The following is a 144,179-nucleotide window of genomic DNA, read 5'->3' on the forward strand; positions in this document are numbered from 1 at the left end:
TACCTTCGTTTTGATTTTCGCTTTCCAAGTCAATCGCACCATCATCCCTGTGTCCTCTTAATGGAATATTTTGTCGGCCGCACAAAATAATTGTTTTTACTATTGGGAAAAGTTTCATCCTGTTTTCGCGCACTGTTTGTAACACTTCATTATTCAAATGAACCAGAACGTTCTCTACCTTACCTTCAAACACTCGTTTAAAGTTGTCACATTTTAAGAGAGCAGTTTTGTGATAACTGTTCTCTGAATGTCTCCTGAATATTTCAGAGGCCTTTTTGAATTTTCTTAGAGGTTTCGTAACTAAATTCTGTAACGTGACTTTGCTTCGCCGTCCCTCTTTAGGTCCGAATAAAACGCACACGTGACAGAACGCACCTTCATCCTTCTTACTGTAAGACAGCCATGGAAATCTTTTAAGCCACGCACGCTGAAATTGTCTAGACTGTCCCGATTCTAGTGTCTTCGGAAATGGATAATTTTCGTCTGGAACCCACGGATTTGTTAGAGCTTTGTATTTTATCTCATCACTGCATATTTCTTTTTCCACTAAGCAACCAATATCTAATACATTATGAGTCGTCGAACTAGCGTCATCACTTTCACCGCACATAACCGATTCCACTGTTACGGTATTAACATCAGCTGTATCATTGTCATCCGTACTGCACTTTTCTTTCACTTCACCACACGGCTTCTTGATGAATTGTAAGATATTTGTTTGAAACTTACGTTTCGACATTTTATAATTTCTTATAACTGTTACACTAAATAATTCACCTGTACGGACTGATCACTTCTCGTCTCAATTCAGAAGTCGAATGTAGTGGCTATTGTAAAGTACGATAACAAAGGTGTTGGTAGCGGCCTAGCTACAGTGTGGTAGGGGTGGTTACCGTTAGATTTCCGTTCCGAAGTCCGAGCTATTGTTAAACCCCATGGTAACGACCCCTAAAGAATGCGACCACTTACCCGATCTATTCACTGCGAACTGTAAAGAGAGTTTGTATGCGAAAGTAAAATAGCAAAATAATATGAAGTTTAGAGAGTGAAGAAATCATATAAGTTACATGAATGAAAAAATAATGCTTTGTACATTTTAAATAAAAAAGTCTTTGAATTGATAGGGGGGTCTATAGCCCCCCAGGCCCCCCCTTGTATCCGCGCCTGCTTAGGTATGTCTGTGTACAAGTTTTCCTTAGCTTAACGCTGCCATAAATGTCTCATGAAAATACGGGACACTTTTACTATGGACTTTTTTTTTGTAAGGAAATTCAAGCTAGAAATTATTGAAAAATATGTTAAGCAAGATAGAAACAAGAGAGTTAACACAAGACAGGACACTTGCCTTTAAAACAATATTTATTCGACATGTTAAATTATTTACGTCGCTTTACAGTATTTTGCACTTACATTTTTGTCTAACAGTACCTTCATACATAGTTCATTCATGTTTGCTGATTTCAAATTCAAACATTTGCAAGGATTTATACAACTCGAAGCAGTAATTTCAACATTAATTTATTAAGTAACTATAATTAAGTTTGAGAAATTATTTATTCTTACATTATGAAATAAATGTTTGATTAAAATACAACGGGACAAATATTATAGGGACAGCGGACACCTGGGCCAAAAAGAGACTGTCCATTTTTACGGGAAGTATGGTAAGCTTGCTTAAGCTATTGGACTGACGCCTGGACTTTCGCGCTCGGCCTATCTGTCCGCGACAAATCAAGCCGATAGTGCCACAATGGATTGTGATGTCCGCTGCTTGAAGATCACGTCACGTCACGTCACGTCAGTCTGTGTTATAATTTGTGTTTGTGTTTTGTTTTTTATGCGGCGTTATTCAAAGTGTGTGTGAAGTTAATAGGGATAAATTCAGATATTTTCTTCCACAAGGGTATAATAATGTATATAGAAATACATTAAAGGAGAACAATGCACTTGACATATAATAATAATAATAATAATAATAATAATAATAATAATAATAATAATAATAATAATAAATTTAGCACATTAATTGGTGTTTATTTAAAAAGTAACAAATCAAAATAGTGATTTACTCGAAGTCGACTACAAAATTTTCTGCATGATTTATTTTTGTTATGCGAGACAAAATATTGAATGATATATAATATATATTAAATATATATATTATCCTCTATAATCAAAGAAGTTAATTACAGTAGGTGAAATACCGATCCTTATGGAAATCAATGCGCTGATTCCGTAAATGTCATTAAATCGGGTCTAGTTCAAAATATATTAAAGAAAGATGAAATTCTAAAATTTTTAACTATTAATATTGAAATTTTTGTACCTTCAAGGACAATGAAAAGAACTTTTCCCTTATTATTATTATTATTATTATTATTATTATTATTATTATTATTATTAGGATTTTTTCTACAATACAGTAGTTATCCTTCACCCAAAGAAATTTTCCTCCTCCACAAATCTCTGTCCTCAGCATCTTCTTCATTAATATCTCTTCTAATCACACTCCTTTTGACGCCATCCTTCCATCCATCCATCCATTCATTGTTCTCTTGGTTTTCCTCTTCTTTTCCTTCTCTTCGCTTTCCACTCCAGCATCATCTTCGGTATTCTTCCATTTTTCATCCTCTCCACTTGTCCAAACCATTTCAATCTTCTGTCTTCAGTTACTTCAGTAACCTTCTTTTCTGCCTCCATAATTTCTCTAATTCTTTTATTTCTAATTTTTTCCTTTCTTGATTTTCTAACTGTTCTCCGCCAGAAGTCCATTTCAGTATCCAATAATTTGTTTTCAAATATTCTGTCTAATGTCCAAGTTTCTGCTTCGTATAGCATAACATTTTGTACCAACGACTTATAAATTATGGTTTTTGTTTTATTTAAAATGTTCCTATTCCAAAGAACTGGGTTCAAAATGCCAATTATTCTTCTTCCTTCACTTATTCTTTTTTCGACTTCAACTACACTTTTCCCATCAGCTTTTATACTTGATCTCAAATATTTAAATTTATTAACCAATTTAATTTCTTCATTTTCAATCTCTAGCTTTTCATCTTCTATCGTCAATATCAGATATTCGGTTTTCTTATAATTTATATCCAAACCCCATTTATACTTCTACTAGTTTCCTAATCATATACAATACTTTTTTTCCTAAAAGTAGTAATAAAATGGTAAGAAAACGAATTTATATAAACCATTTACAATTTTGACTATACAGGGTGGAAGTGAAATAAACATGCTGATTTCCAGAGCGAATAGCTCATGTTATATAGAACAAAAAAGTATATTACCATACTGATGGAAAGTTCATAGTTTTCTGAGAAAAAATGTTTCCCCCCCCCCCATATGTTTAACATCCTCTTATTCGGTAACTATTTGCGAGTAGGATCATAATTTTTGTCCATATCGATAGAAAATCTCATAAAGAACCATTTACCCCTCTGGTGTATTTCAGTAACGTGGACGGTTTTCGTGTAAATTTAATTTAAAAACCACTAATTTCAAGCCACTGAACGATGCGAGCAGATTATAACGTCGTAGCGAGAAAAGGAGACTCGCGTACAGAGAGAGGCCTGCGTTCGTTAACTTCTTACGTCTGTAATACGAGAAACAAAGACGACTGTCTTAGCGGCGGTGTTGCCAGACTGCTGAAACTTGCAACTTAATTTTCTAATTAACCGTGCATTTAATCACGAAACGTAGTATAGGTTTTCTATTCCTTTAAGTGCACCTTATCGTCCCTGTCAATCTGCAGGGTTATTTCACTTTCACATAACACATACCTTCATAGGTTTTTAAAAATGCTTTCTTCTTTGCGGCTTTCTCTTTTAGTCAGAATCGCTATCTGTCTTCAGAAACCAGCAATAATCCCCCTTCATTGCAGGATCTCAGCGACGTTGATAACGTTTTCCATTATGACTGTTCTGATGATGAAAACACTCTTTCTTTTCATCATCATAGTAATGTGTCCACTAGAGATTCATATTGTTTATTCTTCCTATTACCAACAATTCCTTCTACCACTTCCTTTAAAACACACTAGTCGCCAGTTTCACATTGAATTTGAATTTATCTTACTTTCAAAACCTTCATCTCTTAAAAGCTTTCTTATTTGTGTGCCAACGAAAATAACCTCCACTAACTTGACATGCTTTAAACTGGAAAATAATTCTTGCAGGTAGTAAAATCCACTGCCTTCTCTATTCAAGTCTGTGACAAACTATTTCGTTAATCTTTGCGGGATTCACAAATATTATTGACCAGAGATGATTTGTTGTCTAGCTTCCTAGTGTTTAATGTTGCAATATTTTCCTCTATCACAACTATCTCACAAACACATGAAGCATCTGTACTTGGTGAAACCGTCCTGCATTTCTACAAGAAGTCCAAGCACTTTAAGGTCACCGCATATGTTCCATGAATATAGTTCGTAACTACTTCATCTTAGAATTGATTGCGGACATCATTTCATGTGTTTCTTTCAAGTATACTGCATGAAGGAAAGGGACTGAGACAAATATATTTTCATTATGCATCAAAACTCTTTTTAAACTTAAAATTGAGGAATGTGTAAATAATCGCTACTCATTTGGATTATGCTGAATTTCTAGTTCAGTCATTAGATCATTAACATTACAAAAACATGTATAATTTTTAAGTTCGAAAAATTTTGCAAACGCTTTATGTCGTTTTCCATAGACTATAATTCACTGTTTCAACCTCGAACTGAAGATCTCATCTTGATTTTCTCCAAATTCAAGTCTCATACTAAATCATCTGGTTTGTTGTTCGACGAGGTGCGCCTTTTCTAGTGTTAGGGGGTTCGTACGTTGAATCTCTTGAGAGTTTATCTGAATAATAAATGTCGTTACTATCAGTTTATATACTATATTAAATTACTAGGAGGGAAGTGGTATTGCTGGGGTTTCACTATGAAGGAACGGTGTAATATTGCTGACGACACATTTAGATAAGTGACAGCGAGTTTTATTATCTTAGCCAAAACTTATATTTTAGTCATACAGAAGTATCGTTCATTCACGAAGGTTTTATCCAGAACAATTAAAAAAACAACATGTTTCGTAGGGCATTTTTTATATTTTAAGAAAACACTTCTTTTTATTACAAAATCATTTTCAGGGTCCTTAATATATATACAGCCTATGGCTCCCGTATGGCAGCCGGTAAAATGCTGCCTAGAATGGCGGAAGCAGGTATGTATTATGAAACCTACCTTACAGTAGATGTTGAAAGTGCCATCCTTTCTCTCGCATACAAGCTTGATATCGCGAGAATATGTTGTCACTCATTCGTCTAAGATCATGGAGTCAAATTCATCTCATTTCATGCTCAATATTAGCTGGAGTTTCTCTAATGTGTGCGGATTCAAACTGCCCTATAAATAAAGAAATGGAGAAAGAAAGAAAAACGAAAAAAAACAGAAGAAATAAATAAATCAAGAAATATAGGAAGAAAGGAAAAATGAAAAGAGAAAAGAAGAAACATAGCAATCAAGAAATGGAGGAGGAAAGGAAACACCAAATTATAAAAGAATAAATAGAGAAATCAAGAAATGAAGGAAGAAGGGAAACACCAAAATAGAAAGGATAAATAAAGAGATCAGGAAGTGAAGGAAGAAGCAAAGAATAAGTAGAGAAAACAGGAAATGTAGAAAGAAAGCAAAAATTGAAAAAAAGAAAAGAAAAGTAGAGCAATCAAGAATTGGAGCAAGGAAGGAGAAATGAAAGAAAAAAAGAAGAAATTGAGAAGTCAAGAAATGGAAAAGGAAAAGAAAATGAAAGGAGAAAAGGAGAAATCAAGAAATGGAAAAAAAGGAGAAAAGAAAGAAGAAAGGAAGAAACCAAGAAATGGAGAAAGGAGGACATGAAAGGAAAAAAAGTATATATATGAAAGAATGTACATTCAACGTAAATCTAAAGCCTTGGTTTTTCTGAACCGACGCATGCGACTACATGAGAGATAGTGAGTGGTTTCTATGGCTACGAGATGCGCGGTCTGCGCAGTGTCGCAGAGAGGTCTCGCTGCGTCACCTCGGACAGATTCGTCCGGCCGAATTTGTGCGAGGCGCGCACTGCGAGGCTTCAGAAAATGGCTTTGCATCTAGAGGGAAGAAACAATGGTGGGTTGTATAGGAGAGATGTAGATTGGATTATTTTTACATTGTTTAATTGTAAATGAATTCACAACGTTTCCTAGAATGGTTTTATCTTCGTCATAGGCGAACAAATGGGAGTGAGAAGTTGAAGATCAATATGAGAGTTCACAGAAACAGATAAATAAAGAAAATAATGAAGTATATGGGAAAATAAAATTATTATAATTTAGATATGTTGAGTAGGGAAAACCTACATTCACGTCCACGTCGTGGTCCCCGGGGCAGTGTAATCTGTGGTTACACTGAACAAATTTTCATATTTTATCTTGCTCCGAAACAAAAATTGGTGAATATTACTAATAATTATGTGTACCCTAAATCTGAATTTAAAATCCAAATTGCCCTATCACGTACCATTTTCCGCGGAAAATGAATTTAATTTTTAATGAAAAACTTGTTTTTAATTTTTCACTGCTTCTGGTAAAATGACAACACACTTGAGATTCAAAACGCCTCATAATATTTGAAAAATGTTTACTGGATACAAACATGATGTTATATAGTTTAAAACAGAACAACAATAACAATATTTCATGCATATAATGAGAAAAATTTTGAAATTTTAACTTACATTAAACGAATTTTCTGGATCACTTCTGTTTGTAACTAGACCCGATACTTTCTTTTACAACGAACCAACAATAGTTTCCAAGCATCCTGGATGATGATCTTCCTTTATATCGTCTTTCCATTTCAGATATTTCTTGATGAATTCTTTTCCCATTCTCCTCGCTTACCGCTCCAAGGTTGGGAGAAAAGAAATTCAGATGAGAATGTAAAAAGGGTATTTTGAGAGACATATTACACCCCATTTTCTCATATGCACGTGACATGGCTTCCACAACAAGTTCTATGTAGTTGTCTGCCATAGAATTTCCAAGGAAATTTCAGCATTACATCTTTGAAAGCACATCATGCCATCTGTAATGGAAAGTTTTTCCTCAAACAAAGAGTCAACCATAGCTTTGTGAATTTGTGAACCGATGAAAATGCCTTCTTTTAATTTACCTTCACTCAAACTGGTAAACTTTTCTTTTAAATACTGAAAACCACACCCTTGTTTATTCATTGCGTATACCTCACGTTGAACTGTTCTGAAATTTACTGAATAGAAGGGACCAATATCTGTTAATTTATTACGAGTACAAAATAAAATGCCAACAACCATAAGAAACCGGAAATAAGTTATAAACTCATAAAATACATTAGCTTTACTTTTGGTTTACAACCTCCAACCCGCGCCAGACGTTTCCTGGGGGAGCGCTTATCGAAAAATGAAATCATAGTATCTCTTAAAACTCTTATGTGATACGAAGGAAAGAGATGCATTTTCAGATTCAGCGCACACAAAACCATAAGGAACACATTGTTTTAAGTCGGAGCAAAATTCTTATTGTTCAGTGTTATAGAAAACGGGAGAGAATGAGAGCGTGGGTCTGTTCCTTACAAACCGGAACCCTCTGGCTATGGGGTCATAACTAGATAGAAAAGCAGACAGGTTTAGAGGTTTTAAGGTAACAGTCCCACCACGAAACTCACTCATTGAGGGACTAATGCCCTAGTCTGAGGATATTTTCAAATACTCGAAATTTTCAGGCAAAAAGTCGGAAGCGGTGGAGAGACCAGCTTTTAATCAGCGTTCAGTCTGAAGCGGAACAGACGAGAAGGCCTAATCCAAGATAATTAATGATGAGGATAGTGATGATAATGACGATGATGATGGAGTAGGGAGATAGTGTCTACTGGATGCAAATAACCGTGAATCTAGTAGTAGAATAGCATAGGGAAGCGTAAATCTGTAGAAAATGTGTAAAAAAAAACCGGCACTGATACCTCAGGAAGGTTTAAACTAGGTCGAAGTTTTCAGATATCCCCATCAAGCAACCGAGTTTAAACCTCCCTGACGTGTGCTGAGCTATCATACAGCAATATTAAAGCTAAATAGAAAATATTACAACGCCCTTTCACGTGATTCGTTTCGCAGCCGGAAGGTGTAGGTTAGTTTATTTTACGGCTCTTTATCAATATATTATGGTTATTTAGCGTCTGAATGAAGGTGATAATGCCGGTGAAATGAGTCCGGAGTCCAACACCGACAACAGTTACCCACCATTTGCTCATATTGGTTGAGGGAAAACCCCGGGAAAACCTTAACCAGGTAACTTGCCCCGACCGGGAATAAAATCTGGGCCACCTGGTTTCGCTGCCAGACGCGCTAACCTTTACTCCACAGGTGTGGACCACAGATCGTAGAGAACTCTAGTAAGTACATGGGTTTATTGGAGCATGATAACTGGTTAGCAGGCAAATATGCCACTTCAATCCGTGGGAAAGAGTGGTCAGAAAGTTGGTTATGGATATAGTAAATGGTTGGATTATCTACACAGAAATACATGGACGAGACTTCCTGGACCTACTTAGAATCCGATGATACTTGGCTGTTCAATATCTCAAGATGTTTTCGAATTGCAAGAGAATGGGGCGCCCTATTTCATCACCTCGAGGAGTGAAATTTGATATGAGGTTTGATAACAGAGGTCATTTTATGGCAAATCGACCCTCTCAGAAACACTGCCGGATGGAATGGTGTAAATGGAGACTAGTAACATTTCGCAAGAAGTATGATGTAACTCTGTGTCAAAGATGCTTTGAGCCTTACCACACTTGGTACTAAAATAAGTGTGTTTCATTATTGCTGCAGCATTGTATTATTGCATTAATTACTAAAACCGTCATAAATAAATTTATTTATATTGGTGTAAATATTTCTGGTTATAATACATTAAATATACAAAAATATATTTACTTTATTGCAAATGAATACGCAGATATCATAAATGCCCAGCGGTCTATTTATAGACAAGGTGATATTCAACTAATTGGTGCACGGCAGAAGAAACAAAATATATTCTTGACATCTTATGGATTAAATTTTTTAAATAGATACATTGTTCTAGTTTTTTAAATAAAAATAATTTGGGCTTTAATGGGTTAATTAAATACAAAATTCTATAGAAGAGATCCCTTGAGACTCCAAAATAACTTTTAAATTTTGTTTCACTATCAATCAGATGGCGATTTACAAGAATATTGTAAGCATCCTCGCTTTTCCTATTCCTGAAGATATCAGTCTTCACCAAAAAGAATGCAGGGTAATTTCCTCTTCATCATTATCTTCCTCTTCCAGCATTAGCAAACAGGTGACGAGATCCACCATGCGCTCAGCGACTGATCCACGCGATCTCGCAGCCTGAGAAACCACAAGCCTCGCAGCGTCATTGCGAAGATGGTTCGCAGCGGCGGCCTCGCATCTCGCACGTCGCATGCGTCGGTTCAGAGAAACCAAGGCTTTAGCTGTAAAAATAGCAAAATTCACGGTATTTAGCTTTTTTTTAAATACAATCAATATAGACCTACCATTGTAAAGTGTTGTCGACAAAAAATTCAAGAAACCTAATATTATCCACAGATGTAATATAACAATTATTAAAATTGATAGATGGATAGACGAACAGGCAGACAGAAAGACATATTTATTCGTTCCATAATATCTTACAGTTGCTTTAGAGCAGCGGTTCCCAAAGTGTGCTCCGCGAAGCACTTAGGGCTCCGCGAATGATTCTCAGGGGCTCCGTTCGCCGAAGTTATGAAGATGACAAAAATTGCTGCTTCCATCTAGTCCCTAGCGGGAAGAGAGAAACTACTTCCATCAAGCGAAAAATACTTTCTGAAAAAGTAGTTTGCGTTCTTCTTGCTACATGGAAGCATTAATATTAGATCTACTCGTCACTGGAACTATCTCGATCTTTCTTGCTTGTCAAGTACTCAATGATTCTCGAAATGTATTTTATTTTTTATATACTTGGCAAGCAGCGTTTGTTATTCGTGGTACGTGGAATCTACAATCTATTGACTTACATTACCTAAAAAAATATATATACTGCGTGTTAATTTGATAGCAGATGTGTTAAACTTTCGTTGAACCGGAACTGTGGCTGAAGACGGGCTCCCTAAGATCTAAGAGTCATTAGCCATCAACCAGTCTCAGTCAAAGGGAGATATAATAACAACAGCTATAACCTTACTTTCAAAGAAGATAGTGCGAATTCCTGGGAATTGAGTTCGGATTATGTTGAACATAATGCTGTCTCAGAGTCTACGATGCCTAGTGTAGAGGTATTGAAAGTAACAAACGAAAATATTGTGATTTATATTTGGACATGGGATTCACTGAGTCCACAGTGTGATATGTAAGGAGCGGATTCCTATGTAATTAAATATTTTTCTTGTGTGTGATAAAACACAATTAATAAAGTTAAAAATTCCGAATGTCAAGTTTCAAGTTTAAAACCCGAATTTTATTTCACATAAAAACACATATTTTCAAAAAAAAATTATGTAAATACATATTTTCAGGAAATCTATTATAAACACATAAATCTTGAAGTTTTTTACTTAAATATTTTTTACAAGAACTTTTAAATATTTTAAAACTAAATCAATTTTATCACTCAGAAATACGTTATCTTTTTAAGAATTCTTGGTTGCTTCGTGTTTCTATGGGCTATGTGGTGTATCCGTGATCCATTTTTGTAATAGTATCGCCTCAAGTTCTGAGAACTGCTAGGTAGCATATCAGTGTTATTATATGAGAATAAATTAACATGGACAAGAAGGAGAGATTTAACAACACATAATTAGGAATGTTTATTGTTGCTGAAGATGGTTTCATTCCGCGCTTTGTTTATGAAACACAACGGATAAGAGCTCGGGTATAAACATTATTTAATTTAAACAAATCTCTCGCCTCTCGTTCATGCCTAAGAAGTGAAGAAATACATCTTGTGATTCCCCGTTATCGGACCATTTAAGCTGCGTAGTGTAGACGTGGTGGCGTCGCTATTGGAAGCTTTTCTCCGACATTGTCAGTCAGTAGCTATATTAGAAACAATTTTTTACTTTAAGACGTGTGTATATTAGCCTCTTAAGATGCCTAAAATCAAATCGAGTTTAAGATCGCGTGTACAGCAATATGTAGACGAATTTAAAAACATTTTTACTACCGACGGAAAAGTGTTATTTTGCCAACCATGTGGTAAATCAGTAAGTGCAGATCAGAGCTCTCAGGTAACCCAACATTTCTCTGGAAACAAGCACATTGCCGCTGCGTCACGTGTGCATTCACGGCAAAACAGGGGATATAAAAAATGTGTAAAGTTGCTCAAGTATTGGAGGGTGTGCCTGTAGATGAAATTGACGGTGTAGGTGTTTGTGACATTCCTCTCTTTAAATATGCACTTCTGACGTCCTGTGATGTGGAAAGATCGTTTTCACAGTATAAGTCGTTGTTCAGAGATAATGGGCATGCATTTGTGATGGAGAATTTGGGAATGAACTTTGTTGTTCACTGCAATTCTCGGACAACTACTAGCAACTGATACTTAAGTCTGATTGGTGAGTACCTAGTAACATTTTTTTTTCGGGCTAAGTAAGGTATTTTTGTCATATTAAAAAAAAAATTTTTTATTTATTTTTAGTAAATATTTATTTACATTTTTAGCTCATAAAAATCCGCTCCCTAGTAATATGTAACAAAGTTTTTCCCAATAGTTCTATGTTCCCTGCCAAGCTTAGACGGCATTTCTCAATTCAAAAATTCACAAATAAAACTGCAGACTGCTTCGACAGAAAAAGTGACGAACTCCATGAAGTTCAGACAAAATTTTACCTCTTGTAAAAACAAACAACGAGAAAGCACTGAAAACGTCATACTTGGTTAGTCATGACCAGGCTCTTGGTGGTAAACCTCACCCTTGCTGAAACTCTTATGAAACCACTATTAGTGAAGGTAGTGAAGTGCATGGTGGACGAGAAAACTTCAAACTTGATTTCCAGTGTGCTCTTATCAAATAACACTACGCATAATCGAATCCAGAATATATGAACAGACGTAAAAAATATCATGATTTCCCGTATCAGTTAAACGAAATTTTCGTTACAGCGGTCTTTGCCGGATTAGCTATGTTAATGATGTTTGTGCGGTATGAATTTTCAGGTTTTATCATGAAATATTTTCTTCTGCACCCATTGCCATCCTTTACAAGCGGTACTGACATTTTTTTCTTCTTCATTGAAAACTCGATACCGTGGGACAATTGCATTGACGTGTGTACAGATGGCGCAAAGGCCATAGTAGGTCCTGTTGCTGGCGCTATTGCAAGGATCAAGAAAGTTTTAAAAACTGCACAAGTGTCACTGTGTACTACACCAACACGCCCTCGCACCGAAAAAATGCCAGCGTTATTAAAGCAGGTACTAGACAACACTGTCAAAATTATCAACTTTGTTAAGGCAAGACCTTCGCAGTGTAGGCTACTTAAAATCCTGTGTGAAGATATGGGTAGTATACACAAGTCATTGTTAGTAATATTACACACAGAAGTGCGATGGTTGTCGCGCGGTAAAGCGTTGTCCCGATTACATGAACTTCGAACGGAAGTTTCTTCACTTTTGAATTACCAGAACAGTTTCCTAGCAGATTATTTGAATGATCAGGAATGGTTGTACAAATTATGTTACCTGGCAGATATTTTTTCAAAAATGAATTCAGCACATACATACAAGGTAAACGGAAGATTGTATTCGATGCTGATGGCGAAATTGTCGCACTGAAGAAAAAGATAGCCTTCTACATAGAAAGCGTCGACAATAAGGATCTTACGTTTCTCATGGACTTCAAACTTTATAGAAGAAAATAACATAACAATCAATGTCTCATTCATAGCAATAATGAAATAGCACCTTGACAATTTGCTTCAAAATATCAATTCATACTTTCCAAGGGACACTCAGGAATCGATTCTAAAGAAATATGAGTGGTGTAGATCCATTTACAGTGATGTCAAAACCAGCAGCCTTCACTGCTTCAGATACGAAGTCCTTATAGACATGGTTTCGAACAGCCACTGTCAGGGATAATTTAAAAGCAAACCATTTCCTGAATTTTGGGCTAAGTTAGGGGAGGATCTTTTGAAATTAAGTTCAAAAGTTAAATTTCTCTCACTGCCTTTTGGTAGCCTACTGTGTACCTCAGCGAAACGACCTTTTCGAGGTACACGGCTACAAAAACAAAATATCGAACTTTTTTGGACACAGAAGACGATATACGTCTTCAACTGACTTCTATGACACCGAACATTGACAAACTCTGTCGCAAGAAACAGGCACATTCTTCACATTAACTGCGGATGTACATGTAATATTGTAACATTTTTTAAATATCTTAACTACATGTTAATATCATTTTGTAGATTTAAATAAATTATATCCAGTACTTTTTTTACTATTGTTTCCTTTATTAATACTTCCGTTTATGTATCGTGTGAAATATGCTTCATAGAACGTAGACAGATAAAACTAAAAAGTAAACATTTCTTGGGGCTCCACGAGAAACTTTTGCTTCAAAAAGGGCTCCGTGGCTGAAAAAGTTTGGGAACCGCTGCTTTAGAGTATAGAATAAAGAACATGTCAAATTCTTTCGTTTAAAATATAAAAATGCAAATATGAAATATATACAGAATTAATACCTTAATGACAATAACATATTATACAATAGAATAATTTACCATTTCATAGTATTAAAATATTTACACTACCAATATGTGAAATGTCAAGAATTCATCTACAGAATAGAAAGTGTGAGATATTAAGTACGGTAATTTTTAGTTCTACTTTAAATAATGCAGGATTTTGATTATGACTCAATGTCTTGAAGACTACTGAACATTTTTATTATCATGCAAGGTACTCCCTTTGATAGCATGATAAGTTTGATGATGGCGTTTGAAAATAATTTTTTCTGCAAGTATTTATATATGTATGGCTAAATTAGTTGGAAAATTTCTTTATTATATTAGAGGAAATTTATTGAAGAGTATAATGTACTGATTTGTTAAAGTCAGAATCTCTAATTTAAAAAAAAAATTGATCTACACGATTCTATAGCCTTTGCTGCAACTATTATTCTAATTTCTCTTTTTGTAATAATATATTTTTACTATCCCCAAAATATTATTTCGTAGAACATAATTAAATAAATATAGGCAAATGTATTGTCTTTAAGATACTCCTATTTACGAATTGTTGTAACGACCTAATTGCGAAGCATGCTGAGCTACGTTTGGGGGTTATTTCATTAATATGATGGTTGCAGTTTAATGTAGACCTATTATTAATATGCAAACCAATAAATTTGGTTGTTGATGTTTCTAGTAGAGGTATATTGTTGATAGTTGTGTCTCATGTTTCAGAGATTAAATTTGAAGAGGTTTTAAATTAAATTATGTTAGTTTTATTAATGTTTAAAGCTAGTTTATCGGTTGTAAACCAGTCATAAATTTTAAGGAAAAGTGTTTCTGTTTTCTATTTGAATGTGGCAAAGTTCCTGTCTGTAATTATGATACTTTTGTCACCTGTAAATAGTATAGGATAATCTGTTCCTTTTATTAAGGGGCCAAGATCATTTATAAAAATTAGAAAGAGAAGAGGTCCTAATAGAGATCTTTGCGTGACCCCTGTATGAACATTTCCCCATGTTGAAGTAAGTTTAAAGGTGTCACTGAATGCGTTGATTTCAACTTTTGTTTTCTGAAATGGAGATATGATTCAAACCACTGTTATGCTATGCCTTTAATAACATAGTATTCTAATTTTTAAAGTAGAATTTTATGATTAATACAATCGAAAGCTTTGGAGAGATCACAAAATATCCCTTCTACTTGTAATTTCCTATTAATTGCTTCCAGAATTTTATCAGTTAAATTAAACGAAACTTGCTCACTTGATGTATTCTTTCTGAATCCACATTATTGTTCTGAAATGAGAATGTTGCAGCAATTAAGATGTTGATATACTCTTTTATAAACAGAGTGAACAATAAGAATGGAATATTGCTAATAACTTCTTAAATTTTACAAAAAAAAGTTTTATACAAAAAGCTGTTGGTGATAAACCATACAATATGATACCAGACATAAAGGGTGTGACAGTAATATTAATTTTTTTTAAATGATACTCTATATTAAAATTTACATATTCCGATTCTCCATTAAATGTTATGTTTGAATGCATACAAATTTTACCCACCGAGTTAGTTCTGTGGTAGCAAGTTCTATATCTAGACAAGCCGGTCCGGGTTCGATTCCCGGCGGGGTCAGAAATTTTCATGTAAATAGTGATAGTGATTCGTCCGTCGGGTGGGGACATTAAGCCTGGCTGCCCTCTTGGTGCTACGTGCCGGCACCGGGTTTCCCCTTCTTCCTTCCTCACCATCATCATTCTCACCCATTCCCTACACTACACTTACACATACACTCACTCTAGTAGCCTACACGACATAATTCTTCATAGATACACATCATGCATAACGTGGCCCGCCGAAGTAATGTGCAATTTGAAAGTGGGCCACAGTCCTGCCATCTATGTGCAGTATGCGGAACCCGAATCACGCAAATGAAGTGAGTAAGCATTAGATACACAGATAATATTAAAATGGATTTGAGGGAGGTGGGATATGATGGTAGAGACTGGATTAATCTTGCTCAGGATAGGGACCAATGGTGGGCTTATGTGAGAGCGGCAATGAACCTCAGGGTTCCTTAAAAGCCAGTAAGGAAGTAAATAATGTTCCTAGTTGTTTTGATTTTATTAGTCAAGTTTAGAATAAATTGATAAAGTAAAGTTATTTGGCTTTTAAGATTACTTTGTGTTTCATTTAACTGATAAAATTCTGGAAGCAATTAATACAAAATTACAAGTAGGAGGGGTATTCTGTGATCTCTCCAAAGCCTTCGTTTGTATTAATCATAAAATTGTACTACAGAAATTAGACCTATTAATTTGCGGTCATTACTATTTCTACTTTAAATATATTGAGTTCTCTTTGTTTTGCATGAGATTCTTATGTCTTGTGTAATCCAATTATTTTTAAATGTTTGAGAAATTTTGTGCTTTACAAGAAAACTTAGTTCAAAGATATTTAAGAATGTAATATGAAACGCATTGAATTTACTATTCATATCTTCATTGACATATACTGATTTCCAGGTTTCATTTTTTAATTTAGCTTCAAAGTCCTTTAAAGATTCTTCATTTATGATTCTTAACCTAATTTTAGTCTTGTGTGTTGATTCAGCAATGTTATTGCATATTATTGTACGGTTGCCAGAAATCGCATCGTCACTGCCACTCTTTCTTGAACTGAATGTGGTATCCTTCTTTGCAACATTAGGCGCCAGCAAATATTTAAAGTCTGTAGGTGACATTCTGGTAAAATTTTTATAACGTCAACCAACTGTTTTGAACTTCAAGTCAGCCAGAAAATTTGAATCACCACATTTATTTCTACTTCTATATCGTCGTGTGAATGCAAGAACTAGGTAACTCGAAATTTGCGTTTTTTAGTTACCTCTTTTATAGCATAGCAAAAATCGCACAAAATGTAATGCAAGAACTTGGTAACTGATCGAACGATACCAGCGATATCTATTTTCCAATATAACAAATAGGTAAATGAAAAGAGACATATTCCTTAGTGCAATAAATAAGTAAATAGGCAATGTCACAAAATATGAAAAATGAAGTTACCTAGTTCTTGCATTCACACGACGATATGATATGTAACTATGTTTGCCACCATTGCCTCTGTTTGTTTCTTTTTGCACGCAAAATGCAAATAAATATAGGCTGCTGCAACTACGTCCATGATTGAAAGTAGGAGTTCCTGAACTGGCGGACGCTGGTAGGTTAGGGCCCAGTTTTACCAAACTTCGTTACAATAACGCTAACAGCATGTTAACTAACGTGTTGTTAAAAATTAATTATCCTTTTAGTGTAATAGTGTTTAATCAACCATTTGAGAATGTTTGGTTAGGTAACATGATGTTAAGAGTAATGTAACAGGAATCAAAGAAGCAGTGATTGTAAGAAAGTTTACTGAATGTGCCTTTAGTTGGTGTAGTCATTTGTTTTAGCGGGGGAATTGTATTTTTTACATTATGGAAGTATTGGAGACTAACATAATTACAACGGAAATCGAGAAAAAGAAAATGTAAGGAGCAGTAATTTTACCTCATATGAGAAATATAATTATTTTAGTATATCTAGCAATTATATGAATGTAATTGAACTTAAACGTATTGATGGAACTTTCATTAGGAAAGGTCTCTTTAACCCAATATTTTCAATCGCCATTTGGATGTGAAAACGCAAACTATGAAACAAATCAATGTTATGAAAATATTAAAAGAAATGCTAAGACGGGTCATGCACAAGATACAGTGGAACATTTGAAAACTGACGGTGGTACTTTCACTCTCAAAGTTGATATTTGTACGAAGATTCTTTCAATTATCCAGGATCAAATAGAACCAATAGAAAATGAAAATAATTCTGATGCTGAATACGCGTTAACATTATTTTCATATCTTATATAGGCTATCTAACATATCTTCACACGTTATTAGTCATAATTACATGTGAACTCTTAAATCAGTGAAATAAAGAAATATCGTTTTCAAAATCTGCAATTATATCTGAGTATTAATACGAAATAATAATCACAGAAATGCTTACGTTAATAAACACATATCTTCTCTTTACTGTGGATGCAGTGCTAATATTAATACGAATAATTTTAGTATTTATGAACATATCTATTCTGAATAATTAAAAATGCTGAAGTAGTGATTGCAGCTAATTGTTTTCACTGCAAATATATCTCGATATAATAATGCGGCGTGTAACATATGTTCTCTGGCAGCCATGATTCACGCTGTAACAGGACGTCAAGGATTTAACTGAGGGAGTATGCTATGTTAATTTAACAGTGGGTTTAACATGATGATAGCAGTAACAACAGTTGATGAAACATCACTTCCGTTAAGTTTGCTGTTAAACTGCCTTAACGTAATGTTAAATATTTAAAAAGGATTGGTGCAACCGGGCCGTAGTGTTGCGGACTTCGGCGCGGGTTTAAAAAGTTCATCCCGCAACGTAATAGCGCAACCACCGTGCGTAGCATTGCCCTGGCGCGGGTCGTGGTTGCGCTACGGCAGCCGTGGCGAAAAGGCCATGGTGCGCCGAGCCACTGTGTAAGCTGCAACGTGCATAGCACCTATGGAGGGAGGCGGAAAACCGAAGGGGAAGTTAATGCTTAGGACGTGTAACGAAGAAAGAAATGAACAAGAAAACATAGGACACATTATCACAACCTAAAATTAACTGTCTTCAGAATGTCTCTGCGACAAAGTTTCAAAATTAGGAATTATTCACTGCCAATCGTAGTTGATCAGTTGATCACGAAGGTATTTGTCTGTCAGTCGTGATCTAAATTTGATTTTTACTATTTTCATTGTTGAAAATAATTTTTCACAAACGTAAGTTACAGCGAACATGGCTTCAACAGAGCAAGCGAAAGAACGAAGCTTCAAATATTTATTTTTTTCCAAAGATTTGAGAAGTTCAATATCTGTCAAGTCCTTACATCTAGCTTTCATTTAACGTCACATTGTAAATCTGTGAGTTTAAATTGAAAATCTAACCGCAATATTAGTACATCTGTTGTAAAAGAATCGACGTACAGGGATGATAATGATAATAATATTAATAATAACAATAATAATAATAATAATAATAATAATAATAATAATAATAATAATAATAATAACACTTAACCTTTTAATGTTTCATCAGTAACATGTAGTAACTTATAATGCCGTTTTATGTTACACAACCGTTTTCCTAGTAATATTTGTGAACAAATCATACATTTAATATTTTCATCATATTGTAAGCAAAAGAATGCATCCTCCCATCCTATTGAAACTTTCGTTTTTTATAGAGGTACATGGTTTCGAGAGAGATATTGCGACGATACGCCACTCGCAGGTCAGAGACAAATACAAATAGAACGGAGTTTGACTCCAGTGAGTGAGAGGGTGGGGGTTGTAGGTAGGAAGCGAGAGAAAAGCACTGCGAGCCACAATGTGCTCGTGAGTCGCATTTTCGCACCGGCTTAGCTACGGGTTTCGGCGCGCGTATCTGTACGAGGCTTTACAAAACTCGACATGCGACTAAGGAAGCAGAGCTTCAACATCTACTAGGGTACGTCACTTAAACGTTCGACTTACGATCTATGTTTATTTTCACCAATAACATTTGTCATTCTTCTTAGCCTATCATTATTATTATTATTATTATTATTATTATTATTATTATTATTGTGTTATTAATCATATTACTATTGTTAACCCGCCAGTGAACGGGTCATGAAAAGTTACGTAACTGCACGGGTGAATCTTTCAGACCCATTTTCTGAATATGAAAAAAAGTATATTTATTTAAGTCATATAATAATAGTTTTATTCTTTCATACAATTAATATAATAAATTTGTGAATTTCACAAATTTTAGAACAATATAACCTATAACAATATTGAGTCATATAATGTATTTTTTTTACCAATACAGCAATTCCTAATCTGTGCTTTGTGGTTTTTCTTGCACTGTACTTAAAATGATGTCCAATATAGGGGATATGTGGTTGTAACATACATAAATGGTGCGTCGTATTATATCACGTCCGAAAACATCAAGTTTCTTGAATTTCGTAACTGTTTGTAATGCAGTCTGAGTTTTCTTTTTAGGAGTGTTATACTCGGTTATATTGATAGAAATTATTTTCTTCACTAATGATATTAAACAATTTTAGCAATTGGTGAATCACATTTGTCTTCTTCTTCACTGAAAAATAGGTATACATTTTTTTTTATAATATGTGCAGTTTGTCTCTCTAATGAATGATCTCTTCCAAAAGGAGAAGTACGAACATTACAATTGTTGTAGTCATCACTATGTTGTGCACTCTCTTCAACAGACTTCCATGGTCGCCAATATTTCACTAATTTTAATGTACACTAAGACAACTAAAGAGATAATGCAAACTACGTACATCCAAGTCGTTACAGAACTGGCAACTATGCGGTGTTTACCTCAGCGCGGAACGAAGGAAACAGCTGTAACTTGTGGGGCCTTCTGCATCAGCCCCCACTTCCTGGTTTTTCTCCAAGCGAAGTACAATATTTTATTGACTGGAATTCTTGCGCTCCGGGGCGCCTATCGCAGGTAAGAGGATGTCCAGTAACTACTGTATCTATCTCGTACATGACACACACAGTAGGTTTGGCGATTAGAAGAACCATCAGTATAAACGTTTATAAATGTAACTATTAGGCTGTAAACAGCGAATAATGATTTATTTAGTACATTATATATTCTAAGTAACAAAATCTCAGTATTTGCTACATATGACATTAACTTGCCACAGTGGAGAATTGGAATGGAATATAATAAAAACTGGAATGGAATATAGATCAGATCTGAGACCAGAGAGGCAATTTTAAGCAACATATTCGGTTTCTACACATACAAGAAAAAAAAAACTGTTGGTTTCCTGCAGGAAAAATTTATGTTCATTTATGTTATTTATGTCCCGCGCCGTGGCGTCGCGGTCTAAGGCATCCCGCCTAGGACTCGCGTTACGGAATGCGCGCTGGTTCGAGTCCTCATGGGGGAAGAAATTTTCTCATGAAATTTCGGCCAGTGTTTGGGACCGGTGCCCACCCAGCATCGTGATGCACTTGGGAAGCTACGGTAGGTAGCGAAATCCGGTTGCGAATACCAGCTATAACGGCTGGGGGGATCATCGTGCTAACCACACGATACCTCCATTCTGGTTGGATGATCGTCCACCTCTGCTTCGGCATGTGGGCGTGAGGCCAGCAGTCGGCTGGTCGGTCTAGGCCCTTAACGGGCTGTAGCGCCACGGATTATTAATATGTTATTTATAGAAATGTGCATATCCGAAAAAAATTATTAAGACTTATTTCTTTTTACAATCACAAATGTGTAACATTAGCATTTAGTAGACCTCCGTATGGCGGCCGGCAATCGCTTTGAGCGTTTTCCCTCTGGACAAACAATACAACGCTTAAAAGCGGCCAGCTCGGTCGTGGTATTGGTCCAGGGGAAAAACGCGCCAAAGAAACCGCCATAATAATTCGTATCAAACGTGAACTTTATGTAAAAATGTATACATACGGTGATAGGATTGCTACGTAAATATGAGTAGTTGCGGAATAGAGTAAAAATGCTTTACTCTTCTGTGGAAGCTATATGTTTTGTATCAGAATTCACGAATGTACGATACCTTTATGATTAATATTTGTTCGTTACAAATTCAAAGAATAGGGATCAACGTAATAGGGAGATTACTAAAACGATTTTGAAAGCCTTTATGCAGACATTTTTATATGCGCGGACGAATTTTCCCCTAGGATGTTTTGGAAAAAAAAAAAAAAAACATTCCCTTCCATATTAGATTCCGGGCACAAAAACTGTAACAATGTAGACGGATAGAGTGGGGATATGGAAAGTAAGGCGATACATATATTTTGGCTTGAGCATTAATGAATTTGATTAATCAAGATAGGATTGCTACGTAAATATGAGTAGTTGCGGAATAGAGTAAAAATGCTTTACTCTTCTGTGGAAGCTATATGTTTTGTATCAGAATTCACGAATGTACGATACCTTTATGATTAATATTTGTTCGTTACAAATTCAAAGAATAGGGATCAACGTAATAGGGAGATTACTAAAACGATTTTGAAAGCCTTTATGCAGACATTTTTATATGCGCGGACGAATTTTCCCCTAGGATGTTTTGGAAAAAAAAAACATTCCCTTCCATATTAGATTCCGGGCACAAAAACTGTAACAATGTAGACGGTTAGAGTGGGGATATGGAAAGTAAGGCGATACATATATTTTGGCTTGAGCATTAATGAATTTGATTAATCAAGATAGGATTGCTACGTAAATATGAGTAGTTGCGGAATAGAGTAAAAATGCTTTACTCTTCTGTGGAAGCTATATGTTTTGTATCAGAATTCACGAATGTACGATACCTTTATGATTAATATTTGTTCGTTACAAATTCAAAGAATAGGGATCAACGTAATAGGGAGATTACTAAAACGATTTTGAAAGCCTTTATGCAGACATTTTTATATGCGCGGACGAATTTTCCCCTAGGATGTTTTGGAAAAAAAAAAACATTCCCTTCCATATTAGATTCCGGGCACAAAAACTGTAACAATGTAGACGGTTAGAGTGGGGATATGGAAAGTAAGGCGATACATATATTTTGGCTTGAGCATTAATGAATTTGATTAATCAAGATAGGATTGCTACGTAAATATGAGTAGTTGCGGAATAGAGTAAAAATGCTTTACTCTTCTGTGGAAGCTATATGTTTTGTATCAGAATTCACGAATGTACGATACCTTTATGATTAATATTTGTTCGTTACAAATTCAAAGAATAGGGATCAACGTAATAGGGAGATTACTAAAACGATTTTGAAAGCCTTTATGCAGACATTTTTATATGCGCGGACGAATTTTCCCCTAGGATGTTTTGGAAAAAAAAAAAAACATTCCCTTCCATATTAGATTCCGGGCACAAAAACTGTAACAATGTAGACGGTTAGAGTGGGGATATGGAAAGTAAGGCGATACATATATTTTGGCTTGAGCATTAATGAATTTGATTAATCAAGCTAGGATTGCTACGTAAATATGAGTAGTTGCGGAATAGAGTAAAAATGCTTTACTCTTCTGTGGAAGCTATATGTTTTGTATCAGAATTCACGAATGTACGATACGTTTATGATTAATATTTGTTCATTACAAATTCAAAGAATAAGGATCAACTTAATAGGGAGATTACTAAAACAATTTTGAAAGCCTTTATGCAGACATTTTTATATGCGCGGACGAATTTTCCCCTAGGATGTTTTGGAAAAAAAAAAAAACATTCCCTTCCATATTAGATTCCGGGCACAAAAACTGTAACAATGTAGACGGTTAGAGTGGGGATATGGAAAGTAAGGCGATACATATATTTTGGCTTGAGCATTAATGAATTTGATTAATCAAGATAGGATTGCTACGTAAATATGAGTAGTTGCGGAATAGAGTAAAAATGCTTTACTCTTCTGTGGAAGCTATATGTTTTGTATCAGAATTCACGAATGTACGATACCTTTATGATTAATATTTGTTCGTTACAAATTCAAAGAATAAGGATCAACTTAATAGGGAGATTACTAAAACGATTTTGAAAGCCTTTATGCAGACATTTTTATATGCGCGGACGAATTTTCCCCTAGGATGTTTTGGAAAAAAAAAAAACATTCCCTTCCATATTAGATTCCGGGCACAAAAACTGTAACAATGTAGACGGTTAGAGTGGGGATATGGAAAGTAAGGCGATACATATATTTTGGCTTGAGCATTAATGAATTTGATTAATCAAGATAGGATTGCTACGTAAATATGAGTAGTTGCGGAATAGAGTAAAAATGCTTTACTCTTCTGTGGAAGCTATATGTTTTGTATCAGAATTCACGAATGTACGATACGTTTATGATTAATATTTGTTCATTACAAATTCAAAGAATAAGGATCAACTTAATAGGGAGATTACTAAAACAATTTTGAAAGCCTTTATGCAGACATTTTTATATGCGCGGACGAATTTTCCCCTAGGATGTTTTGGAAAAAAAAAAACATTCCCTTCCATATTAGATTCCGGGCACAAAAACTGTAACAATGTAGACGGTTAGAGTGGGGATATGGAAAGTAAGGCGATACATATATTTTGGCTTGAGCATTAATGAATTTGATTAATCAAGATAGGATTGCTACGTAAATATGAGTAGTTGCGGAATAGAGTAAAAATGCTTTACTCTTCTGTGGAAGCTATATGTTTTGTATCAGAATTCACGAATGTACGATACGTTTATGATTAATATTTGTTCATTACAAATTCAAAGAATAAGGATCAACTTAATAGGGAGATTACTAAAACAATTTTGAAAGCCTTTATGCAGACATTTTTATATGCGCGGACGAATTTTCCCCTAGGATGTTTTGGAAAAAAAAAACATTCCCTTCCATATTAGATTCCGGGCACAAAAACTGTAACAATGTAGACGGTTAGAGTGGGGATATGGAAAGTAAGGCGATACATATATTTTGGCTTGAGCATTAATGAATTTGATTAATCAAGATAGGATTGCTACGTAAATATGAGTAGTTGCGGAATAGAGTAAAAATGTTTTACTCTTCTGTGGAAGCTATATGTTTTGTATCAGAATTCACGAATGTACGATACCTTTATGATTAATATTTGTTCGTTACAAATTCAAAGAATAGGGATCAACTTAATAGGGAGATTACTAAAACGATTTTGAAAGCCTTTATGCAGACATTTTTATATGCGCGGACGAATTTTCCCCTAGGATGTTTTGGAAAAAAAAAAAACATTCCCTTCCATATTAGATTCCGGGCACAAAAACTGTAACAATGTAGACGGTTAGAGTGGGGATATGGAAAGTAAGGCGATACATATATTTTGGCTTGAGCATTAATGAATTTGATTAATCAAGATAGGATTGCTACGTAAATATGAGTAGTTGCGGAATAGAGTAAAAATGCTTTACTCTTCTGTGGAAGCTATATGTTTTGTATCAGAATTCACGAATGTACGATACGTTTATGATTAATATTTGTTCGTTACAAATTCAAAGAATAAGGATCAACTTAATAGGGAGATTACTAAAACAATTTTGAAAGCCTTTATGCAGACATTTTTATATGCGCGGACGAATTTTCCCCTAGGATGTTTTGGAAAAAAAAAAAAAAAACATTCCCTTCCATATTAGATTCCGGGCACAAAAACTGTAACAATGTAGACGGTTAGAGTGGGGATATGGAAAGTAAGGCGATACATATATTTTGGCTTGAGCATTAATGAATTTGATTAATCAAGATAGGATTGCTACGTAAATATGAGTAGTTGCGGAATAGAGTAAAAATGCTTTACTCTTCTGTGGAAGCTATATGTTTTGTATCAGAATTCACGAATGTACGATACCTTTATGATTAATATTTGTTCGTTACAAATTCAAAGAATAGGGATCAACGTAATAGGGAGATTACTAAAACGATTTTGAAAGCCTTTATGCAGACATTTTTATATGCGCGGACGAATTTTCTCCTAGGATGTTTTGGAAAAAAAAAAAACATTCCCTTCCATATTAGATTCCGGGCACAAAAACTGTAACAATGTAGACGGTTAGAGTGGGGATATGGAAAGTAAGGCGATACATATATTTTGGCTTGAGCATTAATGAATTTGATTAATCAAGATAGGATTGCTACGTAAATATGAGTAGTTGCGGAATAGAGTAAAAATGCTTTACTCTTCTGTGGAAGCTATATGTTTTGTATCAGAATTCACGAATGTACGATACCTTTATGATTAATATTTGTTCGTTACAAATTCAAAGAATAGGGATCAACGTAATAGGGAGATTACTAAAACGATTTTGAAAGCCTTTATGCAGACATTTTTATATGCGCGGACGAATTTTCCCCTAGGATGTTTTGGAAAAAAAAAAAAACATTCCCTTCCATATTAGATTCCGAGCACAAAAACTGTAACAATGTAGACGGTTAGAGTGGGGATATGGAAAGTAAGGCGATACATATATTTTGGCTTGAGCATTAATGAATTTGATTAATCAAGATAGGATTGCTACGTAAATATGAGTAGTTGCGGAATAGAGTAAAAATGCTTTACTCTTCTGTGGAAGCTATATGTTTTGTATCAGAATTCACGAATGTACGATACGTTTATGATTAATATTTGTTCGTTACAAATTCAAAGAATAGGGATCAACGTAATAGGGAGATTACTAAAACGATTTTGAAAGCCTTTATGCAGACATTTTTATATGCGCGGACGAATTTTCCCCTAGGATGTTTTGGAAAAAAAGAAACATTCCCTTCCATATTAGATTCCGGGCACAAAAACTGTAACAATGTAGACGGTTAGAGTGGGGATATGGAAAGTAAGGCGATACATATATTTTGGCTTGAGCATTAATGAATTTGATTAATCAAGATAGGATTGCTACGTAAATATGAGTAGTTGCGGAATAGAGTAAAAATGCTTTACTCTTCTGTGGAAGCTATATGTTTTGTATCAGAATTCACAAATGTACGATACCTTTATGATTAATATTTGTTCGTTACAAATTCAAAGAATAGGGATCAACGTAATAGGGAGAGTACTAAAACGATTTTGAAAGCCTTTATGCAGACATTTTTATATGCGCGGACGAATTTTCCCCTAGGATGTTTTGGAAAAAAAAAAAACATTCCCTTCCATATTAGATTCCGGGCACAAAAACTGTAACAATGTAGACGGTTAGAGTGGGGATATGGAAAGTAAGGCGATACATATATTTTGGCTTGAGCATTAATGAATTTGATTAATCAAGATAGGATTGCTACGTAAATATGAGTAGTTGCGGAATAGAGTAAAAATGCTTTACTCTTCTGTGGAAGCTATATGTTTTGTATCAGAATTCACGAATGTACGATACCTTTATGATTAATATTTGTTCATTACAAATTCAAAGAATAACGATCAAATTAATAGGGAGATTACTAAAACAATTTTGAAAGACTTTATGCAGACATTTTTATTTGCGCGGACGAATTTTCTCCTAGGATGTTTTGGAAAAAAAAAAAATATTCCTTTCCATATTAGATTCCGGGCACAAAAACTGTAACAATGTAGACGGTTAGAGTGGGGATATGGAAAGTAAGGCGATACATACATTTTGGCTTGAGCATTAATGAATTTGATTAATCAGGAATTTCGAAGACATCGTCCCCATTAGCCAGTTGAATTAAATTATTATGACATTTTACTCGTTGATATTAATGAGAAAATATTGTGACAGCGACGTGAGATTCGAACTCACGACCAGCGTCCCGCAAGAGAGAAGATCGCGCGGAGCACTTGGGATGGCGCGCGGCGGAGAGGGGAAAAGGGCCAACGCGGCGAGAGAGTGTAGCGGGAGTGCGCGCGCATCTGGTGCTGGTAGAGAGGAGAGGGCTCGGGATTTTTCTGGAGTGCCATCTCTAGAGACGCGTGGAGCCTTCGAGGCTACGTCGCTGTTGCTATAAATTACGGACGCGAAGGAACGACAGCAGTTTTCCAGTTTCAGAGTTTTCAGTTATTCAGTCAGTGAGAAAGCCAGAGCAAGCAAGCCAGCCGGAGTTCGACTCGAGTGTGCGTCCGCATCTGCGTCAGCATCCGAAGGCCTGAGTTCGAGTGCAGTGGACCGCAGTTGGAGGGACCTGAGTTCGAGTGCAGTGGACCGCAGTTGGAGGGACCCGAGTTCGAGTACAGTGAACTGTCTCTGAAGGTCTGTGGTTCGAGATACCGTGAACTCGAGTGACTGAGATAGAAGAACTGTGAACTGAGAACTGGTAGTTCTGATTTGTAAATAGTGCTTTGTAAATATTAGTTAAGATTAACAGTTCATTGTTGTGCGTAATAGTCCAAGTCAATTGTCATTGTCGTCGGTGGAGTGCTATAACGAATACTGTGTGAGTGAAGATCCAATTGTTGACGAGAGCGTTTAAGGTGAATTGTAGAAAGGAATTATTGTTGTGACGAATAAATTACATTGTTGTAACTAATAAAATTCACATTGGTGTCAGAAGTGGGATGTTATCGACAATGGAGAACCTACAGCAGATCCTGCAAGCCATCGCAGAAATGAAAGCAGAAATGAACAAGCACATCAATGAGGTCAAGAACGATATAAGTGAAGTGAAAGGCGACATAAGTGAAGTGAAAGATGACGTCACTACGCAAATTGAAAGCGTTTCAGCCCACGTAGATGGAATTGTCGCCATCGTGAAAGACGAACTCAAAGCCGACCTTGACAACCTAAACAAGAATTTTACAACTATAAACGAGACAGTAACCGAATTGAGACAGGAGGTAGACCATTTCGACGGCAAAATCCGCGATCTCGAGCGTCGTCAAGAGCAGACGAGCGAGTTGCTGGACAAGACGAGTGAGGTGATGGAAAAACACGCCGAGGAAAACAAGCACATACTCACGTTGATGGACCGACATGCTGAAGAAAACAAGCACATCCTCGCGTTGGTGGATCGCCAGGCTAGAGAACAGAAACAGATAGTTGCCGAGGAGGTTCGACGTGCCATGCAAGAAACGGCCACAGAGTTGAGGACTCCATATAGTGGCCCTGCGGAATCATCGCCTTCAGCCAGACATCACAACGTCAAGACGCCAAAGTTCGACGGTATGACGTCTTGGGCGATATTCCGTCGCCAGTTCGAGGCCACCGCAGCACATAATGGGTGGACACCAGCGGAGAAGACTACTCAGCTGCTGACCGCGCTTCAAGGACAGGCGTCGGAGATTCTTCACAGCGTTCCAGAAGATGGGACAGCCGCTGAGATAATGGCGGCCCTGGAGGGACGTTATGGTGACCATCAACTTGCTGCAGCATTTAGGACCCAACTAAAAACGAGGGTCCAACAGTCAGGCGAGTCCCTACAAGAATTCGCGATGGCGGTGGAACAACTGGCCCATAAGGCCCTCAGGGGCCTACCTAATGATTTCATCGCTGGAGAGGCGGCCTACACCTTCGGCAGCGGAGTTCGAGACCCGGAAATAAGACAACAGCTACTCTTAGCAGAGCATCGCACCATCAACGCAGCTCTGGCGGCGGCCCTCAGGATGGAGGCAGCCAAGTTGACTGCGAACGTCTCGGCATCGCACCGGATTAGGAGCGTCGCGGCGGCCGACGTCGAGGAGCGTCAACCGAAATCACCCGAGCGACGAAGACGAGGAGTGCCTACCTGCTGGTCCTGCGGCGAGCCTGGACACCTGAGGAGGGACTGTGACCGATCTGGTCACAAACAGGAAAACTAAAAGGGGCCGATGCGATGAGGGGCACGTCGGCGCCGTCATCACCATCCCCTCGGCTGATCTTGAAGACGGTTAACAGAAGATGCGACGATGGGCTGATTGCTGACGGATGGATAAGAGGCCGCCCATGCAGAGTACTGGTAGACACCGGGGCGTCGCTCACTATCGCCAGACCAGAAGTCGTGCGTGGACTACCTGGGAGGACGCCGCTGCGCCGGTATGAGCTACGTACTGCCTCAGGCGAGAACCTGCCCATCCAAAAGGAGGTTTTCCTGGATCTGACATTGGGAAAGAGGAGACTGGAGATGTGGGTGTTCGTCGCCAACATCACTGAAGACGTCATCCTGGGACTCGACGCCATGCGGATTTTCGATGCAACGGTGGACGTCCGGCGCCGTATCCTGCGTTTTGGTCAGGATGAAGTGTTCCTGAGAGACGTCGAAGACCAACCCATGGCCAGCAGACTCACCTTGGAGAATCAAGTGACAATCCCAGCAGGCTGCGAGATGGTGGTGACGGCAAGACTGGACGGAAAACCTAAGAGAAACCTGCTCCTCGATTCGTAAACAACTCCGATAGATGGGGTTTATGTGGCCAGATCCTTACTCCCGAATCAGAAGGTGGTACCGGTGAGGGTCCTGAATGTCACCAATCGGGACAAGGAGGTGCCTAGTGGAACTGTACTAGGTAACGTCGAGCCGGTGGTGTCTGTGACGTCTCTGGCAGAAAACGAGGAGTGTCACCGACCACGTCCAGATCTAGACCCATCACTGAAAGAGCTGGCTCGAGAATTGCCGGCGAATTTAAGCAAAAGAGAAAGAAGACAAGTCCACGATCTACTGACAGAATTTCAGGACGTGTTCAGTCTGTCTGAAAATGACTACGGGAGAACAGAGAAAGTTCAGCACCGCATCGACACCGGAAATGCTCGCCCAATCAGACAACCTCCTCGACGCGTTCCTCTAGCTAAACAGAGGGAGATTGACAACCAACTGGAGGACATGAAAGCAAGAGGGGTCATCGAGGAATCCGACAGCCCTTGGTCATCACCTGTGGTGCTGGTGAAGAAGAAGAATGGGGACCTGCGCTTCTGCGTGGACTACAGAAGACTGAATGACGTCACCAAGAAGGACTGCTTTCCCCTTCCACGAATTGACGACACCTTGGACACCCTGGCCGGAGCAGAGTGGTTCTCGACGTTGGATCTCAAGTCAGGATACTGGCAGGTGGCGCTACATCCGGAGGATAAGGAGAAAACGGCATTCTCTACAGGCCAGGGACTATGGCAGTTCACCGTTATGCCGTTCGGCCTCTGCAACGCCCCGGCTACATTCCAGAGACTAATGGAGTCCGTAATGAGAGGCCTGACATACGACACCTGTTTGCTGTACCTTGATGACGTCATCGTGGTGGGCAAGACTTTCGGCGAACAGCTGATGAACCTGAGGAAAGTGTTCGAGAGACTGCGACAAGCCAGACTGAAGTTGAACCCGAAGAAATGTCATCTATTCCAGAAGAAGGTCAACTACTTGGGACACGTAGTAGGGACCAACGGAGTGGCCACGGACCCGGAGAAGCTACAAGCCGTCAGAGGATGGCCGAGACCGAGGGACAAGCAGGAGCTGCGCCGCTTTCTCGGCCTCTGCACTTATTACAGAAGGTTCGTAGCTGGGTACGCCAACATCGCTAAGCCTCTAACCCAGCTGACCGAGGAGAAACGACAATTCCAGTGGACAGACGAGGCGGAGTCATCCTTCCAGTCGCTGAAAGAGGCGCTCTGCACTGCTCCTGTACTGGGATATCCCATCCCTGGAAGGAAGTTCACGCTCGACACGGACGCTAGCAACGTAGGCATCGGCGGAGTACTCTCTCAGGAACAGGACGGGCAAGAGAGGGTGATTGCCTACTTCAGCCGAACACTATCCAAGGCTGAGAGAAACTACTGTGTGACGCGTAGAGAACTTCTTGTCATTGTGGAAGCCCTGAAGCACTTCCACAAATATTTGTATGGCCAGGAATTCCATCTGAGGACAGACCATTCTGCACTCACCTGGCTATTGGGCTTCAAGAATCTGGAGGGGCAGACCGCCCGTTGGGTTCAACGTCTGCAGGAGTACAACTTCACCTCTGAACACCGACAAGGGAAGAAACATTCCAACGCTGATGCCCTGTCACGACGTCCGTGCCCGGATGGCTGCAAACACTGCCTGAAAGTAGAAGAGCGGGATGGCGCCCACGCAGTAAGAGCAATTGCCGCCCAGCCGAGCCCAGGATGGGATAACGCCGCCATAAGGAGGGAGCAGCTGGAGGACCCAAACATTGGACAGCTACTGCGTGATGTGGAGTCCGGCCAGAGACCAGTATGGGCCGATATCGCCAACCGTAGCACCACTTACAAGAGCTACTGGGCCCAGTGGGAATCCTTCACTGTCAAGGACGGTATCCTGAAGAGGATTTGGGAGTCGGCCGATGGAAGGACCCGCATAGAACAACTTCTCCTGCCCAGGAGCAAGGTGAAGGAAGTGCTGGAGGAGACTCATGCTGGAGTGACTGGAGGCCACCTGGGAGCCAACAGGACGCTGGACAAGTTAAGGCAGAGGTTCTATTGGTTGCATCAGAGAACCGACACGGAACAATGGTGCCGAAGATGCGACACCTGTGCAGCCAGTCGCGGACCAAGGACCCGCAGCAGGGGAGCCATGCAGCAGTACAACGTGGGAGCTCCTTTTGAGAGGATCGCCATTGATGTTGCTGGACCGTTCCCGGTCACGGATCGCGGGAACCGCTACCTGCTAGTCGCCATGGATTACTTCACAAAATGGCCAGAGGTGTACGCGATTCCCAACCAAGAGGCTTCGACGGTGGCCGACGCGCTGCTTGACAACTTTATCTGCCGATTCGGGGTGCCCCGGGAATTGCATAGCGATCAGGGACGCAACTTCGAATCCAACCTGATGGGAGAATTGTTCGAGCGTCTGGGGGTGCATAAAACCAGGACCACTCCCCTCCACCCACAGTCCGATGGTATGGTGGAACGCTACATCAAAACCTTGGAAGAGCATCTGCGGAAGGTGGTGTCCAACCATCAACGAGACTGGGATGCCAGAGTCCCACTGTTCCTCTTGGCCTACAGAGCTTCGGTCCACGATACAACAGGGATGACACCGGCAAACATGGTCTTCGGGAGAGAGCTGCGCCTGCCCTGTGATCTGCTGTTTGGCACGCCACCCAGCGCCGACCAGCCAGCAACTGACTATGTGGCAGAACTCACCGAGAAGTTGAATGGAGTTCACCAACTGGCCAGAGAGCACCTCAAGATGGCCAGCGACAGGATGAAGGTGCGCTACGACAGATTAGCCAACTCTGCAGGATTCCAGGAGGGCGACCTAGTGTGGCTGTATCGACCTACCAGGACCAAAGGGAAATCACCAAAGCTGCAGCGTGCCTGGGATGGACCATACCGCGTGGTGACCCGGATCAACGACGTGGTGTACCGCATCCAGCGACAACCTCGAGGGAAGATGATGGTGGTACATCTGGACCGATTAGCAGCCTACCAAGGGACTGCCCGGGACGAGCAGTCCTAAGGAGGGAGCAATGTGACAGCGACGTGAGATTCGAACTCACGACCAGCGTCCCGCAAGAGAGAAGATCGCGCGGAGCACTTGGGATGGCGCGCGGCGGAGAGGGGAAAGGGGCCAACGCGGCGAGAGAGTGGAGCGGGAGTGCGCGCGCATCTGGTGCTGGTAGAGAGGAGAGGGCTCGGGATTTTTCTGGAGTGCCATCTCTAGAGACGCGTGGAGCCTTCGAGGCTACGTCGCTGTTGCTATAAATTACGGACGCGAAGGAACGACAGCAGTTTTCCAGTTTCAGAGTTTTCAGTTATTCAGTCAGTGAGAAAGCCAGAGCAAGCAAGCCAGCCGGAGTTCGACTCGAGTGTGCGTCCGCATCTGCGTCAGCATCCGAAGGCCTGAGTTCGAGTGCAGTGGACCGCAGTTGGAGGGACCTGAGTTCGAGTGCAGTGGACCGCAGTTGGAGGGACCCGAGTTCGAGTACAGTGAACTGTCTCTGAAGGTCTGTGGTTCGAGATACCGTGAACTCGAGTGACTGAGATAGAAGAACTGTGAACTGAGAACTGGTAGTTCTGATTTGTAAATAGTGCTTTGTAAATATTAGTTAAGATTAACAGTTCATTGTTGTGCGTAATAGTCCAAGTCAATTGTCATTGTCGTCGGTGGCGTGCTATAACGAATACTGTGTGAGTGAAGATCCAATTGTTGACGAGAGCGTTTAAGGTGAATTGTAGAAAGGAATTATTGTTGTGACGAATAAATTACATTGTTGTAACTAATAAAATTCACAATATAAATGATGTGGATATGATTGTCATGTAATTGAAAAATATGGTGTGGTGTGAATGAAATCTTTGTAGAAATAGAGAGGTCTTGAACATCTTAAATTGAGCGTTCACCATCTAATAGAAGATACCCAACCTTCTGAATGCTGCATTTATTTTACAGCCGAGTTGGTTTAACATGAACACGTCTGAATGTCACCTTCAAAAATCTTTTTGTTCATAGCGAATAAATTAATATTTTAATTATGATAAGTGTTTAATAACATTTCTTCATTCTTTCTTAAATCCCTACGGGCAATTTTAGAAGACATACTGTATTTCGATTAACAATCATTCTTCAACTTGTAAATATAATATTATCACATTTCTTTGGCTTACTTCTAAAACCTAGTAATTGAGTTTGAGGAAGCAATAGAGTAGAGCAAAATAACTCCTTTTCCTTTTTATAACCCAGCAAAAAACTATTATGCATTTGTTATTTATAAAATACAGAAACATTTTAAGATTTGCGCGTTGTCATCAGGAGACGCACTTTGAAAATATACACAGATTTCAATATTCGACAAAAATTCGACTTGCCAGTTTTTAGATGTAAGCCGACAGTAACAGGTAGTAGACTAAGGAAATTTAATAAACTCAGTATATATTATTTATATAAATATTTTATTGTTTTAAAATTAAATTTGACTATTTACACAAATATATTTCCTCTCTGAACGAAAATTATACACACGTCTCTCACAAACTATGTACATACACCTTTATATTCATCTGGAATGATAAAATATTTATATATCAGAAAGAGAAATTAAAAAAAGTAGTGAAAACAAGAAAATAGAAGTTCCTCTGCAATAGTTTTTTTTTAGAGAGTTTCATTTCATGGAGTGCTTCTGTACTCAAAATACTGCGAATAAAGTATCGTACTATGTACAAAATACATATAAATATGTCAATTTATGTGATCTATTTCAAACGGAGACAAAATGTAACAATACTTTCTGTTGATGACATCAATGTCAGGTATACCTCAAAAGATACCATTATTAATAAGATACAGTAAGCGATTTTGATAAAATATTTCATTAAAAGATTATACCATGTACACTAATCGCCTCGAATCTGAGAGCATAGCGGCCGTTAGCTTCGTCTGTGGAACAGAGAGTGCGCATGCGCGAGCATATACTATAGTACTGCTTCTACCCAACGCGTGGCGTCACTCATGCTTGCAGATCCCAGGCGGGAAGTGTAAATTATTTCAAGTCATTTTATTATACCAATATTTAAAGACATAAATTCTTTGAAACAAGTTCCTTTAAAATACTACTATGTTGTTAATCATGTTTTTCAGTGATTTTCATTATTTTTAATACCCACAAAGATTAAATATTTTAAAATCAAAGTCAGATAGCAAATACTCGTATTATACGCCTAACCTATGAATTTTGAAAATACTAGGGCATTCGAAAAGTAATGGCAACATAGGCCTAGTTACAGTTTCACACTAAATTTATTTATGTCACTTTTGACATTACGTAGATACTTCAAATATAGTCTCCTGGCATGTCAACAATACGTTGCCAAATTCTTGGAAGACGGACTCCATCTACAGCAGCATTTCTGGATATCTTTCTCACTGATCAATCTAAAGCTCTTCGGATGTCAACTCTTGATTAAAAGCGAATGCCTCGCTTCCACCCAATTTGCAATAGTTCAGTATGGTAGAAATTCTCTCCCACAGGCTTCTTGCAATGCACTAAAGCACTGAATTGCATGTTTTTCTCTTGCAACTTGGATTTTTATGAAGCACCTTTGTTCGAACCTTTAGGGCTGCACTGTTTACTACAAATCAGAAACAGCCACTGTATTTACAAAATATGGCTACTTCGAGACTTTCAATATTGCAAATTTATGAAACAATCGCTGCTCTATTACGTAGTACAAGATTTCAATGGTCACCGCTAATAAGAACACTGATTTACAGCATTGTTGCCATTACTTATCGAGAATGCCCTAGTATTTGAATAAAATTAAGCTGTTGAAATATAAGCATATATTTTTTCCCAACATTGTAATGAAGGCTTTTATCAAATAAAATATTATATTTTATAAGTGACTGGGTACAATCAAGAGTTTTAGAAACTCATACCAACAAATAGTAAAGAAAAAGTTAGATTGCGCTACAAAGCAATTGTGAACCTACAACGATAGACTGGAAACATGAAGTTTTTATGAGGTAGTAATAAAGAAAGTTGACATTTAGACCTTGCCATGAGCTATAGATTGAATTTTTAACTTCGGTCTTGAGAGCTCTGTCAATACGATTACTTTAAAGCTGAGAGAGCGCATAATGGCAAGATCTTAATGCTATTTCAAGAATGCTAAAACTCCTATGGAGTAAGGAATACTGATATATTATATAGAGATCACATTTTATTCACAGAGGTTAATATTTGTAATGGACTAACAAACGGGACATGACGACTGAACTTAAAACTAAAATATTTTTCAGTAATTCGCATTCACTCGTAAATAATAACTATTCAACAATTAAACTTGTGTGTTTCAGAATTTTTCACTTTAAATATACTGTATCGATTTAATCTTACAAGGAAGGCTCACCAAGTGATAATGGAGTTTCACAACGATTTTTCCCCATGCGTTTCATTTCGAATAAGAAATCGCCCTATAAATTTCTACATCCGCAAAGGACCTAGTTTTCGAGATATGATTTTTCAAAATCTTCAATCCAAAGCTATAACAGCTAATGCAAACAGTGCTATGTGCTAGACATATCAGACAATAAATCTCACCTAGCTGCATACCGTACTGTCAAAATCTCCTTATATAAGTTATGAAAATTACATATCGGATACATAACATTCATGACATTGACTATAGAATAGTCTATGAAGACTTGTTAAGGAAATGTAAGCACACCCGAAATTACTCACTGTACTGATCACAGTAGTGGAAATCGTTATAAAAATGCTCAAAACATGGTGGAACTTTGCACCACGAACATTCCAGAAAAAGAAGTTTCTCACAGTCAGCCTTAGAGTAGTTCCGTACGTCAACGTGAAAACAGAATTCTACGGAGTGAAGAATTTATCAGGTTTGTTGTCAAGGTATCCGGCTTTATACCCTCCATATTTAAACATATTTACATATATATATGAGATGTAACTGAATCTGTGTTACGGACTGCAATTATATCACATTATCTCTTTGATGCAATATAATATTTTGTGCCACGTAACAAAACACTATCAGAGAACTTCCTAATGAAATGTTTCCAAGGCCTAAAGCCATAAACGTCAAGAGGCTGCACAATTGGAACTGTGTGCTTTGGAATGTCAGCACTTCCATCATTTTACCTTCTGGGGATATTCTTTCTATAGCCCGTCTATCTCGGTAAATGCTCCATGAGTCTACCAAAAGAATGATATGCTCACTCACAGATGAAAAGTATACTTCTTGAAAACTATTAAAGAAGTGAGTTTTCATAAGCTTCCCTGATTTTGAGGGCAATGCATAAATATTTTGGGCCTTGAATATTTTATTCTCCACGATGGCAATGGAGATATGAGTTTAGGGGTGTCAAGTAATTATTTTGAAAAATCATATCTCGAAGGCTAGACCTTCTTCGGAAGTAGAAATTTATAGGAAGATTTCTTATCTCAAATGGAACGAATGGGGGATCAATCATCGTGAAAATCCATTATGACTTGGTGAGCCTTCCTTGTTAGTTACTGATTTAGTATTACTTAATAAATGTACGACATTTCTTTGGCAATTAAGCACAGTGACTGGTAACTTATTCGTGTAAGCGACAATGTGGCGCAGAGTGAGTTGTTGGGCGATGAATTTTAACAAGACAGTTTCATATCTGGACTTAGTATGTCATAGCGTCGCCACGAACAACGAATACTTCAGAATTACACCTTTCATTTTTTTTAGATTACTGTTCATGCAGACATTTTCAAAACGTTTTAAAATCACCTTTATCATAAAGTATTCGATTTTCGATAGTTATGTCACTACAATAAAGTAACTGATGAAAGTAATACGTAGGATGAGTTTGTCTGGAATTTTCAGTTATGTGGATTCAACTTGTTGCGTTTGAGGAAGAGTTGCGAGTGAGATCGAGTGTTACAGAAGTATTAGCATATTCTGTTGAACAACATAATTATTTTACGGCAGTGTTTAGAAGCCTTCACTCACGTCAGGACTTCAGAAACCAACCACATCCGCAGGATATTTCAACCTGTTGAGTTGACACCTAGAAAATATGACTTATAGAGCATGTATTCGTAGATATTCTTTTTATTTTGTTTCGCCATTAAACTACTAGTACTTTTCCGAGTCTTCCTCATCATATGTTTTCACAATTGTACCCTTTCACTTGTTCAGTTCTCTAGCTTGTAAACAAAATGAGATTTCACAAGTGGCGGAACTATTCTACCTTGTGATAGCCATGGAACAAGAGTATCAAAAGACAAATGACACGCACTCAGTTTCTGTAAGAAATAAATATAGGTACATATTTCTATAGAGTGTACGAAAAATGCCGTCCAATAACAGCAAAGTAGGGTAGAGTACATTATAATGATTAATTTAAGTATAGGAAGCAACATTCCACGATTCATACTTTCGGCGATATCGCAAAGAATCTATCGGTCAAATGGGCTACATTGTCAAAAATGTTAAAATCAATGTAAGAGGTTTAATAGTGACTTTTATTTTTACGATACATATGGTAATACAGAATGGACAACTGGGCTCTGCATTAAAAAAATGCTAAAAATAACCACTATCCATCTAAAGGAATCTCCTGCCAAGACGCACAACACCCTGGGTTACCCTGCGCATCTCATCTCCTCTGATGGTAGTAACGGCCGCATGCAGGCGGACCGATGGGATCTTACTCGCCCTCCGGGACCACCCTGTACATCAGCTCCTTCAGGTGACCCCAAAGAAAATAGTCCAATGAATTCAGGTCTGGCGACCTCGGGGACCAAGATACAGGCCCTCTGCAACTTATCCATCGTCTTGGTTATTGCCTATTCAACTCCTGGCGGGACTCATTAGTGTACTAGGGAGGTTCACCATCATGCTGAAACCACATGTTATATCGTATCGCGTAAGGGATGTCTTCCAGGAGGACGGGCAGATTTTCTCTCAGAAACAGGGCATAGCTTTTCCCATTCAGACACATTACGTTCATTACCCCATTCGACTTGAGGTAAAAATTGCGAGTTAGACGGTTGGTTCCTACCCTTATTTTAATTCTCTTGATCCCCTTTGTAACGGCCTGTGATTATTGGTCGGCATTTTTCGTACACCCTGTATAATAAATTAAAGTCGGGTTCATAATATTCTCAGTTAGAAATACTGTAATTTTAACTGTAGCTTTGGATATTGTCTTTGGCACAACTTGCAGTGGGTATTTACATTTCTTGGCAGAAGTTCCTATGTTTTGATTTGAAAAATATGATATCAATGAGATCTGGTGAATTATGATTCCTTGTAAAGAGATGTTAAATAATATATGAAATTAGTTACCAATAATTGTCATAAGATATTGTGCAAAAAAATTGTTTTAAAAAGTGATTCTGCTTAGCACTATGTTCATTAAATGGATATCTGTACAAAAAAGAGGGCTAAAAATTAATAAGACGAGATCTTTCTAATCGTAATAATCAGGTACATAATTTCCGTCTACTTACACCTCACTGTTATTATTTTAAACTTTTATAGTAATCATTTTTAAAGCGTAGCCATTTTTGTGTTCCAGGAATAGACAAAGTACTGTAATGCTTACAAAAATAAAGTTGCAACATAATACAATCATGCGGCTCATAGCCCACGTTTACATTTCTTTGATAGATATTATGCAGAGCGTATTAGAGAATTTCATAATAAGACTATATTGTACAATTCATCTACCTAAATATGAGTTATATGTGATTGTGACCAGAAATAAAATTTTATTACATCGGAATTGTATTCTTCGATTTGATGAAATGTTGAACACATTTTACATTGTAGTAGGAAGAGAATAGTAAATAAATTGTAATTGGGAATCATAAATAATAATCGAGTGTCTGTAAATCTATTACGTACCATATGAACAAGCCAAATTAATTTATCTTTCATTAAAACAAAGTTATTCAAGGTGTATCAAATTCCATCTTTCATTACTTACTGTAATTTATGAAAGAGAGTTTAATTCAAATAGAAAGAAAACTACAGTAATGATATATACGGGTAATAGACACACATTAATCCATCGCTTATTCAACTTGAGAACCCCGATATCTGGATAAAAATGTAATTTGATAGATACGTCCTGAAAAATGCAGGCATTGATTTCATGGCAAACAGGCTACATTTTGTGCCACTTGTTTTAAATTATGAAATTATTTTTTAAGTGTAAGTAAATAGAGTCACTGGCAAAGTCTCATTCAAAAGTGGACTTTCTCTACATAGAAAAGGAGTATTTTCAGTGGAACGTAAACACTTGGAACAATATTTTCTCAAGCACAGCGTTGGCAGAAGTTTTTTTTTTATCGAATGTGTCTGTTCAAACTTGTTGCACTCCACTAGGAGTTTCTAGAATTGAACCTATGCTGCATGTGCTGCTCTTCTTCTGCGATTTTGGAGGAAATCCTTGCGGATATCCGTTCACGCGGCCGCTACTTGGAGTCCTCGATGCACCGTTACTCTTGCTGACACCCCCACACTCCTGCAAGACGTCATGGTTAGATTTACTAAGTCCAGTTCTACCAGCGACGTCCGCACTGCCCCTACTTCCAAACCAGAGGCGGGTGAAGCACTTGCGGAAGTTCTCGGAGAGTATACCGTACAGTAGAGGGTTGACGACAGTGTTGAGCAGTGCCACCACGAGGGACCAGATGAAGTGGTGAGATCTCAGGAAGAAATCTGTGTCTTCGGTGGGACGACGGCCGTCCACGTAGATGAGGAACATGACAATGGTGATGGGCAGCCACATGAGGAGGACGACGACCACGTTGAGCAGAAGGACCCTCACCACTCGCAGATGCTTGGTGAGCCGTAGTTCTTCGTGTTGAGACATGGAACCGTTGCGGGCCACGAACTGTTGACTAGCCGTGCTCACCTTTCGGGTCCAGGGCATCACGATGCTGCCCACGAAGCTGAGCTCGCTGTCACGCCTGTCGGGGCCCACTGCTGCGCCGTCCTGGCTCACCACAACGCACGGCGATGCCCAGCGGCTGCGCGTGCTCAGCAACTTCTGGAAGATGCGCTGGTAGTGGTACACTAGCAGTCCCATCGGCAGCAAGCAGGCGAGGAGGATCACGGGCGCTGTGAAGCATACGGAGACGTTGACAGTGTCGGACACCGGGAAGACCAAGGTGCACACTGTGCCGGTTTCAGTGGGCTGCTCGTGGAACCAGAATGCGACAGGAAGGAACAGAACAGCTGCGATGAGCCACGTGACGGCGGTGAGCACAGTGGCTAGTCGTGGGGTGAGACGTGACCGGTACGGCGGCACCACGATGCAACGGTGTCGGTCCATGCTGATGAGGGTCAGCGTCCATAGCAGCACGAAGCCACAGACAAACTGTGAACAAAGAACAGGATTCGTTATCAGCATTAAGCACTCTGCACTGACTTCTTAATAAAAGACGCATGACTGATGAGCCTGAGATGAAATTTGTTTGAAGCTGAATGCCAACATACTATTACTTCCTTTATCGTAACATATTCAACTCTGTCGTCGATGAGAAAAACAATGGGTAATTCTCAATACTGAGTAATGTGGCATTTTTTGGCTGAAATGTTTTACTGGAAAAGTTAATTGATATGAATCGTTTCAGCTGTTGCGAATGTCTAAAACGTTAAATAAGGGAACTCGAGCTAGGTCATCATCTCAACGGCATTATCATCAAATAAAATTCTCTCTCGTTGTGATTATGTCGTTGTCATTGATACAGAATATGTGGACTCAATCGACCAAAGGTAGTAATCAATAGCAGAACTTATTTCAAAATAAAAATAGAGGATAAGATAATCGCAAATAATATATTTATATGTAAAACCGTGTTACAGAGACGAAACAAATCAGACTGAAATATGGGAATTTGTCAAGAAACTGGCCATTTAATAGTCGAAACGCAGAATATTATTATTATTATTATTATTATTATTATTATTATTATTATTATCTTTGCTAGAACTAGTCTGTTATTATTATAAATGTACAGTGCTTCTCATTGTTACAACCATACTATTTTCGCTAGATTTGCACGAAGCAGTTGTCGAAGTGAATGCAAGATTCTTCAAATGTTATTCCGTCTCAAAACTCGGTAGGTGAAGAATGCCATTGCCTTCTATATGTCGATGTATGTATTAATGACAACCAATTCAAGCTTTTGCAAACCTCCAGAGGATATATTTCCGTTATGTATAAGGAATGGGTATGATGACAATCTCTTTCAATTCTGATGTTATCTTTGTTTTTGATCTAAAAGAGAAAGAAAGTAGTGATGGAGTGCTTAGAAGAGATACAGAGTGGATGGTAAACTCTGCACCAAAATGAAATTGTTACTAGATCACGAGGAGAGATTTGAAAAATCTAAATAAGTTTTTTTTTCTCTAACATTCACCATTTTAGAAGAAATCATTAAATTTTCTATAAAGCATTTGACATCACAGCTACTGCAATAACTCTACCAAGCACGGCCTGCACTCCTTACCTTCCCTTCCCCCTTTGCTGTACTCAGTCGGTGACGCGAGACAGTGCACTGCGTTGCAAGATTTATTTTAACGATTTTCGCAATTATTCAATTTAAATTCATAGTAAACGGTTTCATGGGTGTTTGAGAATAAGGTTCTTAGGAAAATATATGGGGCTAAGAGGGATGAAGTTACAGGAGAATGGAGAAAGTTACACAACATAGAGCTGCACGCATTGCAGTCTTGAGCTGACATAATTAGGAACATTAAATCCAGACGTTTGAGATGGGCAGAACATGTAGCACGTATGGGCGAATTCATAAATGCATATAGTGTGTTAGTTGGAAGCCCGGAGGGAAAAAGACCTTTGGGAGGCCGAGACGTAGATGAGAGGATAATATTAAAATGGATGTGAGAGAGGTGGGATATAATGCTAGAGATTGGATTAATCTTGCTCAGGATAGGGACCGATTGCGGCGGCAATGAACCTTCGAGTTCCTTAAAAGCCGTAAGTAAGTAAGTAAACGGTTTGATATACAAAAAAAGACTCAAGACATTAACTGTTTACCTATCTGCTTGTATAGCAATCAGCCATTTCTCTCGAGCCATTACAGCAATAGAGCGCTGCAAACATTTTATTTCCTGCTTAACAGTGCTTCATGGAAGGAAAAGTGTAATAAAAGTTTTGTTACATTTAACATATAGAATCACTTTTTAAATTTTAGTGCATCGGTCTCCTTCTACCCTGTACAGAGTGGAATTTTTCAACTTTTCTAGGATAGCTCTATTTTCGTCTTCAGGTGTCAAAATTAGGTGATAAAAATATCCTGTTCGTTGGAGTGGTTAAGCATATTTGTTTTACGTGTTTGTAACGACCGCAAAGAGCAGGATATCATTCTCACCTAATTTTTTCATCTGAAATCGAAGATAGAGGCAATTTTTGAAAAGGTGTGAATTTATTTTTCATTAACAGCAACAGGAAAACTTTTTAATCTAGGTCTTCAATCATTGTTTTCTCAACTAAATTCAAATATTCTCTTTCTGCTACAGTTTTGAGTATGTTCCTGGCGTGGCTACTGCGATATTAACTAATTTTGCGGCGGTTAAGTTTTTTTATTTACCACTACCGCAAAGACCTGCTGTCCGGCACTGTACAGTATTGCCAATTTTACGACTTTTAACTCTTTTTCTACGACAATTTAGTTTTAATTTTCTATTGCTTAAATACGGATTTAGCGACTTTATCAGCATACATTTTTCTCTATTAATAATAAGAAATCTAGCCACTTTTAAACTACCCTTTGGAGACTTCCCGTACATTTCTGATTATGTGGTCCGTGAGAATTTCACAGTACCTCTTGTTTGTTCATTTTGTAGAACGGTTTTGGGTACATATTGATAAATGAAGTGTCATTTTCCGAGAACTTCTGTTTAGTGGTACGTTTATAATGGACAATACTCGTTATTGTGTCGATTAGAAAATTTATAATGAGTTACTGAGGTAAAATCAGTTTTGGCTCGGTATACTATAGCCTATTGTTTCTCCATTTGTTGGAGTTTCTTGCAGAGATCCGAGGAGATGAAGCTGGATTCATCAACTTATTATTACCATTATTCCGTTACAATTGCTAAACTATTACAGTTTTAGCTATAACGTCTTATAAAACTAGCTGAATTTTCTGAGCACCACAAATTTATCTCGGATTCACGAATTCTTCACTCCAATAATTTACAATTAGAGCCCGGGTGTTTGGCAAAATACCTTTTTTTACTGGGTGGAAGTAAATCATTATTTTCATACATATAAATGTGATTTGGGGTAAATCAATGTGATAGGGCCAATTTTATTTTGCCTTTTTAAGGTGTTTCTTACTAATTCAATAATAAATGCCTTTCTTCGTCATTTTAAAGCAATATTTCTTGTTTATTTGCAATTTTCTAATTAATTGTAATGTATATGAAATTTAAATATATGAAACCATGACTCACTTTACTATAGTCCCGTCGCTCTTATTTCCGGCAGCCAATCACGTTGCAGGTCGGCTACATTTAAACGTATGCGTCTTTTCATTCGCTGCCGATGATAATGCACTTCCTAAGGCTCGATAAATAATATAATCGCCCGCCATTTTGGCTCTTTCGTTCGCGTTCGCAGAAAACACACGGAGACGTTATTTGCCGCTCAATTATTTGTTCAATTACAGTGTGTTTGTTTTATTATCATAGGAGCTACGACATGATAATATTTAACGGTGCGGCAAATAGATTCCTCGTCTGGTAGCGCGGCAACGAAAGAACAAAAATGGCGAACGTAGACTTTATAGAACTTTCACTTCCTAATACGTAAGCAAAGAGGAGGATGCCGGAAATAACAGCGACACAGCTATAACAATAGCACTAAATAAAAGTAATTTATTTCGGTGCTTAATCTGCTAATATTCGTGCTTTAATACTATTCGTGTAATATGAATAATGACCGACACTTCACAGTTACAAAATGTCATGTCTTCACGATACCAACAATCAGATTTATAATTTTAAGTAGGCTATTAAGCCCGTTTTCATACAATTTCAAATTGTTTGCGTTTATATTTTCAAACCTCACTGTTCCAATTTTGTGCTACATGTGTATATTATTGTAGCATTTTAGGAGAAAGAAATCTGGTGGGGAATGGTCAGTTGTTGTCGGGTCGGGTGATAGAAATATAAGATCGTAATGCCTAAATTCAGTAAACCATTGAAAAGTAAACTTCATGCTTACGATAGTGAATCTGGTGCCCATGTGTTTTCAACCGATGGAACAGTTTTGTTATGTAAGGTTTGTGAAAAGACAGTTAATCACAAAAAAAAAGTATTTTATAAATCAACATGGTATCAATTACCTACGAAGTAAATATGTGAGTTATGTTGATATAATTTAAATTTCTTGCTAAATACGTTTTACTGCCTTTTTTACCTGCCTACCTCTCGTCACTGGAACTCTCTGCCGCCTGAAGTCAAGGGCTGCCGAACATTGAAATCTTTCAAATCCAAGTTAGAAAATTATCTTATGACGAGTTGCCAAACTAACTTACTATTATGACAAGTGTTGTATTGCATGTTTCCACGTATTCACATTTTTTTTTATGTTCTAGTGATATTTAACTTATTTTATATTTTTGTTTTCATATTTTCCGATAATGGTATATCTCTAATGTGATAAGTTGAGCTATATATAAACATAATTTTCCTTACTGTGTATACTTAAAAATATTGTATTCATTGTATGCTTTGTACTGCACTATTGTATTACTACTATTAGTATTATTATTACTATTAGGCCTGTTATTATTATTTTATTTATTATTATTATTATTATTATTAATATTATTATCATCATTATTATCATTACTATTCTTATTTATTATTATTATTATTATTATTATTATCATTATTATTATTATTATTATTATTATTATTATTATCATCAATAATTTTCTTATTTTTTTATACTTTGTAGGCCTCATTTATTTTTGACCTGCTGTTCACATTTTATTATGCTTTTTTCTTTCTTTCTGTATGTTATATATTATGTCTGATTTCTTCTTACTTGTTGTTTACATTTTATTATTATTATCTTAGTCAGTTTTGTGTGTACTTTGTAAATTTGTAGTGTTCCTATAACGCAGTTTTTACTCCTGGTTGAGTGTTAGAGAAGGCCGTATGGCCTTAACTCTGCCAGGTTAAATAAATCATTATTATTATTATTATTATTATTATTATTATTATTATTATTATTATTATTATTATTATTATTTTAATTGTTATAAATGCCTAAACATCCGGGCTCTATTTGTAACCCATTTTCACCACTAAAAAGAATTTCAAACTCAAAAATTCCTCGGAAGTTTGGACTGAATTCTTACGATGTACATCTCAGGAAAATGTGATCAGCCTTACAACATTGCTGTATACGTTTTTCAGCTTTATGTCAGGGCCGATGCAGGAAACGGGAACGAGGCTTCACAGACGGATATGTACTATATCCGGTTACACTTCATTACCTCAGTACTGAAGGGTGTGGCCGTGTGTATATAACTTTTGTGTATTTATTCTTGAATGCATGAAGAAAGTTTGTGGGATACATTACTATATATGCTGGTATTCTATTGTAACGATCTTTGGCACATTCAACAAGGAATCTAATAGATGCAGTTACCTGTAACAGGGAGCTACACGAACAGTTCACGCGGATCTGTTACTCTGACGTTCGTCTTCACTCAAACATATTTTAGACGATTTACATTCGATTTCCTTTGTATTTATATTGCCAGCATTGGAAACATTTAATTTCCATTCCTTACGCAATGTCTAACCTCTGCTTTCAGAGCTTAGATTATCTCAATCAGGGGCGTACGCAAGGGGAGGTTACTCCCTTGAACTAAAAAAAATGACATATTTAAATTTGAGTATTTTTTACACATAATCGTGTTCCCTTCTCTAATTTTTCACTGTCAGAGTAACAAAATCTACATCGACATAAGGCACTAGCCCTCCTTCAATGTACTGTACTCCAACCAGGAGAAAGTCTCAGGGGAATGAGACGCAGCGGGGTGATGCTATGAATGAATTTTGATGTCATAAGGTCACACACGTGGGTACACGCATCTCCATTGGCTAACTCTCAAAACAAAAACGATAACACTGACATACATATATTTATAATACCCTAGTTAGAAACTTACACCACGGTTAATTTCCTGGTCTTTTAATCCCTCCATACAGGAAATAACACATGCAGGAGAGCGCATGTTTTTTAAACAGACGTTATAGCGGTAATATTATCTATCTACTTCGCTCCAATAGATGACTCAATAGTAAGCACATTCCTTTTACGGTTAATCTCCTGGTTGGAGAACAGTATTTATCATGCTAGTTTAGTTCTTCATCCTTGGTGAGTTCCATGTTCCATTATCGTGTTTAATAATTAAATTGATGATAGGCTATGTTGGCAACAAGCCACTCTTAAGCTTATCTTTGAAGTCGCAATTGTATAATACACATTTTCACAAGCACAATAATGTTAATTTTTTATATTTTATATTGTTATGTATTACCTGATGATGCCTCAGGAGGGCGAAAACGTTTGTACCTATAAATAAATTTAAAATAATGAATTTTCCAAGTTTTTCAGTAAGCACTGAGCATGCGCAGTATGTTATAACTAGAACTTGGAAAATCCAGGTGGCCCAAATTTTGTTTTCGGGTCTGTACAGTTTGTATGTATGTATTTATTTATATACCATACGTACAACTGCAATAATATATGTATAATTTTTTAGATCTTGTTATAGCCATTAATTTCTCCTTTTGTAAGGTCAAGAGTGTAATATTCGTCTAAACATTGTTTTACATCACTTTGTAAAGGAAGTAGACCTGTGTACTCTTTGACTCACACGGTCACGTCAGACCATCGCATTACAGCGTTTCCAGTGCATTGGCATTGTGTTGTTTTTTGCAAGAGCCATTAGCAGCCGAAGGTTATGCAAACTGCAGCGCCACTCGCTTCGATTGTCTTGGTTTATTTGCGCTGTCCCACGTTGCTGTGGTGTGTCAACGCAGCTTTCACTTGGCTTCAAAATATGTTCACACGTATTACCATAGCCATGGTTATACAATTCTCATTAATATCGCCGTTATCATTGTTGAAACTCGCTTTTCGTTTCATCTCAGTTCATTTGCATGTACTGTATGTGTGTCTAGGCCTAGGGTTAGGCCCTCCAACGTCCCAAGTTCCCCAGTAATTGCTTTGATTTATAAACAATCAGGCATGATTATAAGAGTCGTTATTAGATCGCGGAACTTTATGCAGTTGCATGTTTTTATTGATTCGTTAGAATAAAGCCAACTTTATTTAGCATAAGTGCATATTTTCGGGGTTTTCTCTTTTAACTTTATTTATTTATTTTGAATATTTAAATGAATATATTAACATCTTTTCTTGTGTTGCCCGATTTATTACCTAATTTCAAATTTATCTGTGACTATTACACTCTTACTACGTCATACTACTTTTGACCAATAAAACGGTACGAAAGGACGTATTTCAACCAATCATGGCTGCTTATCGCACAATTTTATCGCGTCCCTAGCATTTGTTTAATTTTATCGCGTCCCTAGCATTTGTTTAATTTTATCGCGTCCCTAGCATTTGTTTAATTTTATCGCGTCCCTAGCATTTGTTTCTTTGTTTGCCAACATTTGAAACTAGGCTGGTCTGGACGTCAAAAAAAAAATATATATATATATATATATAGGCCTATATATATAATTACAAACCACTCCAGTCGATGCACAGCAGTTTCAAATATGACTCGCATTGGCATTCAAGAACAAGAATTAATCAAAATCACTGATCATACCTATGCATCTTCTGAAATCCGATTTACAAATAAATGAAGAGCACCATTCGGAAATCCTGAATAAGTTGAATACACCATGTAGGCCTAAATCAACGAGTTCCACTTCTATTACGCACACGTCCAATATAACATCAATTGAACCACCAACCACATTCAAATTTGAAAATTGTACATTCAATAATTATTCCTTTTAAAATTATTCATGTTTATTTTTTATGTCATCGTCGTTAAATAAAACTTTTCTAACACTTGTGTATATTAGCTAGGTTATGTTATAGCTTCTGCTATATGATATTATGGATAGTCACGTATCAGAGATTGTTTAATATTAAGATTTATTGAAAATCATCTATCAAGTGACGTTGATTACTGGGATTCGGATAATTGAAGTGGAATGCAACTGTCTTAATAAAAATGAAACTGAATCAACAAAGCCTTCTTGACTAATAACAGTCCACAGAGTTCAATGATGATTCCATAGTTGGCACAACTGATACCGGTAACAAGAAATATCATCATAAAACACTACTGCCATCTAGCGTAATGTTGAGATGGTACAATAATACATTTGAAGACAGTTGTATTTTCGTAAGCCAATTAATATTTTATTGTACACTTTGTTACTTCTAATCTTTATATAGCCTACTTTCTTCTAATCGTGTAATAGTCAATTAAATCCCACTCGAGTTTTCATTTTCTCTAGATAAATCAAAACCTCTAGTGAGATTACTGTTGATAAAAATACGAATAATTTCCAAGAAATATAAAAATTATGCGAGAAATAAAACCAAAAATTTAATTACTTACTGTTGAGGACATTAAATTGCTACTACGACAATGAATACTTGTCCCTAGTGTATAAGTTGGCTTGTTTTCCACTTTAACATGAAACAAACTTTTTGTACATAGGCGTAGTAGCCGTGTAAATGTAATGTTTCAGGAGTCAGTGCGAAAATACGTGTAGTCTAGATGTTATTCACACTTTTACTCTGATTTCGAAGAACCAAAAATGTTTTTACACACGTGACAATAAAGTCACATATTATTGAGGTCATGAAACTGCTGCGACAACAGTGCTGCTAGTGCTCTTTGATTTCACACAGACAAAACTGAATACAAAAGTTATTCAAAAGTAAGTTCTCATTTTGAAACAGCTGTATCTTCTGTAATGAGCAGTTTGGTTTCATATAGGTACCATTATTGTTTAGAAGGTTGGGGTTTTTATTACCGATGCGTGTTTCGTTGCCATGGTAACTGTGTCACACTTGTATAAACAACAATTGTTGTTCAGAATACAGACGGCAGTAGGAGAGTAATTTTAATAATTTTTACAATGATTTTACCTTTACATGATATTAAGATTACTGTCTCGTGTGGTTTTACGTCACATTTCATAATAGAACCGTATGTTTATGAAGTAATTGAAAATGGACAAACAAAAAGTGACGGTAACCGGGCAGCAATATTTTCAAATGTTGAAAAACTTTGCAATACCAGCGTTACAGAATCATGAAATTCAAACATTATTTTCATGCAAGACGCCGCTCCACCTCACATACACAATAATGTAAAAACACTATTGTGAAACACATTTGGTGTTCCCAACGAGTTGGCCTTCTAGGTCACCAGACATAAATCCAGCTACAAGTTCATTCACGGCGATTCAACACACACACACGCATACGCGGATCCTATTCTATACAGATTACCCATTACAGTTTCTGTATCACATAGAAGGTAGAACTGACCGTTGAAATCGGTAGGCCTAATAATAATTATACAACAGAATATTCGTATTTTGTTTACAATCTAAAGCAGATCAGAACTAAATACATTTATTAGTCTTAAATTTTCTTTAATTGTCCAATGACAGGGCATTTGTTACTCACATCGACTCTATCGATTCTACGAGAGGGCTCACAGATGCCGCTAGTGCCGAGAAGCGTAGACCACTTATACTTCGTTCCATAATGTTTGACAGGCGACGTAAACATTTCCGGCAAACAAAAAGAGATGAATAATTTGCTACTCAATCAATGGCAGAGGTCATATTCCACGCTTACCTTGAAGTTGCATCGCCCAACTTCAAGATAAGCGTAGAATGTGATTTCTGCCATTGGTTTAGAAGTAATTATTCCTTTCCCTTCGTCTGCCGGCAATGTTTAAGTCGCCTGTCAGACATAATGAAAGTTTGATAGAGTCTATCCAGAGTGTACCAAAGGCGGTGGATCCACATTGCGCTTTTAATGAATGATGATTATGGAGAATCGTTGGGATGTCATAGGGAAACCGGAGTACGTACCCGGAGAAAACTCATGTCGCCTAGACGACCTTGCCCAACACGAGTTATAAATTCAGGGTACTCCGAATTTTGAACCCAGGCCCCTAGGCATAAGCTCAGCGCTCTGGCCCTGAACCATTGTGACGGTTTCATCCTAGATGTTCAACCCTAAGAAAGAGCGGTCTGAGCTTTCGACGTTGCGTAATCATAAACTCATTGCTTAATCATCATTAGAAACGACCTTCGGACACAGCACAAAACAGTAAACTTTGCAAATAGCAGCTGACATAAAAAGTATGACGATAGTATTCTGTCACTTCCCACAGATTTGTGATGCCAATACGCTGAATAATGTAGCTGACTCAACGTCTTAAGCAATCACAACAATGAGTAACGGGTCCAGTATTTAGTGTTATGGATAACTTTCCTACAATCATTTTGAAAAAGGAAACGCGTTAAAGTTATTATATTTCCAGTTACTCATCTTTAAAGCATATCGTAACTGCATGCATAAATTTTCCTTATAATTCGGCTTCCGACTAGTTTATGCTTGGCATAGAATGCTGTAACTCTAAATGCCAAACGCAACATCCTATTTATTCTGTCTCTTTAAGCCTGTAATGGTATCCTTGAGTAAGTCTCGAAACGTTTATATAAGATTAAATGGATTTCAACAGCTATTGAAGAATGAAAAGTATTAACCCTTAACTACTATTGTCCTTTTTTGGAACACAAGTACTATCATCGGGTCAAATCTGACCCGAAAATATTTTTCTATATATTTCTAGACTGAGGAAAGTTGTGAACTTTCTATTAACGCACACAGTATTTTGAAGGTTTTAAAGACCATATTCATAACATTTATTGAAATTATCCAATTTACCTTCTCTAATACATCATTTTTTAAATGTTAGTCAAATTTTCATCATACATTTTCAATGATTTGTAAATACATACAAAACACGTATTATTAATAATTTAATCACTATACATATGCATTATTACCGTTATTGAAGCATTAAACAATAAATCTGTCAAAGAAATTGGTGAAAATTTGATTTCTTTAAACAAAATAGCAAGCAATTAATATACTCGTATAATGAAAACTGTGAATGTAAAAGAAAGATAATCAAAATTATTATCTTCATTATTTGGCCATTAAACATCAAATAAAAAATGTTCCTACGATAAAAAAATCACCGAATACATGAAAGGATACCTAAAAGACATATGAATAATCCATGACCAGTGTCACCAGATACCAACAATATTCATCTTCATTGACGCTTTTACTCATCACTGTCAGTGCTATGTGTCTCTTCACTGCAAGGATTACAGATGATCTTAACAGTGCAATACTTCTTGCAAACAGTTCTATTGCATTCACTGCAGACTGTGGAATGCTTGTTGTCAACAGAAGATGGGCAAACATAACGCGTCTTCTTTTCGTAGGTGGCTCCTCTCTTCTCTCCAACAATTTTCTTCATGGTTGCTCGTAATATTCTAGGAAGTCTAGATTCAAGAATCCTTCGTTGAATATGTGGGCTAACTAAAGCTTCCCTGAATTTACACCCAAATCCCTACGTCTTATGTTTGCATGTGACCAACAGTTAAAAATTCAGATGGTGTATAGTTGGCTTTGCAGTTGGCAATAAAACTTTCAAAGATTTCTGAAATAGCGGCTGTTCTATCACCATTTTCTTTCCTTAGTTCTCTCTCTGCAGGATCATCAAACCTTACTGTAATCAATAGAAACCGAAACCGATCTAAACTCATTGTGGCTCTGAAAATATCTCTGCCCGTAACGTCAGCATTCCACAAACCTTTTGCGTCCTCGTTGCCAGACATGAAAACTCCATTCAAGTACAGTAGCCCCAGAAAAGCATTCAGTTCCACAGTATCGATGTGATTAGTGAATGAAGCTGATTTACCATAGTTTGCAAAAAGTTGTGTTATTTTTGCATTTGTATTAGTAACAATCAAATTCAGAATTTTATCATCAAAAAGTAACTTCCAAAAATCAAATTGGTTCATTAGAATGAATTGTTCTTGCTGTACCTCTGGGTTGAGGCAATTTTACCCTAACTATATTATGTTGTCTGGTCCTCGAACTGTGGAAAGGTGCAGTAAACTATTTGTATCTATTTTTTCCATAAACACTTCCTCCATTTCCTGTATATGTTTGAAATATCTCTGGTTCTCGACCTCCCACTGCACATACCTCTAGTTCACGTTCTGCCAATATAGATGCCTCTGGTTCTTTAGTTGGTCCTGTAGGTACAGCTGGTTCCTGTTGTAGAAATGCAGATGAACCCTCTTCACGAGCCGCCACTAATCCTGCTTCACAAGCCGCCACTAATTCTGCTTCACGAGACGCCACTGTTAATGTGTATGATTTTTACCATCCGGCACAGCAAATATCTCTGGTTGATGATCTAGTTCACTTGAATTATCTGTTGAGGATTGTAATATTTCCCTGAGATCTTCATCTGGAATTTCTTCCTCACTCTGTGTATCATGATCACTTACTATAGTTTCTGGATCACTTAAATCATTGTTAGAGACTTAGTCTAACAAACAGTAATTTTCTTCTCACTCATGGCGCAATTATTCACAAAAGAAAATACAATATAAAAACACTTATCGCAAAGAAAGTTGCATTAACTACTATTGTCGGGTCACTGCTGACCCGACTTCGACTTCCTCCTTGTGAGCAAGATAATTTTTTTTCTGACGAAAATCAAGCTTTAACTGATGGAGAACACCGCCGTGGAAGAATACAGAAAGCCACAACAATGAATGATTAAGACTCGCACAGATATCTAAGAAATTAAAGTAACTGGGTCATTATTGACCCGACGATAGTAGTTAAGGGTTAAGAATCATATTTATCTTTCGTTTCTATTATCGTGGCCTATAGGTTACCGAGCTATCTTTCGGCCCAAACTTCGCAGATTCAAACCTGATCGAGTATTATCAGTCAATTAGTCCACTGCGAAATATCCACTACAAAAATGCGCATCATCATTAATGTCCAGTATCAGAAATGTCCCCAGTCATTAACTGTCCAATATAATGTATGCTTACAGTCTTTAAAATGGTCATCATCTTAAATGTTCCCAGTCATTAAAAATCCAATATAAAATATGTTCACAGTCATTAAATGGTCATCATCTTAAATGTCCATAGACATTAAATGTCCAGTATCAGAAATGTTCGCAGTCATTAAATATCCAATATAAAATATGTTCACAGTCATTAAATGGTCATCATCTTAAATGTCCATACACATTAAATGTCCAGTATCAGAAATGTCCCCAGTCATTAAATGTCCAATATAAAGTATGCTCACATTCATTAAAATGGTGATCATCTTAAATGTCCAGTATCAAAAATGTCCCCAGTCATTAAATGTCCAATATAAAGTATGCTCACATTCATTAAAATGGTGACCATCTTAAACGTCCATAGACATTAAATGTCCAGTATCAGAAATGTCCCCAGTCGTTAAATGTCCAATATAAAGTATGCTCACATTCATTAAAATGGCGATCATCTTAAATGTCCATAGACATTAAATGTCCAGTATCAGAAATGTCCCCAATCATTAAATGTCCAATATAAAGTATGCTCACATTCATTAAAATAGTGATCATCTTAAATGTCCATAGACATTAAATGTCCCGTATCAAAAATGTCCCCAGTCATTAAATGTCCAATATAAAGTATGTTCACATTCATTAAAATGGTGATAATCTTAAATGTCCATAGATATTAAATGTCCAGTATCAAAAATGTCCCCAGTCATTAAATGTCCAATATAAAGTATGCTCACATTCATTAAAATAGTGATCATCTTAAATGTCCACAGACATTAAATGTCCAGTATCAAATGTTCCCAGTCATTAAATGTCCAATATAAAATATGTTCACAGTCATTAAAATGGTGATCATCTTTAATGTCCACAGATATTAAATGTCCAGTATCAAATGTTCCCAGTCATTAAATGTCCAATATAAAATATGTTCACAGTCATTAAAATGGTGATCATCTTTAATGTCCACAGATATTAAATGTCCAGTATCAAATGTTCCCAGTCATTAAATGTCCAATATAAAATATGTTCACAGTCATTAAATGGTCATTATCTTAAACGTCCGTAGACATTAAATGTCCAGTATCAAAAATGACAATGAAAATATGTAAGCTAAGTTACAATATTGTGTTACTATTTTATTTTCTAATTTTCTTCCTCACTGGGGTCAGTATGCAGCTGCATTTGATATAAAAGTGCTCTCAGATATTGTTTCACATTATTGTTGTCCTTATATTTATTGTACTGTTGTACAATCACTTCAATTCGCCGTTGTGTAATAATTTACTTCTTGCTTGCAAGGTGTTTTACGTTCAAGTGACCATTGTGAACTTGGATGAAATGGAATTCTCTGTCTCATTCTGTTCTTGTTTTGTGTTTCCTATAAATCTCCAAACATTGACATTATGTCCACAAACCATTTTTTGAAATTTAGATTAGAAACCTTCCATTATATATTGGTTTTATAACCGCCTTGCAATGCTATTTCATAGTAATTCCACATAAGAAGTGTGAATCTTGGCGGGGTAGCTCTCCGAAAAGAATGTTGAATAATCGGCTCTGTGCATACTACATATTGGATATTTTGACTTGTGGACATTTCTGTATAATACACATTTTAATTTGTGGACATTTCTATATATTGGACTTTGAGAGAGGAACAGAGAATAAGGTGCTTAGGAAAATATTTGGGGCTAAGAGGGATGAAGTTACAGGAGAATGGAGAAAGTTACACAACGCAGAACTGCATTCTAAATCTAACATAATTAAGAACATTAAATCCAGACATTTGAGATGGGTGAATCCAGAAATGCATATAGTGTGTTAGATGGAAGACCTAAGGGAAAGAGACCTTTGGGGAAGCCGAGACGTAGATGGAAGGATAATGTTAAAATGGATTTTAGGGAGGTGAGTCCAGAAGACCGTAACCGAGGCATTTCAGTGTCTCAAAAGATTAGTTTCACAGCTGCTAGCAGCAGTGGCAGCAATGTTAGAATAAGTGTGTGCAGTCTCAAGGGAACTATGTTGAAGGTGATCACATTCTAGTTGGTTAAAAATGTAAGTAAAAGTGTTTTTTTTAAACCAGTCTTATTACTTTATTGTCCGACCTCGTACATAAATAGATTACATATTATTTCATATTTTTATTCGTTTCAAGATTTTAATAATTTTTTAGCATAAACAGACGTTTATGCTCGTAGCCACAAGAGATCCAACGTAACTCGGTCTATCAAATTTATTATGAAAGAGTTGGTGGTTCAATTCCGGAGAGGTCCTGTGCTTAGCCAAAAGCACTATTCGTTCTATTAGAAGCAGTGAGCTGAATGAGGAACTGGTGAACCATGATTCTTTGATAACACTGTGGAACAATTTTAAACTTTTTGTCTGTCCTTTGGATGAAACTGTGCGATTTTAACTAAGTAAGATGCGTAGAATTCATTTCTAAAATTCAAAATGTTCTATCACATACTATTTTCGTTGTACAAATACTTTTTATGTACATACGTTTGTTTCACTGACAAACAAAAAATGTAAAAAAAAAATTGCAAAACATAAACATTAAAATGACTTTCTTGATGATTTGCGCTTGTAGGTAGGTTCTGGAATATCTCTAATGATTGATCAGCAAAATTCACCGAATATAGGCCTTCTTGGATTTCATCTTCCAGTAAAGCATTTTTGACAATAAATATTTCTTCGTGAAACCTTTCGCCATGTTCATCGCTGATAGCACCAAATTTTCTTGGAAAGAATTCCAGGTGACTGTCCAGAAAATGTAGCTTGAAGCACATATTGCATCCCATAACATGGCAGTAGTGTAACATTTCACTTACAATAACTTCATAATCTGCAGGTTTTATATTTCTAAGGAAATTTGTGCATAATGATTTAAATGTACGCCAGAACATTTCTTCCACTTCTAATAGTTCGTTTTCGAGTCTTCATCTTGCATGGCTTAATAAACAACCTTTCCTTAATCTTCGCATCATTTAGTTTTGGGAATTTATCCCTGAGGTGCATGAAGCCTTGTGGGCCTACTTCTCTGTATAAGGCCTTCACAAATATTTCCATCAGTCCAAGCTTGATGTGTCGTATAGGAACTGGTCGAATGGCTGAAGGCAAATTAGGGTACTGGATCAGTCGTTAGACTTTTATATCTATCAAACAGAAGCAACAAACAGTACGTGATTCCAAGGTTCTCGCGAAACCATAGGTACAACGAATTTCATTGTATTACGTTTGCATTGTAGATAATTTCTCAAGTTTCTGGGGCATGAATTGCCGCATATATAAGGTGCCCATGACCTATCTCGGTCCCCAACATGATATCCAAAATACAGTTCATATTCCCTTTTAACCAGAGGTGTAAGGCTACACTTTTGTATCTTGAAGATAAGCTCTCCACATTCATAACACAATTAAGATTAATTTTACACAAACGTGTGGCATTATAGTAAAAGAATAAAAGACACTTCTTAAAACACGTTATAGCATAAATACAAGGAATTTGCTTACTCCTCTTCTAGACTCACAGCAGGATACCATTAACAGCCAGAAAATCCTCAAAATAAGGAAAATATCGTTAGTTAATAATGTTAATACAGGTGGAAACACAGAATGGGCTGCCAATACGAGAAAAAAATACGAATGGAATTAATTAAATGTATGGGAAACGGAAGATTAAAATATTCATATTTTGTATGTTCAAATTCCTTATAGCCTACGTTAAAATTATCTTATAGCCTACGTTAAAATTATGTACGTGATGGAGAAAAACTAATTGCATATTCTTTCTGACTATAAAACAATATACTTAATACACACATTCTCATAAAAAGGACAAATTTCATGCTGCACGGTGTGCTAGAGACGCTAGACTAACAAATTAAATAATTAGTGGATACTGCGCACGTACCTGTTGCCCGTATGCAGGTTTGGTTTTTATGATCACATAAAATTAAACTCCTCTTTGAAAGACACAAGTTCTTGTAATTGCTTTGACATTTTGCTCAGTGGTATGAAAACTGTGCCTGCACTTTGACAAAGACTCTGCAATTTACTTCTGTGTTAATGCGTTCTGGCTTGTGTCCAGCACAGCAGAGAACCAACCGGAAGCTTGCAGATTTCTCCGATATGTTTGTTTTATAAAATTATTGTTCATGTGAGAAAGGTTGTTAAGGGTTTATTTTTGACACTGTATTATCGTCAAATATATTTCGCTTCCTTGTTATTATTCTGAAATTTCTATATTATAAATCAGAAAGTTCTTTTTTATTGCTGATGTTGTAGCATATGCGGCTTTAAATTTAGTAAACATGGATTATATTGTTTGTCTCACGTAAGCAAGGCTCCGGTATGTTTCCTTTGTCTTTCGCTTATACTTTGTTGTCTCCAGCAGTATCGTTACATCATACTGACGACCTGATTATGGAGCAATAATAATTGAGTAGTTTGTGCTTAGTGCTGTGCATAGTATGAGGCGCTCAGCGCACAAATGATCCGACCCAGAAAATTATATTTCCACTTTACCTCTTTGTAACAATGTGCAAAATGCGATACACAAACGAAACTTGTGCTGAAATCTCATGGAAAAACTGGGACTGATGATTAGGCCGATTTACGCTTTGAAGAGAACAATATGAAGAGCTATTTAAGGCATAGCCTGAATATGCAAATTTTCTGGGTTGGGCTATTTGTGCGCTGAGCGCCTCATATCTAAGAGGGCGGAACTGACCAAGAAGATATAACTTTCTTTTAAGAATGATATGATTAGGGACCGTACTATGTCCCAGGAAGCTACAAGATTAAAAGCATTATTAGAGTTTTTAAAAGGACTGCACTAGTGCTCTAGCAAGCGAAGTGCTTGACTGACGGCTCACGCGACTATTGTTTCGTAAAGTGGGGCAGAACAAAACATGGATCAATTACACTAATATTTACAATTTACATTATTTACACTATGTTTAATAGAATTCGCTACTTTTACTATTCACACTATAATAAAGAATGTAGGCCTACATTGATCAAACATTATTTACACTATTAAGCTTATGTACAGCATTGTGTATTGTAATGCAAGATATTTTATTTCATAATAAAATGGCCTGCTTTTTTGTAAATCGTATACAATAGTGTAAATATTAAAAAAAAACCGATTGTCAGAAAGACTGCTTTTCGTCTCTAGAATACGATCTTTATTCAAATATTACTGTTGTAGAATATTTATTTTTAATATATCAATTTTCCTTCATTATGTTAATCATTACTTTGATCCAAATTTAACACTGAATTGTAATTGTTTAACTCTTTGAAATATTACATGTAACTAAACACATCTACATTTTTCTCTGATTATTGTTTTATCATTGTTATTATTATTCCATTATTTTCTGTATTGATGTTATTTTTATATACTTGCTATGAATTTTTATACTGGTTGAATGGAAGAAAATGTCTCATGGCCTTAACTTTGCCAGTACCAGTAAAAATAAATGAAATAAATAAATGAACAAATAACTTAAATTGAAGGAAAGGTCATCGTAGTATCAGTCTTTATCAGTAAAATACATTTTCAACAGTCTTCGAGGTCTGATTTTGAATCATAAACAGAACGTCAATTGGAGCACAAACAAGACATAAGTGTTCCCTGACAGTACAGTACCTCTGTCACGCGTAAATTCTAAATTATTCGTATTATTTTCCCAATTATAATTACCAGGCTCTCGCTAGTAAACTTACTTGTATTGTTACTGTAATTCAAGCTACTTTGTACATTTACTATCGCTATTCTTGTGTACTTTTTCAATGCACGTTTCTAAATAATTACATTTTGGTGGGATACATTAACATTTCTAGTCTTTAATCTGTTATATTTTTGTCTCTATGATATTATTAAATTTTTTATATTTCATAATTTGTTTGTTATTGGAAGTAACGACCACTGCATCCGTCGTGTGCGTAGACTTACAACATCTTAATAGTTCTGTCATTTTCAGTATGTAAAGGGTTGACCTTGAACTGGTACTAATAATTTAAGTTTATTGATCCGTCGCTGTGCAGTAACGGTTAGCATGCCTGACCATGAAACTAGTGGGCCCGGGTTCAAATCCTGGTTGGAACAAGTTACCTGGTTGAGGTTTATTCCGGGATTTTCCCTGAAGGTTCAGGAGCAAATGCTGGGTAACTTTCGGAGCTGGACCTTAGACTCATTTCGTCGGCATTATCACCTTCATTTCATTCAGACGCGAGCTAACTATAGCAGTTGATGAAGAGTCGTAAAATAACCAAATAAAAATAATGATTATCAACGGGATTATGAGGTGAACTGGACACAATTTCTATGGGGGAAGATGATTGAGGTTCTGGTTGATATGTCGCCTACATCTATTATCAGGCAAGGTAACTGAATTTGAAGAGAAGGAATGGTGAACGGGAGAAGAGTTCGGGACAGAAGAAGATATCAGATGATAAAAGACATCTCACTTGATATATGTCAGAAGAAGAACAATTAGTGTTTATATGCATCTGAAGTCTGATTAGTGTAACATGTAGCTAATCGGCAATGTAGGGCAATAAAGGGCGAATGGAACTGGCCACCTTACCTCATTATCTCCTAGCTTAGTTGCCTCATTAAGTGGTGTCTCGTTGGTATTACTTCTGAAGTTCAGACTGTCTTCGGATAGTTGACTAAACAACAAATTATTATTATTATTATTATTATTATTATTATTATTATTATTGTTATTAGTATTATTATCATCATCATCATCATCATCATCATCATCATCATTGAATATGTTGTAATTTTTAAACATACCGAATACATGAGTCAAAATAAACTTATATCACAAGAATAATCTGTTTAAGATCGATTTTTGCTACAAAATTGTGACTTCATTATCATGTTTAATTTTTCAATTTAAAATTGAATTTAGTAATTATGTGATGTTAATTAATTCATTCACTCGTAATGTTCTGTCCAAGGACAGGTCTTTCACTGCAAACCCAGCATTCTGCAGTCTTTTCTATTTTCTGCCTTCCTCTTTGTCTCCGCATATGATCCATACATCGTAGTGTCTTCTATTAGCTCATATCTTCTTCAGTCCCGAACTCTTCTCCCGTTCACCATTCCTTCCAGTGTATCCTTCAGAAGGCAGTTTCTTCTTAACCAGTGACCCAGCCAATTCTTTTTCCTCTTCCTGATCAGTTTCGGCATCATTCTTTCTTCCCCCACTCTTTCCGACACATCTTCGTTTCTTATTCTACCTGTCCACTTCACACGTTCCATCCTTCTCCATATCCATATTTCAAATGCTTCTAGTCGCTTCTCTACACTTCGTCGTAATATCCAGGTTTCTGCTCCATACAATGCTACACTCCACACAAAGCACTTCACTAATCTCTTTCTCAGAGGTCCGCAAAAGATGCACTTTTTTCTATTAAAGGCTTACTTTACTATTGCTGTGATGTTAATTACATGTTGAGCATATTTATTGAAATAAATCTACAGAAGTCGCTCTCTGTTTCAATGTTAATTATTTATTTTCTGTAATTTAGTTATTATCACTTGGTCGTGAATGGATGAAGATTTTCTTTCAGAAAGAAGTCCACCATTTTCTAACTGGAATTATTATTATTATTATTATTATTATTATTATTATTATTACAGTATTACTGTTGTTATTGTGGTGGTGGTACAATAATAGTGATGGTGGAAACAATAGACATGGGAATGACACAATTAGGCACCCTACGTCCACTCCAATGCTTTATTAAGCTGACGACCAGCAGAGGAAATGAAGTGGGGCGGTGAGATGCGAATTAACTGCGGATATTGAGATCCGAGGGGCCTTGCCCCCATCTTCCCGTCACGGCTTGGACGTATTTCACACTTAAGAGCAATTCACAGGGATCGGACGGGCGGGATCTTCTGAATGACGTCACTCTCTTGCTAACAGAAAGCAATAACCGTGTCACTTGCTGTATAATAACTGTGCGTCAAGTTTGCCAATTGCGCCGCTTGTCTTTGACGCCATACTCTGCTTTCCAAACAAGTTGTGGGAGAAAGTGGCTGTAATCGTCAGTCAATCGACATGACCCGGTCCTCACAACTTGTTCTCACCGGGAACTTAGACTTATGGTCTGGATGCATACAGGTGCAATTTTCATCTTGCGTGGGAACCACGATCCTGGGCTCGAATGTCACTTATGGCGTGATTGCTTAGCCATTACGATGTAATGTCTTATAATGTCATAAATGGAAAATGAGAGTCGTACTGACTCTAAAGCATAAGACTCTTACCAAGTGTATTTTATGTAGGATTTACATTTATAGGAGACAAAAGAAAATGGGAGAGGAGAGAATTGAAGGGTCTGGTACCGAAGATGGACATACACCATCTTTATCGAAATTTAGTTAAGGATTGGTTCTTACAGTATTTTTGGCGATCTTTCCAAATCCGTAGTCCGTTTATTTCAGAAACGGACAATACCACGTCATCGGACATCTCTGTACTCAAGTTCTTTCTCAATAGCCATGGCCCGCTCATGGAATTCGCTGCCGCTGGAAATCAGGGGTAGTCTTAGTCCTCAGTCGTTTAAAATTAGGTTGTTTAGAAATATTTTAAATGCACAGAATTAGTTTTTTAGGTATAATTTTTATTTATTATTATTATTATTATTATTATTACTATTAGACCTATTATTATTATTATTATTATTATTATTATTATTATTATTATTATTATTATTATTATTATTATTATTATTTTACACAGTCATTGCTTTACTTTTCCATTAACACTAATATCTAGGTAGTTGACCTTGTCTCACGTGAGACACGTGCTGTGTTGATCATACTAATTGTACTATTCCTTTAGTTGTGAGATTATATTCATATGTATTATTTTTTTTAAGTTAATGATTGTATACTAGAATGTATTTTCCTGTCTGTATTATGTATTTAGTCTCTTTTTTATTATATATATATATATTTATTATTATTATTATTATTATTATTATTATTATCATTACTATTATTTTAAAGTTAATACTGGTTGTGTATATGTATTCAATCTCTCTTTTTTACTTTATTATGTTTATTATTATTATTATTTTTAAGCTAATATTTGTATACCGGTATGTATTTTTCTGTATGTGATTTAATCCTGGTTGAGTGGAAGAGAAGGCCTGATGGCCTTAACTTTGCCAGGGAAAATAAAAGTATTATTATTATTATTATTATTATTATTATTATTATTATTATTATTTATATCGTCGGTTTACAAGCAAAACTCATTAAGTCAAAAATATTGCTTCTGAGAAAAAGGCATATACAGGGTGTAACAGGACATCACCGACAAAATTTGAGGAATGATAGATCACACAGAGAGGGTCATTGTTTTGTAAAAGAACCTATGCTCGAGTCGACCTTGCGTGGCGCAGGCGGTATAGCGCTGGCCTTCTGTGCTCGAGGTTGCGGGTTCAATCCCGGGCCAGGTCGATGGCATTTAAGTATGCTTAAATGCGACAGGCTCATGTCACTAGATTTAGTGGCATGTAAAATAACCAACTCGGGACAAAATTTCGGCACATCGGCGACGCTGATATAACCTCGGTAGTTGCGAGCATCGTTAAATAAAACATAACTTTAACACACGCTCGATGACACGTTCTTCATGAGTTATGCATCCTTTTTAGAGGCGCATTCCACATCACGTATGTTGCATAAGTGTGCGCCTTAGTCCTTATCATCTCTTATGTGAATATAGGTTATCATCTCTGTTATACTGCTCTAGTTTGTTATTGGTCTCTCTGTGCATCTTCAATCCGTCTTATCATCCAGCAATCAAACACAACACTGCCATGCCTAACAGAGTTGTATGATGAATTCTGCTAAGGTGTCAAAAATGTAATGAGGTAGTGTAACAGGGTATGTAATTTTAACAGCTGTTGTAAATTGTCAGAATATGCATGGAAAATTAAATATCATTTCTGTAAACAAAATACTGGACATCTAACTTTTGGATGCTTAGTTTCTAAAGGACGTGTCATCGAGCATACGTTCCTTAACAAAAAATGATCCTCTCCGTGCGACCTATCATTCCTCAAAGTTTGTCAGTGAGGTCCCGTTACACACTATATAATGTAGGCCTATATAATGAATGTGTATGACCTTAGAATTTTAAAATCAAATACACAAAAAGAGCAACAACCTTATAACAATAAAATTTTGAGGATTCAGCTTTGTCTAAAACTTTCAAACGCCTTTTTCTCAGAAGTAATATTTTTTATTTAATGTGTTTTGTTTGTAAACCGACAATAATATGCTTTTGTGAACGTTGAAGTACAGAGAGAGTCAGCCAGGGCTAGACCGACGTCAGCGGATAGTCGTATGCATAGTAACTGCTACGCCATTGCAGTGATCAGACCTCTTGCTCGCGTACGTATCGTGTTTAGTTAAGTAAACACGTTCATACAGTGAGGGTGCAGCTGTATACCGTGCATTTAGAGTAGGCTACAGCAGTGTGTCCATTATGAAAATTAACCTTGAACAACGAGTGTTTATTTACGACAACTTTATGAAATATGAGTCTTGGAGAACAGTTGTAACAAATTGCCGTCAGTCATTCCCTGATTCAACAGAACCTTCTAAAGCAATGACTTACAATTTAGTGAAGAAATTTCCTACGACTGGGCCAGTAATGGATAAGAAACGAACATGTGTGAAGCGTGTTCTCACTGAAGAGATGTTCAATGAAATTGGCCACCGACTAGAGAGAAGTCCTACGACATCATCTCGCCGTGTAGCTCAGCAGGTAGGGGGGTGTCACAGTCTTCAGTGATAAGAATTACGGAATAATTAAAATTAAAACCTTTCAAAATCCGTGTAGTTCAGAGGTTAACAGAACCCGATTATCAGAGTAGACTTAGGTTTTGCATGTGGTTCCAACAGTCAGTGTATGATGGACTACTTGACCCACCTTAATTTTTATAGTGACGAAGCATAGTTCCACCTCAGTGGTTAAAAGTAAAGTTTACGTGAATAACCCACGTTCACTTCAGGAATTCAAACAAAATATTCGGCACGAAATTCGAGCCATTTTGGAGAACGAACTGCGGCGAGTTGCTGGACATGTCAGTCATCACAAGGACGTCATTTCGAGCATGAATTGTAAATTCGGTAAGTACGTCATTACGCAAAAGCGCGGAACGAATCCTCCGGGTATGACAGCGTCGTTACGTATGAATCAGCCGCCGTGAGTGCGGTTAGGAGTCTAGCCCTGTCTGCTTCATCCTGTATATTGCTATTTTCATAATCGGACAGCTCCCTACATACTTTGTTTTAAATGCGGGTATGGCCATTTCAGCCAATCAAATTGCTGGAGATAGCTTAAAATTGTCATGCGACCAGTTAATGTCTACATTCTGACGAGTCTGCATATTTTAATGATTAAGTTCCTTTTATTTCGAAATTTCATTGATATATAAGGATTTTGGGGCGTTTTGAGTTCATTATGCAGCGCAATACGTTGGAGAGTACGCCTGAACTGAGTATAAAACGTAAATGTAATCCTGAACAATGAAAAAGTGCTAAATAAAAATGATTGGAAATGAATCCTTCACCAATCAAAATAGGAGTCAAGATAAACCCAGAAAAACATGTATATGTTCAGAAGTTACTAAGTAAACACTAAAGTTACTAAATTAGTGGAAGAAAAAGCCCTGTCTTCAGTGGTATCCAGAGTTATGATAAAACTGTGGACACTCAAAATGAATGTGATTGTTATTAAGACCCTTGAAATGAACCACAAGTTATCTTTGCAGAATTACAGTAAAATAAGAAATAAAAAGACGTGAAAGTGATATTATTATGAGAATTGAATAGAAATAGCATTATTCATTTAATTTTTTCTAAGTTTTGTTGTTAATTGTTAGTTTTGGAATAAAATAATAACTTCCATAACATTTTCTCATTATAAGCTTTAAATAAATTACATTGAATTTTTTTGAGATGACAACTATTGTCAGAAAGTAATGTTTAGTTGGTTCCTCTAACTTTTTCGATGAAGATCGCGCATTTTAAGATTATGCGTCATTGTATCTCTAGCCGCATTTCTACGAGAGCTTCCTGAAATTCTATTCGCCAGGCTAACAGGCTAATGCTGTCGGCGCCTCACATGTCTGTAAGTCTGAAATATTCCAGAAACAAGGTTAATAGTGATACTCGCTGCTTGAGTGCAGGCAATAAAACTCTTCAAACACCCAGTGCAGTGTATTTCATTTCCACGCAGCAAAGCTTTAAGTAGTACAGTCTACAAAGCAATAAATCGCTAGTATTGATGTGATGTGTGCTGGATAATGTTGTTCTGAATCTAATTCCCTATTACCACACTCTTTTTTAAACAACTTTTACTACACAGTATTCTTTATAGCTCCTTTATTTTTCTTTCCTTCTTTTTTCCATTTACTCTTTCTACACTTACTTATCCTCTTGTTTTATTATTTTTTCCCCTTCCTTTCTGCTCCTCTTCCTGATCTTCTAGTATCTTCTACTCTATTCCTCCTCAAACTCATCTCCGTTCTTTTCTTTAATTATACTTCTATTTCTCTTTCTCACCGATTTTCCTTTCAGTCTCTCTTCCCACTCTTTCAGTTTTCTCTTCACACTCTATCTCGTCAGCTTTCTATACCCTAAATCTCAGCCACTTCTCCTCAGATCTCGTTTCCTTCCGACTTTCAGCCTTATACTTTTCTTGTCAGCTCTCTTCTCCCATTAATCCGAGCCTTCTATTCTTCCTCGTCGACTATCTTTTCCTTCTGAACCTCAGCCTTCTACTCTTCTTCAACTCTCTTTGCCTTCTGAACCTCAGCCTTCTACTCTTCTTCAACTCTCTTTGCCTTCTGAACTTCAACCTTTTACTCTTCCTCGTCAACTCTCTTTTCCTTCTGAACCTCAGCCTTCTACTCTTCCTCGCCAACCCCCCACCCCCTCTCTCTCTCCTGAACCTCAACCTTCTACTTATTCTCAACAACTCTCTTTTCCTTCTGAACCGCAACCTTCTACTTATTCTCATCAACTCTCTTTTCCTTCTGAACCTCAGCCTTCTACTCTTCGTCGCCAACTCTCTCTCTCTCTCTCTCTCTCTCTCTCTCTCTCTCTCCTTCTGCTTATTCTCATCAACTCTCTTTCCCTTCTGAACATCAGCCTTCTACTCTTCCTCGCCAACTCTCTCTCTCCTGAACCTCAACCTTCTGCTTATTCTCATCAACTCTCTTTTCCTTCTGAACCGCAAACTTCTACTTATTCTCATCAACTCTCTTTTCCTTCTGAACCGCAACCTTCTACTTATTCTCATCAACTCTCTTTTCCTTCTGAACCGCAAACTTCTACTTATTCTCATCTCTTTTCCTTCTGAACCGCACCCTTCTACTTATTCTCATCAACTCTTTTCCTTCTGAACCTCAACCTTCTACTTATTCTCATCAACTCTCTTTCCCTTCTGAACCTTAGCCTTCTACTCTTCCTCGCCAACTCTCTCTCTCCTGAACCTCAACCTTCTGCTTATTCTCATCAACTCTCTTTTCCTTCTGAACCTCAGCCTTCTACTCTTCGTCGCCAACTCTCTCTCTCTTGAACCTCAACCTTCTGCTTATTCTCATCAACTCTCTTTCCCTTCTGAACCTTAGCCTTCTACTCTTCCTCGCCAACTCTCTCTCTCTGCTGAACCTCAACCTTGTGCTTATTCTCATCAACTCTCTTTTCCTTCTGAACCTCAGCCTTCTACTCTTCGTCGCCAACTCTCTCTCTCTCTCTCCTTTTACTTATTCTCATCAACTCTTTTCCTTCTGAACCTCAACCTTCTGCTTATTCTCATCAACTCTTTTCCTTCTGAACCTTAACCTTCTGCTTATTCTCATCAACTCTCTTTCCCTTCTGAACCTTAGCCTTCTACTCTTCCTCGCCAACTCTCTCTCTCTCTGCTGAACCTCAACCTTGTGCTTATTCTCATCAACTCTCTTTTCCTTCTGAACCTCAGCCGTCTACTCTTCGTCGCCAACTCTCTCTCTCTCCTTCTACTTATTCTCATCAACTCTTTTCCTTCTGAACCTCAACCTTCTGCTTATTCTCATCAACTCTCTTTTCCTTCTAAACCTCAACCTTCTACTTATTCTCATCAACTCTCTTTCCCTTTTGAACCTCAGCCTTCTACTCTTCCTCGCCAACTCTCTCTCTCTCTCCTGAACCTCAACCTTCTGCTTATTCTCATCAACTCTCTTTTCTGAACTCCAGCCTTCTTCGCATTCTCATCTACTCCCTTTTCCTTCTAAACGTCAGTGTTATACTCTTTCTCGCCAACTCTCTCACCCTTCTAAACTTTAGCCTTCTACTCTTCATAGTCTCCTACTCTTCTTCCTTGTCGTCCCTCATCCTCCTCCTCCTCCTTTTTCTACTTTTCCTTCCTACTATCCTTCCCCTCCTTAATTTCTCAACACATTTCTCCATTCCTTTACTCGTTTCTCATCGTCCTTGTCCTCATCCACGTCCTATCTCTACTCAACTTATTCCTCCCACTTCTGTTTCCCTTCTTCTCTTTTTTCTCTTCCTCGCCATTGTCTCAGTGACCTTATCCTTCTTTTCTTCTTCTTCTGCACACTCTATTTTGTTTTTATTTCTCTTTTTACCCTCTCTTCCAAGTCTTTCTTTGACTTTTCTCCTCGATTCAAGGTGTTCTCAGGAATAGAAATTTATTGAGTTGTCTCTTCCAACCTCTGCTGGTGATGTTCAGGGATTGTAACGCTATATATATATTATATGCGCCTAGTATATATAAGTGATTGTCAGGAATGAAAAAATAAAATTGAAATTACGCTTTTGTGTTTACAATGCAATTCGGAGAAATCTATTACGAATACATATATTTTTTAGTTTATTAATTTCCCATTAAGTATTTGTTAAACTGTTGTTGCTGCGACGTATGAAATCTAAAGCCCAAGGTATAGACAATATAAATATCACTCTCCTGTATAAAATAATAGATGTGATCCTGCCGACCGTCACACATATATTCAATGCATCTATTATGACTGGGTCCTACCCCTCACTCTGGAAAATGGCATTAGTGAAACCTTTACCTAAATCTAAAACACCTTCTACAGTAAACCAATACAGACCGATATCAATTCTTCCCACTCTTTCAAAAGCATTAGAACATATTGTACATGGACAACTTATGACCTATCTCGACGAACACAAACTCCTTGATGACTATCAATCGGGTTTTAGACATGGACACAGCACTTCTACAGCCCTACTTAAAGTGACTGAGGACATCCGTGAAGCTATGGATAGGGGTGAAGTAACGGCACTAACTCTTCTCGATTTCAGCAATGCCTTTGGTTCTGTTGATATCGACTTGCTTCTTGCAAAGATGAAGGCTTTGCACCTGTCAGACAATACCTTGAGCTGGATGGACTCCTACCTACGTGACCGCCAACAGTGTGTTTCACTTGATAATCAATTCTCCCAATGGAGATGCACAAAGGCGGGAGTGCCGCAGGGCTCCGTATTAGGACCACTACTTTTCTCTATCTACATTAATGACGTATCAAAGAACTTACAGTATTGCCGATATCACCTCTATGCCGACGACCTACAACTTTACATACATTCCAGACCCAATACGATCAATGAATCGATTGACAAGTTAAATTGTGACCTAGCCACTGTCTCCACTTGGGCGGCCAATTTCGGACTCGCACTTAATCCAAGTAAGACTCAAGCCATAATTATTGGACATAAGCGTTTAGTTAACTCCCTTAATAACAGTAATCTTTCAGTTGTTACCCTTAACAACACGCTAATCCCTTATTCATCTGTCGTAAAAAATCTTGGCTTCTTTTTTGATAATAATCTAAGTTGGAATTTTCAAGTTAAAGAAACGATAAAAAAAATCTGTTCCTCCATTCACTGTTTGAGTCGCTTGAGAAACTTCTTGCCCCAGCAACTAAAACTTACCCTAGTGCAAACCCTAGTAACGCCGCACTTCGATTATTGTGACGTTTTGTTAAGTGACCTAAGTTCTGAATTGTCAGTCAAGTTACAGCGAGCTCAGAATATGTGCGTCAGATACGTGTGCAACATCCGACGGTATGATCACATATCACCGTCCTTCGCAAGTCTCTCGTGGCTCCGACTTAAAGAACGTAGAACTTTACACTCTTTGTCTTTACTCTTTCGAATTCTGCACACTTCAACACCAAATTACCTTTCGTCTCGTTTCTCTTATCTACACTCTGACCACGACGTAAATACCAGATCGCTTATCTGTGGCACGCTAAGTATACCTCTTCATAGAACATCTTGTTATTCATCATCTTTTACAATATCCACCTCGCGTCAATGGAATTCCTTGTCACAAAGTATTAGGGGCTGCAAGACAATAAACACCTTTAAGAACAGCTTAAAAGATAACCTTATTAGCATTTCACTCCAATCATACTGATTTAAACTATCACTGACTACATTGTTACTTTTTTCTTTAGACATCATCCTGATTGTGCTGTATTTTAATTGTCTCGTAATAATCTCTTTCTATTATCTAATATTATTTGAAATATATTAACATTCTATGTATTTTAGTTTAATTCTGCTACACAGTTTATTTCAGTGTTTAATTAATAGTTCATAGTATTTTGTTGTTTAATTTGTAAATAACTTTTGTATACATGTAACTCTCATCTAAATCAAATTATTGGATTCTTTGTAAGTTCATGCATATGTATATACACTTTTTGCTGGTTGAGTGGAAGAGAAGGCCTTACGGCCTTAACTCTGCCAGCTAAAATAAATCATTATTATTATTATTATTATTATTATTATTATTATTATTATTATAAACTAACTTGTTTAGAGATAGGCCTAAATAGAAATGTTAGTAGACAGATAACTAGATGAGTGGATGGATATAGTCGCCGATATATGCAATGGAGGGGAAAGGAACTGGTCACCCTATCCCATTATATCCTGGCCTAGTTGCCTCATAAGTACCTTCTTGGTATCATTTGTGAGGTTCAGACTTGTCTCCAGACCACAACATATAGATGGGTGGATAGGTAGATGACTATGTAGAACTGAGTTATCATATTCCTAACTTCACAGATTACTGGATGTGACGTCACGTCCTGTTAGTAGTTTTAAATTGCATGTACTGTGTCAGAAGCAGCTGTATCTGCCTATAACGCACCTGGACCCGTTCCGGACACGTGGCACGTAAAACCGGAAAGCAACTCGAGAACTGTTTCATGAATGATGCTATTATAAAAACCACAGGGAGCGTTGCCCCTTCGGTAGTGCATTCCTTTGTCATTTACAACAGTCACAACAAAGCCTTTCTCATTCTATTGTAATATCTATGAAATGAATTGATCTTTGTGGAAAACAGCAAAATCAAATGAAGGTAGAATACTATTCTAGACCGTGGGCAGATATTGATAAATCTTTATGTGAAAAACAAGCAAAATCACAAGAAGGTATAGTAGGCCTAATTCTGTTAGCCCTTGGATAGATATTGATAGATTTTTATGTGAAAAGCAAAACTATTTATTTATGTGAAAATCAAAACCATATGAATGTAGAGGAATTTTATTCTGTTAGCTCTTGAACAGATATTGCTAGATTTTTATCTTAAAAACAAGCAAAATCATATAAATTTAGAGTAATTATGTTGGCTCTTGGGCAGATATAGATGATCTTTCTGTCCAAAGCAAAATCATGTTTGCGATTTTGAGCCCCCAAATACGAGCGTTACTCATACGGGGATAAATGAATTTAATTTAATTTATTTAATATTTTCAGTATTGTTTAATGTATGTAATAGTTTTTAATGTATTAATATGTATTTTTATAATAAATGCATATAGATGGATAAGTAGTGATATCTCGTATCTACAAAAATGGTCATTCCATTTCACTACATTATTATTTAGAATAACTACGTCTGATTCACCTGCAAGTTCACAATTACGTGGTGTCACTTCTTAGCCATCGATATGTAATATTAAAATGAAAAAAAAAATAAATAAATAAAAATAAAAAACAAAAATATATATGTGCCTTCGGACGGATAATTATATCTCTTTTTGTCAAGTAAACTGCTATAAATAGGAACCTTGATTTTCAGTCTAGCATTTTCAGTTAAAAACTGCTACGTTCATGGTGTATCATTACCTCACCATCTTCGAATAAAATTTTTGTAGTTTAATTAGAAATATTAAATATACCGGTATATATATTAGCTTCAGTCCATTAGTTACGTTATGGGTTCCACCAAACGGACCTAGGTTCTATTTCAGACACTAGGAAAGTAATTGAAAATAAAAATATTCTAACGAGGTATAATAGAGGCGTTGACAAAAAAGGTCGTAAGTCACAAAAATGAAATTGTACAGGTGAGGCGAAAAAATAGTTTTACAACACCAGAAAGTATATTTTATTACACAAAAAATGTATTATTGTTTAGGAAATAACACAAAACTTATCTGATTACAAAAAAAAAACTGCAGTTTTGTTGAGAGAATACCAGTAATCAGAGTTTATCTAACAAAACTTTATTCTGATTGTACGAAAGTAATTAAAAATGAAGGAAAAATCAGTTCATGAGTCTAACTAAATTAACTTATGCCACTTCTTATTTTTCAAGCACAAATTTTCCGATAAAACTCAAAGTACTTCCAGTATAGTTAATAGGTCCTTCTTTTTGGGCTCACTTAAGACCGGTCTCTTTGTAAGAGCTTGGAACATAATATATTCAGTCGTACTAAAAATGTTTTTTTTTTTTTTTTCATGGTTTACCATTTGAAGTCCTCATTTATCTTATTACAATGTATTTTTCAGAAAAATCGACAATAACATTTTGTATAATAAAACAGAGTACTTTAATGTTGTGACTTCATCTTATATTTTCTGTGTGGACAAATATCTTGTGATATTGCTTTAATAAAGGCCTACATTGAACACACAAAGTCGATATGGAGTAACACTCGTTTGAGAATTGAAATAACGGAAGGGATATAATTTAAAACAGAAATATACATTTTTTTTTAAATGAACTTAGAATTTTCTTACGGCGTAATAAAAATAGAAGGCAAATTTTATAACATACGTATATTTAGATTTTTTGATGCGTACATTTATTTTTCAACATTCTGGATGCTGTGCAGAAGAAATGCCATCATGAATTGCGACCATCTTAGGAAATGTACTGCATTTCACAAATTCTGGAACGGGACGAATGGACAAATATATTGGGAGGCTAGAAGACTGATGGCTGAGTTCCAATAGTCTGGAGCATTAGATTAATAATTATTTATTTATAAAGACATTACAATACGCACATTGAGGTTACACATATTTTATTTTTCAGTGTGTATGTATGTTAACGTGGCACAATAAACCATATATAACTATATAACACGTACAGACGATAAAAACGATTTATTTTAATTTCATACCGAAAAAGGTCAAGCAACTGTCCGTTTAGAAGTGATTCAACGCGTCACCATTTGTCAATAAAAACTGACGACTTATATTTCAGATGTAATTTATTGGCTTATTTTGTAATATAGTACGCCTAAGTAGGCCTATTGAAACTGTCAACCATTCTCTCTAATTCACATTTCATATCTTTTGAAAATACTTCTAGTCACACGAAGAATTTCGTCTCCGTCGATTGAATTGAACTCTATGCACACGGCCCGTTTCATTCAATTCATGGAAGATATTGTTGTCTTATAAAGCTTTAGTTTTAAGAAATTCGTCGCTCTCCAAGCTGATGCCCTGGATACACCTCTCCGTTGAGCTAATTTTCTCAACGATTCTGTTGAAGACTGTTCTAGCCTACAGCCTATGTTATGGAACTTTTAAAATTAGAACGCGATTTATGGGTCTTCTTTTCTATTTGAAAATGAATCGGTTTCTTTAAATGTTTCACTGAATTCTGGATTGTTGTAGCAGATATTGTTGAACGCAATGATATTTCAATAACAACATAGCACGGCACTTCTTATCTCTTCAACCTATCCTTCACAATAAGAAAACATTCCACGCTCGATCCAGGGGAAATGTACACGCTATTCTTTCGGCAGTCGCGTTCGATCTATGGGCCAAACGGTAAAAGGCCGACGGTATTTATCTGAGCGAAACCTGTTTCTGGCGAACGCTCTGCATCTTCGCTTCTCTGATAGTTTTAAGGTGCTATAAGTAGCAACGCCAAGAAGAAGTTTTATTTTACTGGCTTTTATTTTATGTTCCTCTGAGCGAATTAGTGTTCAATCTATACATCCAGATGTTATAAGTACAGCTAGCAATTTTTAACATAACTGGGTTTCCCGCTGAGTTTTATATTTAAGATTTGAATGTATGAAGTAAAGTAGGCCCTACATATATTTTTTTCCAATCTTGATATAACTTTGTGCAATCTAGATAATTAAATGGCGAGATCTGTTCTATAATGAAATTATCTAAGAGGCTAATTATTATACTATCTGGAAGAGTTTGTTAAAATATAGGCAGGTATTATCTTTCCCTATTTATTTTTTATTGCGTCAAGAAAAATTTTAATGTTCCATTTAAAAATGTCTTTCCACTTTAAATATATTTTATCGGTTTTCTGGAGATTCGTAGTGTATAAGTTTGAATTTTATTTCAAGTATAAAGTAACTATCACAAAATACTGCCAAGTGCAAAATACACAAAATATTGAAATATTAATTTCAATCAAACATTTATTTTTGCACCAGGGTAAAATCTGAGTTAAAATTTTGGGGAGAACAGTACCGGTACTGAATTTTGTGGCTGAAGTCTTTTACTATGACTGTACATTGGATGTAACAAGTAGTATAAGTGTTAATGCAACTTGTTTCCCGTTTCAATTCTTGTCGTGGTTTGAGACTCGCCACAGAAAATCGGTTTCGTGAAGCTTTCTCCCTCCACTCCAGAACCTCTGATTCGTACTGGTCCATAGGGAGGCTTTATTTCTTTTCCACTTAAGGGAAATTTCCGCTTGCTTCTAGTAAGTGGACGTGATGTTATTTTCGCTTGGAAGGAAACCTAACTTCTGTGGTTTCCGTTGCAATCAATCACTACGAAGCTGTCACGGCGATTCCGGTAACGGAAGTGATCAAGCATCATGCGTTACTTGTTATTCTTTTGGTTCTTGTGTTCTGAGTCATTGCGTCGTTTAGAATATGCCGCATAAGTTCATATACGATTATATTACGTAGCAGTAGTTCTTCATCGTCATCATCGTCGTCGTCATCATCTTCATCAAAATAGGTCAGAAGTTGGTCAGTTTCGACTTCAACGTGTAGTAACCTGAGAGTTTCTCGGGAAGTCTGTCAATCATCTTGTATCTTTTGGTTGGTAATTTAGCATTTAGAATTGTTGTAAAGCACTGAAAAGTTTGGAAACTATGAGAATAACATTTTAAATCCCTTCCCTGTTAATGCTAAATTTTAAAAAAGTTCTCTTAAATTGGTTAACAGAAAAGAATTTTTCCATCCCAACCACGTGTTCTGATCATATCTTCTGAACGTTGATAGTTGTGTGTCTTCAATGGATTACATGTTTTTTCTATCGGTTACCTAGCATCGATAAACTTATGATTGCGAAATTATATTATGGTGAGACGAGGCCGAGGATTCGCAATGGAACTAGATGACATTCGCTTTATAGTTGGGAGAGGCCTTGTAAATAAAATTAACCGGGTTATGAATCCTATTCCATTTAATTGTACGATGGAAGAGTAATGGAACGGAGAAAAATTCTGTTCGGCGTCGGGGTTGTGTCCGGTGTGGCTTAGTGGATAAAGCATCAGCACGTAGAGCTGAAAACCCGGGTTCAAATCCCGGCGCCGGAGAGAATTTTTCTCCGTTCCATTACTCTTCCATCGTATGATGACGCAGAATATCTGCATGGAAATATCATATGTACTTCGGTACATTGAAATAATATACCATTTAATTGTTCTTTCCATATGTTGTTACTTTTTATGTAGGCTAGAGATAGGTCTATCTGCGTACCAGGAATGGGTGGGTAACTTGTGAATTGACATGCAATCCCCTCTCGCTGCCGAGAACTGGAAAACAAGCAGACGAAAGCGAAAACAAGCAGAGCAAGAAGAACGTAAGGAGAAGAAGGGAAACACAAGGGAAACAAGGAAAAGGAAAGGAGAACAATTGGAATACAAGGAAAGCAAGGGGGATATGAATAAAATAAGAGGAATACAATGATAACAAGAATACATGGAGAACAAGGGGAATACAAGGAGAATAAAGGAAATACAGGGAGAACAAGGGGAATACAAAGAGAACTAGGATAATACAAAGAGCACAGGGGGAATACAAAGAAAACAAGGGAAATAAAAGAACCGGAAGATAAGGAGAAAAAGTAGAAAAATAGGAATACAAAGAAAACAAAAGGAACACAAAGAGAACAAAAGGAACACAAACAGAACAAAAGGAACACACAGAGAACAAAAGGAACACAAGAAGAAACAAGAAGAACACAAAGAAACAAAAAGAGCACAAAGAGAACAAAAGGAACACAAGGAGAAACAAGAGGAAGACAAAAGGAACACAAAGAGAACAAAAGGAACACAAGGAAGAACACAAGGAGAGACAAGAGCAACAAAAAGAGAACAAAAGGAACACAAGGAGAAACAAGGAGAACACAAGGAGAGACAAGAGGAACACAAAGAGAACAAAAGGAACACAAAGAGAAACAAGGGGAATATAAGGATAACAAGGGTAATGCAAGTATAACAAATGAAGTATAAGGAGAATGAGTGGAAGATAAGGAAAACAAGGGGAATAGAGGACGTACAAGGAGAATACAAGGCAAACAAGAATACGAGAACAATGGGAATACGTGGATAATAAGGATATTTCAAGGATAATAAGGGGAATGCGTGGAGATAAAGGGGCATACAAGGAGAAGAAATGGAATAGAGAGAAAAGACGAATAACACGAAAATAAGAGGAATACAAGGAGAAAGGGAAGTCGAGTTGAACAAGGGGAATAGGAGCACAAGGGAAATACAAGGCTAACAATGGGAATACAAGGAGAATATAAGGAGAAAAAGGAAAATACAAGGATAATATGGACAATTCAAGGAGAATAAGGGAATACATTGAGAATACAAGAAGGAAAAGGGGAATACAGAGAGAAAGAGACGAATACAAAGAGAATAAGGAAAATACAAGAAGAAAGGGAAATCAAAGAGAACAAGGGGAATAAAAGAAGAAAAAGGGAATACAAGGAGAACAAGAGGAATACGAAGAATTCAAGGTAAAAAGAATGAAACAAGGCCATTCTTCGAAAACAAAAACCTTTTCGCAGAACTTAATTCATGTCTGTCTCATTTTGAGGCGAACCACATCTTATTTTCATATTAAGAGAGCTAGAAGTGCAAATAATATATTTTAAATTTAACCATGGACTAAATTTTGCTTCGTTACTTTACATATTGTAGGCCTACGTCTTAAAATTTCCAAGATATACAGGGTGTATCAAAAATACGTGTACAAACTTCAGGCATGGGTTCCTTACACTAAAAGAAGGAAAAATGTTCATATGAACATATGTCCCATAATCCTTTGTTTCCCCGTTATTCATTTATTACTAAAGGTTTGCGTTCAACGGCCTTCGAGGTCCAACCTCAAAACTTCATTTTTTTATGCACTCATTCATAGAAGGCTGTGACTCGTTGTAGCAGAAATGGACTGCAGATGGCGAAGTGTTGCCATGGAGACTTGTTTACATGTGTCATTTGTCATTAGTCTGTCTTCAACGTTGCAATTGTGAACGTGGAGTGAGTTAACGTGTTTCGTTCAACCATGGCAGGACGATATTCATTTCGTGAGCAGGCTGACGTCATTTTTATGTATGGTCGCGCGAATGGTAATGGACGCGAGGCTGTACGGCTGTATCAGATGGCGTTTCCAGACCGAAGACAACCGAATCATCAAACCTTTGTTGCTGTGTATCGTCGCGTTGCTGAGACAGGAACCGTTGCACCACAGACTGGTGATCGAGGAAGACCAAGAGTTGTTCGTACGCCGAACCTCGAAGAAGACATTTTTACACTGTGCCGAAGACGATCCAGGTATCAGTACAAGACAATTGGCTGTGGCAACTGGTACATCACACAGTACAGCATGGAGGGTACTTCACGAGCAGCTCTTGTATCCGCAATGTGTGCAGGGCCTTTCGCCTGCCGATTATCCACCACGGGAGAACTTTTGCCGATGGTTTCTAGCACAAATAGTCAATCCATTGTTTGTCTCATCAGTTTTGTTTACAGACGAGGCAACGTTTGGGAGAGATGGAATTACCAATTTCCACAATGAACACGTATGGGCAGATCGGAATCCTCGTGCTGTATTTCAGGCTAGACATCAGCAACAATTTAGGATTAATGTGTGGGCTGGAATTGTAGGTGACTGTCTGGTAGGTCCATACGTTCTACCAGCACGTCTTACAGGTGCTATCTACAGGGACTTTATCCAAAACACTCTTCCAGAATTACTGTACGAAGATGTGCCTCTGAACATAAGACAAAACATGTGGTTCATGCATGATGGGGCTCCAGCACATTTTAGTCGCCTTGTTCGAGATACACTGACTGGTGTCTACCATGACAGATGGACAGGCAGAGGAGGACCAGTTCAATGGCCAGCACGTTCTCCCGACCTCAATCCTTAGGATTTTTATCTTTGGGGGCACCTTAAACAATTGGTTTATGGAGCAGACATCCCGGATCAAGAAACTCTTCATCGACGTGTCACGGAAGCCTGCGAAACCATTCAACATCTTCCCGGAGTATTTGAAAGGGTGCGACAGTCCATGATTCGATGAGTGCATGCATGTCTAGAAGCAAGAGGAGGACATTTCGAGCATTGGTTATGAGTTTTGTGTGTTGGCATATTATGAGTGTACCGATGTGTTGAACAGTTCCTAACGGGGAAACAAAGGATTTTGGGACATATGTTCATATGAACTTTTTTCCTTCTTTTGGTGTAAGGAACCCATGCCTGAAGTTTGTACACGTATTTTTGATACACTCTGTATAGTCATTGTAATCAAAGACTTCTCCTCTCGATATGAGGTAACACGGCCTAAATTGTAGATTATTTAATTGTTCAATAATCTTATCTATTTTCTGTAATTGGGTTTGTTAATACCACTACGATTAAAGACGACAGGGTTATAAAAAACCATAAAGATTCAGCTTCGGACAGCGAACTCACACTGTGGAAGTACGCTATCTTCGATATTGAATGCAACGTGTTCACATGTTTAGGTTACACATTGATAACAAACAGCTTACAAAGGCGCGCCACACACGTGGTATACGGACGTGAACCTGCTGTAACGTTCAGGTGAAGGTTGTCTCATTGGATAATATCATTTCCATGCTTAGGAATTTCCTGATGCGAGTTTGAGTTTTTTGATGCTTACCCAAGTATCATAATGCTATCACCCTTTACACATTCGAATGCAGGATTTTCCAGCGAACACTATCCCAGTACAAACAAGTAATATATCTACGTGTATTTACTCTACATTTAAAATAATCTTTAATGGCTTAATCCTACGAATTCGTTAACCAAAGATAACTTCTTGTGCATTTATCCTTTTTATTCTCTTTCAGAGTTTCCTTCTATAAATTAGATAATCATTTGCAGTGCATACGGAAATGAAATCATTTACTGTGACTCAAATACGAAGATAAAGCCTTCATTGTACAGCACACCAAATATTGGTAATTCTAAAGATATTTGCGATTGTAATACAATGAAAGCTTTATCTTCTTATTTAAGTGACACTAAATGATTTCATTTCCGTATGCACTGCAAATAATAGTCTAATTTATAGAAGGAAACGGTAATCATGTCATAGAACTGAATTGTTGCGAAATGAAGATAGCTTAGAATGAGAATGTGTGTCATCTTTTTCATGTCACCGGATCTGTTTAAACTTCTATTGTATTCTGAGGATCATTGTCACTCCATCCTTGCTGTAAGGCTATTATTATTATTATTATTATTATTATTATTATTATTATTATTATTATTATATTCTAAACAATTAACTCATCGAAAATGAAGAATCCCTATCCTATAGTTTGAAAGAATAATTGAGGCGTCAGGTTCCAAAAGAAGTGAGACGGATGATGGATATGGAGGAGACAGTGATGGATAGAATTGAGAGACGAACTCTTCAATGGTATGGACATGTCAGAAGAATGGAGGAAAGTAGGTGGCCTAAAACTCTTTTGGAATGGTCACCTCATGGTAGAAGGAAGCGGGGTAGGCCAAGAACAACCTGGAGAGGACAGATCCATAGATTGATGAGTGACAGGTCCTTGGAAGGAGATGAATGGCTTGACCGGGAAGATTGGCGAATGGGAATACAGGGTAACCGTTAAATAGTGGAGAAACCCTCAAAAGTAAAGTAAAAGTAAGTAAGATTCCAAAATCCCTCTCATCCAGTTTCTATGAGTTTTCATACATCACGAAAAACATTTTTGTAACGTATTTTTTGATAACAAACTTAAACCTATGTATTAAAACAGTGGTTTCCAAACTTTTTGAAGGTGCAACCCACTTTTGGGAGAGAATTTTTTCCGACCTCCACTACCGTAATGGTACCTAATTCCCATTAGAAAAATACAAATCCCTGTAAAATAGAAAATAGCTATCATTTTTCTCAAAACCAAACTTCTAAAATACCAGTTTCTGCAAGACGAGAAATTGGAATGTGAAAAACCTGTGTCCCAATTCTCATTTGCTTCTTAGACTGGTCTTCCTTGCTGATATACAGGATGATTCATGAGGATTTACCGCCACTTACGGAGCTTATTTCCGAAGACATTCTGAGCAAAAAAATCATATAAACATTTGTCCTAATCTTAATATTTTCAGAGTTACACTAATTTGAAATTGTTTGTAAAATACCATTATTATTTAGTCTTAAGGATAAAAGAATATTATAGATAAAGAATGTACTATTCAGGAGTATCATTTCTTTAATTAGCTAGTATCCTGAAGCAAAAAATGTGTTATGAATTCCATCGTTGCTTCGTACAGATTTTTTTTTTTTTTTTTTTTTCCATTTTTAACTACAAAATCACATTTTTCTTACGCATTTATCACAACAATTGTTACAAATCACGCCACTTTTGTAAATTCTTTAAGACTGTACGTTCGGATTCACAATTAAAGTGTAAAGAATGAAGTTCCTAAAGTTGTATGATTTCTAACAATTGTTGTGATAAATGCGTAAGAATGATATAATTTTTAGTTAAAAATGGGAAAATAAAATCTGTACAAAGCAATTAACAACACATTTTTAGCTTCAGAACACTAGCCAATTAAATAAGTGATACTCCTGAATAGTTCATGCTCTAAGTGTAATATTCTTTTACCCTTAAAACAAAAGAAATAAGGTATTTTACTAACAATTTCAAATTAGTGTAATTCTGAAAATATTGAGATTAGGACAAATGTTTATATGACATGTTTTATTCAGAATGTCTTCGGGAGTAAGCTCAGTAAATGGCGGTAAAGCCTCGTGAATCACCCTGTATTTTTCTAACATTTATGAATAATAGTTTGTAAGGCCAATATGTTAACATAATAACAGCCAGGAATAAAATCAACGGATTTATAAAAATAAACTTGCTTTTTGGTTGACATCACTTGACAAAAAGAAATTTGGTTCATTCCTGTGTATCGCATAACTCATAGAAAATTTAGCTACGTACCGTATGCTACGACAAATACTGAGTTTTTTCTGCGGACATACAGTTAAATATGCACAATTTTAAACAGCTTTTTAAGTATATTCAGGAAGAAACTCAAGACAATTATGAAATTACAGATGAAGACTGAATTCGTTTTAGGTAGTTGCGTAGTACTGGTCGAAATTCCATAAGATGTTAAGGAAAGACTCATTAAAATATGTACAGTGCCTACTGAAGGAATGTTGAAACCATACTCCCTTCGTAGAGCGTATACTAGTTTTTGATTGAAAGAATGCAAGAATACGTCGAGTTTGCAAAAGAAGATCTTAAATTTTTATAGCATTTGCAACGTTGTATTTACACAAATTAAGTTTCTCGTCTATGATCGCCATCAAAACAAAAGTGAGAAATCTCCTTGAAGTTGAAAATATCAGTGTGTGTGTGTATCGAATACATAATTTAGATTTTAGAAGATATTATCTGAAAAAACACATTTACCTTATTATTTCTTTTATTTTATAACTACTGAAACCTTTCTCTTTATTTTTCTTTTCAACGTTGTTTATGTTTTTGTTCCTATATAAAACATAAATGTGTGTTAATAAGGCAATCTTGTTTTAGTTTGTAAATCAACTCATGATTCTCCTCAGTTCTTTGCATGATCCCTTAAGGGATCGCAACCCACAATTAGGAAGTCACTGTGAAAAAAAAAATCAATAAAAAAATAATAAAATCAGTCTCCAGAGTTTCATCCTTCAAACTTTAAGAATGGTAACAAAATCAAGCATTATTTTGGACAAGATGTTAATTGGAACCATACACTTAACAAAGCGGCTTCTGGAACTGTAACTCAGGGATTTTTGAGGGTATTTGGGACCAAAACAAATAATTGGCCGTCTCTCTTCAAAAGAAACTACATTTATGTTTTTTTCTGAGTCTTGTAAAATGTTAAATGTTATATTTTATTTAACGACGCTCGCAACTGCACAGGTTATATCAGCGTCGCCGGATGTGCCGAAATTTTGTCCCGCAGGAGTTCCTTTACATGCCAGTAAATCTACTGACATGACCCTGTTGCATTTAAGCACACTTAAATGCCATCGACCTGGCCCGGGATCGAACCCGCAACCTTGGGCATAGAAGGGCAGCGCTATACCAACTCGCCAACCAGGTCAACGTCTTATAAAATATTAAGTTGAAAAATATTAGTTATATTACTGAAAAAGTAATGAAATTTCATTATTACGAAATCATAAACCAAGTAATATGTTATCATAAGTCGTTAGCCTGGTGATGAAAGCAAAAAAGAAGTAATTAAGTGAAAATAAAATGTATCTCTTTGAATGATTGAACAACAGTATGGTCCGAAAGTCTTGTCACACACTCTTGTTTATATTTATTTTTATTTTATTGGGTTATTTTACGACGCTGTATCAACATCTAGGTTATTTAGCGTCTGAATGAAATGAAGGTGATAATGCCGGTGAAATGAGTCCGGGGTCCAGCACCGAAAGTTACCCAGCATTTGCTCGTATTGGGTTGAGGGAAAACCCCGGAAAAAACCTCAACCAGGTAACTTGCCCCGACCGGGATTCGAACCCGGGCCACCTGGTTTCGCGGCCAGACGCGCTGACCGTTACTCCACAGGTGTGGAGTCTTGTTTATATGTTGATGTGCATCCATTTTGAACATGTCGTAGCAGATGTGTGACAATGGTTGATACTTTACGTCCCAGCTTGTTCAGTGATCCAGAACATCAGTATGGCACCATCATTGTCGCGACACAAAACGATGCGGCGCCATATCCTGTGTGAAATTTTCCGCAGCAAAGGCAAAGGGAAATAATTAAGAAGCATGTCTCGAAACATCGATACCAGGCAATTGAAGATTTGAAGCAAGCTGTTAGGGAGGCATTCAGGGAAATCACACCGCCTTTTCTGCGGAAAATTTCACACAGGACATGGCGCCGCATTATTTCGTGCCGCGACAATGATGGTGCCATACTGATGTTCTGGATCACTAAACAAGCTGGAACATAAAGTATCAACCATTGTCACACATCTGCTATGACATGTTCAAAATGGATGCACATCAACATACAAATAAGGGGAGTGACAAGACTTTCGGACCTTACCGTACAATGAAAAACCAAGAAAATTTAGTTTGCCAAACAGACATAACTTTGTATAACAAGTAACCTAAGTTCTAAGTTGTATCTGTTGCAATGGTGACTAGCTATAAAATATAATACCTTTCTACACTGTTTTATTTTAATATCGGATTATGTTCATCTAGTGTAACTTACTTTTAAATATCAACCAAATTCTTCTCTTAAACAAGATACGAATGGATAAAGAGCATTATTGAACTATCATATAAATTCAGTATGATTGCACGAAGATGAGACAGTTAATGGCAACAACGTGAACAAGGTGGGTTTTGAACCGACACACTAATGGATTATAGTAATCTTTTAGAACAGTCGTAGATTTTTAACGTTTCAAGTAAAGGGGATGAAACCTAATTCGGAGCATCTTAAGTCAATAAAATGATAGAGGAAAGGAGTAGATTCAGAAACCACTATCAACACAATTTCGTCCAAAGTGGGTAAAACTAATTTTGGAACCTCATGTCTCAATTACATAAACTAATCAACTAACTACCTGATATTATCCCATCGCTATAGCTCATCAATCAATACGTGGTTCGATTCCTAACATGGGTGAACATCTATGTCCTTTTCATGTGACTGGGTGTTTGTCCCTTACCCTTGTCTTACATTTTTATCCAGTGAAGTCTCTACGGTGGCCCTGTAAAATGTTAACCAAACGGTCAGATATTAGAAAGTCTAGTGTTTGTCCAAACAAAGTAAAAAACACTCGGGGTTCTCCCGTTTCCCCTCACTATTATGATCGTCATTCCAACATTACTTCAAAATCACCTTCACTCTGCGAGGTGCCGAGATAAGGCTCCAGAACAAATAAAAGATGGCTGAAAGTTGTACACATATTTTCTGTTTAATAAAAATTTTTATTAAACATATTGTCGCGCCTCAAGAAGAAAGTTATGGCTATGATTAACTAATTAACTAGCTAACTGCGATGATTATTAGAGGAGAAAAACTCGCTCCGGTGCCGGGGATCGAACTCGGATCCTCGGTTCTACGTACCAAGTGCTTTAACCACTGTGTTACGCCGAAGTTCAATCAACAGCACCGGATCGAATCCCTCTCCTCTAATTTTTTCTTTTTGTGGTCTGACTCCAAGTTCGACATACCTATATGTTGACATATATTAAGTCAACTGCCATTATACAAGGTGCGCACTCAATTGAGTGACTTGGTGGCCGAGATTCCACAGTAATATGCACTGTTGGGAGAAGAATCTACAGAAAGATTAATTTTTGGTCCTACAGAAAATATCTGTTATGCCGAACTTGGAGTCAGGCCACAAAGGGAAAAACACTAAAGGAGAGGGATTCGATCCGGTGCTGTGGATTGAACTTGGGCGTAATTCAGTGGTTAGAGCACTTGGTACTTAGAACCAAGGACCCGAGTTCGATCCCCGGCGCCGGAGCGAGTTTTTCTCCTCTAATAATCATTGTTACCTTAACTGTAGGACCAAAAATTAATCTTTACGTAGTTAACTGCGGACAATTCAGACTAAATTGTCTCCTTCAGTAGAATGGCAGACGACGAATAGGATCGAAGTGAAGTGCCCAGGTAAAAAGATAAATGTCGCAAAGTTGAGACCTACATTGTCATTATACGTTTCACAACATTTTAATTGTTCGATCATTTTCTGGATGTTATTGTTTATAGATTAGTTTCTTGAGCTTACATTCAAAAATATTATATAGGCCCTAACATTACACATTCATTACATAAAGGAAATAATTTAACATGCACCCCAAAAAGATGATTTCAGAACATACTTTCGTATATTCCACTGTGTACTGCAACTTAACATCTCCAACGTTTCGTAACTGCAGAAGATCGTCCCTCTGAATGAATAGTGGTAGCATTGTGTGTCAGGTGTGGGCGCCATTAAAATGTCAAAAGAAATCGAAAAAAAAGTTGACTTTGTTTAATGTTTAATGTTTTACTTTTTTGGCTGCACTGACATTATCTGCGGATGCAAAATTACGTTGTAATAAATAAGAAAATAGAGAAAGACGTAAAAATATCTCGGTAAATGACATGTTAGTACCTGGGTCGCAATTTACGTTGTTTATTAAGCTGGAAACGAGAAGTGGGGGAGATAGAGTAAGCTTTTTATTACCCTTTATGTCGCTACTTGCATAAAAAAGTCAAGGTCAGATGTGACACGATAAAGGGAAAAGGGTGTTACACTTTTAAAATCACAGCTGGGTTTTAACAGAGTTTCCGAATGGCTGATCTGTTTTAAATGCATTTTATGTAGTCACCGAGTTCATGAAAAACTGTTTGAAACTCCGATAGCTTGCAATGTTTCTGGGTTCGAGGGTATTTCTTCACCACTGCTATGAGTGATATATGTACAGACTTACTGACTTTCATCCAGGCGGTTCCTGGTTCGATCATCGGCCTGATCGTAATGGAATTTGTAGTGAAAAAGCAGATGCTACAAAGAGTTTTTCTTGGGGTACTCACGCTTTCGTCTACCATTCCAACACACTCCACCTCCCTCTCATTTCATTTATTATCTTCAATAGTAAAAATAGGCTGAATGAAGTCTTGGAGCAGGTGTAGTTTGTTTAATATCCTCGAGTGCAGTTCATAGTCTGAAAAGTCCTGCTGCCCCTTCAAATTGGTTGTCATAACTAAATGTCTTCCTTACTATGACAGAAACTTGTCTTCGCCTCTTAGTAACAAGCCACAACCTTCGTTTATAAAAACCTGACAACTTCCCTTTATCTCCACGTGGAGGGAGAGTTGCTGTATCTTTTCCGAATTCCAAAAATCCCGTCAATTAGCACGAGACTATATCATTGAATGTGGCAACTGTGCAGTATGAGAATGGGGGACGGGATGGGATGGTGAGAGGTGTTTGTGTAGGAAGTCACAAATCTGTTAAGTGGTCGATCAAGGGAGCCACCAAACTGCACGCGAGGATAGTAAACAAATTATACGAGTTGCCTATGTTTATATAACAAGGGCTTGGCCTCCGTGCCCTCGGGCTTATCAGGTATTTGTCTGGGGATGGGACCTGATTCTGTCACAGTTGAAACATGATGGCCCGCCTGTCACCATCGAATTCAGGAATGTCACCCAGACCATCTGTCGGACAATCACTCCATATATTGGAATGCACAATGAACCAATGTAAGCATAAGTGCAAGGAACAGTTACAGCTCTGGCTGTCGAAAAGCCAAGGAAAATATTACTTCTTAAATTAATCCGTATTAAGTCCTCTACCTATACAATGTTTCCTTACGTTGTATTTTTCGTAGGCTATATATTTATAATGAGCCACGGTTTAGGCTCAAGACATCTTCCGGCTTCAAATTTCCCTTCTTTTTATTCTTCTTCTTCTTTTGAGGTCCTACATCTCGTTTTGCTATTGGCATTTAGAGTACTTGCATGCAATTCTTCGTAGTTTTCACCTTCCATTCGAAGAAGGTATTCTCTTAAGTTCTGTCTATAGCTAATGATATGCTTAAAGGGAAAGCTAATTGATTCAAATTTTTTGTGATGTTCTCATCACGTATATTATCAATTTTCGTGGGGTCTTTTACTGAACTAAGATGTATCTTTGTAAATAATAATAATAATAATAATAATAATAATAATAATAATAATAATAATAATAATAATAATTCAATAAATAAAGCTATAGGTTTGGAAGTAAATCCTGAAAAGATAAAGTATATGATTAGGCCTAGCCTATGTCTCGTGACCAAATGTACGAAATGGAAATTTAAAAATTGGAAATTTATCCTTCGAAGAGGTGGGAAAATTCAAATATCTTGGAGCAGCAGTAACAAATATGAATGGCACTCAGGAGAAAATTAAACGCAGAATAAATATGGGAAATGCCTGTTATTATTTGGTTCAGAAGCTTTAGTCATCTAGTCAAAAAGTCTGAAAGTTAGAGTTTATCAAACAATTATATTACCGAGTGTTACGTATGGTTGTGAGACTTGGACTCTCATTTTGAGAGAGGAACAGAGATTAAGAATGTTTGAGAATAAGGTTCTTCGGAAAATATTTGGGGCTAAGAGGAATGAAGTTACAGGAAAATGGAGTAAGTTACACAACCCACACCTGTGGAGTAACGGTCAGCGCGTCTGGCTGCGAAACCAGGTGGCCCGGGTTCGAATTCCGGTCGGGGCAAGTTACCTGGTTGAGGTTTTTTCCGGGGTTTTCCCTCAACCCAATACGAGCAAATGCTGGGTAACTTTCGGTGCTGGACCCCGGACTCATTTCACCGGCATTATCACCTTCATATCATTCAGATGCTAAATAACCTAGATGTTGATATAGCGTCGTAAAATAACCCAATAAAATAAAAAAAGTTATACAACACAGAACTGCAAGCATTGTATTATTCTTCACATTAAATCCAGATGTTTATATGGGCAGGGCATGTAGCACGTAAGGGCGAATCCAGAAATTCAAATAGAGTGTTAGTTGGGAGGCCGGAGGGAAAAAGAACTTTGGGGAGGCCGAGACGTAGATGGGAGGATAATATTAAAATGGATTTGACGGAGGTGCGATATGATGTAAGTTTCAATTTTGATTGTTTATATTTTTAGTGTTTTTGCCTTCATCGTGCATATTTTGTCATTTGATAGTACATGAATTGCTTGCATATTTTTAAAGATTTGACAGTGCATGATATAATACTGTATAAGCCACTTGGTGTGACATAGTTTATTTATATTTATTTTCATATATTAGTAAGAATCACAAAGGGTGGAACTATTGACAAGCAGAAAAAACATCAGAAGACTGGTAAAAGGCTCGGAAGAGATAGGAACAGGTCGGAGGCTTAATCCATTAAGGGGGTAGAGGTAGGGAAGGTGGCAGAAAGGAATTTTACCACTTCACATGCTTTCATCTACTATATCAATACCAGCGCTTTGAGAAGTGGGTTGTAAATTTAGAAAATCAAAAGAATAGTACTTCCAAGGGAATGAAGATAGAGGGCGGTGCTGTAGACCTCCTACTCAGTATTCGAAAGTGATGTAGGCTGAAAGTATTCCCCACACAGTGGGGGAGGACTGAGTTTCAAATTGTGAACCAACTCCTAATAGGTTACGGTCGAGTAAACGCAGAGACACAATTGAGACAAGGGACGCTCGTTTAAACGTTCTGAAATGGCGTGACATTCACGCGCCGTGTGAACTGGCCTCTCTGCTTCTTCGCTTCGCCACTCCACTTCAAACGCGAGCACTTGACGGCAGGTGAAGCGCGAAATTCACGCTTCGTTTCATCAGGTTCTCGCATTCGTACGAATTGTAAGTTCGAGTTAACTAGAGTGACAAATATATTGTCAACACCTTTAAGACTCCAATAATAAATCGTATAAACTTCTCATATTTATTCCAAATTTAGTCACATTATGGATACACTGTAGTCTACTCTATCTGATTTAAGTTCTGGCTGATACATCTATTATCAGACAGTACATCTCACTTGCCGATATGTGTCTGTTGTGTTTGATCAGAACATGATAACTAAAAAAAATCTGAACGCACACAGTACAAGTGATGGATTTTCAACCTACCACTATTCTCCCCCCCCCCCTTCCACCATCAGCTGTGACATAGTTTATGTAATTTTTTGTACACGGAGCGCACCGACCAGTTGCTTTCTGCCTCCAGTGAACTCAAGAACACATCCGCTACATTCATCATAGTAAGTTAGAGTTCATACAGTTTTCAATCTAAGACACAGTCATTTACGTTTTCTCTTATTAATTTTGTATAAATTTGCCCTCTTAATAATTAATAGTTCAAACTTTTAACTAATAAACAACTGTTCCGTGCGCTTACATACATATAAAATCTCTACACGAGATGTTCTGTAATAGATTCATGTGAATTATTAAGATCTTGGCATTAATAGCATTGAGATATGTATATACTTTGTTCTAGTAACGAGCATCATTGAATTTTTGAGTATAGACATTACATTTGATACTTTCTTCCCCACAGCTGTTGCCCCAGCTCCTACCAAATATGGAAAGCTACATAACCATCAAACTGGACGACTATTAATTCTGATCTTAACAATTTTAAAGTATTTTAGTTAATTTTATGATCAGCAATTGTAACACTCTATTACGGCCCATAGAGCCGCTTTGTATTTATATTGTAATTTCTGCCATACAATTATTGATTTTACATAGAAACATGTCATTTTAATTTTTAATATTAATTGAGTTTACTTGTACGGCAACATACAGTGTACTCACATCATACATATGGGTTTACTTGTTTCTGATGATGGCTCCATAGAGCCGAAAACGTTTAAATAGATATATTATGTAACAAATATTGTATAACCAATATATTTGTTAAATAAGGATAAGCATAGACGGCACATGTAATAAATTTTAATTGTCATTTATAAAAAAAAAATCTGTTTTGAGATAGTACAAGCATTTTTATTTTCACTTTTCCTTTAAAAATCAGAATTAAAGTGAAACAAAATAACATAGAATAGGGCACTGTTTAAATATTTGCACCTGCTCATGCTTTTTATAGCTTTTAAGTAGCCTATTGGTAAGTGTAGATAGCAGGAAATGGCCATTTTGAAGTATCATGTTCTGATCAAACTCCACAAAACTATTAGCCATCGGCATAGCTCAGGCGGTATCGTGTTTACCTGCTGACCCGGAGCTGCGCTCGGGAGTGGGTCCAATTCCCGCTTGGGTTCATTATCAGGTTTGGTTTTTTCCCATGTTTTCTCCAACCGTAGGGCGAATGTCAGGTACTCTACGGCGAATCCTCAGTGACATAACTCATCGCTATGTTAAAATCGGCAGCACTTTGCAGAGAACAACCGCGAGGATCGCCACCCGTCCGCCGTAAACGAACACGAGATGGCAGTACAGTCGCTAATGCAATTCAAATGGAAATTATGACGTGACTCCTTATGTAACAACTAGATGGCAGCGTAGTAAACCTGACAAAAGTTGTTAACCTCAAAGCCTATAAGGCCGACCTATCTGGGTATATAATATTATGATCTAGGGTGATACCAACAAGGCACCACTTATAAGGAAACTAGGCCAGGAGATAATGGGGTAGGGTGACTAGTTCCTTTTCCCCTCCATTACATACATCGCCGACTAGCTACATATTACACTAGTCAGACTTCAGATGTATACAAACAATTTGTTCTTCCTCTGACACATATCGTCAAGTGAGATGTACTGCCTGGTAACAGAGGTACATTTCAGCCAGAACCTCAATCAGACGATATAATATATGTATAACTTATACATATAGATACATATGGGTACGGTTCAGATGGTATAAACTTATCTTCTTTACATTTTGGAATATAACTCATAATCATCATCATTATCATCATGTCACATGGTTTGGATATCTTTGTCTGCTCCCACTTCTCGCCATTTTAATTGAATCTGTCTAGCTTTTTAGTCAGTTATTTAATGATACTGTATCAACTACTAATTAGGTTGTTAGAACTGGTTCTGCTGATCGGGTAGCGAGATAATAGTTTGAGAGAAAAAGGTATGGGATTATCCAGCATCTGCCTGAATATTGGGAAAATATTCTGAAAAACCGAAACAATAATCATCCCAAGTGGGAATCGAATCCACGCCCGAACGCAGCTCGGAAATGAGACAAACTCGCCTAACTCTTGAGTTATGCTGATGGTTGTGCCTGGTTTTCGTTTTTTCCTTATCTGAAATGTTTTCCTGTTATACGAAATAATGCCAATGACTTCGTTGACTGGTGGCCGTGCGAGGCTACTGTGTATTGTACTGTATTGTCTGTAGAATTCATTGTACATTAGGTCGATAGCATACTGCATCGGACTGCTTCTTAACAATACGTGTAATCACATCGAACGGTCCGAGACAAAACTGTCCTGTTCGAGATATACCCTTTCCGCTGTAAGAAAAATCCTAATGTAAACACAAGCACGTTGCTGCCATACCCGTGATTGGCTCCCAGTCGAAACACTCATACGACGCAGGAAAATATAGTTCCGTACTTGGAAATCATAACCTTGTATTATTTGAAAATAAAAATTGAATTCTATTTATTAAATACGACGAAACATATAACTTCACTCATATGTAAAACGCTATGTAAAAGAAAAAGCTACTTTTACATTTTGTTATTTACGTTGCAAGCGGATGAATACTAAGAGTAATACCAAGGTAGTCTGTTCTTGTAATATGCTGGCGTCACTTGACATTGTTCTCGTAAACGTGTTAGTATGGCTTCTGCATACTCACTGTGTGTGGTTACTAAACATAAGAGTGGAGAGAAAGAAATAGTGTTGAATGTAAGTTCCAATTAATTTATTTATTATAAAGTAACAATTTCCTAAGCAAATCAATCCATAGTAGTGAGGTTAGGTCCACTTTGACGAGTAATGGGAAATGTTTCACATGAACAGAATGTACAGGAGTGGGCGAGATCACTTACTGAGAATCTCTGGCGCCAAACTGCGGCCAATCGAGCCTCACTTCAGTCACGTGCCATTGTTTACTGTAGGATTATTCTTACAATGAAAAGATTATAGAATGTCCGAGCCACCGGCGTGGCTCAGTCGGTTAAGGCGCTTGCCTGCCGGTCTGAAGTTGCGTTCGGGCGCGGGTTCGATCCCCACTTGGGCTGATTACCTGGTTGGGTTTTTTCCGAGGCTTTCCCCAACCGTAAAGTGAATGCAAGGTAATCTATGGCGAATCCTCGGCCTCATCTCTCCAAATATCATCTCGCTATCACCAATCTGATCGACGCTAAATAACCTAGTAGTTGATACAGCGTCGTTAAATAACCAACTAAAAAAATTAAAAATATATATAGAATGTCCGGTGCAGTATGCTGCCGGCCTTAAGAGCTCTGCAAGAGCCAACATTTTTTAAATATTGGCTAGGTCTTGACCGTTCATCTCTGAACCCGAAACCGACTAGAGTTCCAGATTGTTTTTAAACAATATAACAGTGTGGGTAATGGTGAGTCCAAAAGGAAGATGGGTATACCCAGGAAGCTGTAGAAGAACCAGTTCTAGTTTTGAGATGGAAGAGAATAACAGTAGATACTAATAAGATACAGTATGTTTCTTATTTGAAGATAGGCTAGTTGTGAACTTACCTGTGAGTAGGGCAGAATACGACAGGTGATGTCTCCGAGGGCCCACTCCTGCGTGAGCCGGGTTGCTGCCACGGCGGGGATGCCAAGAGCGAACACGAGATCAGCAGCGGCAAGGTTGAGTAGGAAGCAATTCGTGACAGTCCTCATCTCCCTGTACCGCAGCACTGCCGCCGCGATACTAGCGTTCGCCACCACCGATATGAGGAACGTGAGCATAAGGATTCCGACCTCCACGCCCGCGGCCACGGTGCGTCCACCCCCAAACTCGCTGTAGAATGAGAAGAAATAGCGCATGCCCCATCCGCCCAAAGTGTCGTTCCCGAACACGTATGAAGAGTTGGCGCCGAAGCTAGCCACATCCGTCGTCACCACCACGCCTGCCATTCTTTTCCGTCAGAAAATTATACAGAGTGTTCCTTTGTTTCCATTACAATTAATCCTACTAAAATACCGCTGAGTGTGTTAAGATTTCAGCAAGGCGTGAGTTTTTTTCACTTCTTCGTTTCAAGATAGTCTGTAGCAATTTTCAGAATACATTGTACTATTATTTGTCTCTAGTTACTCAGCTACTTCTAGTTTTACAAGAAGCAGAATTATTTAACATTTCAGTGTATAATAAATTAACACTCGCCACTTTGGTCCTCGTATTCGCTGATAAATTTGGCAACATACTACCAACTTTACGGTAGAGAAATTTACAAGAAATTACGATCTGACTCAATCATCTTCCTGAAAAAGGTAATCAGACATGAAAAGATGCTTCTATAAAGTATTGCCTGCAAAGATTTTTGGTGGGAGAATTTATCGGAAACGAGAAAGTATTCTGCTAAGATCTATAACCAGTTTCAGTATTTATTCTTCTCCGTGAGACTGAGGTACGTTAATAAAATATGCAATCATATGTGTATTGTGACGTCAGGAGAATAGTTCACTTCCGCTTAACACATATTCGCTAACGACACGAAAACAAAACTGTTCACACACAGCACACGTGTTGCTGGACAATGGCGTCCTCAGGCAATAAAAGTGTCATTAAGACGACTGATGGGTCGCTGAACTTAAGTCGCTGTTCAGTTGTTTGTGTAGGCGTTGAGAGTCCTCTTGTAGAAAAGTGCGTCCTGAAATGAGAAAGACAGAATTGGTAATTGCTACTTTCAGAGATAAATTAGACATAGAGGATTGTGCAGAAATAATTGTCGAATGGAAGTAATAGAGACACCGAAATACTCATAGAAAGTCTGTCCTATAGTCGCCATGTCCAACGGAACTCTTAAAGAATCTCCCACGGTTGGATTTCGTTCCCTTATGATCAGAAATTCTCATCTCCGGATGTAACAATGAAACTTACAGAATGTCTGCAATAAAATTATTGAATTTTATTGTACTCTCAGAAAATATACAATAAAGATACTGTAAAAATTATCAAGAGATATTCCTACAATGCAACATTTTATTTAAAACATCTGTAGACTTTCACTTGTGCTCTCTTGAGCACATAAAATACAGTATGTTTATTTCCGTTCTCTGTAACATAAATATACCGACTGTTTCAACAATCGGGGGATGATGATTAGAGATATCAGATTTACGCACTCACGATAAATGCGAAATGTGCCCAAATGCTGTCAAAATAAGTGATTTTATGTACAAAAATATGTTAAGTGTATTATTGTAGTTTTTAAATACGCGATAAAATGTGAAATTGAGTACAAAATACAAAATGTATGTGTTTCTACGAAATAAGAACGAAATTACATTTATGAGATATTGTTGTCTTTTGTAAAAACATCAAATAAGATTTTTAATCTGTAAACGAGCTTTTAATTCCAACAATGGCACGTGAGATCTTACTACTTACAAATGGCTTTTAAGGAACCCGAAGGTTCATTGCCGCCCTCATAAGCTCGCCATTGGTTCCTATCCTGAGCAAGATTAATCCAGTCCATACCATCATATCCCACCACCCTCAAATGCATTGTAATATTACTCTCCCATCTACGTCTCGGTCTTCACAAAGGCCCTTTTCCTTCCGGCCTCCCAACTAACACTCTATATGCATTTCTGGATTCATCCATATGTGCTACATGCCCTGCCCATTTCAAACGTCTGGATTTAATGTTCCTAATTATGTCAGGTGAAGAATACAATGCGTGCAGTTCTACGTCATGTAACTTTCTCCATTCTCCTGTAACTTCATTCCTCTTAGCCCCAAATATTTTTCTAAGCACCTTATTCTCAAACACCCTTAACCTCTGTTCCTCTGTCAAAGTGAGAGCCAAAGTTTCACAACCATACTACAGACCAACCGGTAATATAACTGTTCTATAAATAATTCTAACGTCAAGCTTTTTTGAGAGCAGACTGGATGACAATAGCTTCTGAATCGAGATTAGTACCATAAACCCTAAAAAAATGTTGGTTTCTGTTGTTGTTTAGTCAACTGTCGGAAAACAGGTTTAAATCTCATAAGTGACACCAATAAGACATCACTCATGAGACAACTAAGGAAGGAGATAATGAGGTAAGGTGGCCAGTTTCTTTTCCTCCCCATTGCATACATCGCTTACTAGTAACATATTACACTAATCAGACTTGAGATTTATACAAAGAATTTTTCTTTCTCTAACACTAGACAAGACCACTGTTAGAGACAATTCAGAGCTTGACTGCCTACAAATGTTACTATTAATGCAAATAAAATTTCCACCCTTTGCCCATGCAGCTATTCAGTCCACCTGGCCACCTACCAATAGCGTGGATGTAGAACAATTTTTAGGAAGTTCAATTTTATTGCCATAGATAGACGAAACAAATTAAAGGCGAGTAATGTTTATATTGGTCCCATGTTAAACTCTCAATGAAATAAAACAAGCGCTGGCCGTGCTGTCTTGAATACTCATGTGATTTTTGAATACATATTATCAGCCTCTCTGTGTTAGCAAGTCCATAGGCTCTTTCTTTTGTAATGTTTCTTAATGTTCACAATTTCTCTGAAATTTTCTGTCTTTCTACGTTTTTACTGTTTTTAAGAATTTTATCTGGAAAAATGTAGAAATTGCGCCGAATAACACATTGATGACAATGAATTTCAACTAAAAAACTTTCCATAAAAATGTTCCATCTCAAAACGCTACAAAATGATAAATTATAACACTAAAATGCTATAAAATGTTCATTTTTAAGTACTAAATTTTTAATTCTAAGTTGCTAAAATCTACCATCTCTAATGATATAATTAAGGACATGAAATGAATCTCTGACAGGATTCTACTTAAATTCACCGAAGTAAGCAACTATTTCAGATCCTAACCTTGGTAATTGAACTTTTTATTAATTAAGAATTAGCTAAATCCGAAATTACACCAGAAAACTTAGCTTCTTCACATTACTGTAAAGATTTTAATTATTTTAAATCCGATATAAGGATTTCAATAATTACAACAGAAATAATATTACCATTGAAGAGTGGGCTGAATAGAATTTGGTGATTAGAACATAGGCTCGATGTCTTGGCTCGAACACACACCTCATGTAGTAAGGCCCATTGATAAAGTTATCACAGAGGTGACCGTGGGATGATGCGTGGTTGTGCGCGCTACAAATGACCAGCATCAGCGGAAGCCGATAATAATTGGCTGCGACAGACCAAAGTGACTTCTCACATGTCAGTAGCCCACACCTGACGGCGCTTGTTTTGTGTTCATGCATATTTTTATACAGGTAGGTCTAAAATGAATAGGGAGGGCTGTGTGATAAAGTACGTAGGCAGTTCTTTAAACTACAGAGGCTATGAGTCGACGAGATGATGCTCGTCTTTCACTGCGGCAGACTCCAGGTCACTTTCATCCCCTCTTGTACTACGTGTAAGTTTGTTTAGATGTGTGATCAAGTCATCCAGACACTTATACACTACCTCTTCCGCTCTTAAGCCTTCTTTTACATATTTATATTTGGCATTTAATCTGGCAATCTGCAGTCTTTCATGTTACACTGTAACGCATATGTAGAATGCTGCTGGGAAGTCAGCGCTTGCTTGCTTGCTTGCGCTTATACTGTAGGCATGTATGTAGAAAACTGGAGACCATCGCCAGTTACTGAAGCCTTTTAGTGGTGACAGATGGCTTCGAGTGAGGACGAACTGTTTTTGCTAGAAAATATTGTTTAAAACTTTCGTGTAACAAAAATGTAGGAATCCATGAAAGTAATCGTGGGAGGCGGCAATTTGGAGGTTAACAACACAATTTTTCGCAACTTACTATTATTATTATTATTATTATTATTATTATTATTATTATTGTACTAAACTCTGCTAATATCTCTAAAATTGGAAACAATTTCGTCAATTAATGAAGAGCAAGAAAACATTAAAATTAAGAGCCAGAAAGAACTTAGGCTGCTTCCAATTTTCGTTTCAAGGTTGATATCCTTCCAAAATTTTTCGACGTAAATCCTATTCGATTTTCTTTGACTCTTTTATCCCATATAGTTAAGTTTACCATACGTCTGTAAAAAATAGGACAGTCTGCCTTTTGGTCCAGGTGTGCGGTGTCCCCGTAATTTTCGTCGGGACGCGCAAAAGTTCCGCATTTTTATCAAAATTTATTTCTTAATGTAAAAATCAATAATTTCTCTAACTGATGTTTACTTCATAAATTAACGTTGAAATTACTGTTTTCATTTGTGCAAATGTTTAATTCAGAAATCAGCAAGCATGAATGAACTATGTATGAAGGGTACTGTTAGACAAAAAGATAGTACAATGTCCTGTCAAGTGACGTAGCTAAATTGACATGCATAGCCTAGTCTAAACATTGTTTATATTTATTTATTTTGTTAGCTCCCTTGTTTCAACTTTTTTCCTTCTCTCTCTCTCTTTCTCTCTCTCTCTCTCTCCCTCTCTCTTATTTTTGCGGAGGAGCCCGAAGGTTTGCACTTCAGCCTCAGACTTATTGTGATACCACTCCTGATCCGCGAATGATAGGGTAAAGGTTGGTAATATTGTGATAGTTCTTTTTGAGAATTTATTACAATTTTACTGAGGGAGAAGAAGATCGGTTTTTGCGTCAACGTGTTAAGGGAATGTTCGTGGACAAGTTTCTGCACAAAATCGGTCCTTCTCTCGCTCAGTAATATTATAATGAATTCTCAAAAAGAACTATCACAATATTACTCTTATTACAATTTGCCAACCATCACCCTACACGTAGCAGAACGGCCGCTCTCTTGTACGAATACAACACGCTGCACCGTGAACTTAACCTGGGCTATGGTAATGAAGATGACATGTGAAGAAATTATGGCGAAATGAGTCCGAGGTCCAACGCCGAAAGTTACCCAGTAATTCTGATTCATATGGTTGAGCGAAAACCTTGGAAAAGCACCCATCCAGGTAACTCGTCCCAATATGAACCCGGGTCCGCTCGTTTCAGTCAGACACGCTGACCGTTACTCCATAACGGTGGACTTGTTTTATTTCGATCTTACTTAATACATTTTTCGACAGTGGTGGTTCTCAATTTGTAATATTTTGCTATAATTATGTAAGCCTGCCATACATGTCTCATGAAAATAGGGGACACTTTTTTACTATCGAGGTTTTTTGTAAGGAAATTGAAGTTAGAAGTTACAGCAATCAGTATACATTTCGGTTTTACAAATTCTTGCGCTCACTTATCTTCGGCTGATAATGGAAACTTGATTTTGGCGGTGCTTCTTTCCTCCCTCGGCTCGACAACTGGGCGGGGCCTGTTGTAGGATGCGGCGGTAGTCGCTGTCTATAAAGTTGAGGGAGACTGCGCGATAGGCTTACTTACCAAGCCATATTTAACGTTCATTCTAGTTTGTGTTTTTTTCGGCTTTTCTCCCCTGCAAATTTACTCAAGTTTCTTATGTGGGACATATGAACTAAGTGAGGAAGTTGCCTATAAGCTGGAAGTGCACGTCAAGTGTTGAAAATGAGTTCCAAGAGCCTTTGCAAGGATGCGCACTCTCTCCTTTCTCCGTCAATTGTTTGATCTGATTTTACACATTTTCAGTTCGTGATATTTTTCACAACAAAACTACTTTCTGATTATTTTTTTTTTATTCTTCTCAACTTTACCACACTGGAGGCACACAATCTCAACTTTCAACAAGGAAAGGTGGCTATTTCAGTATCTACGCTCATTAAAAACCGCCAAACATTCCCTACCATCGCTTAAAAATTTGCAACCAATCATTTAGGAATTTTTAACAGGTGATTATACTTTAAGGAAGAACTTGCATAGAATGGGCTTAGCTGATAATTTAAACTGTTGCGGACGAAAGAAAAAGAAACAGCAGAACATGTTTTGTGCCATTGTCCTGTTCTTGCAGAATTAAAGATGATTTGTGCTCGAATGACTTAGCCATCATCAGCTACACAAATATTTGAAGACTCCTCAAGATCTTGCAGCGTCTTGGACGGTTTGAGTGATGTATGAGTCACTGAGGAGCTGCTAATAAGAAGGTAGCACAATGAATGGCATAAGAGCGCATAGACCTAACTTTCCCGTAACCTTTACAATCCAATCCAGTCTCCATTCCTTCTACCAACATATCACACTTTCTCTGAACGTCTCAGCCAATGAATTCCATATTCCTCGTATCAAAGTAACTACAGGCCTCCTCTCTTCATTCGCCGCATGTTGCTTAAACGCCAGCGTGTTGATCTATCATCTGAAGAGGCCAGGTTTGATCCCTGGGCTTCTCGTGATGGAACTTTTGGTGGACAGAGCAGACGTTGCAGAGAGCTTTTCTCAAGGTACTCTCTTTTCCCTCTATTATTTCACGAACACCCTACATTTTCCGCTCATTTTATCTATCGTGTGAAAGTTAAAAATAGGTTGGGTTGAAGTTTTGAGGGTAGTACGGATTTCTGACACTAATGTAGGAAGGGCTTAGGGCTCCGGTCCCTAGGACTTTAAGTACTCTTATGACTCCATCAGGGCTTAGGCAGGATGACCTACCTGTTAGTATCAGGCTCACAAATAACTACCCGGACCATCTGTCGGACTTGGACAGTCATCGCTTATATAGGGCGTACAATAAACCTAAGTACAAAAACCGTTCTCCAATCTGTCATTTGGCAAATTTTTAAAACTTCTCTTTGGTATTCTTTCTTTAGACCAGGGATTCTCAACCTTATGAATACTGCGGGCCAATATTTTAGAAAATGTTCTTTTTGAGGGTCGCAGAGATCCTCTAATAAGTCGGCCTCGGTAGCGCAGTTGGTATAGCGCTGGCCTTCTGTGCTCGAGGTTGCGGGCACAGGTCGATGGCATTAAGTATGCTTAAATGTGACAGGCTCATGTCAGTAGATTTACTGGCATGTAAAAGAACTCCTGCGGGACAAAATTCCGGCACACCGGCGACGCTGATATAACCTCGGCAGTTGCGAGCGTCGTTAAACAAACCATGATTTTTCCTCCAATAATAAATGCAATTTACATAAATGTCTTACTAATTAGTGATTACTGTAATTTGTAGTAATTAATAATATGGCTGTTCAAATATATATTTTTTTTATTTTAAGTTTGAAACTTTATTATCGAGCCGCAAGCAAACATAGCGGCGGGCCGCATGAGACCCGCGGGCCGCGGGTTGTGCACCTCTGTTTTAGACGTTGTCTGAACATAATCATAGCACTCAGCTGAATTTGACGAATGTAATTTATTATTTTACTTTCATTTTATATCTACTGACCTCATTTCTAATTTTCCGTCACCTATTAAACTGCTTGTCGATCTCCTTGAAAACATTATTTTTATTTCTGTTGAAATCAATTTCACTTACATTTTATTTCATGTGGCATCATTCTCCAATATTTAATTATTCTGGATTATCTAACGTTGGCAACTTATTTTCAAATGTCCTTCCGATGTGTGAGTGTCTGACGTTTATAATTATAATTCATTGTTCCTTGTGGGATTATCGGAAATTTTCTGGGAAAACTCAATACGTAAAAACTCTACACGATAGGTAGTGATAATAAAGTAACAGAAAAACAAGAACGACACATAATACTCAGGTACAAGTCTGCGATCTGTCCCATAACTGCCATTTCCATCGTGAACTCGAAAGACCTTCCAAGGTTCGAATTCATGTTTCTTTCATTGCAAGCCAGCAATTGAATCAACTAATTGAATTTTAAACACCACATATGTGTTGTTACTTATTATCATATTTGTTATACCTATACTGGGTGTTCATTTCAAAGTGTGTCATGACATCACTGTTGTTGGGTCACCGATTTGAAGCGAGTTTCAGTTTATATGTTAGAGAAGTTGCCTATTATTTAAGGCGTTCTTCAATCTGAACTTGAGAATGTGTACGGTATAACTTGAACGTCGTAGCAACAGATGGCGGTCTGTACGGTCTGTGTGCTACCATAACCTCTTTCGAACTGTGTTTTGCGCCGGCAAGTCGTACGCAGGGTATTTGTTATCATCGGTTGCGTATGGTAACATTCCACAACACAAATCAAATGCTCCGTGTCCATGTTGACCGTCGAAGTTAATGTCAACAAATACGTAAGTAATCGTCTTAACCCTCTCCCCATATCTCGACAGTACCTATTTCCAAACAGTTCACATTCCTGCCACTACCGGCGTTACCGTACATATCGGCACGTACTCTTCAGAATGAACGCCATACTTGCTAGCCAACTTCTCTGCCTCTTAGATTATACACCTGAGCTGCGGAAGTGTAGGAAGATTGAATTCTCTAGGCTCATCAGCTAGCCACATGACGGCATGCAGCGAGCCAAGACACATTTTGAACTGAACACCCAGTATTCTATATCGAATTCGCCACCGGCGTAGCTCGGTCGTTTAAGGCGCTTGCCTGTCGATGCGGAGTTGCGCTCGGGCGGGTTCGATTCCCCCTTGGGCTGATTACATGGTTGGGTTCTTTTCGAGGTTTTCCCCAACCGTAAGGCAAATGTCAGGTAATCTATGATGAATCCTCGGCCTCATCTCGCCAAATATCATTTCGATATCACCAATCCTATCGACGTTAAATAATCTCGTAGTTGATACAGCGTCGTTAAATAACCAAGTAAAAAAAATAAAAAAAAATTTCGAATTCAGAAGTTTCCATTGGATTGGTTTTAAAGAAAAGACACTTCGTGAATGGTATATTTAAATTACTAGTTATTTCCATCATAAGAAATGCACAATGATAATTACTACACACTTGCGCATATTTCACAATATCGTACTGTAAGTTGTGTTTCAGAAAGAAATATTTCTTTGGAATTCAAATTCCCTTTTATAATACTGTAAATGTAATGTGTCATGCTACTATAAAATATCCATTTTATAAGTAATAATTAGGCAATGAAATGAAGTAATTAAATTCACTCCATTACTTGCAGTTTTCGTCGTTCTGCGTCATTTTAGCGTCGTGGGACTCGTAAACTGCATGCGTACTAATCTGCATTTATGTTAATCACTGTCTTTTATATGAAAGCGATTCCCGTGACGCGGAAATGTAGATGAATTGATAACTTCCATCCTTACGCTTCGTAGTCGATGGTGTAGCGGCTAATATGCTAGCCTTGGATTAGAGGTTCGTCAGTTCAAACTCAGTCGAGGGCTATGGATTTTAAAGAAATAAAATTCTTTTCACGGCTTTCTGTAGGCTATAACCAAAGTAGAGATAGGAAGTCTGTGACATAGATTTACAGCATATGAAGAGAACCTGTCGTTAATAGAGTGCTCCACGTTGAATTTCGACGTTGTATGAATAACTTCTGCAGTTGGGAGTCATTAAATAAAGTATTACTATTACAGAGCGGTGGCCAGAAAACAGGTTTCGCTCAAATAAACTGCGTCGACCTTTTACTCTATAGATCGAACGCGATTGCCGACAAAATAGTGTGTACATTTCCTTTGGATCGAGCATTGGAAGGTTTTGTGTTGCGTAGTATGGACAGATAAAAGACTAAAGAGACCTTAAGGTGAAAGCATTAGTATACAGCTGACTTCCACTCATTGCAATTGAGTTTAATTTGTGACAATTCATTACACATTAGTACAACGAATCTTCATTTGTGATACATAAGCCTACATTAAGAAGAAATCGTGCTACTACCGCCGTGCTATATTTCCAGCTGGGCTGGTTCCAGTACTTATTATAAATTAGGGTCTGTAGTGCAATGTAATGTATTACAGAGCGATCCATATAAACATTTACATTTTTAATGAGTTATAATTTCCCCCTGGAATCTATTATAAACTTTAAACTGAGTTTCATGATCTCAGTGGCTATGGAAAAATCTATATTGGTACCCCTACCATCCAATATTAACTATTATGACTATTGTTGGCTATTAGTAATTAGTTCTATGTCTCTAGTTTTTGAAGACATAACACGAACATGCAGTTCTCAATTCGGAAGGGTGTTTTTATTGTGAAAACGTATTGGAAAACAAATTCCTTGATTCAAACACAACAAGCATTTCGAAGACAATTCGATGTGCACAATGTTCCAACCAGGTCAACAATACATTTTATCAATGACAAGAAAGCTGGAGACAATTATTGGCTCGCTCTCGGTGAGAGTGGAAAACACAGATCTGCAATGAGTCAAGATTGTGTTGATGATATTCGAGGACGTTCAGTGAAGTCAAAGAAATTATTGCGCTGATTGAGCCAGGGAACAGATTACTACCAGCAAGATGGAGCGACATGTCATACGTCTAACTTATAGCCAGTTTCTTCGGTGATCGTCTGATCTCAAAAAATGTATGGCACCCCAGATCAACTGACCTAACCTCTCCGGACTTCTTCTTATGGGGCTATATTAAGGACAGAGTATACAAGAATAGATCGCGGTCACTTGTTGAACTCCGTGAGGCCATTAGGAATGAAATCAGCAACATTGACGAAGATACACTTCGGAGAACGTCACGAAATATGGGACGAAGAGTACAGTTGTGTGGTATGGATGCAGGTGGAAGACAATTTCAACATTTTCTCTGAGGAATCTCCCACAGTTACTCTGTAATTCGGAACAGATTGCACACGTTTGCTATTATTGGTTCAGAAGTTATAAGTCATCAAAATTATAAAGGTTTGTAAGGATCGTTGTATATAAGTCGTGAAATTTTATTGCCGAACACTATCGCGCTGAATCACCGCTAAGCGGGCTGTTACTTGCCCATGTCAGTTTTCGAACGGCACCGTACAAAACAAAACCTGTTTCCAGGCGTACATCCATTACTACTCCTACTACTTCTTGTATTATTATTATTATTATTATTATTATTATTATCATCATCATCATCATCATTATATTTGTTTCTCTCACATTGATACTTTTTTTACTTGGTCATTTAACGACGCTCTATCAACTACTGGGTTATTAAGCGTCGATGAAACTGGTGATAGCGGGAAGGTATTTGACGAGGGGAGGCCGAGAATTCACCATAGATTACCTGACATTTGCCTTACGGTTAGAAAAACCTCGGAAAGAAAACCCAACCAGATAATCAGCCCAAGCGGCAATAGAACCCATGCCCGAGCGCAACTCCAGATCAGTAGGCAAACGCTGTACCGCCTAAGCTACGCCGATGGCAACCTGCTTTTCTTAAAAACGACATTTCTTGAGGACAAATTTAACAATTTAATTTTGAGGTCACAAAAAATATTTTAAGTAGGATCAAATGTTGTCACATAATTAATTAGTCGAGAAAAGCTTCTGAATATTATATAGGAATAAAACTATCAACATAGCCTACCCATCCCAAGAAAGTTAAATTATGAAGACTGGAAGTGGAATGACGTGTAATACAAAGATTTGAAGGTAAATGTCCCGTTGAATACCAAGTGCCATCTTAAAGTTAAGAAGGAATTAGATAGAATTCTGAACTGAAGATCTAATTTCGAGAAGCGCGATGATGCGTGATGGCGTGTTCACTGTCAACCGGACAAGTGTATTAACTTGTACTGTAATGAATCCGTGATCTCACTTCTTAGACATTCCTGTTACGTCACGCTTCAAGTGTCACACTCACACATACACAAAGTTACCTGACTCATCCGTTGTGAGTAGCCTGGCGAGTTTCTTAGGCTTTTTCGTAGTTGAGTGTTTATGCATGAATCTGGTTTAAGGTGATGCCACATAGCTTGCCGAATTTCAAGACTAAGACAGCAATCGTGCCCGTTTCTGGGTGGGTTATTGGAAATTAATTTTTATGGTCTGTCTGGCTTAATTTTGTGGATCGGAAGTCGGATGGATCCATGGCTCACACTGGCTCATTGTCTCTTGTCTTCGATGGAGGCCCGGCTACTTGCTGACTACATCAAGTTACGCCATGAGTCAGTGTAGTGTGAAAATAAGGAAAACTTTGAACTGCACGAAAAAAAGGGGACATATTAAGCTAATATCAATAATTACAGTGAAATTGTCTACTATTATTAAGAAATATAATAGGAATTGATATCAATACTTACTACTTTTTTATATTAACATAGGCCTATATGAATCATTTGGAGTATTTATACATAGTTTTCTGCCCAACGACAGCTTTCATTGCAAACCCAGCATTCTCCAATCTTCCCTCTTTTCCGTCTTCCTCTTAGTCTTCACATACAATCTATAAATCTTAAATATTCTTTATCGTCTATCTTCTTCTGCCTCGAATTTTTCTCCCGTTTACCATTCCTTCCAGTGCATCCTTCAGTAGACAGTTTCTTCTTAACCAGTGATCCAGTCAATTCATTTTCCTTTTCATTATAAGTTTCGGTATTATTCTTTCTACACTCTGTCTTTATAGCACAGTTTGATTTCTTATTTTGTCTATCCATTTCATACGCTCCATTCTTCTCCATAATCCATATATCAAATTCTTCCAGTCGTTTGTCTTCATTTCGTCGTAATGAATGCCTATATGTACAGATAAGGAATTAAAATTTGGACCGAGTCTTGATAGGAGTCCACCTGCATGTAGACAACAATTTCACACGACTGTCCACAAGTGGCATATATAAGGGGTTCTTGTTTACTGCACATGCGCAGTGTGTTGTAAACGAAACTTATACAATAAGGGAGCTTCAAATTTTATTACCGTATATGTATATGTTTCTATCCCATACAATGCCACACTCCACACAAAGCATTTCACTACTATCTTATTTAGTTTCTTTTTCAGAGGTCTGCAGAAGATGCTTCTTTTTATATTAAAAGCTTCCTTTCCCATAACTATTTTCCTTTTGACTTCCTATTAGCAGCTCATGTTACTACTTAAAGTATATCCCAAGTATTTGAAGCTGTCCCTTTGTTCTACAGGACATCATTTTATTTTTACTTCAATTTTTATTGTACCTGAGTTTTTTAATGTACTTCACTCCCACCACCTCTACTAGTTAACTTCCAACCGTCCTCCACACAGAACCAAGGCCGCGTATGCAGTCAAAGTCATCTACGGTCATAGTAAACAGTATTGAGTTAGTGAGTAAAGTACGTTCCAGAAATATGTTCGCGTTTTCCAGTGACGAAAGAGTTTTCAATATTGAATCATATTTTCACACAGGTACTGTCGTCCGTGTGCCTACGTCGCATTCCGGTTTCCCCTACCTGCTTCTACTCGCCCCTCTTTAAAGACTAGTGGCTGCGCTGTCTTAGCTCTTTTCTGAAAACATTAATTTCTGTTAGGAATTGCACGTTTACGTAATATGTATTATACAACTGTTTAAAATAACGTAAATAAAAGGGTCTCGTTAAGCAATGTGATTTCCCCCCTTTCTACGACCCAGTGATAAAACGACTTGGACGGACAGTAGATAGCATGTCTAAGTAATTTTATCTGTGCGGGTCGGGCAGAAGTGAAGATTGAATTTATAGAGCAGGTACAGAATTATTTCAACATGAGTTACTAGTACGAAGGACGAAACTGCTAATTGGAATTAGGTACACTAGTCTATAGTGCGATAATATGCAAAAAAGAACAGAACCCTGTATCAAAATGAACGGCCATCATTTTCAAAATTTTGTTTAAATATCCATATTATGATTATTTTTCAATTTAACTTCATTCATTATATTGTACGCTAATGTACTGTAGACAGTAAAGTACACTGCATAATGAATAGTCCGAATGGATAGCTCAGTTCGTAAGTAAAAACACCTATTGTTAATGCAGTATTGTATTTTGATTAAAGAAAAACCTAATGAAAATTATCAAATTCAAAATCGCGATATTTCCTAGTTTACGTAAATGGATGAACTACTTTTCTTCCCTCCTATAAGTTAGTCTACCTAGTAAAGTGATTTGTTTGTATTTTACGCCAGTATCATCGAACTCCAGTCTTGGAAAGGAGTAGCAAACGGTGTTTCCGGTTCTCAACCGTTAATCCAATGGTTTAGTCAGGTTAATATTAGAAATGTTAGTAAAAATAAAATGATGTCCCTGTACTACCTCATTTCGAATTCGCAAGTTTATCTTCTTTATTTTCTTTCGATAACCACGGTCTTCGTCTTGTTTTCAATTTTTCACAACACTGCTGAAATCTATCAACTGTTATGTTGATATTCGGATTCCGTCCCACTTGCTAAGTTCCTGTTATTCAAGGAAATCGCGATTTTTACGTCGTCTGTCTCCAAAGACTATAACGTAAGATTATATTTCGGGTGAATGACCTACAAAATTAAATAAATCGACAATGCAATAATAAAACTTTGTTTTTGTAAATATCATATTATCATACTCACAGTTTTCGAGTACTTCCTCACTTAGTAGTAAACAAGGTTAATGGGCTTTTAAATTATGAAACTGAGATATCTGGGTTCAATAGCGTTGGAATTATCATGACCACAAACATTACAGTATCTCCGTTATTAAGGAATGCAGTAACTAGTGGGTATTAAGATTATCAGTGCTTTAGTTCTAACGTTTGTGAGCACATACTTGAAACCATACAGGCCGCGCTGTACGGAATGAATAAATTGCAGCTTTAATATCGAATAGCGAATTTCACTATGTTTGTCTAATATTAGATAAAGTATAAAGTCCAGATATGGACCTTACACTGCAGTTCTTCAACTGTAAGAGCCTAGGAGTAATAGTAAGTTCAGCAATATTAAATATAAATAACATTGTAAATATAAATTTATATGAATAATTTAGGTTCAATGTCCTTGCATTCAGAATGGACATGTAGTCCTTTTGTGTCTGTTCCATATTGTCATTTTGTAATTGGTGGTCTGCGTCATGCTGACCATATAATCAAGAAGTTTGCTGCTTTTAAAATGTTTAATGCTAGTTCAATTTCCTCAGAAGACAATCCCGTAGACACATACTGAGTAACTACATAACAGATAAAATAAATATGATCAAGATGAAGAAGAAGAAAAAATTGATGACGATAATATTGATGACCTTTGGTTAATGAATTTGCAATTATAGTGAACATACCATAGGTATACTGTAAATAGGCCAGCATGTCGCAGAGACACAAGAAGAAAGAAGAAGAAGAAGAAAATGATGGTATGGAAGAAATGATGATTGTGAAGGTGAGGAAGAAGAAGAATATGGTGATGATAATAATGAATTTTGGTTAATGAATGTTCAATTATCCTGACTATGGCTGCATACACTACTTACGTACTTTCTCACTTATGGCTTTTAAGGAACCTGGAGGTTCATTGTCCCCCTCACATAAGTCCGCCATCGGTCCCTATCCTGTGCAAGATTAATCCAGTCTCTATCATATTCCACCTCCCTCAAATCCATTTGAACGTTATCCTCCCATCTACGTCTCAGCCTACCCAAAGGTCTTTTTCCCTCCGAGCTCCCAACTAATACTCTATATGCAGGCTGAATACACTACACAGAGGCCAAAGAAGAAGAAGAAATAAAGGTAATGATGATGGTGTGGAAGATGGTAATGAAGATGTGGAAGAAGAATAAGAAGAGTCCACCGCTGTGGAGTAACGGTTAGCATGCTTGATTGGGAACGAGAGGGCCCGGGTTCAAATCCTGGTTGAGACAAGTTATCTGGTTGAGGTTTTTCCGGGGTTTTCCCTCACCCCATTAAGAGCAAATGCTGGTTAACTTACTTCCGGCACCTGACCCTGGGCTCATTTCGCTGGCATTATCACATTTATCTCAATTATACTCTAGATAACCATAGCAGTAGGTAAAGCGTCGTAAAATAACCAATTAAAAAAGAAGAATAAGATGACGACAATGATGAATTTTGGTTCGGCCAGGTGGCCCGCGTTCGATTCCCGGTCGGGGCAAGTTACCTGGTTGAGGTCTTTTCCGGGGTTTTCCCTCAACCCAATATGAGCAAATGCTGGGTAACCTCCGGTGCTGGACCCCGGACTCATTTCACCGGCATTATGACCTTCACCTCATTCAGACGCTAAATAACGTAAGCTGTTGATAAAGCGTCGTAAAATAACCTACTTAAAAATTTTGGTTAATGAGTGACTATTTCGTAAATAGACTTGCATACAGTACATACGGACACAAGAAGAAAAAGAAGAACCTAATGATGATGGTGTGCAAGAAGATGACGATGATGAAGATGAGGAAGAAGAAGAATATGATGAGGATGAAGAATTTTGGTTAATGAATGTCCAATTATCGTGACTATATCGTATATATTGCATGGAGACACAAGAAGAAAAAAAGAAGACAATGAAGATGGCGTAGAAGAAGAAGACGATGATTGTGAGGAAGAAGAATACGAATAATGACGATGATGATGAACTTTGGTTAATGAATGTTCAATTACCGTGATTATACCGTAAATAGTCCTGTATACACTGCATAGAGATACAAGAAGAAGAAAATGATGATGATGATGGTGGTGGTGGTGGTGAGGAAGAAGATGATGAATTTTGGTCAATGAATGTTCAACTATCGTGTCAATATAGTAGATAAATGTTATGTTTTATTTAACGACACTCGCAACTGCAGAGGTTATATTAGCGTCGCCGGATGTGCCGGAATTTTGTCCCGCAGGAGTTCTTTTACATGCCAGTAAATAATATAGTAGAGACATACATAGAGACATAAGAACAAGAAAAGAATAAGAGGAAGAATGAGATTGTGATGATCAGAGACCGGAAGTTTAGACATTATGAATCATTAAAATAGGCAGGCAAGAAGGCATCATAAATAGCTAAAATAGGCAGGCAAAAAAGACATTACAAATAGCTAAAATACGCAATAAAAGGCAATTATAAAAACCTTGCATTAGACCCACAACCTTGCAGTTTCCACAAAGGGATTTCGGCACCAAGAAAAGCTTTACATAAGTCGAATGCAAATTGAGATTTTCGACTAGATGTTGCAATTATTGTTGGAAGCAAAGAAATCGTTTTCCCAGTAGCCTTGGAAAGTGCATTTTTGTGTTTGGTTGTACTGATATGTTGTGATATGAAATATTTATACATAAAACAACGTCGCAATGAAAACTGAAAGAAAAATAACGTTAGATCCGCACTCATTGTTGCCTTGTCAAACACAAGCGATAATTAAAACGGTTACTGTTACACATTTTTGCACGGCAGCACTCATTGTTGCAAAGAGAATATGAACTGACTGAAAAACATTAATATACATTCGGTGAAGTCACTTTCATTGTAGCGGTTATAGATATAAATTAAAATATACCTGTAGGATATTTTTAATAATAAATTAATTAATAATAGATAAATAATCAAATAAAGGGGGAAAAAAGCATTTATTTTGTAAATTAGGCATTTATATTAAAAAAAGGCAGAAAAGAGCAACACAAAACTGTGACGTTTCAATCACAAACGTATAATTCGTACAGATTTACTTTCAAAATGAAGTAGATTTAACACATTTAAAAAGGCATTCTGCCAAAGTTCCGGTCTCTGGTGACGATGATTATGGTGGTGGTGGTGGTGGTTGTGGTGATATTGGTTATTATTAATTAATGTTCAATTATCGCGGCAATATCACATACATACATACATACATACATACATACATACATACATACATACATACATACATACATACATACTGTACATACATGAGTTTGCTCATACGAGGGTGTAAATTCATTTAATTTGTATTTTTGTTTTGTTTTAATATTTGGCATGTTCCTTTTTGTTTGATGTATATAATAGTTTTAATGCATTTTTGTTTGTATTATAATTAATATGTATTTTTGCGGTTTCCTGATTATAATAATAAATTACAATTAAAATTGAATGAGGGAATTTTGGACCAAAAAGTCAGACACGTCAAACCTTATATTTAGAAAGTAATATTTTATGGGGGGGGGGGGAACAACATTTCGACTATCATTGAGCTAGTTATGTCATCGAGAACATTTTGAAATGACACTATTTTTTTAACATCTTGTAAAAGAGATTAATTTTTTTGTACCGCCATGCAATAAATAATTCATTTATTTTGTATACAGAGAAGCGTTGTGGTTATGGTTATGGTTACTATGGTAACAATGCATGCATTTTATTAGTTATTGTGTTACTATAGCAGTTTTATTGATGAAATTAACATAAAACAGGATGTTTTTAACAGAAAATGATCTTTTTGTGTTTCTGACATCTCCATATTCTCTGAATTACGCTTGTAAGTCTTATTCTGCTCAGAGTTTTTTTGAGAAATATGTGTCGATTTGGATGGGTTTCGTTAAAAAGTGTGCATACTTTTGAATTGTGCCTCTTTTGTCACCAAATTCAGCATCATCAGGATCTCCATTCTCTCTTTTTCTATTAAGAACATTTTGTTTTATGTTGATTTCAACAATAAAACTGTTTTCATAACACAAAGACTAACAAAATGTATCAAGAATCAAATTCTTGTTACCATAGTAACAATAGTGTTTGTATAAAACAAATGAATTATTACATAGCCATACAAAAAAAATGCTCTTTCGAACAATATAAAAAACTATTGACTTTCATTTAAAAATGTTCTCGGTATCATAACTCACAAAACATAGTCGCAAAAAATATATCGTTTCCATAAAAGTATTTCTTTCTAAATTCAAAGTTTGACATATCTGAGATGTTTATCTAAAATCCCCTAATTCAGTTTTATTTTCAATTTTGTGTTACTTTTGAAAAACCGTATACCTTATAGTGTTCGTTTAGAATCTTAGGAAATCCGAATCTTCAGTAAAGACATAATGAACCTAATAGTCTAGCCTTGAAGGTGGATGACGAAAAATTACGTCTATGGTTGTGTTTGATAATTTAGAGATTTGACCCTAAAATTGTAATGCCAATCTGAGAAAATAGTTCAGCCATAGAAATGAGAGAACGCTCTTCCAGGGCTGTAAGTGCCATAGAGTAGCGGAGTGGTCCTATGTGATTTTGTAAAACAGAATTCACACTCACCGTCACACGACGTCCATGTGGGCTTCCTGGAGCAGGATCGCACACATACGCACCTTTCGAACACACGCACGCGACTGACTGGAAGGTGTGCGACTGGTTCCGCGCGCGCATTGACTTAACGCTACATGACGTCACTCCGCGTCATCGTTTCCAGCGAACCTTCTTTGTTTCGCGGTGCTAAGCAACGAGACAATTGAAGGCGGAGAACCGCACTACATGGCACATGCCTACTGCGAAGCAATGCTGACCGTGTCTTCTGAGTCGACGTCAGCAATTCAAACCCTGGCGGGGCCCAGCCTCCGTGAGGGTTCCATTGAATAGAGTGACAGGCAGGCTTTCTCTAAATACTGTAAATAATATGTTACGGACTGAAACTCTCGCAAGCGTATGTTGGTTAATGAACTTTGCAAAGAGTACATTTGAAATGGTAATCATGTTTTATTCTTAGCAATGGATTGGCGCATAAGTTCGTAGCGTTTTTCTGTACTTCCATTCATTTAATAGTACTATAGCGACACAGCTACCATAGCAACGAAAAAAGCTACGAACTTAGGCACCAGTCCAATAAAAATAATAATTATCGTCGTAATCTTCATAGTCGCGATCGTCGTCATAATCGTTTTTTCTGCAAACGAATGAAAGCATTTCGTCAAATATTTCAGAGGTCTTTGGAATCTTTCGTTTTCTTCTTCATACGTGCAACGTCTATATTCGACATAGTCTACACTAATAGAAAAACATAAAAGGATTTTGTGAACCGAAAAATCGACTTCGGTTGTCGTGGAAATATGTCATAAATATGTATAGAGGTACACTGTGTATTTGGAGAGCTGATAATAATCCATTCGAGGGGGATGGTGTTTGCAATATATTTAAAAATAATAATGTATTTAGGTTTCCTCATTCCGTAACACTTTTTTTCATGTTAGCTAGCTGCACTTGAATTATACACTTAATCTGTATTAATTTATTTCTGTAACATTTTTCAATCCATACGATTATATCTTCATTCATTTATTTTATATGAAACAGACTATACAATTATCTGCATGATGTTATAGTCTCATTTGAATCGTGAATTGCAAAAACCCCACATTTCCATTTGAGTAAATTTTTCAAGATGTACAAAATACTGATCATTTTCTGAAACTTCTGGCATTTTCAAATGCCTATTTTTTTATTAAAGCATAATAAAAAGTCCTAGTATTTCACATTCATGAACTTTAATATAAATGAATGAGTGAGTGAGTGAGTAAATAAATAAATATTTTAGTGTCGAAAGTATCAATGATACAAAGACATTTACATATGCATAGTTTAATTATAATACAATAAATACAATACCTAGTAAAATAAGATACAAATTATAAAACAATATTTAAACAATCGTTAAATACGTTAAAATTATGAAACGGATTTTTAATTAGAAATGAGTAGCCTAGACAACAGTCTTAAACCTGCTTAAATTAGCTAGGTGAACTGCACCAGGCAGTTCATTGTACATGTCAAGAGCAAATATATTACACTTTCTTTCTAGAGTTAATAGTGAAGTAGGCACTATTATTTGGTAATAAAATTGAAATACACAGGCTACTATTTTATAAACATTTGTTTTGTTAAAGTACTAACTCAAGTTATTCCTCTTTTCATCAGGCTAATAAAAATATACAAATTAATAAGAGTAAATATACTTCCATTTTTGAATACAGGTTTACAATGGGAACCAGGGGAAGTACCAATTGAAATACGTATGACCTTTATTTGTATAATATGGATTTTTGTAATACTACTACAATTACTCCAGATATGAATGTCATAAAAAATGTTACACTCTGAAAAATCGCATAGGCTAATAAGACATTTTGAGAAATTCTTTTGAAACCAAACACTTCAAATATCCTAGTAAATAAATTATTCTGGTCAATATAATACAAAGAGAGTCGACATGGAATTCCCTGGTTAGTCTCCTATTTATAGTAATACCAAGTTTTGCATGGCTTATTGTAAAATGAGCAAAATTCAATTTGTAAAGATTTTTTGTAATGTTCAACTTATCAAGGTCAGAGTCCACACCTGTGGAGTAACGGTCAGCGCGTCTGGCCGCAAAACCAGGTGGCCCGGGTTCGAATCCCGGTCGGGGCAAGTTAGTCTACCTGGTAGAGGTTTTTTCCGGGGGTTTCCCTCAACCCAATATGAGCAAATGCTGGGTAACTTTCGGTGCTGGACCCCGGACTCATTTCACCGGCATTATCACCTTCATTTCATTCAGACGCTAAATAACCTAGATGTTGAAACAGCGTCTTAAAATAACCCAATAAAATAAAATAAAAAAAAATAAAAAAACAAGGTCAGATTGTGAAATATAAATTCACTATTTAAAAATAATGTTTACAGTTTATTAAAATTGTAAACATTTTCACAGGCCCCAACCTTAACCTCGTCTGTACTGGAATTATTCCACCATATCTCATAATTCATTATCGTTCTTGTCACCGGTTTGTAAATGACTTATTTGTTCTTTTCATTTCACCTAAATAGATCTACTCAGGCTACAATGTCTTTATTATAAGATTACATTATCCAGGCAAAGAAGTTAATGTTTTGTTTTTATTGTTACGGGTAGCGACAGAGGACTGACGACTAAGACACAAAGTTTGCATGACATACATCTTTTTTATATAGTAACGGTAGGGGGACCTTAAAACGCTTTGCAATTGAAACGAGGACATACTGTACACACAAGATATTGTAATTCTGCGGTTCCTAGATTGAATTTTGTGATCACAATTAATCGTGACCTTCACTGGATTCATGACTTTATGACGCACTGTGTCACTTCTTCTTGATTGCACTACTAAGTTACTCGTTACTTCATCGGCTGATTCACAAGTCGAGACTGTTGTCGCGAAAAAACGGGTTTCTTTAGAATTAATTCATTCATTCAGATGTTCTGCTCAAGTGTAGGTCTTTCACTACAAACCCAGCATTCTCCAATCTTTCCTATTTTCTGCCTTCCTCTTTGTCTCCTCATAGGATCCATATATCTTACTGTCATCTATCATCTGATATCTTCTTCTGCCCCGAACTCTTCTCCCGGTTACCATTTCTTCCAGTGCATCTTTCAGAAGGCAGTTTCTTCTCAAGCAATGACCCAGCCAATTCCTTTTCCTCTTTCTGATCAGTTTCAGCATCATTCTTTCTTCACCCACTCTTTCCAACACAGCTTAGTTTCTTATTCTGTCTGTCAATTTCACACGTTCCATTCTTTTCCATATCCACTTTTAAAATGCTTCTAGTCGTTTCTCTTCACTTCGTCGTAATGGCCATATTTCTGCGCCATACATTGCTACACTCAACACAAAGCACTTCATGAGTCTCTTCCTTAGTACTTCCTCCAGAGTCCGCAGATGCTCCTTTTTCTATTAAAAGCTTCCTTTTTCATTGCTATTCTCCTTTTGACTTCTTGGCAGCAGCTCATGTTACTGTGTGATATATCTTGTCTCACTGTGAAAAGAGAGAGAAAGATATGTCTTACTTCGTCTGTATTGTTATGGCGATGGGGTAATGGAGCGATGCCGTCCATCCATCCAGTGGCGGAAGGGACCAATTGATACATTCTGTAGCGCAAAATAAAATTACAAAATATCTCTCTTTGTACTGTGTAGTTCCGTCACTAAACTTTTCTTTCAAGAAATTGAGTTCCGGTAGCCTGCACAACAACAAGGTTTTGAAAGGAATATTGAAAATTTACAACCCTCCTCTAATCTCCACCCTCATTTGAAGGGACTTGGTTTTATTGCTACTGAGACAAGATAAACCTTACCAGGTATAGTACACCCTAAGTATTTGAAGCTGTCCACTTGCTCTACTGCCTCATTTAGAATTCGCAAGTTTACCTTTTTTTTTTTTGAAGTAGTAAGAAAATATTTTTTCCTTTAAGTTTGTGATAATAATTATTGGTTTGTTAAATTATATTAGTAACCTTTGTATGAAACGAGTAAAAGTCAGAATAGAAGAAGAAATGTCAAAAGGAAGAGAAATAGGGAGAGGAGTATGTCAAGGATGCCTCCTATTATCTATCCTGTTCAACATCTACTTGAATAATTTAGTGAAGAACTGTTTTCAGAACACGGGAGGAGTGATAGTACGAGGAAGAAGAATAAATTGCTAATGATAAGGCGTTGTTAGCAGAAGAGGAGATGATACTAGAGATACTGGAGCTAAATGACAACCGTGAGCAGTATGAGATGAAGATAAATGCCAACAGTGTGATATGATAATAAATGATTGAAAGAATTTAATTTTGGCCATTAAATATGCAGCACTTTGACCCGAACAAATGTAACTTTTTGTTCTGCGAAGGAATTTTACAATGTAACATTTTTTCGGATCGAATTTCTGCACATTGAAAGGAAAAACTAAAATTCTTTCAATCATTTATTATCACAATACACTGCTCTCTTAAACTGATTGAGCTACATTGGGAATTTAATGAATAGCTTTCCCAAAACATAATATTAAATGTTTGATATAAAATAGTTTTTATCTCGAAAAGGAAGCAGAAACGAGCAAAATTATATTAAACTTCTTGGCTTGAAATATCTCAAAGAATAACCCTTCGAAATTAATTATATTACTTACGGCTTATCCTGTATATCAATATACACAGAGTGATTCGTAATTGTAAAGTATTGTAGAATTCTATATTCCAATATAAACAGATTCTGTCATATAAACATATAGCCGTAATGGCTTTGTTATCGAGATATGGCAACACTGTGGGACGCTCGAGTTGGTGTAACGTCGAAGCATCGGTCACTCAGACGACGCAACGGGCCAGTTGTATGGCCGACGTGATCGCCTGAACTCAGTCCCTGTGACTTCTGATTGTGGGGTCATATGAAGGGACTAGTTTACTATCAACGACACGCCACGAGAGAGCTTCTGTTGAATGCAATTGTGGCTACAGGAAATATACTTAGGGACATTGTTTAACGAAATTCCACAGATAGTAATAGTATATTTCTATTACAAACAAGAGTAATTAGAATAATAGTAGGTGCCAAATCTAGGGAATCGTGTAGGACTATTTTCAAAAAACTACAAATAATGCCCATGGCTTGTCAGTATATCTTTTCATTAATAATCTACATCGTATGTAATCGTGAAAACTTTGTAACTAATTCAACAGTTCATAGCATAAATACACGTCAAAAAAATGACTTTCATACTCCATCGGCAAGTATATCGTGCTATCAAAAATGAGTGCGTTATGTGGCAGTAAAAAAATTTAATAGCCTCCCTTTCGCTATAAAAATTAAACTCAAAACATAAAATTATTTAGGGCCAAATTAAAGAAGTACCTAATTTCTCACGCCTTCTATTCTGTAGGTGAATTCATGACATTCAATAACACTTCATGAAATTGATACTAAAACTTTGTGTTGTACTAGTAGACTATATTGTAAATCTCGTCTGTATATATTTCATCTAGACTGTGGCTATAAATTAAGACTTTATAATAGTATTAAGTTTTTTGACTTGTTCCATATTCTAGCTGTAAGCAATGTATGAATACCATGGAATGTTAATAAATACAATACAATACGAGCAAGATATTCGTGGCGGAGGAGAGAGGAATTGTTTTGTGAAGTGAATGGTGGACATTTCGAATATCTTCTTTCAACTTTTAATGTAGAGAACCACATCAATAAACAACACTCTTACAAAAGTACCTGTTGTCTTTTTCTAATTGTTCCAATCATTACCTCCATAACGAAGCGGGCATGACTTGCTGGGTAACTTTCGGGCCTGAATATGGACTCATTTCGCCGGCATTATCACCTTCATCTCACTCAGACGCTAGATAATAGAAGTTGATAAAGCGTCGTAAAATAACCAATTAAAAGACGTCAAACTATTGACCAGTGGCGTAAACGTTCGCGTCTTTCTCGCAGCCTGACACGTGGCTGAGGGTGAGTGTGGCGTGGCTCCTTGAGGCAACCTGTTGCAATCGAAGCGCTGGCTCTCGAGCGCTGCAAGTGGCTTCTGAGAGCAGCTCGCAGCTTCCCTCGTAATTGGCCGGCAGCTGCGCCGCGCTGCTCCGTTGCTGATTAGTGTTAATGAGGGGCGAGGCGCGTTCACACCGCGCCACCACGGCGCTTCAACCCCTTCTTGTAAGGGCTCCGACACAGGCAGCATCAACCTTTCTTTTTACTTCCTCGTTGTACGAAGTATAACTTAAAGAGGAAATATTACGGCACTGAAATATATATATATATATATATATATATATATATATATATATATATATATATATATATATGTATATATATATGTATATATATATGTATATATATATATATGTATATATATATATGTGTATATATATATATATATATCGAGATTTTCTCTGAAATAAACCTTTTCATTCACAAACCCTGATACGGAAAATTGATTTTAGGAATGCCGTTTATCTGTTTATGCACAGCGATTTCTGTTAAAGTATTGGTCTGATTTTATATTGTATTGTACTGTGAATTAGCGAATGCCAGATTGCAGTATCACATAGGCCTAATCTAATACAACAGACAATTACATAATTTTACAACTTACATACAAATTACTTTTATGCTCGACTATGCCGAAATGTAGTAATTATACACCTGGTAGCAGCCCTTTAATGGACCTCATTAAAGTACAGCTATTCATTAAAGTTCAGGTTTCCCACCAATCAGAAAGCAATATTAAAGCGCAAGTATCGATTATTCTCGGATATGCAATCGAAAGAGAACTAGCGAAACGTCACGGAGGCTGGAAATCCAATACTGTCGCAGAAGGTTATGTTCTGTTACTATAATAATTAGCGTTAATTGTAAATAATATTCAAATAAATTCAATTTGTAATCCCGTTTTTCAATGTCTAAACCAATTTCAAGGTTATATCAAGGTTAATGTTTATTTTACTCTCTAGATTATATCAAGGTCAATGACATTCGTTTCTCGGAAAAAAATCAATACTTTCGCGTCTGCGCACATCTTACAATTTACGAGATATTGCACAAGGTCACTTCGCTCTCCAGTCAGATAAGAATAATATAAATACTTATGAATAATTTCAAGTTAGAAATATGGTCGAGCATAAAAAGTCGTATGAAACTTGCCTATAATGGTAATTAAGACGCTCGTATGAAAATTATGAAACTCGCTTGTGCTCGTTTCATAAACATACTCGCGTCTTAATAAATTATTACCATTATAGGCTCGTTGCATAATGTACTATTAGAGAACCCGGAGATTCATTGCCCGCCATCAATCCCTATCCTGAGCAAGATTAATCCACTCCCTAGCAACATATCCCACCTCCTTCAAATCTATTTTAATATTATCCTCCCATATACGTCTCGGCCTCCCCAAAGCTATTTTTCCCTCATGTCTTCCAGCTAACACTCTACATGCATTTCTGAATTCACTCATACGTGCTACATGCCCTGCCCATTTCATAGTAATAAAAATACGAGAATACACAGGAAGAATAATAACAATAAGATTAGTGTTTAAAGCAAAACTAATTACTTCAAGTCAACCTAATTTAGCAACCTAATTAAGTATGTGTCAAATTAATTATTTACACGCCAACTTAATGATTTTACATATTAACTTAATCAATTACACATAAACTTAATTATACCACAACTTAATAATTACACATCAACTTAATTAATTACATATAAATTTAATTATACCTCAAATTAATTGTTTGCACATGAAAATAATTAATTACACACGTACTTAATTACGTATTAATTTAATTGTACATTAACTTAATTACGCATTCTAGTTCCATAACAGGTGGATTAATTACATGCAAATTTAATTACTTTAATATTATCTTAATTAGCTAATTTACATAACACCCAAAATTACTTTTTTAATTTTTCGGAAGGACAGCCCTCAAAAGCCACTGCAGACAGTTCATTCAAATTTCTATGGCATATTTAGGAAATAAAATTAACCGACAACTGCTCTCCTTTGTCTAGTTTTGATTTTAAATTCGAGATCACCCTTACCATACTAAGGTGGCTATTCTATTCGTGATACCAGACTGCAGCCCAGGGTACCGAAAAGCATTAAGCTACAAACGCACGGACCACTGTGTTGTGTAGATCGAGGGGAATGGGAGATTGTAAGTGCAGTTACTCCTTGCCTCAACATGTAAACTTTCAGTCACAGTAGGACACACAATAAATGTTCACGTTTACAAATATAATACATACGAGTGCAGTGCATTTCTAGTACAAAAAATAATTTCCTAACATTACATGTTCCAATTTACATTATACTGTACAAGTTTTAACAATAAAAAATAATCATTAGTGTGTAAGCAGAAAAGAAAAAATATACAGTACTTATATAAAATACATTTCTTCACAATTCAACGCACCGAATTACAAGGTACATTCGCAACGTATCAAAAGAAAAGTATCTCCTACTTTCACTCAAAATAACCTTTTTCAAGAAACGCTTTGAAATATTGTTGAAAGAAATGTTAGCATGTACCAACATTAATACATAAATCTCGATGAAATTCATTTTGATGTTCTATGTCTGATTTTGATGTTGAAGGCCAGTTTTGACTGCATAATTAAATATTTTCCATGTACCTTTTGCTATTACACTGCTTTCGAAAGAATAGAGTTCTGTTTGTCCTTACACTTTTTTAACAATTTGCAAAATTCAGTGTTTTTTTTGTCCTTTAATAAGAAAATATTCCTTTCCGAACTTCTCTAAGTTCGTTCTGGAGAGAACGCTTGGTACTCTTAATTTTCGACATGTTCCTCAGTATTGTGAATTATAAAATAGCAAAATTAAGTCTAGGTAACATAAATATGCATGTATAAATAATGAAATAAATAGGCCTAAATGAAAAGAACTAAAATATACTTGTTTACTCAAAGGATTTCCAACACGTGTGGTGATTGCAAGGACCTACGCCAAGCAGAATGAGAAAGGCGGTAATGTAATTTCTTAGGAAACCAACACTCTCAAAGTGCCATCCCACTCCATGTATCATGACGTTACATATACTCCGTGCGTTCAAAACTTCAGTCTCGCGAATCGGTGACCTAGACCGCAATCTGGTGACGACTGATAACGTATCTACCCATGCTGTTTCACCCACATGGACCCTACCCAGTGCGTGTTACCTAGCTCGCCTTCGCCTAGTTTCCAATAGTTAGACACAATGATAATACTAATATTAATAGTAATCATAGTATATACCTACCGGTAATAGTAATAATCACAATTAAATTTCATCTTCAACAATCTGCCCTTTCTTAAGACCTTACAATTTACATCAGTCTTTCTAAGTTGTAGCCTACTTTCTCTATATCCAGTCACGAGTCAATTTATTGGTAATAATGTGAAATATAATAATTTTTATTAAGGAATTAGTGGGCCTTTATTAAAAATATATAAAATTTTGCTTAACTTCAAAAATCGCCAGACATTTTCCTTTCTGATTTTTCATATCATATACGTGTAGGTCTACAATTAACTAACAAATTAGATATGTTAGTATCGTCTCAGAGAAGTTTTTATAAAATAAATAAATTATATTGATAGCTAAGAAGTGATACTTAGTATGTGTTATTTGCAGGTGAACCAAACAACTGTTTTAAAAATTAATTTTTCCCAAAACTAGACAAAAATTTTTACCAATCTTTCAGCTTCGAAACATCTTCTACTCGAGATCAAAATATTGGTTAACTATCCAATTTTGTGAACATAATAATAATAATAATAATAATAATAATAATAATAATAATAATAATAATAATACCGTAATGTAGGCCTATTTAATTTTAATAATAGTGTAGTTAAACTAAATGATCATTTTTTTTAGATATGAGGCATCACTTCTTAGTCATCGATATATGTAATGCTCCTTTTCATTTACATATCCATCCATTTGTGATGGGAAAACTGTTACCAAATAGAGTTCACCATTCCCTTCATCTTTGTCAAATTTCTCTTATTCTCCCACAGAAATCCTGCTTCTGGATATGTGTAACATGCAGACCTCCAGAGGGACAGTCGTCTACCATCCAGATTAGAGACAACTACAGGGACTCTGACCTGAACTACTGGGGAACCGGGTGAGTGACACAATCCAAATTAATTGACACAATTCATTTGGACCTGCATTGTAATTTAACGTGGATTTTTTGCTATAGTTTCTTGTCTCGTATTTTTAGTGCACTGTTTGGTACTTATTATATTGTTTTATGTGATCTACTTTAATTATTATTTATGTTACATGTTCTGTATAAAGCTACGTTAAATTGGTAGAAATGATAAAATTATTAACCTTACTTACGTACTGGAAGGTAGGCCTACAGCCGTTAATATTATCTCAACTGGTTCGTTATTCTTTAGTTTCCTCATTCAGCTGGATAGATTCCCCATGACGGCATCTTAGCACTAACTTTGCAATTAGACTTGGACACAATTCTTTACTCTTCGGACCCCGACACATTCATTCATTTGTTCATCAATTTAATTAAGAACTTATCTAATTATCTATTTATTCACATTAAATGTAGGCCTATTCTTTACTTTAATTGTTTATATACTACGTTATTTCATTTTGTATTGATTTATTTATTGAGTTGTTCACATAATATTTTTTACTTATTTATTTTTTATCTATTCACATATATATTTACTTATGCAATAGAATTATTTGTTCTATTATACTTCATTTGTGCGTTTATTATATATTTCATGCGTTTATTAGCTTATGTATCTACTTATTCAATTATTTATTAGTTTACTGTGTGAGTCGTATATTTATTTGCTTGCTCAATTAGTTTGTTCTGTATTTATTCATGCATTCACTTATTAAATGCTTTCCTCTTTTATTCGCTTATTTATTCCTTATTTTGCCTATTCGTCTATTTAGAATTACGGGTAGGTATTATCTAAAGTGAATGTATTTATGAAACAATGTGAACTGCTGACCGTGAAGAAATTTGTGACAAAGCGAGCGACCTAATTTTATTTTAGACTAACGTCATATTATTTTTCTAGGTGAAACAGCAGTGACACATTTCAGAAAACGTTATAGAAAATAAAACCCAAAACCCAAAAGCCCCCAAATACAGAATTATGATATATCCTAATTTATCTTCAACTTCATTGCGAGGTTTCTGACTATTTGCATCATGTACTAAATGGGGACACAACCAACGTTTCGGAACTATTGTTCCATCATCAGGGAAGGTAGAAAATACTCTTTGGTAACGAATCCAACAGATAAGTTTCCTCTTACCGTTTCCTATCTTCCCTGATAATGGAGTAGACATGTAGCTCCGAAACGTTGGATGCCTTTATACAGAGTGATTTATATACAACTGACACATTTCTTTCTTTAATTATTCCGTTGGAAATTCATTCAATGACCCAATTTTAGCACCAAATTAAGCAGAATGTTCTGGAGTTTCGATTCCTTGTCACTAGATGCGCAGATGTTTGTTTTATTCCTATTGTTGGCAGCACTAGATGCGCAGATGTTTATGTTTTATTCCTATTGTTGGCAGCTGTTTCCGACAGTTTGTGTCAACGTGAAAATGCAGTACACATTAAATCAACGACTCTTCCTTGTGAAGCAATACTGGATTACGAATTCAATTACAGCTACTCAAAGGGCATACCAGAGAGAATTTGGTGTTCGCAATCCTCCCAAAAGAAACACAATACTGGGACTGGTAAACAAATTGGAAACAACTGGATCTCTGGTGAGTGAAAAGGGCAAGCATCGTTCATCTAGGCTTCCCACGGTTGTTGTTGACGTAAGAGCACGACTGGAGCTGAGTCAAGGATATTTTCAGCAAGATGGCGCTACATGCCATACATCAAATGAATCCATGGAACTAATTGCAAGTTTCTTTGACTACCGAATAATTTTCAGGAACCTGTGGCCACCGAGATCTCCGGATTTGACAACGCCGGACTTCTTTCTATGGGGTTACTTAAAAGACAGGGTTTACGCCACACGTCCCCAGACATTGGACGATCTGAAGCACAACAGCACACAGGAGATTCAAGCTATTGACAACAGAGTCCTCCAACGAGTGGCCAGTAACATGGAACGACGTGTTGAGTTGTGCCTTATGCAGGATGGAGGACATTTTCAACATTTGCTATAGAGGTAAATAATCTCCCAAAATTCCTCTACATTTTAGGTATAATAAGTTGTCGCTAGCACAATTCGTTTTGAAATAATTAATGAAAGAAATGTGTCAGTTCTATATAAATCACTCTGTATCTATGATACGGTGAAAATACCCCCTCCCCCCAAAAAAACTCGCACGACGTTGATCGCCACGTACCTAAAATCATATCTTTCAACCTCTCTGAAGAATATTTCATTCCCTCCTCCTGGAAACGAGGAATTAATTAATTATTTGCTACATCTATATTTAAATGGAATTTAGAGATTTCTTTCGTAGTGAAGAATTTTTGGATTAACTGATATTTGATTAGTTCAAATAAATATAGACCGAGGCTTGCTATATGCAACAGGAGTATCGGTTGAAATCGGCTTTAGGGGTATTGGCAACAGTGGTTATAATACTTTCTACTGATAGATGTGGTTAGCATAGCTGTCACTGTTGCTCCAAATAAAATATGAAAAAAGAACAGCAAATGGTGCAAGAAGGCAAGAAGGAAGAGTACAAAAGTGATCAGCATGTGGTAATTATTTTTTTTATTTTTATTACAGTAACGCTTAGCCTACGCCAGCATCAATCCATCGTAAAATGCGTGTAATATATTGAGGAGCCATGGCTAGGAAAATCTGTGCGGTTTCTTTCCTGCTGATCATCTCTAAAGAACAATCCACGACCAGGGCAAGCGTTTAAGGCTATTACGCCAAATTCAGTTCAACATATTGATGCTTTTGCCCGAGAGAATAGAAGAATATCAACAAGAGGACTTACTTTATTACTGAATATCAGCCAGGAAATTATCTACAAAATTCCCCAAAAATATCTATAGTGTAGCTGAGTATAAAGACAAACGTGTGAGAATCTGCCAACAAAATCTCAGACGATATCATGGCATCGTATTGTAACAGGTGACGGGTCCTGATGCCATAATAACGAGCCACATTCCTGTCAGTCTGGCATGTAATGGAAACATACCGGATCTTCTCTCCCTAAAAGATCAAGTTTCAAGGAAATGTAGGTAAAGCCATGTTATCATATATTTTTCGTTTGTCGAAGTCCATTGCTACTGGACTCTTTGGAGCGTTGGGAAATAATCAATACCCAGAGCATCTTAGATAAAACATCTTAGATAAAACATCAACAATAAACTCTCATGTCTTATTATAAGAAGAGTGATATTAGTCCATGATATTGACCGACCTCACACCATCAGATGAACAAGGGGCGAGTTGATTACCTGGTTGGGTTTTTCCGAGGTTTCCCCCACCGAAAAGGCAAATGCCGGGTAATATTTTGGCGAATCCTCGGACCTCATCTCATCTCACTACATCTCGCCAAAATGTAAAAAAATGTAAAAAAATTGTACAAAATTGTAAAAATTGTAGAAAATTACTAAATTGTAAAACTATAAAAATTTGTAAAAATTGTAATTGTAATATTGTAAAATGTTGACATGTTCCACATCTTAAAGCTTCATTGCTCATGTAAGATCTATGGAATAAAATAAATGAATGAATGAATGAGTTGCTAAGGTTTCGCTGGGAAGCACTGTCGCATTCTCCTTACAGTCCAGATTTTATCCATATATAATATTTAGGCTACATTTGAAGAAAAGCCTGAAGGAAACAACATTTTCATCAGGGGAAGCAGTGAAAAATGATGTTAAACATTGGTTCACTTTCAGATCATAAGGATTCTCTGAAGCCGGTATCCGTCACCTCATATGGCAGTGGGAAAAGTGTGTTAGAAACCATGGCAACTATTAAGTTTAATACATTTCTAGTCATGGCCAGATTTCATTTCAACGACCTAACACAAAAAAGTATGAACGCCAGATCAGTGTGACGCCACGTGTCCATGTCCTAGATTTTCCGTTTTAGCACGTCGAGACGCTTGATGACGTCATGTTGTGAACTGAGCTCAGGTCTGGTGTTGTTTGATTATCTCGCCCAGAGCATAACGGGGTGGAACCCCCTCCAAACCCCCGCCCCCACAATTGATTGACGTGCTCGTATCATTAACCCATCCACTCGAGTTCCAGTCAATTGACAATTGAAACTGTTTAACTTTTTGTTGAGGTTAATACACGCACGCGGTTTCTTCTCACAACAAGCAGCGACACTTTGGTGAGACTTCCGTATGGACTCTCCAGCAGCAGTTGAGTGGGACATAAAGAAAGTAATAAAAGAGCAAATTCTGGAAAATATTTTTAGCCTATTAATTATTTATCCACATATACTGAAAATCAAAATATTTTTGTATACATTTAATGAGGCGCTGGGTGTAATAACAGCTTAACTCTACTTCAGTCGTTACAAGTATTTCGGCGATGGCATTTTCACAAACTTCCATGTCCTCTATCGACTGTAAAAATTCTATTTCATTTGGTTGAACCTAAATGGCAGGAGAGTTCATTATAAAAGTGCTGTGTTAAGTCAAAAAGTTCAAAATTCGCAGTACAAAAATATCTTAGACTCATGTTTTATACATCAGGGTCTTTGGCAGTATCATGTACTTACAATACCGTTATCCAGCCATTCAGTTTTCCAGTAGGGCATATTATACCACCAAAGGAAGAACTTAATCTAAAAAAATTCCCTGGCTTAAAATTAACAAAGAAAAATACTATTATTTCATTATTGAAATTCTTGAAACTAGAAAATGCATGTTCTCTTTAAAATAATTTAGATTCTGAACTTGTTCTGGGTGAAAATCATCCTGAATTTGAAATCAGTGAACATTGATAGGAATATTTGAACTATAGTAGAGGAGTTTTCATCTGTAGCATAATTTAAAAACTGATTTTCTTAATATATCTTCTATTTTTCTTATTAGAAATTTAAAATAAATGTTATTTTGTTTTGCGCAGTATATTTCCATAAAATTGTTAAGACTGATCGGCTAAAAATTCTTATTTTGTGTTATTTTGATAAGCTGAAGCCTTAATGTTCTATTATTTGTTATTATTCATTCAATAAAGTTCATATATGTTAGTGAAATAACACTTTTCTACTTTTAATGCCTAGGTACTCTAATTTAAGAAGTCTCAGACTTTCTATGCAATACTGACTTAAGTTTTCCATAATTTATTTACAAATATAGTAGAGTCTCGTTAATCCGAACTACGCTTATCCGAAATTCTGGTTAATGCGAACAAAATTGTTTTAAGAAAAACCAAATTTATTGTAATAGCACAAAGTAGCGAAAAGAAAAAAAGTATAAATTCACTCAATTTCTTTTACTTAAAAAAATTATGAAAATAGCACATTCAAGAATACTTACAACAATTATTGTCTTCTGTACATAATTTACACATCTGTCATGTTCATAAAATCAGTAATTTCCTGTTGTCGTAATGAAGTGAATCTGTTGGTTGTGGTTCTAAACATAGGAACAGGGTACTCCCACCACCGTCTGTCAGCGCTCATGAATAGCATTACAGGAAATATTTCGGTTAATCCGAAAATCTTGTACTCCGAATAGGTCTTGGTCCCAATTAGTTGGGATTAACGAGAGTCTACTGTATTCAAATTGGGTTGTATTTCAATTTTATAACTGATAATGAATTTCAATAATTTATGCAGTCTAAAATACTATAAAAAAAAACAAATGAAGCGAGTATATGCACTAGTGAAATTTCTACATTCATCTAAAACTTTCATAATGTTTTTTCTCAAAACATAGGTTTCAGCTTATGCTGTTACTGCACGCAGCGCCTCAATTGCTGTTTGAGTCTTAACTAATGTTGGCTGACAGCATTTTGACAAGATTTCGACGAATCATATCATACTTCTGATATTGTAGAGTGAATATCCTGCTGTCCCTGCCCTTCTGATTTAGCAATTGCTATTTTTATTATCTCATCATTATATTACTCGACCAAGGCGAGTGGAGCCGTGGGCGTAATGTGAACTATCGCGATGCAGTATTACGAACGCAGGAGCAGTAGCGCTACGGCTCCGGGCTGCAGGATTCCACTGGCCTTGGTCGAGTAATAGTAACTCTCTGAATGTTGTCTACACTTTAAAACTGAAATGACATCGATGGCTAAGAAGTGATACCCCGTATCTACAAAAATGGTGATTTAGTTTAACTATACTATTATTTCGATTAATTACATTATTATTATTACGTTCACAAAGTTGGACAGTTGACTAACATTTTGTTCCTGAGTAGAATATCTTGCAAAGCAGAAAAAGTATGTAAAAAATTGGTCTATTTTGAGAAAAATTAATTTGTATAACATTTTTATAATTCATCTGAAAATTTACAGATACGACTTATCACTTCTTAGGCATCGATATATCATTAAACATTTGGAATCCATTAGACAATTTTTATTGCTCAGAAAACATTTATTTTAAAACTAAAATTTTCAGTTAGTACGATATACCGATGTACATATGATATTTCAGTGCAGGAATTCTGCGTTACCATATGGTGAAGAATGGGTAGAGCGAAGAAAAATTCTCTCGGGCACCGGCACTCGAACCCGGGTTTTCAGCTCTACGTGCTGACGCTTTATCCACTAATCCACACCGGTTTCGAGTTCCGATGTCGAATTGAATCACTTTGTGATTTAAGACGGCACTTATTCCGTCGGATCCTTGCCACTTAGTCACTCGTAATGAGTGCACCTCTGTACATAGTGTGTTGGACATTGTGCCACTGTCACACATTCTGTGACAAGTACATGAGGATAGGCCACCTAAGGGAAACAGAGAAGAACTTAAACTGAGAAGGATTTAATCCGGCATTTGAAATGGAATCCGCTGTGACTTAGTGGATAAAGCGTCAGCACGTAGAGCTGAAAATCTGCGTTCGAGTAGCGGTGCCGGAGAGAATTTTTCTTCGTTCTACCCATTCTTCACCAAAAAATTTTTAGTCTATGCATAGTTCATATAAAATGATAAATAATAACAGAAATTAATGGGAAGGAGAGAGAACAATAAAAACGAAAACGTAGCCTAATATGCACTGCGAATTTTTTTGTGCGTTGTGATATTATTTATTTTTGCAGGTAGTTGTAGGATAAATGATCTTGGTGCGCTGTTAGCTGAATTATTAGAGCATTCTGATTCAAATCTCATAATGGCGTGGACAAAAATTTTCTCTGGATAGCTAATTCAGGAGCTATCAATCCACCATAGACTATTCATCACCCGCTATATTATCTTATTTTACGCGTATAATTTAAATTAACAGTTTTAATTTTTGTCCAATACCAGCATTTCTTTTATTTACTCTTCTATGTACTGCCACAGTTTTTTAAAAAATAATTTCATTTTTTTGTGATCTGGCATTGTTACTACCCAAGAGATTGATATTCTACAAAGCAATTTCCATGAAAATATTTATAAATTTTACTTTTTATTTATGTCTATCTTTTGAAAACGAGGCAAAATTATTGAAAATTACTATGTTTAACGTTGAATAACATCTAGGCCTTTCTACGATCTTCCGTTACCTGACGGTAACAAACTTAAATGCCAATAACTCTGTACCTGTAAGAGATGGACAATACAAACCAGTATGTAAATTAAGGAATTAAAAAGAGTTTTATATTTATGTAGTTTATTTTATTCCAAATTAATATATTACACATTGCTACATAATTACTGCAAACATGCAACAATTTTCGTGCCCATCTTAAATAGCTTGCCACGCTCGAGCTACAAGAGTTGGAGCTATATACAGAATGAACCGTGAGTAATGTCATTAATTTTAAGGAGTTATTCTTTTAGTTAATGCAAACAAAAAAGTTCAACACAATTTTGCTCGTTTTTGCTTCCTTTTCGAAACAAAATTGTTTTATATGAAATATTTCATAGCGTGTTTTGGGAAAGTCATTGATTTAATTCCCAATGTGCTCAGCCAGTTTAAGAGAGCAGTGTATTATGATAATAAATTATTGAAAGAATTTTAGTTTTGTCCTTTAAATGTGCAGAAATTTGATCCGAACAAATAACATTGTAAAATTCCTTTGTGCGAGATCGTGCGTATTTGCTTGTTTTCCGCACAGAACCAATACGCGGTAAGTGTGAAATACCACATTCACTATTCCCAACGTAACACACATAACAATTTTCCTCTTCTTACCGCTTAAGCGCGACATTCATTTTACTGCTTTAGGCTTTTAACATATTATTTTTAGAGACGTTTAACATAGTAATAATTATAAATTGGAAACTTACCACTGCAATTTCAGCTAAATTGCACTGCTAATTATTGTTTTTAAATATTTGCAAAAATTAAGTAAAGTCTACTACTCCACGAAACTTATTGCATTCCTGATACAAGTAACATTAAGGAAGCCGTGAAAAAATGAACAAGATTCCAGATGCCGATGTTATTACTGCAATATGTTATATAAATAATATTGTTAAAATATTAAAATGAAAAATAAATCATTACATAAGCTTACCGTTTGTTTTAAGTTCGCATTTATAGACTGGAGAAAAAAAAAAAAGACAGACGTATATCACGGCCTGCTGGAGTATAGTAAACACAGAAAACATTTTATAGCAACAGTGTTGAAGAAAGATATTTTGGTTTTCCGAAGTTGGCGTCATTATACAGAAACCAACATGGAGATTTCATTGCAACTAATAAATTAGAAATTCGTCTTTCAGGTATGTAATAAACGATCTTCGTACAAAACAATGTACGATACACGAGCGGTATGTTTGTTTTCATGTTCTCGGAAATTAAAAGAGCTCAACTACGTTTCGCTTTTTCAATCTTTTCCTCGAACATGAAAACGTCAACATACCGCTCTTGTAACGCATATTACTATTTCAGAACGAAAAGTTACCTTTGTTGTGATCAAATTTCTGCACATTTAAAGGGCAAAATTAAATTTATTTCAATCAATTACTATTATAATACTCTGCTCTCTTAAATTGACTGAGCATATTGGGAATTCAATCAATGGCTTTCCCAAAACACGATATGAAATGTTTCATATAAAATAATTTTTATCCCGAAAAGCACGCAAAAACGAGCAAAATTGTATTTACCTTTTTTGTTTATAATATCTCAAATAATAACCTCCTGAAATTAACGAATTACTTACGGGTCTCTATGTACCCTATATTGCGAGTGAAGTACGGAAGTGAATACAAGCTTTCCAAATCTCTATTCAGATTATGACTCGTTAATAAAACTTTGTTATATTAAAATAGAGTGTAGACTCTTGCGTAGTCCTCTGTGACGCCATCAACAGATAAAATATGTCTGTGCGAAGCAAGCGTACTGGATTGTAATGTTATTCAACGGTAACTTGGGAACCGAGGTTTACCTGTTAATTTTTTAATGTCAATAGTCTGCAAGGATCTCATAAACGTATGCTTTAAATATTACTTGGGCGAATGCCAAGACTCAATTTCCTTCTCTGTTGCTTACAGATTGCCTTCTTTATTTGGGTCTATTCAGATCATGTATCCCTACATGTAGCGAGAAGTTTAACACAATATAATTAAATGTGGATGCAATGAACTTCGCTGTTCTTTATGCTGAAGGTTTCTTGTTCTTTATACTAAAAGCTTCTGGGATGCGATTAGCATCAATCTTTTCTCAGAGCACAAGCGATATCCCATCTTCGGTGAATATGGGCGACCTTTTTTCTTATCCCGCAAAAAGCTGGGACTATGTGTCATTTTGCCAAGAAACGAGAGCAAGTGGGTTGTGCGGGAAACGATGTGGTTTCCTGTTCTGTGATGCTCGGCATACTATTTTAGAAGCATAAGAAAACATCCATCACACTACTGGGCAACAATAAAATCATTTGTTTTAGAGAATATTACAGTATGCATACGAAACGTTTCAAAGTTAGTCTGCTTTGGTACCGTACCTTTATAATTACTGTTTATCCTTTTTAAGCTGAATATCTAATCGTGTAAGCCTATTTAGTGTTATTTGATAAGAAGTCGTTCCTCGATATGATTACAAAACAAACTAATATATACAGCTGTTTTACTGTAGTATTGTCGATAGCAGATCGAAACTAACTCAGCTGAAAGAAGAGGTTATATGACTGTTGCTGCTCCCCATGCCTCGTTTCCATCTGGTACCTCCATCCCAATGAAAACCATATTCCACCGACACTCCGAAAACAAAGAGCAGGATTGCAATGTTTATTACAAGGGCAATAATTTCTTAACACGCACATTGTGAATAAAACAGAGAAGAAAGCATTTTAAAATATTCGAAATCGTACAAAATATCGGAGAAACCAATTTTCTCTGCACAAATTGCACCAATTGAAATATATAATTACCATTCACAATGAATATTTTATGGATTCTAAAAATTTGTTTATTAATCTAGAGGTATTGGCTGATGACAATACTAAATTCCAGCACAAAATTCATTCAGAATATGTAGAAATTACATTTTTGGATTTTAATAAATGTATAGTTTACCCCCTTAAATACTGTACATGTTAACTGTGTTTATGTCTATCTGCGATATCCGATGTTTAATTTTTTAAATATAATTCATAGTACTGAAACTTCCATACTGAATTCACACAAATTGTATTATTCGTAATTTTCGTCTCGAAAACCCCTAAGCTATCTAACTTAATTTCTCACCCATTTTTGTCCCATTTCACCACTTTAGGGACAAAATCTCACAAAATAATACCTTATTCAAATTCAAATTCAAATTCAAATTTATTTACAATTTACATTTGAATTTACATTTGGATAGATACCCGAAATGAGCATATGCTCGTGCTCGGGTACAGTCCAGTAGTCTACATAAATTTTACAGGGTTCAGATAATAATGCTGATGATATAAAATAATAGTAACAATAATAATAATAACAATAATAATAATAATAATAATAGAATAGTCGTGACAGAGATGATACAAATATTGTAATACAAAATAATTCATTAATAATAATAATAATAATAATAATAATAATAATAATAATAATAGAATAATCGTGACAGAAATGATACAATGATTGTAATACAAAATAATTCATTAATAATAATAATAATAATAATAATAATAGTCATAAAACAAAAATATTTACAATAATAAAATAAATACTAAGACGGATAAAATAAAATATAAAACCACTAGCGAGAGTTAACACAACTTAAATAAGCATATAGGCTAATAACCGGAAACAATGCCAAACTCGAAAATCAACAGAAAAGTTCATTGTATCGCAGACGACAGCAACCGCCGTATTGACATTGTGTTGTGCATTAATGGTAGTAGTGGGGAGCTGAATGTCTACGTAACTGCCGTTCTCTTCGAATCTCCTCGTACAATCATGGGAAGTTAATGCTGTAAAAACAAAATGTCTACGAGTCAAACTGTTTATTATTACCAGGATAAATACAAATAATACTGAAATATATTAATCGAGTTTCAGTTATAGATCTCTCCTTTTGTGCAAGAGGTATCATATCAAAATATTTTATGAATGGCGGGGAAAATATAAATTTCAATAACTTTCTAGTGACAAGTACAATCAAGTGTATCTGTGGCGATGCTAAGGAATCATTTATTGGAGATATACACTGTTATTAATTAAGAAAATGATCTATTTATATTTATTACAATGTTTTATCTTATAGGTTACATGCATCAGATAAATACAATAAAAATTAGTACCATATAATGCTAGTAACACTTAAAAAAAATTATAATGAAATTTATCAAATATCATACAAACATTTTCACTTTATTTTTAAACTTAAGAATGTGTAAATTGCTTAGGTCTGGATTATTTTTCAATACTGAATTGTATAGTCTTGGTCCATAATTCCTACTGTGTCTTAATTCAGCTGTAGTGTGACATTTAGGTTCTGCTAAAAGAGTTGGGACATTTCTTCTGGTGTTGTGTATATGTTTTTCAGTTATAAAATTCATTCGATTTTTGTGAAAATAAGTTAGTAATGTATGTTTATATATTTGCTCAATTTTTAGTACTTGGAATTGAGAATAAATAAATTGTGTTGGATAATCAAGTGGTTTATGCAGACAAAAATTCGTATTCTGTGATTGCAAAGATCCCCCAGATATCGACTTTCATCGAGATCGGATGACATGAGATTCCTCACTCCCTTCTGTCTGTTCATCAGTACCTTAGGAGATGGTATTTAAAAAATCTAAGAATGTTTAAACCAATATTGTAGAGAGTAACTTTCATTTTAAATTTTACGTCTCTTTTTAAATATACTTTAGTGAATTTTTAAAACCGTCAACTCCTTTCTCTCTCTCCTCTCTGCTCTGTTAGGAAGTAAAAAAAAAAAAAAAAAGCGGAAAAGTTATTTGAAGGGAGTACATGAAATTTAATTTTTTTACATTCCTTATACATTTTAGAAACAATTCTGAGAGATGAGATCAATAGTCTAACCCAATTTTATGAGTGAATCTTTGTTTTAAATTTAAAGGCTGCACGTCTGCTTGTTAAAAATTAATCGGTATAATTATTTTGATCATTACTGCCTCCCATTTTCCAACTCTTAATGTTCGTATTTCGTAAAACTCAGTCTTATCTATTGACTAAGGAGTAACAGAAATCTACGTGGACTATAGGGTTTAAGGAGATTTAAGTTGACGAATTAGTCAGTCTGTTGATTATAGAATAGTTTTTTTATTATATAGATTGTCTTTATACTTTATAGTAACGAGAAAAATAATATGCAGAGGCAACTGGAATTATCTCGAAAAATGTGTGCCGGAAACTGGTCCCTTTTCATATACTACATGCACACATTATAGATTACTGTAGTTCTATAGTTTAGCTATATATGTATAGTTTTGGAAGTGACTGTCCATCTAAGGCCACTCGGATCTCGGATCTGTATGTTTACCCTTATGTCCTACCCATTCCAGCTTCAGTTTGCTTGCTGCAGAGATATAACAGCCGACTTTGCATCGGTGAGTAACTCGCTCTGGAGTTCTGATTAACAAAATCCGTTTTCCAAAATCGCTGGCTCCTAATTACTAATAAGAAGTACTGAGTTCCACCGCTGTGGAAAAACAGTTAGCATGCCTGATCGTGAAACAAGCGAGTCCGGGTTTAAATCCTGGTTAGGACAATTTATCTGGTTGAGATCTTATCTCCATGCATCTAGCAGAGCCGAAGAGTACAACTACATTCATAAAATATTCCTCCCCTCTTTCTGAAACTACTAATTTAAAAGTAAATAATTTATTATTACTCTTATCTTTTACTAAAAATTGGTATTGGAGCCAAAAGGAAAGAATGTGAGTATCCTGACATTGTAACTGCGAAACGCAATATAGTATTTTACACTACCTTCTAATATAAATTAATAAGTTATTAATATTCAACTAAAATTGAAAAAAAGTTAGTTACTGGTAATTTAAATTGTGTTTTATTATCTAATATTTTACAGTATTTTAACAATACTATTTTAACCACACATGTATGAACCATAAACAACATTGTTCAATATACACTGCATGTACACACATGTAAGTACCACAATCCAGCATGCAGGGGAAGAACATTTGCCTCAATATTTTTGCAGATAAAACTCCCATGGTACACAGCGGGTAATATCGAAAACTGCACAAATGATTTACAGTTTTTGAACGTAAGTCCTAGAAGGGTACCTAGAAATCAAAATTCGAATAGCAGAAGTACGTTATTGAATAGAAGCAAAAACTTTCATTTACGGAATATTTAGTTATCTTCACTTTTATCATTACACCTCAACCTTTGAGTACCACAATATTATTCAGTAAAGTATGGTATTACTAATTATGACATTTCGTTTCAATTATTTCTTGTCTCTAGGTGACGTTTTCCTAACGTGACAAGCATTTACTACGTAATTTTCTTCTTTCCTTCTTGCCCGCATCAACTCGAATCAGAAGACGCAGTCAAAGTGAAAGCTGTCTGTCTAGCTCTGCACAAACTTTTCTGGGTCCGAGCTGCAGATGACATTTCTGTACCAAAGCTGTTAATTGTGACGTCACACCCGGATTATGATTCAATTAAAACTTATAGTTTATGCTTGAAACACTCACCACAGCAACAGTACAGCATAATACATAACAAAACAATGTAAAATAACATAAAACTACGAGTAAGTTTATTGTATAGTGTATTAATACCTATTCTCATACTAACACCACAATTACCATAAACACTATTACACCCACAAAACCCAAAATCATCACTAGTACCACCACCAAAACTACCAATAAAATTCCAGAATCACCAACACCAAAAAATCTAAAATCAACAACATACACACTAAAATTATTACTATCATCATTATCACTATCAACACCATTCACCACTATCACCAACACAAACACTACCCCATCACATCCAACACAACCAATATTTCCAACAATATCAATGCCACCATTACAACAATATCTTGTACAGCAACATCAGCACTACCACTGTCATCGTTAAAATCATTCTCATTAATCACCACTGCGATCACCTCCAGCACCAACATTTACGTACACCACTATGCAATGCAATATAAAATCCAAGTTTACAACTACATTTTGAAGAGCGAATGTAGAAATTAATGTTACACTCGTATCTTATTGTTAATAATACTATGTTGTTCAATATATTATTATAAATTTCGTCGGTCTCGGTAGCGTAGTCGGTATAGCGGTGGCCTTCTGTACTCGAAGTTGCGAGTTTGATCCCGGCCTAGGTCGATAGCATTTAAGTGTGTTTAAATGCGACAGGCTCATGTCAGTACATTTACTGACATGTAAACGTACTCCTGCGGTACAAAATTCCGGCACACCGGTGATGCTGATATAAACTCTGCAGTTCGAGCGTCGTTAAATAAACCATAATAATAATAATAATAATAATAATAATAATAATAATAGTAATAGTAATAGTAATAATAATAATAATAATAATAATAATAACTTTCTATAGGTTATAAATACCTGAAAGCATTAGCTAACCAGCTATTACGTCACAGTCATAAATTTTTATCAATATGAATAACTACATAATCACATCAGTCCATTTTTTTTCATAGATTGGTATCAACATAATTATATGGTTTGTTATAATATACGATGCTAGTGGCTGTTACGAAAACCACAGTGTAGTAAAGATATTATGTCTGTTTTCTGCAAAAAATATCTGGCACGATAGTGTTTAGAAAATCGTTATGTTATAGTATTTTGAACACGTAGCCTATGTATGATTTGAGGCTTTCTCGGCGTTGGTTCGCTAATATGTTTTCGCTGGATATCAGCCGAGTTAAGATTTTGGAATGCTCCAAGCTTTCGACTGCTATCTCTGCAGCCATCTTCAGGGAAGTGATGTCCGAACAGAAAGTCCAAAGGTAATATAGATGTTAGGGTGTCTCAGGTGAAACGGGATTGGTTGGCGGATCGGCCAATCCGGGGCCGGGAATTGTCATCCCTCGTAAGTTCCGCCCCTCCCGGGATTCCTGTGTGAAGTTTGGCGGGCGGCGAGCCCTATTCCGCCGGTTGGAATCGGTTGCCGTCCTCGGTCCGTGATCTTCATGACCTCGATTGTAAGAGGGCCTAAGTTGGTCCAAGGCCGGTGTCCATGCCTGACTGAGCTGGAGTCCCCTGTCTCTGTTAAAGTTGTTTTTCTCCAGCTTGATCTCTATGGCCTCCTTGATTGTACGATCCCAGTGGTGGCTTGATTTGTTAATGACCTTGGTGTGGTCAAACAGTATTTTATGCTCCTTTTCTATGTTGTGTTGCGCCACTGCAGATTTTTCCGGGTAATAGAGCCTCAGGTTCCTCTTATGTTCCTTGATTCTGTCTTCTATTGTGCGGCCAGTCTGCCGTATGTATACTTCGCCACACTCACATGGAATCTTGTAAATCCCTGGAGTCCTTAAAGGTTAAAGACAGTCAGGGCTTAAGGACTCCAGGGATTTACAAGATTCCATGTGAGTGTGGCGAAGTATACATACGGCAGACTGGCCGCACAATAGAAGACAGAATCAAGGAACATAAGAGGAACCTGAGGCTCTATTACCCGGAAAAATCTGCAGTGGCGCAACACAGCATAGAAAAGGAGCATAAAATACTGTTTGACCACACCAAGGTCATTAACAAATCAAGCCACCACTGGGATCGTACAATCAAGGAGGCCATAGAGATCAAGCTGGAGAAAAACAACTTTAACAGAGACAGGGGACTCCAGCTCAGTCAGGCATGGACACCGGCCTTGGACCAACTTAGGCCCTCTTACAATCAAGGTCATGAAGATCACGGACCGAGGACGGCAACCGATTCCAACCGGCGGAACAGGGCTCGCCGCCCGCCAAACTTCACACAGGAATCCCGGGAGGGGCGGAGCTTACAAGGGATGACAATTCCCGGCCCCGGATTGGCCGATCCGCCAACCAATCCCGTTTCACCTGAGACAGCCTAACATCTATATTACCTTTCGACTTTATTTCGGCTTCCCCTTCAAAATTTTCTAGAGCTCCTTCAGTGGAGCAGCGTAATCCGGAGTGAGACTAGTGGCCAACAGGCTTGGAGCTCACATACTTAGTTTTGTACAGCCCCCAACCCCTTGCAAGGACGCGTTTTGCGTACCTTTTAAATTTGTCCCCCCCAATTCTCTTTCGATTTTTCGATTTTTTTTTCTGTTCGGACATCACTTCCCTGGAGATGGCTGCAGAGATAGCAGTCGAAAGCTTGGAGCATTCCAAAATCTTAACTCGGCTGATATCCCGCGAAAACATATTAACGTAGTCTATGTTTTGAACAAAAACTTGATGAATAGATTTTTTAACATTTTTCTGTTGGTTCACAGATTTGTTATTGATATTATTATTGTTACTGTTATTTCAATATTACTACTGTCATTATCATCACTGTTGTTCTTATTACTTGTACAAAACTTCTTACGTCCAGAATGATTTTAGTTACAGACAGAGAAAATAAGTACGAGAATTCATTTCGAAGATACTGAAAAATATAATAATTATAATTTCCTATAAAAATAGCTTCGTTATTAATTGTTTTATTTTTCATTCTGCGGAGGTTCACAATTTCAGATTACTGTATTTACTGTACTCGTACGTGTACATACATACATACATACATACATACATACATACATCTATTATGTTTAAGTGATGTGACATTAAAAGAGTCTAATTCGAATTAATTACGCTGGTCACTAGTTGAGAAGTGCATCGTTGTAAACCAGGGTTTACGCCTACGTTATCCTATAAAACGTAGCCTGATCAGAGATGTGCAATGTGCGATGAACTAATTAGTGCCATCTTTGAAGGGCATCTAGACGCGTGGTTCTGTGCAGCCGGGTGCATCGAAGCATAAGTGACATTTTTGTTTAATTTGCTGAATGTCGTTTTATTCTATGTAGGTGGCAATCTATCAGCCATATAGTAAAGATCATTCTTTCACGGTTTAATAAAGTAACAAAGAGTTTATCCTAAAACACAGTATGTTTCAAAAATGCCGCTGGGAAAACTTAGGAATGTATTCCACGTATGGAAGGCAAGCATAATTTGATCTATCTACAGATTTATTTTCATGACAGTTTACACAGCTTTATCAATTGCACGTTCTGAAGTCGATTATGTAACGATTCTTTATAAAGTACTAGGTTATTTAAGATATGAATTCTGTAAGATTGTTTGAACCAAAATGCAACACTTCTACAGTATTTAAACGTAGTAGTAATTTAGGCCCAAGAATATATAGCAAATTTATATTTAAATATCCTAATCTTGTCAATTGTAATAGTTCTAGTATTAAATTTAAAAAGTTATGTATGGATTTTATAAAAATTGAAAAATTGTAAATTTAAATTTATATATTCTTATTGCGTAGTAGATATAAGACAAATTGTATTATACACTTCTTAATTTCAATTCAGGAATCCGCCCCTGAGCACGAGCTCTACTCTTTCAGGAGCTAGCTAAAGTTTTTCTGTATATTTTAAATTTTATGTTACAATTACTAGCAAAATAAATAAATAAATAAATAAATAAATAAATAAATAAATAAATACATAAATAAATAAATAAGTAAGTAAATAAATAAATAAATAAATAAATAAATAAATTTAGCGTTGATGGGATTGTTCATAGCGAGAGTTCGCCATATGATTACCTGCCATTTACCTTACAATGGAAAAAAAACCTCTGAAAAATCCCAACGAGCTAATCGATCTAATTATGAACTAAACCCACGCCCGAGCCCAGCTCTGGATCAGCAGGCAGACACGCCTACCTCCTGAGCTACGCCGGTGACTAACACCAAGTTCACAATGTTAATTTTGCCTCTGAGATAGGATTCTTATTTTCGAACACGCCAGAATATCCACTGATCAGGGGCGACTTTCGAAGAGGGGCTGCGGAGCTGCAGCACCCCCAGACATTTGTGGCTCTTGTCTCGTTTTATGTTGTGAATTACATTTATTATACAGTCTCTATTTAGCGAGTCGAATTTTTTTAAAAATTTCGCTCTCAATGACATGCACGCAATCGTTAGTGAAGTCACTTCCTCCCCTGATGCTGCCAGAGCGAAACCAGAGACAAGGACTATAGGGTGAAGCCATTTCCTCCCCTGGAGCTGCCAGTCTCGTCTCGGATGCTTTGCGCGTTAGTTTTACCCCTTTACCCTGCTGCCCCTTGCCGTGATTCCAGAGTTTCCAGGCGCTGCAAAATTTGCAGCAGTTTGTCAGTAGCGCGCAGTTTTAAATACATTTTCTTTAATGTTGTGAGTATAACAAGTGCAGCAATGTTTAATTCTGTACAATATTTACAGTCTATTCAGTTCAGTACCTTAACAATTCAGGAGAAATGTGAAATGAAGTGCCCATCATAATGGAAAGAGTCGCTAAAGAAAATACAAAGGCTCGCATATTTTTTCATAATTTATCCAGTATCCCTGCTTTCTTCTGTCGATCTCCACACAGTCTGTATTAGATTAATGTGTTTCAAAGATAATTCCATCAGCTGGGGCAACAAGATGGAGTTTTAAAATAAGAACAGTAAATGTTGTTCATGAGAATAAGTAGGCATTGCTAGAATGTTTCCAAACCATAATGGAATCTGAAACGTCTAACATCACAATAAATGAGGCAAGCGCCCTGGTCCGTACTCTTCTGGCTCAGTTATTTTTTCATTTATTGATGTATCATGTATTATATAACCAACTACAACATCGCCAGTTAGATATTTCTAAGGTTCAAATCTTCATATAAAAAATTAAATTATGGTTTATTTAACGACACTTGCAACTGCACGGGTTATATCAGCGTCGCCGGTGTGCCGAAATTTTGTCCGCAGGATTCTTTTAAATGCCAGTAAATCTACTGGCATGAGCCTGTCTCATTTAAACACAATTTACAAGATAAGGCGCATGGAACTAATCTTTAAATAAAATAAGTTGCTTGGTTTATTTTTGTATGCAGCCCCCCTTAATTCAATACCCACGAGCCGCCACTGCCACTGATCGTTGCGTATTATTTTTAATAAGCTACAACAATCCACTCATGACGATTCTCTGCATTCTACTTCTCATATAGTAGTTTTCAAATGATCCCAAAGCCAGAAATGGAGGGGAATTAAATCAGGTGAGCATGGATTACTAACATAGGTAGAAGTTCGTACAGAAACGGTAGATTACAGAGGAGTATAGATGCACTCACGCCTGCTCTGTTCCCGCTCGCTACAGATGATACGCCGCGCGCCGTTCACAAACAACGCATAGTATCATTCTGTGGAGCTGTGTACTGTACAGTCGTTAATAGTTTTAAGAATATTGTTGATTTGTATTAAAAGTTTAAGTTTTGAACAAAGTGAACTATGCTGTTATTACTTTATTATTTACGTAATATTAAAATTATGCATGATTCCAAAAAAGCAAACTCATCTGTCATTAAATAATTATGCAAACAGGAGTGTGTAACACGTTTATTTTTTCCCGGATTATTCTTTGCTAAATGTTGACGTCTCGTGCTGCTATGCATTCGGTTGCGTTACAGTCCAAATTCAACATCGCAATTACGATTCGAACTTCCTAGCTGTCATTACAATAGAAATGAAAAATTTTCTTGTAAACAATTATGGGTTTAATATTATGTGCCACATACGAGATATACTATTATATTCACAAAGTTGTTGTTCACCTAATGACAGTAAGAAATACTGTATCATACTTCAGATTTGCTCCAGTAACATCTTGTGACGTAGAATGAATATTTTCAGAGTAGAAATATTGTTTTTATTTTTTCTGAACATAAAAGGATAAAATGAAAATGTTCGTTGTTATTTGTTATAATGAGGCTATAATTATAATTGTATACTTTGTATGTCTTTTATATATATATATATATATATATATATATATGTGTGTGTGTGTGTGTGTGTGTATGTGTGTGTGTAAATTATTTTAGATTGGGAGATACGAATTTCATTAAAAATTATTGTTTTTTTATATTATTCGTTTATTATTTTCTTGTTCTAAGGCCGTGGACGATTGGAACACATATTTGGTTATCACCCGGCTGTACTACATGTTTGTCGTTATGGTTCACTGACATTGAGAGCAGCGTTACTAGACTTTTCATTCGGTAGAGATATAGGTAGTCCAAGCTCACACAACTTGATACCTTTGGTACCAACTTTCTAGTTGTGATTAAGTTACTAAGAAAGGAGACTGAGATTCAAATTAACATTAATTTTGGTGAAATAACGCCAGGAATGAACTCAATAAGTTCCGATATAATAGTGAATCACCTTCTGTACACAGAGTATCTCAATGTGTGAGCTTCAGCTCGAAAGAATCAATTTGTGTTTAAGTTAATCAGTGCAAAGGGAGCAGTTGTTCGACACACCGGCAACAGGGCAAGGGTTGTAAATTCACCTTGTGTACTGCAGAGGTCTGACTCTGCGGTACACCGGATAGCTCCAAGCAGTAGGTACAGCGTAGTAAAGCAAACGTCAATACTGAAGGAACATAAGAACAGTTCAGTTCTAGTGTTACGATGTCTAAGGCGGAGCAAATTCGTTCGGCAAAGTTTAAGAGACTTAATTCCGAATAAGGTGATATTTTTGTTAATTGATTCAAGCATAAAACAAATTGGAATACATTGAATCGAATTATGGGTTTATTCCTGATTGTATAACAGCTTTAGAAAAGTCTGTTACAAAACTGGTTGATCAGATTTCCCTATTGCGAAATATCTGGAAGAAAGTGACTCAAGTAGACGATAAAATTGGTAAAATAATATCTGCGAAAATAACAAATAAGTTGAAAAAATGGTGGATATTATAAACTCTGAAAGATTAGTGACAGTATTTCTGGAGATAAGGATTCCTTTGAAGAACTAACAGAAGTTGAAAAAAAAATGTTTTACAGGATTTTACGTATGCCCTAGTTGTCTCAACAGACGTAGAAAGAAGCCTCTCCACATATAAGGCCATGCTATCAGAGAGACGAAAATCGTTTTCTGTTAATAACTTACAAATGTCATTTGTTGTGCATTGTAA

General features: G+C 36.6%; 1 protein-coding gene across 1 annotated transcript; it reads right to left on the minus strand.

Moving 5' to 3' along the window:
* Positions 1 to 34,129: 34,129 nt before the first annotated feature.
* LOC138705161 (free fatty acid receptor 4-like) lies at positions 34,130 to 112,550 on the minus strand. Its single transcript, XM_069833827.1, has 3 exons — positions 112,441 to 112,550; positions 93,070 to 94,187; positions 34,130 to 41,088 (listed from the first exon to the last, which is right to left on the minus strand). The coding sequence occupies exons 2-3, from the start codon at positions 93,451 to 93,453 to the stop codon at positions 40,069 to 40,071; spliced, it is 1,404 nt and encodes a 467-aa protein (XP_069689928.1). The 5' UTR covers positions 93,454 to 94,187; positions 112,441 to 112,550; the 3' UTR covers positions 34,130 to 40,068.
* Between the last annotated feature and the right edge of the window lie 31,629 nt (positions 112,551 to 144,179).

Source organism: Periplaneta americana, chromosome 8 (assembly GCF_040183065.1).
Source record: "Periplaneta americana isolate PAMFEO1 chromosome 8, P.americana_PAMFEO1_priV1, whole genome shotgun sequence".
In the NCBI taxonomy this organism is placed as follows: Eukaryota; Metazoa; Arthropoda; class Insecta; order Blattodea; family Blattidae; genus Periplaneta; species Periplaneta americana.

Excerpts from the sequence above, each read along its gene's own strand:
- LOC138705161 (XM_069833827.1), bottom strand. The coding sequence starts at position 93,453 with ATGGCAGGCGTGGTGGTGACGACGGATGTGGCTAGCTTCGGCGCCAAC. Across the intron at positions 41,089-93,069 it reads GTATTCTGCCCTACTCACAG|TTTGTCTGTGGCTTCGTGCT; the intron begins GTAAGTTCACAA and ends CTTTGTTCACAG.